Genomic DNA, 144,179 nt, shown 5'->3' with positions numbered 1-144,179 from the left:
TGAGTAGTAGTAGAGGTTAAGCATGTATGTACAACAAAATGCATTTACCTGGCAAATCATAATAATTGTAAGTATAGAGTAATTTCTTTGTAAAGGAAAAACACGTTAAGAAACAATGATGCCGGAGATAGGATTAAGATGGCGGAGTAGGAGGACGTGCGCTCACTCCCTCTTGCAAGAGCACTGGAATTACAACTAACTACTGAACAATCATCAACAGAAAGACACTGGAACTCACCAAAAAAGACACCCCACATCCAGAGGCAAAGGAGAAGCCACAATGAGATGGTAGGAGGGGCGCAATCACGTTAAAATCAAATCCCATAAATGCTGGGTGGGTGACTCACAAACTGGAGGACAGTTATACTGCAGAAGTCCACCCACTAAAGTGAGGGTTCTGAGCCCCACATCAGGCTTCCCAACCTGGAGTCCAGCAACGGGAGGAGGAATCCCCAGAGAATCAGACTCTGAAAGCCAGCCGGATTTGATTGCAGGACCTCCACAGGACTTGTGGAAACAGAGACTCCACTCTTGGAGGGCACACAAAAAAATGTGCTCACCAGGACCCAGGCGGAAGGAGCAGTGACCCCATAGGAGACTGAACCAGACCTGCCTGCTGGTGTTGGAGGGTTGCCTGCAGAGGTGGGGGGCAGCTGTGGCTCACGGAGGAGGCAGGGGCACTGGCAGCAGGGGCTTTGGGAAGTGCTCATTGGTGTGAGCCCTCCCAGAGTCCGCCATTAGCCCCACCAAAGAGCCTGTGGGCTCCAGCACTAGGTGGCCTCAGGCCAAACAACCAACAAGGTGTGAAGACAGCCCCACCCATTAGCAGACAAACAGATTAAAGTTTTACTGAGCTCCCGCACACCAAATCTGCCCACCAAATCGGATTAAAGCTTTACTGAGCTCCACCCCCCCAGCCCTAACCACCATCAGTCCCTCCCATCAGGAAGCACACAGGAGGATCCTAGATAGCTTCCTCCACAAGAGGGCAGACAGCAGTATCAAGCAGTATCAGCAGTATTTCGTCTTGTGGAACTGAAAACCACAGCCACAGAAAGATACAGGAAATGAAAAAGCAGAGGACTTTGTACTAGATGAAGGGACAGGATAAAGCCCCAGAAGAACAACTAAATGAAGAGGAGATAGGCACCCTTACAGAAAAAGAATTCAGAATAATGATAGTGAAGATGATCCAGGACTTTGAAAAAAGACTGGATGCAAAGATCGAAAAGTTTACCAAAGACCTAGAAGAATTAAAGAGCAAACAAACAGAGATATGCAACACAATAACGGAAATGAAAAATACACTAGAAGGAACCAATAACAGATTAACTGAGGCAGAAGTGTGAATAAGTGACCTGGAAGACAGAATGATGACCATCACTGATGCAGAAAAGAATAAAGAAAAAAGAATGAAAAGAACTGAAGACAGCCTAAGAGACCTCTGGGACAATGTTAAACGCACCAACATTCACATTATAGGGGTCCCAGAAGGAGACGAGAGAGAGAAAGGACCTGAGAAAATATTGGAAGAGATTATAGTTGAAAACTTCCCTAACATGGGAAAGGAAATAGGTACCCAAGTCCAGGAAGTGCAGAGAGTCCCAGGCAGGATAAATCCAAGGAGAAACATGCCAAGACATATATTAGTCAAGTTGACAAAAATTAAAGACAGAGAAATGTTATTAAAAGCAACAAGGGAAAAACAACAAATAACATACAAGGGAACTCCCATAAGGTTAACAGCTGATTTCTCAGCAGAAACTCTGCAAGCCAGAAGGGAGTGGCATGATATATTTCAAGTAATGAAAGGGAAGAACCTCCAACCAAGAATACTCTACCCAGCAAGGATCTCATTCAGATTCGATGGAGAAATCAAAAGCTTTACAGACAAGCAACAGCTAAGAGAATTCAGCACCACCAAACCAGCCCTACAACAAATGCTAAAGGAACTTCTCTAAGCGGGAAACATAAGAGAAGAAAAGGACCTACAAAAACAACAACAAAACAATTAAGAAAATGGTAATAGGAACATACATATCGACAATTACCTTGAATGTAAATGGACTAAATGCCCCAACCAGTAGACACAGACTGGCTGAATGGATACAAAAACAAGACCCATATACATGCTGTCTACAAGAGACCCACTTCAGACCTAGGGACACATACAGACTGAAAGTGAGGGGATGGAAAAAGATATTCCATGCAAATGAAAATCAAAAGAAAGCTGGAGTAGCAATATTCATATCAGATAAAATAGACTTTAAAATAAAAAATGTAACAAGAGACAAGAAAGGACATTACATAAAGATCAAGGGATCCATCCAAGAAGAGGAGATAACAATTATAAATATATATGCACCCAATATAGGAGCACCTCAATATATAAGGCAAATGCTAACAACTATGAAAGAGGAAATGCAAGGCAGAAATAGAGACACAGGTGTAGAGAACAAACACATGGACACCAAGTGGGGAAAGCGGGGAGGGTTGGGGGGGAATGAATTGGGAGATTGGGACACCAAATTGTACACTCTAAATATATGCTGTTTATTGTCTGTTAACTGTATCTCAATAAAAGTTCTTAAAAAAAAAAAAAAAGAAAGAAACAATGGTGCCTTAAATAGCCTGAGACACGGCCTTAGTGTATCCTTCAGAATAGCCATGCCGAAATCTCTGAGACATAAAACAAAGTTTATCTGTCAAGACAGGTTAAGCTATGTTGCAGTAACAAATTACCCCCAAAATCTCGTGGTATATAACGATAAGGTTTATTCCTTGTTTTGGAAGTGCTCTGGAATCCCTCAAGAACTCAGACTAATGGAGCGGCCACAGTATCAAGTCTGGTCTGTTGCTGTGCCAGAGGCAAAGGAGGCTCTGGAGTGCCTCACATCAGTGAGTAAAATATCCAGTCTAGAAAGACACGTCACTTCTCACAGTTCATTTGCCTGAATCAGTCAACCACAAAGAGGCCAGAAGCTACCCTCCCATCACATGCCCAGAAGAGAGAAGAACTAGAAATATTTGGCAAAGAATTCTGACCCCCTTGATGAGAGAACCCGTGTCCTGATGTTGAAGCTGTAACAAACTTGAGCCCTGGGAATGACTGTACCACCTCTAAGACAGTATCCAGACACAAGTGCTTTTGGGTATATTTCTCTCTGATGACTTACAGTTGTGCAATATATTGTATGCAGAGATTGCATAATGAATAAAAGGTAAGTGGTTGGCTCGATTACGAATTCATAAACACTTTAAAAAAGGAATTATTCCATTTTTCCTCTTGGGTTATTAAAGTAAGATGTTCTCATTATAAAAAACTTGGAAGATATGGAACACTAGAAAGAAGAGGGAGAAATCACTCATAGTTTCACCTTCCAAAAACAGAGTTAATATTTTAGTGGAATTCCTTCCAAACTTTTTCTATCATTTTTAAAAACTAGCTCGCATGGTCACCAAAACTATAACCATTTCTTCATTGGTGACGTTGTTCCAAATAGCTGATCTAACTGGCCCTACACCAGCAGACTTAGAGGGCTGGGATAGGGAGGGTGGGAGGGAATCGTGGGAGCAAGGCCATATGGACATATATGTATAAATACAGCTGATTCACTTTGGTGTACAGAAAAAACCTGGCACAACAGTGTAAAGCAATTCAATTATATTCCAATAAAGAACTTTAAAAAAAAAAGATGTTTCAGCTTTTTTCCTTATAACATGGGTGTTTTAGCATGGTTATATAGCACTTAAATGCTAATGGGTAACTAATGGTTGCAGGTCACATTCTGTATTTTGGAGCAATGAATCCCTATCTCTAAAATTACTTGTTAGTCTCAGACCAGCCATGAAACAAATGAATAATTGTAATAGTTATTTTCATTTGCTTCTGGCATTTTCTCCACCCAGTTTACTTATGAAAAGGGAACAGCTTTGGAAGTTCATATTACAATGGAATTTAAGCCTCTTAAAATCATCAAGATTCTGGTTACCTTTCAAAATAATAAAAACTGCTGATGATTCAAGTAGTCTAAGGAATAAATTGACCAAATATGTTATAACTAGGATGATGACTTTCCCCAAGTCCAGAAACCATTTAGTTATAAATAGGATCTTTAGGTCATAGATGATACATGGAATATTTCAGTAATTATTACTCAACATTTGCCAGGGACTCTTTTCCTTAATATTTTATCTGACATTGCATTTTGGGGGGGGGTATTCAAAAAATAACTAATACATTTATTTCCTGTAGAGTCCTATGTATACAATTTCATACACAGGTATGCTCTGTAAATATATGCTTTTAATCTTTTTTTTTCCAGCAAAGCTATCTTTATTTTTTTAATATTTTTTTCTCAGATCTTTATTGGAGTATAATTGCTTTACAATGTTGTGCAGTTTCCAATGAACAACAAAGTGAATTGGCTGTATTTACACATATATCCCCATATCCCCTCCCTCTTGAGCCACCCTCCCCTCCTCCCTATCCCACCCCTCTAGGTCATCACCAAGCATCAAGTTGATCTCCCTATATTATGCAGCAGCTTCCCACTAGCTATCTATTTTACATTTGGTAATGTGTATATGAGGTTGCATCTGACGTGTAGATTTCTTCATTTCAACCAACAAAGGAAGTCACAGAAAATTTGACCGAGAATCTATACAAAGCTCTTGTAATTTTACTATACTGCTGCAATCTCCCACCTACTTATGTTAATGAGTAAAAGAATGACACAGTGGATTGTGAACTTCTTCAAGGCAAAAATCATAAATTATCCATCTTTATTGTCCTTACAACTCCTAGCATAATGCTGTATAGAGTAAATACTCATAAGCAAATAAATGTGATACAAAGTTCAATTTATATGTGAAAGGTATTTGAGTTTTTGATACCTTATTTTCCTTATTGTTACTCATCTAAATCTTTGTATTCTGGGGCTTCCCTTGTGGCACAGTGGTTAAGAATCCACCTGCCAATGCAGGAGACACGGGTTTGAGCCCTGGTCCGGGAAGATCCCACATGCCGAGGAGCAACTAAGCCTGTGAGCTACAACTATTAAGCCCATGTGCTGCAGCTACTGAGCCCACGTGCCTAGAGCCCGTGCTCCGCAACAAGAGAAGGCACCACAGTGAGAAGCCCATGCACTGCAATGAAGAGTAGCACCAGTTCTCCACAACTACAGAAAGCCCGTGCGCAGCAACGAAGACCAAATGCAGCCAGTAAATTAAAAAATTAAACAAATAAATAAATAAATCTTTGTATTCTGAAATATCTCCTTATATTTTCTCAGAGAGAAATTACTGAATTAGGTCATGTGAACATTTCTTGATATGATTTCACAAGTAACTTTCCAAAATCTTTGTCTTAATTTATATCCCCAACAGGGTATGAATGTTCATTTCATTCTACCCTCACCAATGGAGTTTATTCACAATGTAAACAAACTAATTAGATCCATAGGAAATAGTAACTCTTTTGTCTTCTTTTCATTATTAACGAGTTTAAGCATTACTAAAATATGCAGTAGGCATTTAAATTTCTTATTTTGTGCATTGACCGTTCATCTATATGCTTTTCCCAATTATCTGCTTCAAGTCTGTTTCATATTTGTAGTTTTTGTTCTCACACTGCAATATAAATACTTCTATCTCAAATATGCACTTGCATCCCTGCTATAAGACTGTGTTCCTATAAGGGTAGTGACTCCATTTCATTTATTTGTGAGCAATGCTGGGCACATAGTAGAGAAAATGTATACTGTCCTTTGTAGAATTATTCTGAGGATTAAATGAGATAACCTAAGCAAAGCATTCAACAGTGTCTGTCACATAGCAGATGCTCGATAAATTATTTTAAGCAACCAATACAAGTTTCACCGTTGAACTAAAGCCTACAATTTCATTTCAGTGTTGAGAAAAATCAAGATGAAGTATCTTTTGAAAGATCAGAAACCATACTTGTTCAAGTTGCAGATTTGGGATTTGAACCCTGATTCTCAAATCTTTCACCACAAATTACATCAGGCTGAAACACTCCTGAGATACTAAAACTCCTGAAATTTTTGAAAGACCAGTATGAATTCTGAGCTGGTAAAACCTTTTGGCAAGCGATGGATTCTTTTCCGCTAGTCTGTAATACCCTGACCCCACAGATGTCTCTTCTTCCCTCATTTAAATTTTTAGGAAACTTGTGGTGAAAACACTAAAGCTCAGACAAGCACAAATATACATCACATGATTCACATTTACTTCTCCAGATGAGTTAACTTTTGTTTTCAGACAGCGGAGGCAGCTGCTTGGCCAGCGTCAGGAAAGCAGAAATAAAGCAGTGAGAGGCAAAGACAGAGCCCTCGGGAACGGCCAATCAGCTGGAGGTCTTAAGGCTTAAGGAGCATTTTTGCTGCTGCCAGGGAAAGGGGGTGGGGGGGTGGTTGCAAAACCAGTCCGAAGCAAAAAAAAAAAAGGGACGTTTTCCGGGAGGACAGCAGCGCGGGGGCGGGGGAGCAGGCCGGGTTGGCTGCCCAGCAGGCGGGTGTGTCCAGTCCAGGCCGGAGGACGCAGGAGGCTGGGGGCGGGGGAAGCTGTGTCTCGGTCAGCGAAGGGCAAAGGAAGCCGGACACTGACGCGGGTCGCCTCCCGATCCCGGCTCCAAGGCCTCTACGACCTACGGCCGATGTTCAGGCGTCCCCACCACCCCCGAACCTCCTCAGGCATTTCCGGTAAGGAGCCAGGCGCCGGGTGCTTAGCCCAGACATCACAGCGCGCAGGCGCCTCGCGAGTGGGGAGGCCGCGGACGCAGAAGGGGGCGTGTGAGTCAAAGCAAAGCCTTCTCTGCGCCTGCGCTCTCCGCTCTCCCGTGGTCGGCGGGGTAGGGGGTGGAAACAAACCTTGAGCCGACATCGCGCGCTGCCTGGACTCCCGGCCGGGGTCGCTCTTCACGCCTCAGCCCGGCGTCTCATCAGGTCCTCAGAGCGCTCCGCAGGGGTCTGGGGAGGTAAGAGCCCCTGTAACAGGCGTCTTGGCCACTCCTCACCCCTGCTGCCCTCACGGAGGGGGCGGGGTGGCCGCTGGTTTCGCTGCCCCAGGCGGCGCTGGGTCCTGTGCCCCGTCGCTCCAGGGGCCGAGCCCCGGGCCGCCGACCCATTCCTTTTCCGAGCCCCCCGGGCTGGCTGGGAAATCGGGACTCTGGAGGGCCGGACCAGGCCAGGATGGCAATCACGGCGGCTGTTTGCCGGGTCCCACACACCCGGGCCGCCCGGAGTACTCGGCGCTGCCGGAGGAGCGACCCCCCAGGCCTGGGCGGGTGGAGGGGGAAGCGCCCCCAGAGTCGCCTGGCCCTCCAGGGGAGGGGCTGCGCCTGCAGGAGGGGCTGTAGCTCCCGCGGAGTGAGGGGTAGCCTCTGCGCTGAAAGGGCTCGGCCCCCGCGGACCAATCTGTCATCGCCCACCGTGCTCCCAGCCAAGCCATTCGCACCGATGCATTTCTCGTCGTTTTAGACCAGAAGGACGCAGTGGTGTTCCTTCCGTCTGCCTTTTCTTTGGTACCTTTCAACAATGATAAAAGATGATCTAGTTTTTAAACTATTAGCTTATTTGTACTATCGTGATTGCATATTATTATATTCCAGACTGAGCGTGTTCTTGTTCGTTTGACTAGTAAGGAAACCAGCCCATACATTTGATAACTTAATATCCTTCCTCTAACAAAATAGGCAGTTTGTTGATCGAATTAGGTTCCTTAATTTATTATTTCGAGCTTGTCCTTTGAATTGGCATGAGTTCAGTGGTTTGATCTAGTAGAACTATATATAATTTTTCACTTGATTGCTTCCCTTTCTTCCTCCCCTGGATATTAAACTGCATGTTTAGTGTAAAAAAAAATTAAACATAGTAAAGAATAAGGAAAAATAATCAACGATAATTCCACATTTAAAGGTAATCAACAATAGTTAACTTTGATTTTTACCTAGGTCTTTTTTTTTTCCATGGCATTTTCTTAATTGAGATGATGAGATTTTATATACAGTTGGATTAACTGCTTTTCTTGCTTAAAATTATATTTTAAGCATCTCCCCATTTTTTTTAAAGAACTTTATAGACATAACTTTATGATTTTAGATTTCACAACTGATACATGAGCAAAGTATCTTTTGAAACAGTTGCATTACAAGTAAAATTAAATTCCCTTTTAATTATCACCCCCCCAGTTATAATGTTACATAATATGGTATCACAGTTTATTTAATCTAGTGGGTCTCAGGATCCCTTTATACACTTAAAAATTATTGAGGACTGAGTGCTTGCTTTCTAATGAAGTATATATACACCATTTTAGAGATTACACTCAGAAAATTAAAAAAATTTTACTTATTTAAAAAAACCGATTATATATTGAATTAAATAATGTTTAAAGTAACTATATTTTTTTTAAAAACGCAGTGGAAAGGTTGCATTGTTTTACAGTTTTGTAGATCACTTTAATGTCTGGCTTTATAGAAGATGGCAAGATGCTTCATATTTGCTTTTCCCTTCAGTCTGGTGTACTACCTTGTTTAAGCTGAAGCATATTAAGAAAATCCATCCTTGCACATATAGGTATTTGGAACAGGAAGGCTGTCACTCCCCCCCAAAAGCTCTTGGGGTCTTTAGGGGTCCTCAGAGCACAGTTTGAAAAAGCTGATTTAATCGTTCTTGTAGGCTGTTAGGTTCTTTGCAATTTTCACTGTTACAAACATTGCAACATTGAAAGTTCTTTGTAATGTGTTCTTGAGCATAAGTACTAGTGTATCTCTAGAAGTAGAATTGTTAGATCATAGAGTATATACTTTAAAAATAAAGTTTTGATAGACATAAACATCACTTTTGATGCCTACATAATTTTCTTTGCCCTAATACTGGTGTTTAGATTGTTTCAACTAATGATTGGCAAAATATCTTTGCATATTTTCATTTGTTTTGGATTATCTTCTTGAATTTATGAAATGAGAATTGTTAGATCAGATGTTAGGAATCTTTTTGAATCTATTGATATAAATTGTCACATTGTTCCCCTGAGTAAGTATACCCGTTTATTTCCTATTAGCAGTGTCTGAGATGCTCTTTTTATCAGACACTTACCACCATTGAGTACTTTTATAATTAAAAAGATTGTATTCTGGTTTAGTAGGCAGCAAATGGTATGTATTCTAATTAGTGTTACTTTGATAGTACAGATTGTACATTGAGTGTTTTTGTACATAATCTTACTAGTTGTCTGTTTATATTGCTTGCCCATTAATGGCCCAGTGTCCTAGTGTTTTTCTAACAGAATTGTATTATCTTTTTATATTGTAAGGATACATGCTATCATTTTTTTTGAAGGAAAGGAACAAAATTATCTTTTTCCCAGTTTTTAGAAGTAGTATATTTTTGTTAAAAACATAATATAGGAACATATAATATAGATGTGAAAAGCTTACATAATTTTTTTCTCGTGCCTTTGCTAATACTATTATTTTTTTTATACAACTTATTTATAAAAATGGGTTTGTACTATGCATTAAGTTTTAGAATTTGATTTTTTTTAACATTATATATTGGATATTTTTCTATGGAAGTAGATAGAACTCTGGGCAAAGTTTTTTCAGAGTGGCTTTAGGAACACCAATTGTGACCTTTAGTTGTCTGATGTCAGGCTCCTGTCCTCTTCTATATTCTCTTCCTAGGTGATTTCATCTATTAACAGCTATGTGCTGCCAATCCCCAAATCTTTATCTATCTCAGACTTCTCTCCTGCATTCCAGATCCTTATATTCAACTGCCTGTTGGACATCTCCCCCAGGATGTTCTCAAGGTACTTCAAACACCAGTCCAAACGTGAGCTCATGTTTTCCCTCAGTCCTGCTCCTCTTTGTATTGCCTGTTATGGTCAGTGGTACCACTGTCTACCCAGTCACTTGCAATGGCAACCTGGCAGTAATCCTAGCTTTCTCCCTTGTTTTCACTCTCCAAAAGTTCGCATTTTTTAGGCGCTTTTATATCTGTTTCCTTTCCATCTGCCCTGTCTCAGTTCAGGCCCTCATCATCTCTCACCTTAACCATTTTAGGAGTCTCCTTACTATTGGTTTTGTTATTTTCTGGCAGATATTCCATGTTGTTGCCAATTTGGTTTTACTTATGAAGAGATTTTTAAAAATCATTTTTGCAAAGTAAATATCGTAAATATTTGTTTGTAAAATTATTATATAAATGGCCAGGTGAGTAAACATATTACCTAAAACAAGTTATCATATGCACACGCAAATAAACTTCCTTAGAACAGGGAGTAAGTCTTGTATTTCTTTTGTGCCTTCTGCACAGGGTAGATTACTGGCACAATAAGTAAATTTTGATTAAAATGGCAAGTATGTGCAGTTTAATAAGATTTCATGTCAAAAAGTTTCAATGTCATACCTTTTACAAATTGTTAGATTATATTATTTAATTATCCTACCTTTTTGTATCTTTTAAGTGTCTCAAAGAACATAATGCTTAGTAGTACATTGCTATTTAGATAGAAATACATTGTAAGTAGATATTATTTAATACTATAATTTTTAAGAAAAGTTAGCGGGCTTTTTCTAATAATAACTGTTTCTAGACCTTTCAGTTCTGTGCTTTATTTTTTAAAAATACGTTTTGTATTCAGAGTTCCTTTATTACTTTTTTCTATTATTTTTATTTTAATGTAATGTTTGTTTATCAAAGGGATACCTATACATAATTTGAAGAGTCAAATAATACTACAAGACTTATAATGAAAAACAATAGCCCTCTGCCCTCATCCTACTCTCCCCTCATCCTTCTCTCTCCTGAATCCCACTCTACAGAAGCAGCTTTTCTAACTGTTCCTCAGCGGAATCACAAACACAGAAAGTAATTTGAGTAACTATTTTCTCAATTCCCCCAAGGGTGATTTACAACTACAGGTGACCCTTGAACAACATGAGTTTCAACCGCTGGTCCACTTATACGCAGATTTTTTTCCAGTAGTAAATAAATACTACAATACTACATGATCCTGCTTGTTTATATCCATGGATACAGAGGAATCTCAGATACTGAGAAACTGTGGATGCAGAGGGCCGAGTTATACATAACTTTATGAAGAGTCAGTGCATTGTTGAAGGCTCAACTGCAGTAACACTTTAGATGCATAGGAGAGATGTTAATTCATTACATAAAGTGGGTACCTTAGGGCATTAAGGTTTAATTCTCTCACCGAACCCTTATTGAGAAAGGATGCCCCGCAGCCAGCAACTATTGAACTCTTTTTCACCTCTAGATTTTTAAATAACATACTTCCTTTTTTTTTTTTAATAAATTTTATTTATTTATTGGCTGTGTTGGGACCTCATTGCTGCACACGGGCTTTCTCTAGTTGTGGCGAGTGGGGGCTACTCTTTGTTGTGGTGCACAGGCTTCTCATTTTGGTGGCTTCTCGTTGCAGAGCACGGGCTCTAGGCGCGTGGGCTTCAGTAGCTGCAGCATGCGGGCTCAATAGTTGTGGCTCACAGGACAGACTCAATAGTTGTGGCGCATGGGCTTAGTTGCTCCATGGCATGTGGGATCTTCCTGAAGCAGGGATCGAACCTGTGTCCCCTGCATTGGCAGGCAGATTTTTAACCACAGCACCACCTACGAAATCCCAAAATAACATGCTTTCTTATACAGCTCTCTCTTCTCCCTACCCCCATCCTACCACAGTTTTAGATGTTATTTACCAATTTCCTGTTATACAAGATGGGAATTTAGGTTTGTTACACCAACCTCCACATTTAAATACTGCACTTCTCCCCTCATTTATATTTGCAAATTAGTTATATGTTAATTTTTAGTTAAATTATTTAGTGTTTGCATCATTTAACTATGTAAATATTGTATACAGCTGAGCCAGGTAGTGTATTGTGATGATACTTCCTTTCTTATATAATTTTGTGTTTTTCCTATAGTTAATAATTATCTTGTGTTTTTAATGTATCTTTTTATATCTTTCATTTAATCTATTAACAACCTTTCAGATAAGATATGTAAATCTCCTTTTGGTATATTTATATACATCAGATAGTGTTTATTTTACAATATCTTTCTTGTAATTGTCTGTCACCCTGCCTCCATCTTGATGGGTTGCTTTCTAGGCCTGTTCCATGGCTGTCTTCTTGAAGTGTCCTTTTATGATCATCTGTGCATTTCATTTGTCTCTCCCCTGTGTTGGATAGACTGTTTCCAGGATGTCAGGTCTTCTTTCTTGGTGTTGCCTTCATGTTGACAGAGTACATCTTCTAGTAATTTCCTGAGAAAGACTGAATAGAAGGCAGATTTTGACATACCTCCTTCATTATGTGTGTGCATGTATGTGCATGTGCATTTCCTTACTTTCTGGCATTATAAGATACTCCATGCTCATCTTGTATATTTCGTGTCTCAGGTTTACAATCAGCCATTTCTCCAAGAAGCCTTGGTTCCTTTTGTTGGAGAAACCGAGATCTGGGCACTAGTGTGCTTATTGCCACTAAGATGTCTTGCTTTTAGGCCCCTTCAGCTGATGGAGCAAGAGATATGTGATTATGCTAATATCTATAAATATTTCAGGTAAAAAGTTATTACAGATGTGTAACCATCTGTGTCCATATTAAGCTAAACATGAATTTATACTGTCTCCAACTCAAATTTATTACCACATGGATCTTTCTAGCTTCCTCCCTATGCTTATGTATAACCATTCCCTCCAAAAGTGGGAAATCTTGCTCCCACCATCAGCCATCCATTTTATATAATTTCATTTCCAGCACACGTGTATGATGGTTTCAGAATTAACCTATACCCCCATGAGAAACAACTTTATCAACTGGAGTACAATGCTTGTGTTGCCTTTAGACTCCACTCATTTCCAAAGGTAAAACTTTATTTCTCCACCCCCTTCAGTGTGGTTGTTTTATACATTCGTAACACATTTAGACTTTTCCCCCCCACATTCTGCATTCCATCTGTCCCCCAACATTCTAAATATTTTTTAAAATTTGCATACATCGGGGTTATTCTTTGTGTTATAAAGCTGTATGGGTACCGACAAATGCTTGATGTCTTGTATTCACCATTATAGTATTACACAGAATAGTTTCACCACCCTAAAAGATCTGCTTGCTTTACTTGTTCATTCCTCTCCTGCTCCTGAGTGCTGGCAATCACTGATGTGTGCACTGTCTCTCTGGTTTTATCCATTCTAGAATGTCATAAAATTAGAATCGTATAGTATATAGATATTTTAGACTGGTTTCTTTCACTTATCAATACCTATTTAAGATTCATCCATCTTTTTGTGGCTTGATAGTACATTTCTTTATATCATGGAATAATATTCCATTGCATGGAGGTATTAGAGTTTATTTATCCATTCACTTACTGAAGGACATCCTGGATGCTTCCAAATTTTGGCAGTTATGAATAAAGCTGCTATAAACATTCACATCTAAGTTCTTGTGTGGACACAAATCTTTAAATCAGTTGGGTAAATACCTAGTATTATGATTGCTGGATCATATGGTAAGACTATGTTTAGTTTTGTAAGAAACTGGCAAGGTGTCTTCCAAAATGGCTGTACCATGTTGTATTCCTATTAGCAGTAAATGAAAGTTCCCGCTGTTTGGCATCCTTGGGGCATTTGTTATTGTTAGTCTTTTGGATTTCAGCCATTGTAATAGATATGAACTTGTATCTCATTATTTTAATTTGTAGTTCTCTAAAGATAAATGCTGTTGAGCATTTTATCATATGCTTATTTGCAAACTTTATTCCTTTTTAAAAATTTTTATTTTATATTGGAGTATAGTTGATTAACAATGTTGTGTTAGTTTCAGGTATACAGCAAAGTGATTCAGTTATACATATACATGTATCCATTCTTTTAAAAATTCTTGTCCCATTCAGGTTATCACAGAGTATTAAGCAGAGTTCCCTATGCTATACAGTAGGTCCTTGTTGTGCAAACTTTATATCTTCTTTGGAGAGGTATCTGTTCAGAACTTTTGCCCATTTTTTAACTGGATTGTATGTTACCTAATTATTGAATTTTAAGGGCTTTTTGAGGATTTTGTATACAAGTCCTTTATCAGTTATCTGTTTTGCAAATATTATCTCCCACTCTGTGGCTTGTTTTCTCATCTTCTTAAGTGTCTTTTTCAGAGCAGATGTTTTTAACTTATCAATTTTTTTCTTTCATGTCTCATGCCATTGGTCTTGTATTGAAAAATGCATCACCAAACCCAAGGTTATACAGATTTTCTCTTATGCTTTTTCAAGAAGTTTTTATAATATTGCATTTTACATTTAGTCTCATCCACTTTTTTATTTTTAACTTATTTCTTCTTCCAGTTTCATTGAGATAATACTGACATATAGCACCGTATAAGTTTAAGGTATACAGCATAATGATTTGACTTACATACATCATGAAATGATTACCAGAGTAAGTTTAGTGAACACGCTTTGTCTCATATACATACAAAATTAAAGAAATAGAATTTTTTTTTTCCTTGTGATGAGAACTCAGGGTTTACTTTCAACAACTTTCATATATAACATACAGCGATATTATATTTGTCATGTTGTTCATTACATCCCTAGCACTTATTTATCTTCTAACTGATGTTTGTACCTTCTGTAACCTTCATGTGATTCCCACCCCCCTCCAGCCCCTGCCTCTGGTAACCACAAATCTGATCTTTTTTTCTATGAGTTTGTTTGCTTTTGAAGTATAATTAATACTGTAATACTATATTAATTCCTGGTACACAACATAGTGATCTGATATTTCTATACATTTCAAAATGATCACCATACAAAGTAAGTCTAGTTAACATCTGTCACCATACAAAGATATTGAATAATTATTGGCTGTATTCCCCACACTGTACATTTCATATCCATGACTCATTTATTTTGTAACTGGAAGTTTGTACCTCTTAGTCTCCCTCATCTATTTCTCTCCTTCCCCCGTCACCCTTTCCTCTGGCAAGGGGGATTTGTTCTTTGTATGTATGACTCTGTTTCTCTTTTGTTGTGTTTGTTCATTTGTTTTTTAGGTTGCGCATAAAAGTGAAATCATATAGTATTTGTCTTTCTCTGACTTATTTCACTTAGCGTAATACCCGCTAGGTCCATCCATGTTGTTACAAATGGCAATTTTGCCATTTTATTTACATATGTCTTTGTTCTCTTTGGGTTGATCTTATTTGGGACTCTGATTCCTTGGTTCTGTGGGTTCTGGATGTCTGTTTCCTTTCCCAGGTTAGGGAAGTTTTCAGCTATTATGTCTTCAAATATGTTTTCTGCCCCTTTCTTTCTCTCTTCTCCTTCTGGAACTCCTATAATGCAAAGTTAGTACACTTTATGTTGTCTCAGAGGTCTCTTAAGCTGTCCTTTTTTTTTTAATTCTTTTTTTCTTTCTCTGTTCAGCTTGAGTGATTTCTACTACTCTGTCTTCCATTTCACTGATCTGTTCCTCTGTATCATCTAATCTACTGTTGATTCCTTCTAGTGTATTTTTTTCCTTCAGTTATTATATTCTTCAACTCTGTTTGGTTCTTTATATTTTCTAATTCTTTGTTAGAAAATTCTAACTTCTCACTGTGTTCATCCATTCTTTTCCTGAGTTCTTTGAGCATTTTATGATCATTACCTTGAACTCAATTTATCAAGTGGATTGCTTATCTCCATTTAGTTCTTGGGTTTTATCTCATTCCTTCATTTGGAACATACTCCTCTGTTGCCTCATTTGCCTAATTCTCTGTCTTTATTTCTGTATATTTGGTAGGTTGGGTACGCTTCCTGATCTTGGAAAAGTGGCCTTATGTAGAAGACATCCTATATGCCCAGCAGCATGCTCCCCTCTCATCCTCAGACCAATCTGCTCTAGGGAGTGCCCTCTAGGTAGACTGTGTGGGCTCTTCTGTTGTGGGGGGGTGACTGCTTTGGGCATCCTGGTAGGTGTGGCTGACCCCTTGTCTGGTTTGGTTGCTAGGCCCTGAGTAGTATGAAGGCTGCTGGCTGCTGGTGGCAGGAGCAGGTCCTGACATGCTGGCCTGGGGTGTCCCTATCCTGATGCTGGTCTGCTGGTGGGCAGAGCTGGGTCATGAGGTGGTTGGCCCAGGACTACTGCTGGCCCGTTAGTGGGTGGGGCTGGTCCCAAGGCTGGTGTTGGGCTGCTGGTGGTGGGGCTGGTTCCTGACATGGTTGGCTGTGAGGTCTGGGATGTCCTGGAGCTGTTGCTGGCCTGCTGTTGGTTGGGTCCAGATCCCGTGGCTGATAAGCCAGAGGGAGGATTCTGAAATGGTGCTTGTCATCACCAGTGTCCTTATGGTAGAATGAGCTCCCTAAAATGACTGCTGCCAGCATCTGTATCCCCAGGGTAAGTGCCAGTTGCCTCCTGCCTCTCCAGGAGGCTCTTGAGGACCACAAGTGGTCTGACCCAACCTCCTTTCAAATTACTGCTTCTGCCCTGAATCTGAGCCTGTGTGATTTTGTGTGTACCCTTTAAGAGCGAAGTCTCATTTCCCCCAGCCCTCTGGCTCTCCTAAATGTAAGCCCAAAGCCTAATATTTTAGGGGCTCGTCCTTCTGGTGCAAGACCCCCCAGGCTGGGGAACCTGATGTGGGGCTCAGAACCCTCATTCCTTGGGAAGAGCCTCTGCAATTGTAATTATCCTGCTGTTTATGGGTCACCCACCAAAGGGTGTGTGTCTTGACTGTACCATGTCTCCACCTCTCCTACCCATCTTGGTGTGGTTACTTCTTTATATTAAGTTGTAGATGATTTTTTCTGCTAGTTCTTATCAGTAGTTGCTCTTTAAATAGTAATTTTGGTGTGCGCATGGGAGGAGGTGCACTCAAGTTCTTCCTATCCCTTTGTCTTGGCCACTCCCCCTCTATTATCCATTTAAAATACATTCTTAGGGGGGTTGGGAGGGGATGAATTGGGAAATTGGGATTGCCATATATACATTACTAATAAAAAAAATCAAATTGTACACTTTAAATATATGCAGTTTATTGTATGTCAGTTGTATCTCAATAAAAGTTCTTAAAGAAAAGTAAATAAATAAATCTTTAAAAAATAAAAATAAAAAAAATAAAAAAATAAAATACATTCTTAGGACTCCCCTGGGAATCCAGTGGGTAAGACTCCACACTCCCAGTGCAGGGGGCCTGGGTTCAATCTCTGGTCAGGGAACTAGATCCCGCATGCTGCAACTAAGAGTCCGCATGCTGCAACTTAAAAAGATCCCACATGCTACAACGAAGATCCCCTGTGCTGCAACTGACACGGCGCAGCCTAAATAAATAAATAGACAAATAAATAAAATAAAACACATTCTTATCTAAGGTGTAATTTTTGCAATATTTCAAACTTTTCATTATTATTATATTTGTTAAGGTGATCTGTGATCAGTGATCTTTGATGTTACTACTATAACTTGCTGAAGGCCTAGATAATGGTTAGCATTTTTTAGCAATAAAGAATTTTTTAATTGAGGTATGTACATTGGTTTTTTTATACATAATGGTATTGCACACTTAATAAACTACAGTGTAATGGGGCTTCCCTGGTGGCGCAGTGGTTAAGAATCCGCCTGCCAATGCAGGGAACATGGGTTCAAGCCCTGGTCCAGGAAGATCCCACATGCCGCAGAACAACTAAGTCCGTGCACCACAACTACTGAGCCTGCATGCTGCAACTACTAAAGCCCACACACCTAGAGCCTGTGCTCCGCAACAAGAGAAGCCACTGCAATGAGAAGCCCACGTACCACACACCACGCACCCTGCTCTCTGCAACTAGAGAAAGCCCAGGCACAGCAACGAAGACCCAATGCAGCCAAAAATAAAAATTAATTAAAAAAAATAAAAAAATAAAAATAAACTACAGTATAGTGTAAATCTTCAAATCATTTGGACAAATACTGTGTAACTTTTATATGTACTGGGAAGCCAAGAAAGTAGTGCAACTTGTGCTTTATTGTGATATTCACTTTATTGCAGTGGCCTGGAACCAAATCTGCAATATCTTCAAGGTGTGCCTGTGTTGTGTGGGCTGTTATAGGTCCTTTGCCTTTCCATATACACTTTAGAATCAGTTTCCTGAGTTCTACAAAATAGCTTACTGGGATTTTGGTTGGGATTACACTGAATCTACAGATCAGGTTGGAAGAACTGACATCTTAACAATAGTGTCTCCTTGTCCATGAACATGGAATGTATCTCCATTTATTTAGATCTTCTTTGATTTTTTGTCAGCATTTTGTAGTTTTACAAATATAGGTCCTGTATATATTTTATACTTATATCTAAGTAATTTTTGAGGTATATTTTAAATATTTTTTTAAATTTCAAATTCCAACTGTTCTTTGTGCATATATAGGAAACATTTGACTTTTGTATATTAACCTTATGTCCTACATCCTTGCTGTTACACTTACTTTTCAATATTGGGGGTCAATTTGGGGGGATTTTCTACATTGAAAATCATGTCATCACAAAGACATTTTGGGGACTTTCCTGGTGGTCCAGTGGGTAAGACTCCATGCTACCAATGCAGGGTACCTGGGTTCGGTCCCTGGTTGAGGAACTAGATCCCACATGTGTGCAGCAACTAAGAGCTCACATGCCACAACTGAGTCTGCATGCCACAACTAAGGAGTCCGCATACTGCAACTAAGTCCACATGCTGCAACTAAGAGTCCACATGCTGCAACTAAGAGCCCACATGCTGTAACTGCAGATCCCACATGCCACAACTAAAAAAAAAGAGAAAGAAAAAAGAAAAAACATGCTGCAATGAAGATCCTGCATGCTGTAACTAAGACCTGGCACAGCCTAAATAAATAAATAAATAAATAAATAAATAAATAAATAAGAAAACAAACAGAAAAACCTCCTGAAAAAGACAAAAGCCAAAGACATTTTCATTTCTTCCTTTCCAAACCGTGTACTTTTTATTTCATTTTCTTACTACACTACTAAGGGTTTCAGTAGTATATGGAATAGGAGTGGTCAGAGAAGACATCCTTTCCTTGATCCCAGTCTCTGAGGGGAAGGGCATCCAGTTTCTCATCACTAAGTATAATGTGTGATGGTAGCTGTAGGTATTTTGTAGATATTCTTCATCAAATTGTAGAAGTTTCCTTTTACTCATAATTTGCTGAGAGTTTTTATCATGAGTAAGTGTTGGATCTTGTTAAATGTTTTTCCTTTTGCATCAATTCATATGATTATATGATAATTCCTCTTTAGTCTGCTGATGTGGTATATTACATTGGTTAATCTTCAAATGTTGAAACCACCTTGCATATCTGGATAAATCCCACTTGGTTGTTGTATATAATTGTTTATACATTGTTGGATTCAGTTTGCTAATATTTTGTTGTGGATTTTTACTTCTTTGTTCATAAGCTACATTGGTCTGTAGTTTTTCTTTCTTGTAATGTCTTTAACTGGTTTTGGTATTAGAGTAATGCTGGTCTTAAAGAATGAGTCAGGAAGTGTTTGCTATGCTTTTTTTTTCTGGAGGAGACTGTGAAGAATTGGGATCATTTCTTCATTAAATGTTTAGTAAAATTCACCAGTGACGCCATCTAGACCTGATGACTTATTTTGTGGATGGTTATTAATTATTGATTCAGTTTCATTAATATATATAATATTAATATGTTCAGGTTATCTGTTTTTCCTTGTGTGAATTTTGGTAGTTTGTGTTTTTCAAGGAATTGGTCCATTTCATAGAAATGATCAACTTTGGAAGCATGGAGTTGTTCATTATATTCCTTTATTTTCCTTTAAGTGTCCATGATATCAGTAATTACAACCCCTCTTTCATTTCTGATATTGGTAATTTGTATCTCTCTCTTTTTTTAATTAGCCTAGTTTATCAATTTTGCTTATTTTTTTCAAAGAAAAAGTTTTTGGTTTCAATGATTTTCTCTACTTCTGTGTTGTTTCCCAGATTTTAATTTCATTGATTTCTGCTCTATTCTTTATCTTTTTTCTACCTACTTGGGCTGGAATTGTTCTTTTTCTAATTTCCCAAGGTGGAAGCTTAGATTATGGATTTTTAGATCTTTTTTAATATAGGCACTTAATGCTATGAATGTCCCTCTAAGCACTGCTTTTACTACATTGTGTATATCTCACTTGAATTTTAAGATTTCTGCTGTCAATTTCCATGATTACTTTTTTCTTCATGTATTCCTTATGTATAGCTTCCTGTTGCTGTTTCATAGTTGCATTGCATTTTTCTGAGAATATTAGTTTCTTTGAAGTTTTCTTCTTCCTATATTGTCTCTTCCTATAAGTTCCTTTTATTTGTTTTGGTGTCTGTGTGTTTTCATGTACTTTTGTATATGTATGGTATAACCACAATTTTAAAATGGAAATAAAAGAAGTAATATGCTTTAATGAATTAGGATGACACACCGTTGTTAATGAGAATTGTTCTGAAGTTTACCTCGTGCTAGCATAATTATTGTTCCTTTGAAGATGACCTTTTCTCTCTGGCTGTTATATCTTTGGAGTTCAAAAGTTTCACTATAGAGTATCTAACTGTGGATTTCTCTTTAGAGTCGACCATTGAACTATGTGAGGGTTAGGGGTGCCGACCTTCTTTCTCCGCAAGTCAAAAATTCACATATAACCTACAGTCATCCCTCTGTAGCCACATTTCCTCTATATCAATGATCCAACCAACTCTGATTGTGGAGTATTGCAGTATTTACTATTGGAAAAAATCTGCAAGTGAGCTGTGCAGTTCAAAGCCGTGTAGTTCAAGGGTCAACTGTATTTATATTGCTGGGTAATATTTTTCATCATTCTGGAATTCCTAGCATTATCTTTTCAAGCATACTTGTTCCATGTTCTCTATTCTCCTTATGGGACTGCATTTTCATTTTGTCATCCATATTTCTTAACTTCTTTTTCATATTTTCTTCTTCCTCATGTCTCTGGGTTGCATTTTAGGTTATTTCTTCAGATAGGTCTTCCAGTTTGTTCAGTTCTCTCTTAAGCTCTGTCTAATTTTTTCAACCCATCTTTAAAGTATCTCTCATTTTTTCTGAGCCTCACGTGTGTTCAGTTCATGGTGACTATCATAAATGGCTCAAGTAAACCCCTCTCATTTGTTTACTGTCTTTTATCCTTCATTTCCCACTCCTATTCCTTACTCCAGGCCACAATTCAAATGTGATTAGTAATGAATAACTTTTTGTTTGTATAATATTTCAAAATTTGTGTTGTTTTATTTTGTTTTACAAAAGTAACGGTTTGTAACAGATTGGAAGTTTAAAAAAAAAAGTCACTCACTATCAACTGTTTAAGGAACATTGCTATAAAGTGTTCCCCCTTCTGGATTTAGCCGATTGCTCTCTTTTGATATCATTTAACTTGTACCTCTATGCTTGAATTTCCTGTAAATATGCAGTTAGTGCTAAAAACTTGATTAGATTTGGATTCAGTTTGTTTGTTTGTTTGTTTGTTGGGCAGGAATATTTTGTGTGTGATTCTATGTCTTCCACATTTATTGATGGTGAAATTGGTCACTCGACTCAGATGTGTTGGCCTGATCCCACTGTTATATAGTTCCTCTCCAACCTTTCATCTAACAGTTTTAACATCCATTGATAGTCATTGCCTAGTCCATTTATTGCATTAGGGACTATGAAGAGATGATATTTAAAATTTTAATATCCTTCTGCATTTATCAACCGGAATTCTTATCTAAAGAGCTCTTCCTCAGTGGTGGTTTTTGTTTTTAGTATCATTATGATATCTCATTTTTTTTGTTTTTTTAAATCCATTTGATATGTGGTCAATCCTTTGTAGTCTTCATTTATTTGATGTTCATTTGTCCCATTTAAGCCAGTTGGATTCCCTCCAACTTAGCTACTGCGTCCTTTTTATATTGTCTCATTAGTCATTGATAGATTCCTTCAAGGTGTCTCAGGCTTATTTGGTGGAGTTCCTGCCATAGATCAGAGGTTCATCTACTTTATTCATAAAACTAACTTTTAATTTTCTTGTACCTCTCTCTTATATGCTTGTTTTCTATTTCTTTAATTTCTAAGCTTATTCATTTTCATTCTCTTTTTTCTAGTATAAGCTTCTAAGTCTCTAAGTATTTGTCTCTAAGTATTCACTTTCACTGAATCTCACAAGTTTTTACATGCATTATTTTTATTTGTATGTAGTATATTTTATATTATTTGATACATGGTACTTACAACTATTTTTAGCCTTCAACTATAAATTCTTTGACCCATGAGTTATTTAGATAAGTGTTTTAAATTTTACAATAGTTTATGTATGCATGTTATGTTGTTAGTTTGTTTTCATGTCATTTTTGTATATATAGAGGAATTTCCCCAACTAAATTATAGATTCTTCAAAGCAATACTCTTAAATTTTATTTGTGTTTATTCCCTGACTGTTTCTTGGCATGCAGTACCTGGTATAATGTTTATATGTCAGAGGATTAAATGAACTATCATACTTTGTATTTTCTAGGCACATAAGAATTAAATTCTGAATAAGTCTACAAGTAGGATGGACAGTTATTTTAAAGCAGCAGTCAGTGACTTGGACAAACTCCTTGATGATTTTGAACAGAATCCAGGTTTGTTGATTTTTTCATTTTTACCATTAATGTAATTTTAAAATGTTTGTAATTAGTACTCTTAGCAAAACTTGGTTTCAGTTTCAGTCACATGGTTATATTCTGTAAAATGTTCACTTATCTCATTATAATGAATTAGTGTATTCTGATACTGAATAGAACCAGTAGCCAGAAATAGGAGTAAGAAAGCCAGAACTTTCTCTCCAGATACAGCTTTAGGAAAAAGAAAGACCTTTAAAACCAACACATGAACCAGCTAAAAGCAACTTGAAAGTTCTACATAAAATGGTGTTCCATTACTATGAGAGACAGTATTTTCCTCATCTTAGGATGAAGACTAGGAAACTGGAGGGCAGAACAAAGAAGGTAGATTGTTTTTCAGTTCTTCCTTAGTCTGGTTTTTATAGTGCAACTGAGTTATTTTGAGTAGAATTTCTATCATATTAGGACATCCACATTCAAAAATAAAAACCCCAAGTAGTTTAAATACAAATAAAAATAATTTTGCAGCTTATTACCATTTTGAGAGAGAGTACTTTATCTCTGGTCTAAAAAAAAAGTTTAGAAGTTGTAAAAGCTATAACATCTTTGTAATAATTTTGATTTGGGTCTCCTAACTAACATTATATTTCTATTTTAATTAGATGAACAAGATTATCTCCAAGATGCACAAAATGCATATGATTCTAACCACTATTCAGTCTCTTCAGAGTTGGCTTCCTCACAACTAACTTCATTGCTACCAAAGGATCAACAATGCATTAATTATTGTGCCTCATCAGAAACAGGCTATGAAACAAATCAAATTGCCCTGAATGAAAAAACACTTGAGGGACTAACTTCTATACAAAATGAAAAAAATGTAACAGGACTTGATCTCCTTTCTTCTGTGGATGGTGGCACTTCAGGTGAAATCCAGCCTCAACATATGGGACGATGCAGTAAACCTGTCTGTGATCTGATAAGTGACATGGGTAACTTAGTTCATGTAACTAATAGTGAAGAAGATATTAAAAAATTATTGCCAGATGATTTTAAGTCTAGTGCAGACTCTTTGATTGGATCGGATTTATCTTCAGTGTCAGAAACTTTCTGTGTTTCTTCAGCAGACCGTGGTAATAACACAGTCAGCGAGGAACAGAATGATGTCAGCTCTGAATTACAAAAGAGAGAAATCAGTGGAACTAAAGAATCTGGTATAAAAGTAGATACAGCACTTTCAGATTCATGTAATTACAGTGGAAAAGAAAATTTAGAGGATAAAAAGATCTCTAATCAGTTAGAGCCAGTTGTTAATTTTAACATGCCATCTGCTTTGACTCAAAAAAGTTCCGAAATGTTTGATGCCAAAGAGCATCTACAACACAAGAACCAGCCATGTGAATTAGTAAAAGCTGATGGTGGTTTAGTAAAAGAGGAGGTAGATGTGCCAGTCATAGCTGCCACCGAATGTTTAAAAGAAGGAGACAGCACAAGTGCTTTGTCTTGCAGTCTTCCAAAAAATGGAGATTTACGCTTGCATGATTCAAATTTAAGAGAGGAAAATTTCAAGTTACCTGACTTTTCCTTTCAGGAAGATAGGACCGCTATATTTATAAAACAATCTGCAAAAGAAGACTCAAGAAATTTAGATCTTAAAGATAATAAAGATGAAATCCAAGATTCTGCTTCAACTTTACATGTTTCAGGTGAAAATACACACTCCTCGTTTTCCTGTCTTCCAGTACCTGAGTCTTTGTGTGAATCATTAATTGAAGGTAAAGCTCATGGTGATTGTTTACCCCAGAATGAATATAAAGATAATACACAAGATGCAGTGATGGCGCGTGAAGAAATACAGAAGAATACTACTTCAGATGGGGAACCTTTGAAGGAGACTGATCTTTTGAAAGAGGAAAAATGTCAAAACATACCTCATCAGCCATTAATTGAAAAGATTGGAGATAGAAAGATAGATTCTAACCAGATGATAATTAGAGTTGAATCTTTGGATTACCCTGATAACACCAATTCTACAACTGCAGAATCTCAAATAGAGCTTTCTGGTGCTAATGCCCCAGAATCTCCTGATGGTTGTGAAGGTTTCACTTTTTCAAGCAGTGATATTGATGGACAAGACTTGGATTACTTTAATATTGATGAAGGCATGAAAAGTGGTGCCCCAATTAGTGATGCTGAACTTGATGCCTTTCTAACTGAACAGTATCTTCAGACCAGTAACATAAAATCATTTGAAGAAAATATAAATGACTCAAAATCTCAAATAAATCAGATAGATATGAAAGGCCTAGATGATGGAAATGTTGATAATATATATTTTAATGCTGAAGCAGGAGCTACTGGGGAAAGTCCTGGCATTAATGTGATTTGTGAAACAGTTGATAAACAAAATACAACAGAAAATGGTAGCCTTTCTTTAGGGGAAAAGAGTACAATTCCAGTTGAACAAGTCTTATCTAGCAGTAAGTCTGAGATTGCAAATGAATTATCAGTCTCTGATAGTAACAGTCAATCTATTCATGTTGGAGGGGCCAGACCTAAGCAATTGTTTAGTGTTCCATCAAGAACAAGGAGTTTAAAGGAACCAAATAAGCTGGATGTTCCAAATGTGCCTGAAAGTGAACCCAGGATAGCAAGTACCATTGTTCCAACCACCTGTACTACAGATTCTATGACTGATCCTCAGGTTAGCTTTAATTCTAATTACATTGATATAGAAAGTAATTTTGAAGGTGGATCCAGTTTTGTAACTACAAATGAAGAATCTCTTCCTCCAAACACTTGCAAAGAAGGCCTTATTTTGGGCCAGAAACAACCTACTTGGGTTCCTGATTCAGAAGCTCCAAACTGTATGAACTGCCAAGTCAAATTTACTTTTACGAAACGACGACATCACTGCCGAGCATGTGGAAAAGTAAGCTATAAAAATCTTTGTCTTTTATTCTTTTGAGACATTTTAAATGAAATTTAATGTGACAAAAGAGCTGATTAAGAGGTGATTAAAAGATTCAGTTAGTTTAAAAATCATTGTTTTTCACCTATGTGGAAGAATATAAAGCATTGTCATTTTACAGATTGCTTGAGGTTTGAATAAATGTCAAATTGTCATGGGTTTTATATACTGGGAAGTGAGGAACACTAATTTTTGTAAAATCTAAGAATATGTTGCATTTTCTCTCTGACATTAACACATCAGATGTACAGAATGCAGTCAGATTCTAGTTTATCCTTGAACACTTAATTTCAAGACTACTCTGCAGGTAGTGTTATGCTTGATGCTGAGGTAAATACTGAGAAAAAAGGCAGATTGGCTTTACAAGGTTCAGAACACTGAAGCTGTGACCTCATTTGTGTTCTGACTCTCTTAATTGTCTGTGAACTCTAAGAGTTGCCTATAGAAATAACATTGCATTTTTTCCAGCATTTTCCAGTAATATGTTGGTCGCAGATCAACCCTACTCTCTTTTAGAAAAATAACATTCTACTTGTTTTTCTTTTTTCTTTTTCTTTTTTTTTTTTTTTGAGTATAGTTGATTTACAATATTAGGAAAGTCTAGGGTATACAACATAGTGATTCACAATTTTTAAAGATTATACTCTATTTGTAGTTATTGGAAATAATGGCTGTGTTCCCTGTGCTGTTTATATTTAGTACTTTGTACCATTTAATCCTCTATCCCTATCTTGCCCTTCCACACTCTCCTCTCTCCAGTGGTAACCACTAGTTTGTTCTCTGTGTCTGTGAGTCTGTTTCTTTTTTGAATACCATTCTCCTTTTAAAAGTTGTAAAGAGCGGGGACTTCCCTGGTTGTCCAATGGTTAAGACTCCCTGCTTCCACTGCAGGGGGTGCAGGTTCAATCCCTGGTCGGGGAACTAAGATCTCACATGCAGCGTGGCGCAGCCAAAGGCTTAAAAAGAAAAAAAAAGTTGTAAAGGACCGCAGAAAGCTTTTTAAATTATGAACTTATTCATTAACAAAGTTTTTGTCCACTTCCAATTAACATAATTGATTTAAAGGAATTCTTATCAGATATACAATTTTAAACCGCAGGAATCTTATTTAAGTTAAATAATAAAAATAAAGAGAATGATTTTAATTACATATGATTATGGTGATTAAAAAATTGTTTATGTAATCAAAAAAATGGTTTTGGTTAGAGTTTGGGTCTCTCCTCCCCCTGCCTCAGTAGGTATAAACACACTTGAAACAAAATCAAATTTGATATTTTATTCTTTATAGGTATTTTGCGGTGTCTGTTGTAATAGGAAGTGTAAATTGCAGTATCTAGAAAAGGAAGCAAGAGTATGTGTAGTCTGCTATGAGACTATTAGTAAAGGTGAGTATTAACGTGACATATCTTCTTCCAGCAATTGAATATACCTTAAAAACAACTGGATTGTGACAAAGATAAACCTCTTTATTTTCTTAAGGCAAGGACCTAGTGTTGACTTATCTGGCTTAGGTGGGACATCCCAAGGCTTGGTTTCTCTTCTTTTTGTTCCACTCTCACAATTATTACTACCAGTCTGGAAAGGAAGCATTCAGTTTCTGGAGTGGCAGTTCATTAACTTTTAACAGGTACCAAGTCCCTAAATGCTGCATTTCATCTGCCTGTTTGTTTTTGTTACCATCACTGTCATCCTCATCATCTTAATCTAAACGTTTATAGAGTACCTACCAATAAGTAGTATCTAATCTTATATATTAATAGCATAAGGCAAGATAATAGTTTCCACCTTATAGAAAATTACAACCTAAAATGGGAATAAAAGATAAGGTATAGTATTTGTAATTTTTATATAAATTTATAGCACTGTCCCACTATTTGCACATTTTTGTCTCATATATTGTTTTCCCTTCTCGGTTTGGAATTTTGTTTGTATGTGTTTCCCATTGTTTCTCTGGCTCCCTGGCTAGCTTATATTATCAGCAATAACCTTGGTGCTCTTACTTGAGTTCTCACAGTTGTGTGTGTGTGTGTTTTCTTCTTCAAATACACATTTGTACTTTTGAGTACTTCTTGGCATTTTCAAAGATTTGTTGACAGTTTAATTCCCAGCAAATACTACTTGGGACTTTTAAGACCAGGCCTGTGCACTAGCTCAGGTACTGCTTCCTGTTAGCCAGGAGAATAAACACCTGATAATAATTTGTTTTTCTCTTTTGAATGAAGATAAATTTTTTCAGCAATTCTTCAAAAAGCTCTGATGTGAGTCTGTTAGCCTGAGGTAAGCTGCTTTACTCCCTGCTGTTGACCTGCTCTGGAAGATAATACAGTGTATATCTTTTTATATTTCCATATTACCACCAGTGTTTATGAAGAATTTAGTTTAAGTGCTTATAGTTGTTTTGTTTTTTGCTTATGCTGTTTCAGTAGCCTTTAAGACTACTGCTGGTGCTGTTAGCCAAGCAACCTGCTAGAATTAAGAAATCTTAGAGCAAGCTCCCACATAATTATCTCTCCCCACTTAAAAAATAAAATAGGCATGAAGATTTGAAACATTATTTGAGTTGACAGGTCAGATTTTTAGGTGAACATTAAAACATATTCTGACTGTAAGGATCCAGGAGAAGATATAGTCATTGAAGAGACTTAGTAGGATACTGAGATCAAGCATTGGTTTATCAAAGAAAATATCTGGAATGGATTTGTTTATTAAGTTATCTGTTTTATTTTTTAATTTTGATATAGCATGTAATTTCATTTATGGCTCTGTTTATCATTAATTTATACACCACAATAAAACATAAATAAAACTTATTTTAATACCAACTTAGGGTTGAAACTAGTAGACATGATCATTTAAAATAATGTTACTAATAAAAGGAGAAGGATGGCTCAAGGGTTACAAGACAGATTCCACGAAGAAAAGACAGTTTCATTAGAGACTGTGGATAATGAGGAAGTTATGCTGAGACTGTATAAGTCTTAAAGAAGCATGCACACGAGTGCCATTACATAAACTTAGGGGAAGTTGGGAATTACTTTGAAACTCAGAGTACTATGTTTGGATTTTACTTGGTTAGTGGAAGCCATTGCATGAGGGTGATAATTCATTGGTACTTGAGGAAGGTTATTGTAGTAGTGGCAGCATTTATAGCAGATCAGTTTGGAGAAATGCTGAAAGGAGATGTTCCATGTTAATCTGGATGAAAAAACATTCAGCAGTATTCAGGCACTGTTCTGTGCTTTGGAGCTCCAGCTGAGAACAAAATATATTCCCTGTTCTTAATGGAGCTTTTGATCTCATGGACCTTATGAATGTGGGGAGAGATGGACAGGAAGCAAAGAGAATATCAGATGGTGATAATATGCTAAATGAAAATAAAAGCGTGTAAGAGGGATAGACAGTAATAGATTGGTGGCAAGAGGTAGTAATTTTAAACGGTGGTCAAAATAAGGGTTTATGATAATGTGATGTGTAAGCAGAGACTTGAAGGAAGTGAGAGAATAAAGCTATGTAGAATTTTCCAGGAAGAAAGAACATAAGAGCAAAGACCCTAAGCTAGAAGAGTGCTTGCTTTATTTGTTGAAGAATAAGGAGACCTCAGTGGCTGGATCATAATGAGCAAGTAGGATTTTAGTGAGAAGTGCTGTCAGACAGCTAACTGGGAAAGCAGAGGAGGTAGAAATACAGACTCTGTAGGGTCTTGCAGGCCACTGTAACAACTTACATTTTCATTTCTGTTGGGAAGCCATTAAAGGATTTTAAACAGAAGAATGATGTGATATGATTTATGTTTTAAAAGAATCACTAGGAACTATATTGGAAATAGACTCTAGAGGTATAAGGGCAGAAACAGATGGTCATATTAAATAATTTTCTTTAGTAGATATCAAATATATGTGAAAATTATATTGAAATAACTAATTGGTAGTTTACACTGAAGTGAAGTGCTGCCAACTAAAGTAAGGATATTATCTTTGCCAAGTGCCATTTTTTGTCTAGCCATTAATTTCTTTCTCCTTACAACTGGAAAAATAGAATATTTATCATAATTTACATTGAAGTTCAAAAACATCTGAAATCATTTTTTTTTCCCTTTATAGCTCAGGCATTTGAAAGGATGATGAGTCCAACTGGTTCTAATCTTAAATCTAATCATTCTGATGAATGTTCCACCATCCAACCTCTTCAGGAAACTCAAACATCCAGTATACCTTCACCAACAACTTTACCAATCTCAGCACTTAAACAACCAAGTGTTGAAGGTAACTAGAAGAAAATGTTGTGTCTAATATTAAAGATAAATTATTAAAATAGAAGGTTTCTAGTATTGACAGGACCTAGTGAGAAAAGAGAAACCAGATTAGCTACCAGAAGGAATTTAATACAGGGAACTGGTTATACATGTATGTTAGAAGGGTGGAAGAAGAAAAAAGCCATGCTCAAGTGACTCAGAGGTTAGTAAGTGCAAGAAGCAACCACCATCACCATCCCTAGTGTTGGGAGAATGAGAGGGGAGAGGCAGTGTTACTAGAGTCAGTGCAGAAACACCAGGAGATGCTTGGTTCTCAGACATGGTATTCAGGGATTTGGGTACCATGTCATGTGGCTGGTGCTGTGACTTCTAGAGGAACATCAAGTGGCAAATGCTGGGACCATCAAGTAGCCTTAATAATATAGGCTTTAAATCTGCCTTCAATGTCTTCAAGGTATAACCTCTCCTGTCCACTCTTCTTCTTTCTTTCTTTTTTTTAAGTTAATTTATTTTGGCTGGGCTGGCTCTTCATTGTGGCATGCACGCTTCTCTAGTTGCAGCACGCAGGCTCTCTAGCTGCAGCACGCAGGCTCTAGAGCGTACAGGCTCAGTAGTTGCAGGTGCGTGGGCTTAGTTGCAGTATGTGGGATCTTAGTTCCTCAAGCAGGGATAGAACCTGGGCCCCCTGCATTGGGAGCGTGGAGTCTTAACCACTGGACCACCAGAGAAGTCCCTGTCCACTCTTTTTCTGAGTATGGAATTCCTAGGGCCAGCCCTGCCTTTGTATGAATTAGAGAAAAAAACTTCCACTCTAGGTAGATGAATCACAAAAGGCCATTTCTCTAGGCCTTGAAACCCTGAGAATGCAGGCTTGCCAATGGTTAGCAAAAAGCTGTTGAAAATGTTTTCTGACCCATTTGGTGTTAAATCATTGCAATATTATCAAATTACAATGCTTTACTTTTTAAACTGATTCTAGGATTATGCTCCAAAGAACAGAAAAGAGTATGGTTTGCAGATGGTATATTGCCCAATGGCGAAGTTGCAGATACAACAAAATTATCATCTGGAAATAAAAGATGTTCTGAAGACTTTAGTCCTCTCTTACCTGATATGCCATTGGTAAGGAATCTAAAGAATGACTTGTCAATTTAATAAAATTTTACTTTGTAGGTAATTCCTTGCATGATGATTTAAAAAAATGCTTTGAGCTTCATAAAATGAGAAATATATGATGTATGAATGTATTTTAGATTTTACCTTTTTAAATGTCAGTGTAAGGCAATGATTCTTAAACTTTTTGATCTAAGGATCCCTTTATGCTCTTAAAAGTTATTGAGAACCCCAAAGAACTATAGGTTATGTGGGTTATATTAATTGAGTTACTGAATAAAAATTGACAAAAATTTTAAAAATTAAAAAATTAACTCACTAAATTAATAGAAATATTTTTAATGAGAAGTTTTCAGAACAAAAGTTTAGTGACAGGAATAACATTGTTTTACATTTTTGCGAATTTCTTTAACGTCTGGCTTAATAGACAATAGATTCTCACATCTACTTCTAAATTTAGTCTGTTGTGATATGTTGTTTTAGTTAAACTATGTGAAGAAAATCCTAGGACCTCACTGACTTCCTGAAAGGGTCTTGGGGACCCCAGGAATCGCTGGACTACATTTTGAGAACAAATGGTTTGGGGAAATAGAACTGAGATTTATTTAGACTAATTTGTTTAATGATTTTCAGACATTCAGTAAAGTATCTGATGGTAATATTATGTTTATGTTTATACAAATGTGCTGTGTTAAATAGAAGATACATAATATAGAATCCCAGCCCACTAAGAACTCTCATTGTAAAGTAGCAAAATACTTACAAAAGCAAGAATAAACACATGAAGTAGGAATGCTTTTTTATTCATTAAACAAATATTTATTGAGCATCTCCTCTGAGCCAGTTACCTGGTTTATCCTGGGTACATACGTTAGACAGGATGGGTTTGTATCCTGCGCTCTTCAAGTTCACGTACCATATAAACTTATGCTGTTTGTCAGTAAGAGTTCATGAGCTAGATTTTACAGGTAGCTGTAATTACCAAAAGTATGTTTCTTAGTTAGCACCTACCCTCAATCAATATTTTAATAAAATGGAATTTCTACGGAGGCTAGTATTACTTGAGTTCATAAGCAGTTCTCTATTGACTCAGGTTTAGCCAGTCTAAAAAGAAAGCGGCTTAACTGAAGCAGACTTGAAGTGTAGTTTATTCCAGGTGATTACTGTTGTGGAGTATACCATTTTGCTTCCTAACCACTCCCCTCCCCACGTTCCCCCCTTTTCTTCTCCCTTGCTACCCCCCAGCCAGCCTTTTTTGTCTATTAGGAGGAGGAGTGCCTTGAGTTGAACTAATAAGCACACTCACTTTTTGGTATGGTATAGGATCCCAAAATTTTCCTTGCCTCCTTTTTCCAGTCTATAAAATTGAAATCGTAAGTACCTACCTGAGCACAGAGTAAAGCTAAACCTGTGCTCTTGAATTTAAAGAAGCAAAATGGTACTATTTCTTGGGAAATTTGGCTTCTGAAAAATTTCTGAGCCCATTTTGGTTTTATTTATTCTTTTTAAAAAGATATCATTGACTGCAGAAATCAACATTTCACATTTGAGCAGGGACTATGAACTGATTTTCTTTTCCCATATTTTACAGATGATAAACACAGTGGATCATGCCCATTCTACTACAGTGGAAAAATCAAACAGTGAGACAGGCGATGTAAAAAATGAGATAATTCGAAGTCCTATTTCTCAGGTTCCATCTGTGGAAAAACTGCCTACAAACAAGGGAACTGAGGGGTTGCCTGCTTCTGGTTCTTTTACACTAGATGATGATGTTTTTGCAGAAACTGAGGAACCATCAAGTCCTACTGGTGTCTTGGTTAACAGCAATTTACCTGTTGCTAGTACTTCAGATTATAGGTTATTGTGTGGTATTGATAAGAATGTTTGCAATAAGATTAGTCTTCTACCTGATGATGAGGACAGCTTGCCCCCTCTTCTGGTTGCATCTGGAGGAAAGGAATCAGGTAGGATAGCCAGTTATTTCAATCTAAAAAGGAGTTTTTGTTTTCGTTTTAATTAAGTAATTTATTTACTGGCTGCATTGGGTTTTTGTTGCTGTGCGCGCTTTCTCCAGCTGTGGCAAGCAGGGGCTACTCCTCATTATGGTGCAAGGGCTTCTTATTGCAATGGCTTCTCTTGTTGCACAGGCTCTAGGCGCAAGGGCTTCAGTAGTTGTGGCACACGGGCTCAATAGTTGTGGCTTGAGGGCTCTAGAGCACAGGCTCAGTAGTTGTGGCGCATGGGCTTAGTTGCTCTGAGGCATGTAGGATCTTCCTGGACCAGGGATTGAACCCAGGTCCCCTGCATTGGCAGGAGGATTCTTAACCACTGTGCCACCAGGAAAGTCCCAAGTTTTCTTTTTTTTAAAGAAGAATATATTGATGAATTTTGTCTGTGATATATGAGATGTATTTTTTAAACTTAGACAATGTGGTTGAAATATGTACGATGGCATGGAAACTCTAGTTTACTGTATAAAAGAGTCTTACTGTATAAAAACAAATTCTAAAAAGATCTGACCTCTTGAGTTGATTTGAATGTGATTCACTTATCTCATCTGGGTCCCTAATTTAAAATAAGGCAAAAGTCCAATACAACAGGGAAATTCATAGATTTTTAGTCCTGTGTTAGTTTTGACTCCATTATCATTTTTTTTTAAAGGAACATAGTGCCTAAAGAAAAGAATACTGGATTGGATCACAAAGCTAGGAATTTTAGTTCCTCATCTGCTACTTAATACACATATGACTTGAGCATGTAATGTAATCTCTTGGGCCTCAGTTTCCTTTGTAAAAGAAGAGAACTAAGATGGTTTATAAGGTCCTTTCTAATCTGGAGAGTCTGTGACTATCTCCCACCTTGGAGTAGTTCCCTAGGGATACATCCTTGTTACCCCAGGGATTATGCTGTGTCCTACATGAAATGATTATGTTCTGTGCATGATAATATAAGGGAATAAAGCCTAGGATCTCTGTCCTGTAATTAGGAGCCATTTCATGATCCTAGTGATAGTGGCAAAGATACCTTAAGCCCTGTTCTTTTCATGCCATGTATATTTTCCTGTTGATTTTCAAGTCCTTTTTTTCACCACTTGTCACTGACATAAGGCACATGGCAGCAAGCAGCATGTACAACCTGGGTCTAGACTACTTTCACAGTTGTAAATTTCAGAATTTATCATTGGAGTGGCTGGCAGATTGGAATCCACTTTACAAACATGTTTGCCCTTTAACGGTGCTAAAATTGTATCAATGTGCTGTTTAATCAACATATTTGTGCATAGACTATACATAATATAATTAATCAGGATTTATATGTATTACAATATTAATATCTTTACATAAATTGAAAAGTAAAAATTCGTACATAACAGTTGTCCAGGTGTTGATTGATTTTATGAAATGTGTTTGCTTTTGCTTTTAAATATGATTAAGCCATTGGTGGATTTACAAATCTGTTTTTTAACAGGAAGACATGTTTATTCTAATTAATATGTTATTTTCATGTTTTAGTGCCTGTAATAGAAGAACACCCATCTCACGAGCAGATCATTTTGCTTCTTGAAGGCGAAGGTTTTTGTCCTGTTACATTTGTCCTAAATGCTAATCTACTTGTGAATGTCAAGTTAGTATTTTGTAAGTAATAATTCATCTTTCTTTGACTAATTGGTAAGCAGGATTTCTGAATAATTACATTGTCAGGTTAAATTTTGACTGACTATGGTGAAAAATAAGCAGTATTGGATATTGGCTTTTCAGCTAAATATTTGCAGTTTTACATGCAGTGAGACTTGAAGTTATAGCTTAAAGATTTTTACTAGTGTCTTTCATTCAGTTCTAGGTTAAGGCCATGAGCTTATAACTAAGATGTATTTTGATGCTCATGATACAGCTGATCATATTTCATACAGCTTTTAGATAAATTGAAATTTGGTAATTGAGATAAGCAAGAATCCTGATTTAGTAACAATAAAGACAGTTTTAAAGTAAATGACACTGGACTTAATTAAAAGTAAAGAAGTCAATAATTCTCAGTAAATAGTCCTCAATACTCAATAATGCATCTCTTAGCTTTTCATTCTCTTTGAGACTAACCTGATTCTTACCCACTAACATTTCAGCCTGTTGGTACATCTTTTATTTTAGTGTTATTTATTAATTGACTCCATAAGATAATTTTTCATCCTTCCTCTTTTTTACATTAATCTCATACAATTCAATTTAAAGTTTTTGTGAGGAAAATGTTAGGAAAATAAGGAGTTTGAAAAATTATGCTTCATGCAAAGGACAATTATATTTAATTTTTTTGGTTAATAGAAGTTGACATTTATAGTTGTATGCTTTTGTCACTTAAGATTCCTCAGACAAATATTGGTACTTCTCAACCAATGGATTGCATGGCTTGGGACAGGCAGAAATTATTATTCTATTGTTATGTTTGCCAAATGAAGATACTATTCCCAAGGACATCTTCAGACTATTTATCACCATTTATAAGGATGCTCTGAAAGGTATAGCATTTTATTTTGAACTGTTCAGACCAGGGGATGGATATATTAAGGCCATTTTTGCTTTTGGCTATGCTAACTATACTGGAGATTTATTTTGTGAAGAGATTGCTGATTACTTAAAAGAACTTAATCATCATTTTCAGTCTCCTTAAATCTAGCATTTTATGTAACTAGTGTCTTTATAGGATTTTTTTTTTTTTTAATTTTAAAAGTGAAAATATATTTAGCTTCTTGATCTCTTTATGTGTCTACACAATAGTCCCCCTTATCTGCGGGGGATAAGTTCCAAGACCCCAGTGGCTGCCTGAAACCACAAATGGTACTGAACCCTATGTATACTGTTTTTTCTATACATACATACCTATGATAAAGCTTAATTTATAAATTAGGCACAGTAAGAGAACATCTGAATTGCCAACATCACTTCTGTTGCGCCTTGAGGCCATTGTTAAGAAAAATAAGGGTTACGTGAACATAAGCACAGGGATAGTGCAGCAGTCAATCTAATAACTGAGACTGCTACTGAGTGACTAATGGCCAGTAGCATATACAGCGTGGATATGCTGGACAAGTGATTCACGGTGTGGTTCACATCCCAATGGGGCGGAGCGGGATAGCGAGAGATTTAAAACTTACTGTTTATTGAATTTTCCATGTAATATTTTGAACCACAGTTGACCAGGGGTAACTAAAACCATGGAAAGCAAAACTGCGGATAAGGGGGTATACTTTTCTGTCTGTATAAGATTTGAGGGACATGATGACTTTTCACTTGATCATGAAGTAAGGAGAAAAATTTTAAAATACCTATGGTTAGAAACATTCTCAAATTTTTGTTCACAATTTTCAATCTTCAGGAATAACTAAACTTTGTGCACGCAAGGTATTTAATGCTCCTTCGAGAGTGGAAATAAGGAAAAAATATTTTATATTGCTTTTATTTAAGAAAGTTTATACTCAGACATTCAAGCTCATAATGCCACTTCAAAACAACTTAAAATCCTTTTTATTAATGACTTTATTTCTAGGAAAATACATAGAAAACTTGGACAGTATTACCTTTACTGAGAGTTTTCTCAGCAGCAAGGATCATGGAGGATTTCTATTTATTACACCTACTTTTCAGAAACTTGATGATCTCCTATTACCAAGTAATCCTTTTCTTTGTGGAATTCTTATCCAGAAGCTAGAGATTCCCTGGGCAAAGGTTTTTCCTATGCGTTTAATGTTGAGACTGGGTGCAGAATATAAAGGTAAGTTTTAGAATAATAAGTTAAATTACATAGGTTCAAATATAGTGAATGTAAATAAGAATTTTAGATATCATTAAAATAATGGGACTACTTTTGTTTTGATGTACTTTTAAAGTTCTGAAATAGCCCTCCTCTACTACCAAATTAGTCTAGGCAACCTTGGTGTGTCATGAGTTTCTAGATGTTCATACTTATTTTATTACCTTAACGATTTTTTTGAATTTCAGAACAAAACATAGAAAACGTTGAAAAGTTTCCTTGAAAGTATTTACTGTAGGGAGTTCATTTTGTTATGTTGCCTACATAGTAATAAGGTAAGAGTTACTTGTAGTGATGGACCTAGAGTCTGTTATACAGAGTGAAGTAAGGCAGAAAGAGAAAAACAAATACCATATGCTAATGCATATATATGGAATCTAGAAAAATGGTACTGATGAACCTAGTGACAGTGCAGGAATAAAGACACAGAAGTAGAGAACAGACTTGAGGACACAAGGGAGGAAGGGGAGGCTGGATGTAGTGAGAGAGTAACATTGACGTATATACACTACCAATTGTAAAACAGATAACTAGCAGGAAGCTGCTGCATAGCACAAGGAGATCAGCTTGGTGCTTTGTGATGACCTAGAGGGGTGGGATGGGGAGGGTGGGAGGGAGGCTCAAGAGGGAGGGGATATGGGGATGTGTGTAAAACATAGCTGATTCACTTTGTTGTATAGCAGAAACTAACATAACATTGTAAAGCAATTATACTCCGATAAGTATGTAGTTAAAAAAAAAGGTAAATTATTGCCCCCCCCCCCATTTGTATATACCATAAACCCAAACGTAAATGGTTGTGAAATAATGGTCCGGTGTTTGAAATCATTTCTGTTAAACTTTTTTGAATTCACACCCTTTCTTTATCCCTCACTTTTTTTAAAGAATAATTCACTTATTGCATGTGAAGTATGTCACATCTAAGGAAAATTTAGGCATTTGATTTTCATGTAATTTATTTATTTGTTTTTAATTTTTTTAAATATATTTTAAATTTTTTATTTATTGGCTGCATTGGGCCTTTGTTGCTGCGCACAGACTTTCTGTAGTTGCAGAGAGCAGGGGCTACTCTTCATTGCAGTGCTCGCGCTTTTTATTGCGGTGGCTTATTGCAGAGCACAGGCTCTAGGTGCACAGGCTTCAGTAGTTGCGGCACATGGGCTCAATAGTTGTGGCTCGTGGGCTCTAGAGCTCAGGCTCAGTAGTTGTGGTGCGCAGGCTTAGTTGCTCCACAGCATGTGGCATCTTCCCGGATCAGGGCTCAAACCTGTGTACCCTGCATTGGCAGGCGGATTCTTAACCACTGCACCACCAGGGAATCCTGATTCTCATGTAATTTAAAGGTATTTTCTTAGAGGAAAATTAATTGTAGAGAAGTTACAAAAATGACCATTACTATTTCAAAATGGACAAATTCAGTGAAAGAGATAATTCATTTAAATCTATTTGGCAAATTTATTAAACTCTTTGATTTGAGGGAGTGGACCTTACCATTTAAGATTTAAACGTGGGATACTATTAATTGTGGTGCAAGAAGTAAAAAAAATAACTTTCATCTCAGGTTTTGTACTGTGTGAACCAAAGAGCTTAAGAGATTTCATTCTGAGCCAAGTGTTTCATCCATTCAGTCTAATGTTTTGTCTCTGATACTAATATTTAAATGCTATTTTTATGGAAGGTTAGGTCAAAATACTAGCTAATCTTAAGTCATTATGGAACATATAATCTATAAGTCTGGCCAGTATTTTTACCAGTATCACTTCTAGATACTAAGTCTGTTTTTCTCACACTGAAAGTTGGAAAATCATAGAGTAACATGAGAGACTTCTCAAAAGATCACCGGAGTTTGAGCTGCAAAGCTATGATAGCTGTTTAGTGGTGATGAGGGCAAATCACCAGTTACACACAGAAGTTAATTAGTCTCAGCTGTTTTCTGAGTTCTTTGTGTTCTGCTGGATTTTAGATAGACTGGCATTTTGATGTTACTGGTGCCCATGCCTCTTTAGACTAGAACTTGAAATTGTGATATGTGTGTGTGTGTTTATTTTGTTAGAAATAATACACCTATGGAAAAGTTAATGGTAAAAGTTAGAGTCCCAATTAAAGACTGAAAATAACTGTCTGAAATTAGTAATTTTCAGATGGGGATTACCTACGCTTTTATGTTGAGACTATTTGGAATACCTTTAAATGTTGGGTTAGATGATTTATGAGGTCCCTTTGTAACTGACAGAATGTCATTCTAAGCCATAACCTTTTGAAAATTACTGTTTTAGATAACATTACCTCCATCAAGTTGCAGAAGATGCTCCCTTATTCACAAAAGATGAAGTAAAAAGTCACCATTTACCTTAATCATATTGTTATCATTTTAATGTGTTTTACCACCAATTTATATTTTTTTCTATATTCTCTGTCATCCAGATAACTTAGTTGTCCTTTTTAAAACTAAAAAATGTTTGTAATAGCAAAGATGTGAGTTCCCCTGACTTAATTAACTTTTTAAAACAGATAACGTCAGGTGTGTTTTCTTAGAGTTTTAAGAAAGTATATTTGTATGATAGGTATTAGAGAGGTTTGTTTGCTTAACCCAAGAACTGAAATTCTCAGGTTAATTCTCAGGTTAAAAATGTGTCTGATTTTTTTCATGATAGTAATAGTCTTACCTTCCCTTTTTCACTTTCCTTTTCTTCCTGCAGTCCTGCTGCATTGCCACCAAGGTACTTTTCCTTGTTGGTGCACAGTATTTATAGTGTCCTAAAGAAAGAGAAAAGTATTTAGGTGTTAGACCCCACGTCACTTCTTCTCTGTGTTGACTTCTCTGATTCTATGTGTTCCTTTTATTATGCCGACCCAAGAACTGTAGAAGTTTATTATCATCCAAATTCACAAATTGAACATTAATTACTAATGCCTTAAAAATCTTGAATTCTTCATATTTTGCTTTAAATTATCAGACTATTTCTTTTTAAATTATGAGAACTTTACATAGGTCTAGCCAGTTACGGTAATTTTCTAGCCATAATAATGTTTGGAAACAACATGTATGATGAAAAGATTAAACGCTTTGGAATCAGGCAAGCCTAGTGACATATCTGTTTCGCCACTTATTAACTTAGAAACCATAAGCAACGTTATTAATCTGTGTCTCTACTTCCCCATCTGTAAAGTAGGGATAGACATACTTGCCTCATTGGGTGGTTATAAGGTTTAAATAGGATAATGTATGTAAAGGTCCCAGTTCAACGTAACATCTGGTAAATGCATGGTATGGGTTAATGTCATCTCTTACTTTTCCCAAAGAACTCATTGAGTGGTATTTATCCATAATGTTTGAAAAATGAGAATTAAAGGTCATAAATTTAAGACTTTTTTTGGTTTCTGTTGACAGTAACCAGTTTCCTATTTTTATACATAGCATATCCTGCTCCTTTAACAAGTATCAGAGGCCGAAAACCTCTTTTTGGAGAAATAGGACACACTATTATGAACTTACTTGTTGTGAGTAATTGAACTGTTTTATTAAGTGTTCTTATATTGTTACTTTAAAAATTCATTTAGCAAATTTTACATATTTATATGTTTCTATTTTAATTTGGCATATTTGGTATAATGAGAGTTCATTTATAATAAATCCTAATTCATTTATAAATGAGCTCTATTTTTGATGAAGTGCTTTTGAGAACACAGGTCCTAATTTATGTATACCTGATTCAAATTGCCTTTTGATTCATTCTGCTGCAGTGCTTACACATGTAAATGTGTTGAAGCCTTAGTAAAAGAGTTACTAGTTGTTGAAGCCTTAGTAAAAGAGTTACTAGTCAATCAATTTGGTGATTTTGAGCAAACTGTGGCCTAAGTCACCTCATTTTTAATAAGAAGTATTGGATTAGATGATCTCAGATTCCCTTCCACCTCTAATTTCTGTAATTTTATGTTTACCTTTTAATATAGAAAAGTATTACAGTAGACTTGCTTTTATTTATACATATTCGATTTGAAGACCTAGTCTATTTTGGAAGATCTGTAACTAGAAAGAGATCACCCTCAAACATTACAGAATTCTTCCTGAGAATGATATTCTTTATTATTATTGTGGAGTGGCTGGAAGGATTAGTTGGTTTTTGAAGTTGGTATTGCTTTCTGAATGGCGTTTTGATAGTTATGTATCACAAGTTTTAAAATGATGGATACTCTTAAAAAAGGATTTAATGAATGGGTAAATGTTCATGGATAGTATTAAGGTTTATGGAAATATCATTATTTTGTGTAGGACCTTCGAAATTACCAGTATACCTTGCATAATATAGATCAGCTATTGATTCATATGGAAATGGGGAAAAGCTGCATAAAAATACCTCGGAAAAAATACAATGATGTAAGTATAATTGCTTTATTCAAGTTTTGAAGAGAATTATTGAACATTAGATTTCTTTAGAAGTGTGTTAAATTTGTTCTGAATTGGACTAATATATAATGACAGAAAAAGGTTATTTTTGAAATTTTAGATTTGTTTTCTAGTAGAGGATTTGTTTGATCCTATTTTTTCATTTTTTTCCCTTCCTGTTTTATCTTTTAATTGAGGTGATTTTATCTTAAAACATTTGTTTCTATCACATTCTCAGGGAGTTGTCCAGCCTAAAGCTTGATAAAGGTGGTCAGAAATGTGACCGTTTGAATTATTGTAACTAATAAAGGCACAATATGTTAAAAATGTTTCTCAGTGAGTATTGTTTTTTCCCAGGTAATGAAAGTGATAAATTCTTCTAATGAGCATGTCATTAGCATTGGAGCTAGTTTTAGTACAGAAGCAGATTCTCATCTAGTCTGCATACAGAATGATGGAGTTTATCAAACACAGGCCAACAGTGCTACTGGCCATCCTAGAAAAGGTGAGTATTGGTTCCTAACGTCTATCCATAAAACCAGCTCAAAAAGTAAATTTCCTTTCAAAGAGGAAATATATTTAGATATTTTACTTATTTGCCGAATTGATGGTGATAAAACAGTATGCTTTAAGTTTTTAGCTGTACAAGCAAAACAAATGCTTCTAATTTCTGGGGGCGTTGTTTGTTTTTTGTTTTTTATCTTGGGCAGCATTAGGTTTAAAGACTTGGAATACAGTATTTATTTTGATGTCTCCACATTTAGTGTGTCCCATATGGTGGGTGTCTCTGGAGTGAGGTGTTTTTTGCCTGTTTACTCTCTGCTCCAACTCCTTTTAATGGGGAGCACAGGGTAGATTAGGATGAAGAATGATTTATAAAACTGCAGGTGGCTGGGAATATAAAAATGATAAAGATGGTGATGTGAGTGACATTACTTGGCTAAATGGCCTCAGTGACTGCTGTGATTACCAAATCTTTGCAATAGAGAGCCTAACAAATTGAAAGTTAAGTAAGTATTCCAAAAAATTAATAAATTATTGTAAAATAGCACATTTAAAATAGTCAGACGTTAAGTAAGTTGAAAATTGAAAGTTAAGTAAGTATTCCAAAAAATTAATAAATTATTGTAAAATAGCACATTTATTGAAAGTTAAGTAAGTATTCCAAATTGAAAGTTAAGTAAGTATTCCAAAAAATTGGAATTGAAAGTTAAGTAAGTATTCCAAAAAATTGAAAGTTAAGTAAGTATTCCAAAATTGAAAGTTAAGTATTGAAATTGAAATTGAAAGTTAAGTATTCCAATTGAAAGTTAAGTAAGTATTCCAAAAATTGAAAGTTAAGTAAGTATTCCAAAAAATTAATAAATTATTGTAAACAAATTGAAAGTTAAGTAAGTATTCCAAAAAATTAATAAATTATTGTAAAATAGCACATTTAAAATAGTCAGACGTTCTGGCTTCTAATAAAAAATTTTCCTCTGATTATAAAAATTATGTTTCAAGAAGTAGTAAAAGGAAAAAAAATGCCAAGATATGGCCTTTGTTGACATTTTAATATATTTCCTTCTTATATTGATATAACTGTTAAATAGATGATTTTATACTGGATATTTACTTTGTATTGTGCTTTTAAACTTAACGTGCCATTGACATTTTTGTCATTAAAATTTAACAGCCATTTAATATTTATTTGATGAATATTTATATAGTGTAAAATTCAAAAGGTATAAATATTTACACTGCAAAATCTCCTTTCCTCCCTAGACCCCCAAACTACCTTCTTCCCCTCCCCAGAGGCAACAAACCAGTGTTATCAGTTTCTGGTATATCTGTTCAGAGACTTCTTGCTTGTATGTATATTTAAGGAAACACCCTCCCCCCTGCCCAGCATACACACACACCTTTCTTCCACTTTTTTAAACAAGTCATAACATTTGTTCCATTCTGCACCTTGTTTTTTTCTTTTGGAGATTATTTTTTATTAGTATATAAAGGACTTTCACATTGCACATAACTTTCCACTTTATATGTGAACATCATTTAATTGTCCCTTATTAATGGACAGTTGCTACCAATCCTTGGCTGTTTATAAAAATGCACTATGAAAAAAAAATGCACTATGAATAACTTTGTGTATGTGCCCCTAATTCCTAGAAATGGAATTTGTATGTCAAAGCATATACATATGTTTGTAATTTTAATAGTGATTTGTCATGTTGTCCTCCATAGAGATTGTTCTAATTTATGCTTTCACCAGTAGTGGATGTTTGATTTCCCACACCTTCATTTGATACAAACACTGTAAATAGTACAACCACTATCAGTTACTAGATACAAACATTAAATAAACCTTATGCAATATTTTATCTTAATTTTATTTTGTTTGGTATTTTTTGTTATTCTGAGTGGTATGGGCACGGCATTTATCAGGTACTTAAAATGTGCTATGCTCCACATTATGCATTTAACAAAAATCATACAGCATAAAAAAGAGCAGTTTAAAATATAATTATTATATTTTTTAAATCAGTGACAGGTGCAAGTTTTGTGGTATTCAATGGAGCTCTAAAAGCATCTTCAGGATTTCTTGCTAAGTCCAGCATAGTTGAAGGTATGAGTTTCATCTTTAAGATTGTTTTAATGTAAAGATGTTTTCCATCCCCTTTTAAAAATGTATTACTTACAAAAGAATATATATAAGAATATATATAAGAAAGCATAGTACCACAAACTTATGTGAAATCATCACTCAGCCAAGAACTAGAACATGACATATTTGAGTCTATCTCAAGCTTGACAACTCTGCCTTAGCCTGCATTTCTTGCTTGTGCATAGCCTAAAGCTTAGTCTGAGGTGAGAGCAGTGATTCACTTTTATATATGTATGTGTGTGTGTATGTGTACACCACAGATTCTTTTCCATTACAGGTTATTAAAAGATATTGAATATAGTTCGCATGGTATTTATCTATTTTATATATATTAGTGTGTACCTGTTAATCCCATACTCCTAATTTATCCCTCCCCTCCCTTCCCCTTTTGGTAACCATAAGTTTGTTTTCTATGTCTGTGAGTCTGTTTTTGTTTTGTAAATAAATTCATTTGTATTATTTTTTAGACTCTACATATAAGTGATATCATATAATATTTGTCTCTGACTTCACTTAGTATGATAATCTCTAGGTCCATTCATGTTGCTGCAGATGGCAATATTTCATTCTTTTTTATGGCTGAGTAATATTCCATTGTATATATACCACATCTTCTTTACCAGTTCATCTGTTGATGGATACTTAGATTGCTTCCATGTCTTGGCTGTTATAAGTAGTGCTGCTGTGGACATTGGGGTACATATATCATTTTTAATTAGAGTTTCTGTCTTTTCTGGATATATGCCCAGGAGTGGGATTGCTGGATCACATGGTAGCTCTATTTTTAGTTTTTTAAGGAACCTCCACTGTTTTCATAGTGGCTGTACCAATTTACATGCCTACCAACAGTGTAGGAGGGTTCCCTTTCCTTCATACCCTCTCCATCATTTATTATTTGTAAACTTTTTGATGATAGCTATCTGACTGGTATGAGGTGATATCTCATTGTAGTTTTGATTTGCATTTCTCTAATAATTAGCGATGTTGAGCATTTTTTCATGTGCCTGTTGGCCATCTGTATGTCTTCTTTGAGTCTTATGCGCATTTTTTACTTTTCTTTTTTTTTTTTTTAAACCGAGGCTTGTGGTCCAGAGATACAAATACAAAACCACCACAACAATGCCCCCAGGAGGCTTAAGTCCAGCTGATAGGTGGTGGTGAATGCACGAAAGAGGAATAGCAGAATGGCCAGTATCCAGGGTCCAAGTCTATGTGGGACATGGTTGCGCCCTCCAGATCTCAGTTATATCAAGTGAAAAATGCACAACCTAAAAATTGAGAATTATACTTTCTGTTTTTGTATTTTTTGGCTGCATTGGGTCTTCATTGCTGCACGCGGGCTTTCTGTAGTGGCGAGTGGGGGCTACTCTTCATTGCAGTACGATGGCTTCTCTTGCTGTGGAGCATGCGCTCTAGGCACACAGCCTTCAGCAGTTGCAGCACGTAGGCTCAGTAGTTGCAGTGCGCGGGCACAGTAGTTATGGCTTGCGTGCTCCAGAGCACAGGCTCATCAGTAGTTGTGGCACCCAGGCTTAGTTGCTCCACTGCATGTGGGATCTTCCCAGACCAGGGATTGAACCCGTGTCCCCTGCATCGGCAGGTGCATTCTTAATCACTGCACCACCAGGGAAGTCCCAGGAATTATGTTTTATTTGGTGGAATTTCTGAGCACTCAAGCCCAGGAGGCAGCCTCTCACATAGTTCTGAGAGACTGCTCCAAAGAGGTAAGGGAGGAGCCCTTACAGGATATACAGGAGTTTTGCAACAAAAACTAGGTAGTCAGAACATCAAAAGATTACTGTTAATTAAAGAAAACCAAACATCTCAAGTTAACGAATTTAACACTTTTCTATGTATGAGAAGATGCAAGAGTCTGGGCTTACTGCAGTCATTCCTTTGCTATGCACCTTAGCAATCCAGAGCCAGTATCCTGTGCTTTCCCATCCTGAGTCCCCTCAGGGTGTGCCGTTTGGGGCGGCTATAGTGGCAGAGGGCTTGGCAGCAGGCAGCCCATTTGTCTTTCCTGAGTTCCCTTGGGTCTCACTGTCAGGAGTGGTTGTGGTGGCTGATGGCTTAATGGCCACAGCGTCCTTTGTTTGTTGATATGGCAGGCAACATTTTTCATCCACAGTACTTCCCCTTAGTAATAAAATTCTACCAACAATTGGAAGACATTTCATGAGCAATTTTGTTTGACGGTGCTAGGAAGGCTCATTCCTAGATCAGGCAAAGATTCTGTTGATAGGCTACTCAGTGTGTTAATTTTTTTTGGATTAGGCCCTATTGATAACCTAAAATTCTCAGGATCACCTGTCTTACTAGTCTGTTATGATCCAGGAAATGTTTTCCCTTGTTGCTTCTTCCCATATCTAGAATCACACTATTACAATTATTGATCTATTTCCTCAAGATGTTTAGCCGTCACTAACTTTACTGGAGACCCTGTTACACGTTCAGTAATGCAAGAGACAATCTTATAAACTAGATGGGATAAGGAATAAAGCTAGTAACATTAATAAGGTCATAGTACAGCTGAGAGAGACACAAAGCATAAACAATCTGGAAACAAAGAGAACAAATTAAAACAGTGATTAGTATAACTAGTTGTAATTTGGTTGTAATAAATCAAGTCCACAGGATGCCCAGCTGGAGAAGAAAAATTCTGGAAATATTAGGGAGAGAGAAAAAGATAAATGTTTCATCTTTGTTTCTAAGGGTATACTTTATCAACTTGTTGTAGGTCATAGCGTAAGAGGAAAGGTGTTTCTGGAAAACAAAGATTAAAAGCCAGTATATTTCAGAAAAAGTCATAAATTTATATATCATATTTATCAGTTCATTCAGTCCCATGTAATTAATTTCTTTTTTTTAAATTTATTTATATTTTTGGCTGCATTGAGTCTTTGTTGTTGCATGCAGGCTTTCTCTAGTTGCAGCAAGTGGGGGCTACTCTTCCTTGTGGTGCGTGGGCTTCTCATTGCAGTGGCTTCTCTTGTTGCAGAGCATGGGTTCTAGGCATGTGGGCTTCAGTATTTGTTACACATGGGCTTATAGTTGTGGTTCATGAGCTCTAGAGTGCAGGCTCAATAGTTGTGGTGCACGGGCTTAGTTGCTCTGTGGCATGTGGGATCTTCCTGGACCAGGGATCGAACCTGTGTCCCCTGCATTGGCAGGAGGATTCTTAACCACTTCGCCACCAGGGAAGTCCCCCATGTAATTAATTTCTGATGATCTAGATGAAGTGTTCAGGTTCTCCATTAGAGTTTTATAATTTTTTTTCTTTCTCTTTTTTTTTTTTGGGCCACACCACGCATGATGTGGGATCTTAGTTCCCCAACCAGGGATCAAACCCACTCCCCCTGCAGTGGAAACGTGGGGTCTTAACCACTGGACCACCAGAGAAGTCCCAGAGTTTTGTAACTTTTTACCCAGTTCAGTGGCATGATCCAAATTTGTATGAACTCTCTGAGGAGGCAGATGGGCACAAGAGGTCTCTGCTGGTACCAAGGCTCCAGTTCCTCGTAGAGTTCAGGCGAAGGAGAGAAGTCAGCTCTGGGTCCCTCCACGGTCACCAAAACTGTGGACTTAGCTATCCATGCCCAGTATCTTGTTCTTTCCTATCTAAAGTCTGTGCATTTTTTGATTGGGTTGTTTGATATAGAGCTGTAGGAACTGTTTGTATAGTTTGGAAATTAACCCTTTGTCAGTCACATCATTTGCAAATATTTTCTTCCATTCTGTAGGTTGTCTTTTCATTTTGTTTATGGCTTCCCTGCTGTGCAGAAACTTTTAAATTTGATTATAACCCATTTGTTTATTTTTGCTTTTGTTTCGCCTTGACAGACTGACCTAAGAAAATACTGCTATGATTTATGTCAAGAATGTTCTGCCTGTGTTCTCTCCTAGGAGTTTTATGGTGTCGTGTTTTATATTTAGATCTCCAAACCACTTTGCATTTATCTTTTTATATAGTGTGAGGAAGTTTCTAATTTCATTGATTTACATGAGGTTATCCAGCTTTCCCAACACCACTTGTTGAAGAGACTGTCTTTTCTCCATTGTACATTCTTACTTCCTGTGTCAAAGATTAATTGACCATAGGTGTGTGGGTTTATTTCTGGGCTGTCTTTTTTGTTCCATTGATTCATGTCTGTTTTTTGTACCAATATCATGCTGTTTTGATTACTGTAGTTTTGTAGTATTGTCTGAAGTCTGGGAGGCTTTTGTCTCCAGCTTTGTTCTTTTTTTCAGGATTGCTTTGGCAATTCTGGGTCTTTTGTGGTTCCATATAAATTTTGGGATTATTTGTTCTAGTTCTGTGAAAAATATGATGGGTAATTTGATAGGATCACACTTAATCTGTAGATTGCCTTGGATAATATGGCCATTTTAACAATACTAATTATTCCAATCCAGGAGCATGGGATATCTTTCCAATTCTTTGAATCACCTTCAGTTTCCTTTTCCATGTTTTGTAGTTCTCAGAATATAAATCTTTCATCTCCTTGGTCAGGTTTATTCCTGGGTATTTTTAAATGCTATTTTTAAAGGGATTTAAAATTTTTTTTCTGATATTTCATTGTTTAAAGAAGTGCAGCATATTTCTGTATGTTAATCTTGTATCCTACTACCTTGCTGAATTCATTTATCAGTTCTAATAGTTTTTGTGTGGAGTCTTTATGGTTTTCTATATAGAGTATCATGTTATCTGCATATAATGACAATTTTACCTCTTTCCTTCCAAGGATACCTTTTATTCTTTTTCTTGTCTGATTGCTGTGGCTAGGACTTCCCGTACTATATTGCATAGAAGTTAGGTTTATGCCTAGATATTTTATTGTTCAGCTTTTTTCTTGTTGTGAGGATGGAAGTGACAATATTCCAAGCTCTTTACATTTTGAAGCAGACACCAAAAGTCATTAGTATTTTTTGTATTACAAGTTGGCTGGCTTTCATTTTATCTAATGTTGTCTTGCCTTTCATTTTTCTGAAGCTGTCTTTATTTCATTCTCAGTTTTTAAGGATATTTTTGCTCGATATAAAATTCTGCTCTGAAAGTGTTTAAAGATGTCATTTCATTGTCCTTTGGCCTTCATTATTTCTAGTGAAAAGTCAATAATAGTTTTTATATTTCTTTTCTTGTATTTAATGTGCCCTTTTCCTCAGTCTGTTTTCAAGATAGCCTCTTTTTTTTTTAATGTTTTAATATTTATCTATTTATTTATTTATTGGCTGCATTGGGTCTTCATTGCTGCATGTGGGCGCTCTCTAGTTGTGGCAAGCGAGGGCTACCCTTCCTTGCAGTGCGCGGGCTTCTCATTGTGGCAGCCCCTCTTGTTGCGGAGCATGGGCTCCAGGCACGGGGGCTTCAGTAGTTGTGCTACATGGGCTCAATAGTTGTGGCTTGAGGGCTCTAGAGCTCAGGATCAGTAGTTGTGGCATATGGACCCAGCCACTCCGAGGCATGTGGGATCCTCCCGGACCAGGGCTCGAACCCATGTCCCCTGCATTTGCAAGTGGACTCTCAACCACTATGTCAGAGGGAAGTCCCAAGGTAGCCTCTTTATTTTTAGTTTTCACCAGTTTTACCGCGGTGTGCTTCAGTGTGGTTTTCTTTGTATTTATCCTATTTGCCGTTTATTGAGCTCCTTGGGTGTGTCAGTATTTTTCATCAAATTTGGGGAATTTCTTACCATTTTTTAAAATGTCCTGATCTTTCTTCTCTTTCTGGGAGATATCTATCTATGTATATGCAATCCATATCTGTATTAGACCTTTATACCATCCCATGGGTTTTTTTTTTTAAGCTCTTTATTGGAATATGATTGCTTTACACTGTTGTGCCAGTTTTTGCTGTACAACAAAGTGAATCAGCTGTATTTATACATAATCTCCATATCCCCTCCCTCCCATGACTCCTTCCCACCTTCCCTATACCAGCCCTCTAAGTCATCACCCATTATCAAGTTGATCTCCCTTATCCCATGGGTCTTTGATACTCTTTTTGTATTTCTTCATTCCTTTTTCTCTGGGTTCTTCAGATTTGATCATTTTTGTTGATCTTTCTTTTATCTGTTTCTTTCTTTTGCCATCTTCAATCCACTATTAAGCCTATCCATTAAGGTTTCTATTTCAGTTGGATTACACTTTTCAGTTCTAGAATTCAGGCGGAGGGTTTTCCAGTTTCTATTTCTCCATTAAGATTTTTAAAAATCTGTTTATACATTTAGCCAATATTTGCTTTTCATTCTTTGAATATGTTTTCCTTTAGGTCTTTGAATATATTTTAGAATAGATATTTTAAACTGTTTTTGTGTTTAATCCGATGTCTTGGCTGTCTCATAGTCAGTTTCAGTTTTATAGGGGCTCACATTTTCCTGTCTTTGGTAGTTTTTTATTATATACTGTCATTATTGATATGCTTTAGAGACTTTAGATTCTGTTAGCTTTTGCTGAAGAAGGCTTATTTATGTTTAAGCAGGCATCTTCATGTCTGCTTACCCTGAGCTTGTGTAGTCTTTATTTTTCATTTTTTAACAGATGGATCTGTGGATATCCTAAGGTGTTTACAGTCTGGCAGGACTCATTCTCCAAATCTGTTTTGCCTGTAGGTTTTGTGAGGGCTTCGTTTTGGCTTTGCACAGTTGAGATTCATGAGGAGCTAATGTCTATTTTGGTTGGTCTAGATTACCAATATCCCCCAACATTGCTTGACTTCTGTAATCTCCATTCTGTTCCCAAGTGTATAATAGCTGTTTTCTGTTAGGCCTCATCTAGGGTCACTCTATTAATATGTCTTCAGTTCTCATCCAAGGACTCAAAGAGGCCTTTGAACACCTAAAAGGTGTTCCCCTTTTTAGTGTCTTGACCACAGATTTCAGGTTTCCCTAAACTCTTATCTCTGACTTCTCAGCCCAGTAGGGCCATTGTAGGCTCAATGGTCACCATGCAGAAACAGTCCCCAAGCAGAGAGCCTGGGCAGTTGTGGGCTCACCTATTGAGTTTTCCAGTAGGGACCATATTGTACTTTCTGTTGTTCAGTACCTCAAAACAATTGCCTCATACATTTTGTCTCGTTTTATTGTTGGTTATCATAATGAAAGGGCAGTTTGGCATCATTATTTCATCATAGCCAGAAGTGAAAATTCTCGCGTTTATTTATCTAACCATTAAAAAAAAAATCCTTAACATTGTGAAATATTTTTCATATTTCCTAACAGAAAACAACCATCAAGATGATTTAAAACTTGCACAGAGCATATTTTGATAGCAAAATGTATGGCTTAGACATATGAATTTATATTTAATTAAAGAAATGTGAAACATAACTCTCATTTTTAGATGGGCTAATGGTACAAATAACTCCAGAGACCATGGATGGCTTGCGGCTAGCTCTACGAGAACAAAAAGACTTTAAAATTACATGCGGGAAGGTTGATGCTGTAGACATGAGAGAATATGTGGACATCTGCTGGGTAGATTCTGAAGAAACAGGAAACAAAGGGTAGGAATTTTTTGTTACCAAAATGATTTGATGGAGAAGAAAGGATAAAAACATCCTGTTAACAAAATTAAATATTTTATAAATAAATTCAGAATTATACCATTAATTTAAATGTGTATACTCTAAATGCAGTCTGTTTTTTTCAGAAATGTACCTAACCAGCATCGTGTGTGTTTTTTTAGTCAGGATACTGTAAATTATTAAAGGGTGGTCAGTTTAGGAGGGGGCCAATGATAAAATGTGCATTGTATAGCAGTGCAGGCTTGATCCCAGGTTTGAGAAAGACAAGATACCTTGTCTCTTGTATGGTACCTTGACACACACACATATTTCTACCCCAGACTGCCTTTTATATACCAGGTATGTATTTCCATGGAATTATTTCAGGATTATTTTTGTCAAAGAAGTAATGGATTCCCTTTGGATGTTTATTCTGTATTATATTGATCCACTGTAAATACAAACAACTGAATTGAATAATATATACATTAGAAGCCTTACAGAATATTACTGCCATTCCCTCCTTCTTTAGTTACCAATTTTCTTTCTTTTTTGGAGACTGGCTAAGAGATCTGGAGCAAAAAAGGAAGAAGAGGGCTAATGCTGAAGGATTCCAAAATAGAGTTTTTGAAATTCATGAGAAAGCTTTTCTGTTAGGAGACTATTTAAGGTATTTTAAACCTCAGGTCTGAACTGGGTATATGAAAAAGTAGATATAATTTGATGCACAATCAAGAAATCTTGGTAAATGAATATGAACTACAGTTTTAATTATTTTGTATATAATCGAGATATCTTACTGCTGCTTTAAATTTATAGCTTTCATAATTTTTATCCTTATTCCATTTGTTCAAGTCTAATAATTCACTTCATAGTGAGTTATTTATATTTTATTCTGCAGTGTTATTAGTTCAGTGGATGGAATATCATTACAAGGATTTCCAAGTGAAAAAATAAAACTGGAAGCAGATTTTGAAACTGATGAGAAGATTGTAAAGTGTACTGAGGTAACTTAGATGATTCCTTCCATTTACATGCCGTACTTGGATATGTTGTTGTTAACTTGGAGAGTTCACAGTACTCAACCTCTGACTGTTTAAGCACAGTTTTATTACACTTTACATTACACCTTGAGACACACATATCTCCACCCCAGACTGCCTCATATACACCAGATTTGGATTTCCATAGGATTATTTCAGGTTATTGTATGGTGGTACTGCCTGTCAGCTCACAGTTAAGTTTTGGCAGCACTGTCATCTTTGTACAATAACATGTTATTTGACTATAGTGTTTTCATTTTTCTCTTATTTTACAAAAAGTAAAATATTTTATAAATATCAGTTTATAATCAGCATTCACATATGAAAGTTAGTTTTGCATGTTCCAATTTTTTTTAAAATAAGAGAATATGAAACTATAGCCTCCCAGACCCTTAGTCTACCTCCATACCCCTCACTCTACCTCTAGGGTCAGACAATCACTACTACTAATTTCTTATGTATTCTTTGTGATTTTACACATGTACAAGATAGAAACTATAGAGGATACAGAAATTATAGAACATTATTACTTTGTTTGATGTTAACTTCATTAAGATGTCCTTAAAGGATGGTGGACTCATTAGTACCCTTCTTTAAAGTGAATTAACAAAACTTTTGTTGCTACAAGTTAACTTTAGGCAAAAATAGCCAAGTCATTCCCATATTCCCTAATCTTTGGTTTTAAGTTTTTACTTATAGTATAGATCAGGCTATAGAGAACGTTCTTAACTAGTGAATGTCACTGCACTAACATTGGAATTTTATTCATAAAGTTGAATTGAAAGTAGCAATTGTTACATTTTTAAAGCTACTTTTAATCTTAATCATGACTTGTTTCCTAATTAAATACATTTCAGGTGTTCTACTTTCTAAAGGACCAGGATTTATCTATTTCAGCAACTCGTTATCAGTTTGCAAAAGAAATAGCCATGGCTTGTAGTACTGCACTGTGCCCTCACCTGCAAACTCTAAAGAGTAATGGGATGAATAAAATTGGCCTCAGAGTTTCCATTGACACTGATATGGTAAGGCATGTTTTTGTAATTGTGTGTGTGTGTGTGTGATGTATTTTTGAAATGAATATATCATATTAAAATAATCAGACATTTTTCTTTAACCTTTTACTTTGGGATGACTGAAGAGAACTAAAATTTGTTGAACATTAATGTTTGGTACACACTTCATATACGTTATCTCCTTTACTGTCCACAGCAGGGGCCAGCAATCTTTTTTTGGTAAAAGGCCAGACAGTAAATAATTTAGGCATTGTGAGCTATCAGATTGCTTTCACAACTGCTTAACTCTGCCATTATAGTGTGAAAGCAGCTACAGACAGTATGTAAACTAATGAACTTAGCTATGTTCCAATGAAACTTTGCTTACAAAAACAGTTGGTGGGCCACATTGGCCCACAGGCCATAGTTTGCTGACCCCTGCTCCACAACATTCCTGGTAAGTAGGTTTTTAATTATGCTGACTAGATTCTATATTCATGTGACTTAAAATTATAAAAGTCTAAAAGTGTTAAGAAAGGGAAAATTTTCAGTTTTTTCCTTCTATGTAGGGAAAAACTTATTTCTTCCCTACTATATCTTTCTTTCCTATGTGTCTCTTTTACTACTCACAGAAAACATTTCTGGTTACCAGATCTGTGGAGGCTTTCCCCCATGCCAGCAAGCAATTCTCAGACACAAGCAAGGTGTCCAAGAATTCAACTCAATTCTGACTCAGTCTACCCAGAGATAGCATCAGATCCTACAGGGCTTACAAGACTGCCTCCTCTTCCCCTTTATATGCCAGTCAGTTATCACTGTGTGCTTCTGACCAACCAGTTATGGATCAGAAGTTCCAATGAACCCCTCTTCCTTGGATTCAATTAATTTGCTAGAGCAGCTCACAGAACTCAGGGAAACATTTCCTTATGTCAGTTCATTAAAGGATATACAGATGAACAGTCAGATGAAGAGATACATAGGGCAAGGTCTGGCAGCGTCCTGAGCAGGAGTTTCTGTACCCATGGAGTTGTGGTGTGTCACCCTCCCAGTGTGGATGTATTCACCAGCCTGAAAGCTCTCTGAATCCCCTTCTATTGGGATTTTATGGAGGCTTCCTCATGTAGGCATGATCAATTTTTAACTGGGTTTTTAGCCCCTCTCCCGTCTCTGGAGGTTGAGGGGTACAGCTGGAAATTTAAAGTTTCCAATCATGGGCTTGGTCTTTCTGGTGACCAGCCCTCATTTAGGAGCCCATCCAGAGCTGCCTCAAAAGAACAAAAGATGCTCCTCCCCCTCGTATCACTTAGGACTTTATAAATTTTTAGGAGCCTTGTGTCAGGCTTGGGGTCAAAGATAAAAATTAGAAGAAGAGATGTTCTTGGTATTCTTATCACTTAGGAAATGACAAGGGTTTTAGGAGCTATGTGCCAGGAATCCGGGTCAGAAACCAATATATATTTTCTGTTATCTCACAAATGTATATATATCAGGACCACTTTATTAAACATTTCCAGAGAGCAGCATTCACACAGTACTCTATTTAACTGGTGATCTCTGGAGATGATAACTCCAGGCTACAATGTAAATGGTTCGCAGTAGAGCTGTGTAAGGTAATAGCCCTGGAAAGATCTCCTTTCTACCCTTGACTCCTAACTTCAGTCCACTTCCACATTCCCCCTCATCCTCCCTTCCTGGTCAGGCAATCAAATGTAATCCATTTCTATGGATTCTTTGTAATTTTTTGCATGTATGAGCAAATAAGTTTGTACCTCCTTTTTGTTCTCTTTTCACTTTTTTTTAAAACAGTGCTTCTTTAACTTAATATATCTTAGAGATATTTCATATTAACTACATATTCTTTTTAAAGTTGCACAGTAGTAGTTTATATAAATGTACCATAATTTATTTAGTTCTTTTGCATGGTTGGTATGTACTGCTTGATATTTAAGGTATCCACAATATTTTGCTTTTGCGTAAGTGTGAGTATGTAAGAAACACTCCTAGAAGTAGAATTGCCAGGTCCAGGTATGTACTCAATAGATATTAGCATATTGTCTCAAATAGAGGTTATAACAATTTATATTTCTACCATAATTTATGAGTGTTCTTCCTCTCACATCCTTATCAAACTTTTGAACTTTTCCAATTTGATAGGTGAAAAATGGTACTCCAGTAGTATTTATTATAATGTGCATTTTTAACTGTTTCCAACATCCAGTACAATAGATTTCGGTCCAGGTTTTTCATTAGAATGGTCAATCTTTTTATTTTTTGATGGCGCCATGTGGCATGTGGTATGCTAGTTCCCTGACCAGGGATTGAACTCAATGCTCCCTACAGTGGATGCGTGAAGTCTTAACCACTGGACCACCAGGGAAGTCCCAGAATGATCAGTCTTAACATGAACAATTTCATATGCTGAAGGTTTGCTTTTCTTCAGGCAGGACGTGTTACATAGTTCTTATTGGAAAAAAGAACTTATATTTTTATCTCACTATTAAAAGTTCCTTTTTCAAGGAAGCATCTGATAATTATTTGAGTAAGCATTGTTAATTTTTTTAGTTATATGTATTAAAATGTAATTTCCACCAGCAAAATTAAATTCAAATATTATTTTTGATAAATTCAAAATATTTTTAAGTAGCTCTTTTTTAAAATACCATGGGGTTTTTATTTAAGTCATATTGGTAATTATTCAAAACCTTGGTCCACCAATGTGTTTACATGCTCATTGAGAAGAAACCTTAAGTATGAAGTAGAGGCAATTTCATTTTCATAGCATCTGTGGGAAGGACAATTATAATTTATGTAGTAGATAGAAGAAATAATGGAGAATATAAAGCATTGTTTTATGAATAAAATATAAACTATTTTCTTAATGTGCTTAAATTGAATGATATTCTTAGTTTACTTTATATTCATTGGATGAACTAAACGAGATTGCTCACTCTCTAGGGTTTACTCAACAAGATTTTTTTTTTTCCAGGTTGAATTTCAGGCAGGATCTGAAGGCCGACTTCTTCCTCAGCATTATCTAAATGATCTTGATAGTGCTCTAATCCCTGTGATCCATGGTGGGACCTCCAACTCTACTAGTTTACCATTAGAAATAGAATTAGTATTTTTTATTATAGAAAATCTTTTTTAGTGCAAGGATGTGAGTCGTATCATGTAGTGCAAACTGATTTGTTAAAACTAACTCTAGCACTAAAGCTGAAATGCCACAAACACTAAAAGTAAATATGTTTGATGTCTGAAACATGTAAGCTTTGCTTTTTAGGCAGGAATCATCTTTTAAAAATCATTAGCACAATATTTAAATCTCCAAAAATTTAAGAGATCCACAGTTTTTGAAGCTTTACACTTTACAAGTACTGAAAAAGACAAGGATTTCTTCTGTCTTTAAGAAATTTGTAGCATTTACTGTGTTATTTAAATGCTAAGCCAAAGTATCTGCACTTAAGTATACCTCTTTATGCCAAGAAAGATTTTAATGAAGGCTCCTTTCAGATGTAACCTTATGAGGGAAATATCTGTTCTGTTTATATGCCAGTTAAGCTACTGGTTTCTAAAGTCTGTTAAAAATGTATTTCAGTGGCACAGACCAGTTTCCAGATCTTAGGCTTATTATGATAATTCTTTGAATAAGGCAGATAACTTATTTGTATAATTGGAGTGGAGACCTACCTCCATGATTAGATAAACTGATTGTTTGCATTAAAATCAGAATTTTGCCTTTTTTCTTTTCAAATTATTATTTTATATATATATATGGTTTTCTCTTGATTAAATGGGTATTCTTAAAATAACTGTGGGTGCTTCAGGATTTTGTGCTTCTATATTTAAGTATATTGTTTTTATAGCAAGAACATGTGATTTGGTATGTGTTTTATAAATCTTTAATAATTTATAAATAGGTAATATTTTTGTATTGCAGTGCATTATTTTTCCTCCTTTCCTTCCAAAGTATACCACTGTATATACTGCTTCTAAGAGTGATTGACGACAGGCCAGATGACCCCTGAAGTAGTCATTATGTAGCAATAAATGAAGCCTGATACAGGTGTTTTTTTAACTTATCCTTTAAACCTTAGAAGTTTGTTGGAAAGTCTACATATTTTCATTGACACCAATGTATTAAATATAAAGTTTAATGAACTACTTACTTTTGCATATTTTAAATTCTTTACATGGTAGTTATTTTTTTATAACAGGATATTAACATAGGTTAAATTCTATGTATTTGAACTGTTACAGAACTTTCTTCTTTACTTCAAATAGCAAAAAATATTTTAAAGTACGTCATATTAAAAAAAAGTAAAGGTCATATTTTAGTTAATCTTGTCATTTAAGTTATATAAAATATAATTATTTTAATGCTTTTTTTTATTCCAATGTGGAATATATGTTTTTGTATCAAAAACACTCCTTTGTCTCAAGAAAAAGAAACTACATTAAATAGCCCTGTTTTAAGAAAAGTATTTATGAAGCATCTCAACTTGAAGACAAAGTCAGGGTTATAACTCAGGTTCTTAGGTCTTAGGCTAGGAAAGACTGAGAATCTGAATCAGTTTCGTCATATGGTTCCTGCTGAATCACATCCATAGTACTAGCCAAAGACACCACATGGAGAAAAATAGCAGTCTTTTGGAAGTAACTACTTCATAAACAATGTAAAATGTTGCAGATATTAAATAAAATAGCAACATGTAATAACTTGTGAAATTTGTTGACATCGTAAAAGATAAAAACAATTGCATATCTAACTCAATTTATGTTTTCTTTATATTTTTGTTTATTTTGCAATATAAGTTAATTGCACAGTCTATAAATACTGAATTTACTCTAAATAACCAGAAGGTAGAGAGCTCTTCCCGATGGGTAAACTTTGGATTTGTTTCCATAAAATCTCTACATTTAATAAAAATTGGAATTACTGTGCCTTTGGAGGCACATTTTAAAGTATTCTTTGTAGATGTATAATACGTTTATGAATGCATTTGGTCATGTCCTTCACATTGATATTTAATTTTTTTAAAGGTGAAGAAATAGAATGGTTCTTTGTACTCATACTACAATGATCTATTTTTGGTCTATGCCTTTTAAGAGTACTGTCTTTCTCTGAATTTTGAAATATGAAGTAAAACTTAGCCCATTTGTTTTTTGCAGCAATTCAACAGACTTTGTGTGTCTGTATGCTTGTTATATGCAGAGCACTTTATTAGGCTTCATTGATTGAAAGATGAATAAAATAGTTCTTTCCCTCTTGGAGATGAATGTGTGAAGCAGATAATTAACAAAGTAAAAATCGTTGCTAAAATAGAGAGATGACGTCTGAGTAGCTGGTTGGAAAACAATCCAGGAGGATAGCCATACCAATAATGAGAAGGTATGGGCGTTTAACTTACTTAATCAAGAGTTGCAAATCTGAAGAGTAGGTAATATGTCAAAACATTGAACTTTCCCTTTTAAGGCAATTTACTTTAAAGAGTCTTCTATGTTGTGTGAATATCTTACCTTATGATTTAATCATAAAAGTAACAGCAAGACTATGTCTCAATTGCCTAAGTTTATAACAGCCTAGATTTACATATTGTTTTATAAGTAAAGAATACAACTTTTCTTTTTTCAATAGCAAGCATAACTTTGATAACTTGACTCAAATTTGAAGAGAAAACATCTTGAAATGTCATAAACCTTTAAACAATCTTAGGTTTTAATTTTTTTCTTTGTGATTAAAAAAATGCTTCATATATGTAATATATAAACATTCAAAAATCAGAAAAAAATATTAGAAACTATCAATGTAGGTTTTACTGCTCAACCTTGTATGCATCTACCTTGTTCTTTTCATTCTCCAATCTCAATAAGAAGGGATTTTTATTATTGTGTATCTTTCCAAGGTTTAGGTACAGTAGCAGCAAATATGAATATATATTTTTATTTTCTTCCCTCATTTTTTATACAAAATATAGTGTGCTGTTTACACTGAAGAACACAATGTCATCTCAATTACTTTGATTTATGGGGCTTCTATTTAGAATCTTAAAGGTTTCACTGCTTCTCAAACCACTGTATGATTGATAAAAGCAGTCTTAAGTTGCAGAAAGGCAAGAAGAAAATCCATTACTGGAATTATGACCATATGTTTCAGCAGGAGGACTGTTTTTCTTATAACAAATTTTTACGAAAATACTTGCAAGGTTATTTTTTATTTGAGCTATATTTAAAACCTTTATTTTTTTTTTTTGCTACCAAACACTAAGCCTCACCATATAAATTTATCTTTTACCACTTAATTGACACATTGGTGCTTTTTTTTTTTAACATCAGATTTTTAGTAGTTTTGAATCTTCTCTTTATGTTCCATGTTTTGGATTTAGCTTGGAATGATACCCAACTTAATATTTAACACCTTTTGGGAAACATTTTCTGCATTTGCATTGATAAAATTACAGCCATATTTGCATACTTTTTACAAATGAATAGGTCTAATTCAAGTGCTTTATTATGAACCTTTGAATATAGTAAAGTTTTTTTTTCTTTTTTTTTCTTTTGGTAAAATAAGGTGCTAGCCAGCCTCCAAGATAGCCCACGATGATCCCTGCCTCTTGGTATTCACACCCTTGTATAGTCGCCACCCACACTGGTCTTTGTGACCAATAGAATATGGAAGAAGGGATGGGATGTCATTTCCAATATTATGTTATAAAAGGTTCTATGGCTGCCCTCTTCCGTGCATTTCTCTTCACTCACTCTCTTCACTTCATTCCTCCCTCCCCACCTCTCCCTCCCTTGTCTGTCTGTCTCTTTCTCTTTCTCCTTCTCTTTCTATTGAGTCACTCATTCTTGGGGAAGCCAGTTGCCAGGCGAGTGGAAGGGTATCTTCCAGCCCAGTTAATTAAGCCTTCAAATAGCAGCCCCAGCCACAGTTTGACTGCAACCTCATGAGAATCACCTAATTTAAAGCCATTCTCAGATTTCTGAATCTCAGATGTAAATGTCTGTTGTTTTAAACTGCTCACACTTTCTAGTGGCTTATTACATGAAGCAACTAATATTAGCTAACTAAAACAAGATACTTATATCTTAGAGTAGATGTAAGTAAAAATTTCTAAAAAAAAAAAAGATTAATTGCTCTGACAAAATTAAGCATAGTTCTTATCAACATTTATGGATTCATTCCACAAGTAGTATGTGCTAATAAGTGCAGAGAATACCAAGACAGAGTAGAGTTTGGCCATGCAGGAACAAAGATGCAATTCTGGGAAACTTCTTGTTTCTGGAAATTGCATGTTAGAATATTTAGAGCTATGCCCTTGATAAAAACAACTAAAGCTGATAAAAATACAAAAAGCACCTTAAAACATTAAAGAGATTTTAAGACAGTATAGAACATCCGGTCTAAAAGAGAAAAAGAGAGGTTAGGTGAGCATGGGGCCCTAATGTGACAGCTGAATGGGGTAAGGGGGACAGATACCAAAGTTCAAGGCCCACACAAGATGATGAATCTAACAGGAATTGTGAATCTAACAGAAGAACTTCCCTTTGAAAGCTGAGACTCCTTCAAAGGGTTTTGGCCCTTGGATAAGGATGAACCAGAAATATAAATTATGTAAAATTATAGCCAAGTTTAGAATTGCTTGCATCACCCAAAGACTCTTAACCATTTAACTTGCTTTAAGGTGATCCCCCACTGGTGATGCCTCCTTCAGGTGCTAGGAGGAATAAAAATGTAAATTCTCGCTGTAGAAAAAACTTAATTGTAGGTCTCAAATTACTTTTCAAATATAACATCTGTTAGCACACAGTAAAAACAGACAAACACACACACAACCAAAAACAAACAAACCAGGTACATAAGGAAACTAGATTCCAGAGGTAAGAATTAGTAGACACAGTTAAATTCATATAGTCTTAGGTATTAAATTTATGCTTTCTGTGTTTAAAGAAATAAAATCAAATATCAAGTACTGGTAGAGAATGGGAAACTAAAAAGTAATGGAGCTAATTTGGGAAATAACTAAATACAAATGTTGCAAGAATATATAAAACTGAACTTTAAAACTCAGTAAGTAGGTTTAATGGCAGAAGAGAATATAGCCAATTAGAAGGACTTATAAACTGGAATATAAATCAGGAGAAATTATCCAGAATGCAGCATGAAGAAGCAAAAAGATGGAAAGATGGAAAAACCAGGAGACATGTAGAGAATATAGTGAGAATTCCTAACATATGCTTAATGAGCTGCAGAAGGAGTGGGGAGGATAGAACAGAACAAATATTTTTAGATATAATGTAGACTTTTCAAAATTGATGAAAGACATGACTCCACAGATTGAAGAAGTCAGATAAGTCCCAAACAGAATAAAAAGGAAGCCACATATACACACTTTAAAATAAGAACTGACAGCTGGCACAGGCAGAGTCCAAGGAACAGTCTGCTCTCTCTAGGCAGAAGACAGAGAAGGGGGTTGGGGGGCTATGAGCCAGAGTCCTTTTGAATTTACTTAACTTATTCCAGGAGAGTTGCAGAAAAACAGCAGCACCCCTCCCTCCCCGCCATGTGTAAACCCTGTGGAGCAATGTGGACTTTCCCTGCCCTGCCCAATCTAGAGATAGCAAAAAGACAGCACCCTTCTTCTCTACCCACTGGTGCAATGGTGGCAGTCACTGCAGGGCAGAATACTCAGTGTTGGGGGGAAGCTAAAGCCCTGCCTTCCAGCCAGAACACCAAGAAGGGTGATCTCAGAACCAGAGAGTGTGGGGAAGATCACTGAAAGGAGGGAACTGAAGAAAGGAAACCTCTAAATTTGTATATAAAATCCTGAGATCACCCCCACATAGTGCATGTGTGAAATTGACCAGAAGCAGCCAAGCAAAGGTTTTGAAAACTGATCGACAGTATCACTCACTATCCAGGTTTCAGACTAGCCACTGGGTGATGCACACCTGGGGCAGATTAGAATGGCAGTGCAAAGTCACTGAGAACTAAATTATTGGAACCATAGCCCACAGAAAGCAGGCCAGGATGTGTGGTCTGAACTACCTGGACTGACTGCCAGCTAAAACAAGACAAAACAAAAACACTCTTCTGAAGATTTAAACAGGACTGAGAATTTCATACTATTCAAAATATCCAGGAAATAATCCAAAATTATTCATGATGCAAAACACTAGGGAAATCTAATAACTCTCAAGGGAAAAGATAATGAACAAAAACCAATTCTGAGGTTACCCAAATGTTGGAATTATCAGAAAAAGACAAGAATTATTTTAATCAGCTCTACAAAGCAAAGGTAAACATTATTGAAATGAATAGAAAGAAGTCTTCACCAAAGAAACTGAAGCTATAAAAAGAACCAAAATGAAATTTTAGAACTGAAGAATACAATAAAAAAATCCTGGAGATGATGGGTGAAAGAGTCAGTGAATTCAAAGATATGTGAATAGAAACTATCCAGTCTGAAAAGTGTAAAAATATGAAGAGCTTCTAGGATATACAGGACAATATTAAAAAGTCTAATATTTGTGTCATAGGAGCCCAAAAGAAGAGAAGAAAGACTGCAAGAAAAAACATTTGAAGAAATGATAGCTGAAAACTTCCAAAATTGGGGGAAAGACAAAAATTTATATACATCTACATAAAATTATATTTACAGCAGGCATACTAGCACAGCAAACTTCAAAAAGGAAAAAACAAAACCATACCCAGTGATGCCTTAGAGGGCCAGGCCAGGGAGGGTGGGAGGGAGTCGAGGTAGGGAGGGGATATGGAGATATATGTATAAATAACAGCTGATTGACTTTGGTGTACCTCAAAAGCTGGTACAAAAGTGTAAAGCAATTATATTCCAATAAAGAGCTTAAAAAAAAAGTATGTTTTTTGTATGGAAATCATGCCTCAATAAAGTGTTTTTTAAAATTTATTTATTTATTTATTTATTTATTTATTGACTGCGTTGGGTCTTCGTTGCTGCTCATGGGCTTTCTCTAGTTGCTGCGAACAGGGGCTACTCTTCTTTGTGGTGCGCAGGCTCCTCACTGTAGTGGCTTCTCTTGTTGTGGAGCATGGGCCCTAGGCACATGGGCATCAATAGTTGCGGCACATGGGCTCAATAGTTGTGGCTCACGGGCTCTAGAGCACAGGCTCAATAGTTGTGGCGCACGGGCTTAGTTGCTCCGTGGCATGTGGAATCTTCCCAGAGCAGGGCTCGAACCCGTGTCCCCTGCACTGGCAGGCGGATTCTTACCCACTGTGTCACCTAGGAAGTCCGCCTCAATAAAGTATTTAAAAAAAACAAAAAAAACCACCATACCCAGGCACATCATAGCCAAACTGATGAAACCAAAGATAAAGAAGAGATTCTGAAAACAGCCAGAGGAAAATGACACTGCGTGTGGGAGAACAAAGATTTGAATTATGGCAGATTTCTCATCAGAAATCATGGCGGCCAGAAACAATGAAACACTATTTATAAAATGCTTTGGTAAAAAACAAACAAAAAACTGTCAACCCAGAATCCTTTAACCAACAAATATATACTTCAGGGATGAAAGTGAAATAAAAACATTTTCACAGGAAGGAAAGCTAAGAGAATTCATTGCCAGTACACTTGCCTTAAAAGAAATGATAACGAAAGTTCAGAGGGAAGAGAAATGATAGCAGAGGGCATCCTGGAATGCCAGGAAAGAAGGAAGAGCAACAGAAATGGTAATATCTGAATAAATAGAATAACTTTTTTCACCTTTTTAAAAAAAATATTTATGGCTGCATTGGGTCTTCATTGCTGCGCTCGGGTTTTCTCTAGTTGCGGAGAGCAGGGGCTACTCTTTGTTGTGGTGCATGGACTTCTCATTGCTGTGGCCTCTCTTGTTGCAGAACATGGGCTCTAGGCATGCGGGCTTCAGTAGCTGTGGCATGTGGGCTCAGTAGTTGTGGCTCATGGGCTCTAGCGTGCAGGCTCAGTAGTTGTGGCACATGGGCTTAGTTGCTCCACGGCATGTGGCATCTTCCCAGCCCAGGCTCCAACCTGTGTCCCCTGCATTGGCAGGTGGATTCTTAACCACTGTGCCACCAGGTAAGTCCCTTTTTTCACCTTTTAAGTTTGTTAAAATATGTATAACTGCTGAAATAAAAAATAGTGTCTGATGGGATTTTCAATGTACATAAATCTAATACATATGAGAACTGCATCCTGATGGGGAGATACAAAAGAGACCTATATGGTAGTAAGGTTTTTATATTTTACTTGAAGTGATAAGAAATTCTAGTTAGATTACAAAAAAAAAGCCTGATATACAACACTCTCTAAAGCAACCATTAAAAAACAACAAAAACAAAACAAAAAAAACTATGCATGGAGATATATTTTTAAAAGCCAAAATAAAAGGTTAAATAGAATTCTGAAAAAAATTTTCAAATAATTCAAAACAAGGCCAGAAAGGAAAATAATAGTAAGAAGCAGAAGGTACAAACAGAAAAATTAATGATAAATGGTAGACCTAAATCCAACAATATCAAAAATTAAATTTAAATGGTTTAAAATGGCAATTAGGGGCTTCTCTGGTGGCACAGTGGTCAAGAATCCACCTGACAATGCAGGGGACACAGGTTCAAGCCCTGGGTCGGGAAGATCCCACATGTCACGGAGCAACTAAGCCCATGTGCCACAACTACTGAGCCTGTGTTCTAGAGCCCACACACCACAACTACTGAGCTTATGTGCTGCAACTACTGAAGCCTGTGCACCTATAGCCCATGCTCCGCAATAAGAAGCCACCACAATGAGAAGCCCACACAGCGCAACAAAGAGTAGCCCCCACTCAGCGCAACTAGAGAAAGCCTGTGTGCAGAACAAAGACCCAATGCAGCCAAAAATAAATAAATAATAAAATAAATCTTTAAAAAATAAAAGGAAATAAAATGGCAATTAAGACACATAGAGTAGATAAAAAGCAATATAATTATATGCTCTCTACAAGAAACCACCTGATGGTACATATTACAATGAAATATTATTCAGCCATTATAAAGAATGAAATAATGCCATTTGCAGCAACATGGATGGACCTAGAGATTGTCATACTGAATGGAATAAGACCGAGAAAGAGAAATATTGTATGATGCAGAATCTAAAAAGAAATGATACAAATGAATTTATTTACAAAACAGAAATAGACTCACAGACTTAGAGAAAGAATTTATGGTTACCAGGGAGGAAGGGGGAGGGGAAGGGATAGTTAGGGAGTTTGGGATTGACATGTATACACTGCTGTATTTAAAGTGAATAACCAACAAAGACCTACTGTATAGCACAGGAAACTGCTCAATATTGTGTAACAACCTAAATGGGAAAATGTATAACTGAATCGCTGTGCTGTAAAACTGAATCACTTTGCTGTACACCTGAAATTATCACAACATTGTTAAATATAAAATTAAAAAGTTAAAAAAAAAAGAAACCACCTGAAACATCATGGAATATATGCGTTAAAAAGTTGCAAAAACTAAAAAAAAAATCCCCCCAAATTTGGAGTGGCTATGTTAATAACACACAAAGCAGACTTTAGTAAAAGGAAAATTGCCCTGGGTTTATTATTGTATTTCATTGACTGGGTAATAAGAGAGTAATTTGCCTAAAGTTACACATCTAGGAACTAACTGAACCAGAATTTAAGGAAAAATTTTTTAGGAATTACAATTCTTCAGTAACTTCCAATAATGAAGTAAACTGTATTCAAATTATTATACAGATTTCTGATGGTTCTGCTTATAGTTTCAGAACCAGAAGGAAGTATAAACAGCATCTAATCCAATGTCCCTCCTTTTACTAATGAGGAAAATGAAGTCCTAGTTTTAGGCACAAGAACTGCTTATGAAGTTAGAAGTCTCATAATTGAAACTAGAACCCAAGTCTAGTTCTGTCCAATGCCCTTTTCATTACACCCAGTGCTCATATTCTAGATGATACCTAAGATTCATTTTTAATCCCATGAGTCTGAGTTTTCATGATTCACTCAACCCTGTAAGTAATCATAGCTAACTGGGTGAGTGGCAATAATACCAGACAGATATGTTAAATTTAAAAAGAAAATATTAAAGCCGCTAAAGGAACCAAGATATAAAATAAATTCTCAATTTTCAAAAACCCTTTAACTTCAAGCCTGAAGGTCCATTTAAAATTCATTTAATTACATTAGTTTTTTGTTTGTTTTTAATCACAGTTTAGAGAACTAGTGGGATCCCTGGTTTTAGCATTAAATTATGTGGAAGGCGGAATATATTGCAGGGACTCCCAATTAGGCAAATGATATTTAAGCATCTTTTGGTAGAAAAATGTCTGCTAAACTGCAGAATAAATCCAGGACAGGAATCAAAGTAAGCGGAAGCTATCAATATAGGCATATTTAAAAAGAAATTTGAGGCAACCAGAGAGTAAAAATTGACTGCCTTATAGTTAGGAGAGTTAGCAATTAGGCTGGCAGAAAACTTGTCAGTAACAAACTAGAGGCCAGAAAACTATAAAATATATACACTTTATATATATATATATTTAAGTGCTTAAATATATATATATATTTAAGTGCTGAGTGGAAAGTAATTTCTAAGGCCAGCTACATTTTTATTCAAAAATGAATTACATGTACTGAATCAAAGGTCATACTTCCACAGATGACTTCATCTTATTCCACTCCTCTAATACACATAATCTCACCACCTCTACCCAGACTGGGTTAATCAGAGCTAATACTATACCATTTATTTCTATTTAAATATGTCATCAACAGCAGCTCCAAACTATCAGGTCAATGCCCATTTTTCACATTCTAATCTTCATAAGACTCTGTACATCTTCTATTCTTTTTTCAGTGTACCATATACGCTTAACACATGAAACCCTTCCTTTGCGCAAAAAAATTAAAATCAGACACATATTTGCTATAAAATTTTCCAAACAAAAATAGAGAAAATAGTATGATGAAACTCCATGTACCCATCCTGTAACAATTCTCAGATTCAACCATTATCAAGATTTTCCACTTTTGCTTCATCTATCGTTTTCTTTGCTGGAGTATTTTCAAGCAAATTTCAGACATCACTATCTCATTGTGCCACATATTCCACTATGTAGTTCTAAAAAACGGACAGTGAAGAGTAATTTTAATTGAGCCAGTTACTGTAAAATCTATGAAAATATTGACCTAACACGGTGATCAACAGACTATAATGCAACTGATACGATCTAGAAAGTGAAAAGACAACCTGCAAATGAAAGAAAATATTTGTAAATCATATATCCATTATGGGACTTGTATTCAGACTTTATAAAGAATTTTTACAATTCAACAAAACCTCCACAAATAACCTAATTTTTAAAATGTGCAAATAATTTGTATAGACACTTTTCCAAAGAAAATATATAAAAAGTCAATAAGCACTTGAAAATATGTTCAGCATTATTAATCACTAGCAATATACAAAGACCAAAATGAGATGTTACTTCATATCCATTTGGATGGCTATAATTAAACAAACAGATAATAAATACTGGTGAAAATGTGGAGAAATTGGAACCCTCATACACTGATGGTGGGAATGCAAAATGTTACATGTAGCTGCTCTGCAAAACTTTTTGGCATTTCCTCAAAAAGTTGGGTATAGAGTTACCATATGAATCAGCAATTCCACTCCTATGTATATACCCAAGAGAAATACAGCCACGTACTTCCACACAGAATTTGTACAAGAATGTCTATAGCAGCCAAAATTGATTAGTAGCCAAAAAATGGAAACAATGCAACCCTCCAACCATTAACTGATGAATAGACAAATAAATGTGGTATATGCAAATAATGGAAATAATGGCCACAAAAAGCAAAGTACCCATACATACTACAATATGGATGATCCTTGAAAACATTATCCTAAGTGAAAGAAGCCAGTCACAAAACACTATACACCGTATGATCGCATTTAAACGAAGTGTCCAGAATGGGCAAATCCATAGAGACAGAAAGTGGACTAGTGGTTCCCTAAGCTTGGGAAGAAAACGGCGAGTGACTGCTCTGGATGATGAAAATGTTCTAAAATTGGTTGTGGTGCTGGTTGCACAATTCTATGACTACTCTGAATTGTACCCTTTAAATGTATAACATTCTGTTATCATTAGGAAATGCAGGTCAACTACAAGCCAATCAACAGTATATCTCAAGAAAGATTTTTTTTTAAGCTCAATGAAGTCATTAAAATTTACTGTTTTCTGAAACTCAAGATATCTTTTTGATTGAGCTAGAGAAAATTCAGAGAATACGGAAGCCTGATTGAAGACATGTATAATATACACGTCGGGAAAGACGTACATTAAAATCTGAAGAGTTGGGCGAGAAGGGCTGCCATTCGTGCTTCTTGTGCGGTGATGTATTGTTATCCTAATTTTACAATGAGGATAACTGTCCTAATTATTATCCTAGGTAATTTTACAATTACCACTGACAGACTGAGTGGTATCAGAGTTCCAGAACCAGAATACGGCAGCGCTACATTGCTAATCCACATCAGTCTGACTCCGCGGGCGCTTTCTCCAGTCCCAGCTTGGGCGTGGAAAGGATTGAGGACAAAGAAGGCGGCGGCGGGGGGTGAGAATCCAGTTGCTAGGAGTGTTTCTGAGTGAAAACCGGTAGAGAGAGAGAGAGCGGAGCAGAAAACTCTCAACTTATCACCTCAGTCTCCTCATGCAGAAACACTCATTTTTATGGAGATATGATTTCACATCATTTTTTAGGATGTTACTAAAATTTAAAAGAGAAAATATATCCAACTTTGGAAATTCGTACCCCACAGCTGCAATCTGGCGTCTCCACTCAGCTTCTGTCTTCCCTGACGCGGCCTTCTGGAAAACTACCTGTTTTCTGACTATCTTTCAAAAGAGCAATTCACGCCACACTTGGACGCAGATACATGTGCTGGGAAGACCTCGCGCCAGCCAAACTCGAGCCGCAGCCTCTGCGCGTGCGCACCGCTCCTCGGCCCCTTCCGCCTCCGCCTCGGAAGCTCCGCCTAGCCGGCCCGTCGGAGGCTTCTCCTCGGTTTCCAGTCTGTAGGGTTGGGTGTTCTCGCCACCTTTGGCAGGTCATCGGCGGCGCCCACCGCTCCGCGCCTGCGCAGACTGAGGCCCACGGTCACCATGACAGCGACCGCCGGGGGCCCTGGTAAGTGGGGCTCCCCAGGCTCCGGGTCTGGGACGGTGTTCCACACGGCTTGCCGTGGGCATTTTTTTCCGGCCCGGCACCCGTAGCTGGGGGCCCTTTGAGAGACGGCTGTGGCGGCACCCCTCCCTCTTTTGGATCTCTTGGTCCACGTTCTCCACGTGCGCCCACAGTAAACTGGCCTAGAGCCTTGGTTCCCCGCGTTGGCGATAAAGAAAAGCTTTTGGGGTGGTCAAGGATGGCAAGAATATTGTGCCTTTTTGTAAAGGAGTTTTTTGTTTTTTCGTGTTTTGTTTTGTTTTGTTTTTTTTAAAGAGCAGTTTTAGGTTCATAGGAATATTGAGCGGAAGACACGGAGATTCTCCATATACCCCTACAGGATATGGACGCATAGCCTCCCCATTATCAGCCTCCCCCGCCAGAGTGGTAATTTTGTTACAATTGTGAGCCTACATTGATGCATAGTAATCACCCAAAGTCGGAAGTCCGTACTTTACATTAGGGTTCACTCTTGGTGGTGCACTGTCTGTCGGTTTAGACAAATCTATAATGAATGACATGTTCCATGGTAGGTGCCATGCAAAATAGTTTCACCATCCTAAAAATCCTTTTTGCTCTACCTGCTTATCCACCTCCCCCCAACCCTTGACAACCACTCATCTTTCTACTTTCTCCATAGTTTTGTCTTTTCCAGAATGTCAGGTAGTTGGAATCATGCTGTATGTAGCCTTTTCACATTGGCTTTTTTTCACTTAGAGATATGTGTTTAAGCTTTCCCCATGTCTTTTCATAGTTTGAGAGCTCATTCCTTTTTAGCTAGCAATAATATTATGCTATCTGGGTATACCACAGGTTATCCATTCACCTACTGAAGGATATCTGGGTTGTTTCCAAGTTTTGGCAATTATAAATAAAGCTATTATAAACATAAGTGTGCGGGGTTTTGTATGGACATAAGTTTTCAACTTCTTTGGGTAAATATCAAGGTGTGTGACTGCCGGATTGTATGGTAGGAGTATACTTTTTATAGTTTTGTAAGAAACTGCCAAGCTCTCTTTTAAAGTGGCTGTATCATTTTGCATTCCCATCTGCAATGAATGAGAATTCCTGTTACTCCACATCCTCACCAGCATTTGATATGAGTGTTCTGGATTTTGGCCACTTTAATAGGTGTATAGTTGTACTCTGTTGTTTTAATGTGTGTTTCTCTGATGACGTGATGTGGAGCACCTTTTCATATGCTTGCCATGTGTCTGTCTTCTTTGGTAAGGTGTCTGTTAAGGTCTTTGGCCCATTTTTTAATGGGGTTGTTTTCTTATGGTTGAGCTTTAAGAGTTCTTTATATATTTAGGATAATAGTCCTTTATCATATGTGTCTTTTGCAAATATTTCTTCCAGTTTGTGGCTTATCTGCTTATTCTCTTGATGTTATCTTTTACAGAGCAGAAGTTTCTCATTTTAATGAAGTCCTGCTTATCCATTATTGCTTTCATGAATGGTGCCTTTGGTGTTGTATCCAAAAAGTCATTGCTATACCACAGGTTATGTAGATTTTCTCATATATTATCTTCTAGGATTTTTATAGTTTTGCATTTTATATTTAGGTCTATGATCCATATTGAGTTAATTTTTGTGAAGGTATGAGGTTTGTATCTAGATTCTTTTTTTGCATCTGAATGTTTCAGCACCATTTGTTGAAAAGGCTGTCTTTGTTCCATTGTATTGCCTTTGTTCCATCATCAAAGATCAGTTAACTCTATTTATGCGGGTCTATTTTGGGGCCTCTGTTCTGTTCCCACTGACTTATTTGTCTGTTCTTTCATCAAAACCACACTGTCTTAATTACTATAGCTTTATAGTAAGTCTTGATGTTGGATAGAGTCATCACTTCGTTCTCCTTCAATATTATGTTGGCTGTTCTGGGTTTTTTGCCCTCCACATACACTTTAGAATCAGCTAGTCAATATTCACAAAATAACTTGGTGGCATTCTGATTGGGATTTCTTCGATCTATACATCAAGTTGGGAAGAACTGACATCTTGACAATATTGAGTCTTCCTATCCATGAACATGGACTATCTCTCCATTTATTTAGTTCTTTGATTTCATTCATCAAAGTAGTTGTCCTCATGTAGATCTTGTACATATTTTGTTAGGTTTATACCTAAATATTGTTGTTTTGTGGGTTTAATGTAAATGGTGTCATGTTTTCATTTCAAATTCCATGTTCATTCCTGGTAAATAAGAAAGCAATTGACTCTTATGTATTAACCTTGAATCCTTCAACCTTGCTGTAATCTCTTGTTAATTCCAGGAGTTTTTGTGTTGATTCTTTTTGTGTTGATTCTCTGCAGAGACAACCATGTCATTTGTGAACAAAGCAGCGTCATTTCTTCTTCCCAATATATACACCTTTTATTTCTTTTTGTTGTCTTAGTGCATTAGCTATACTACCAGTAGGATGTTGAAAAGGAGTGATGAGGAGGGAGGAATATTGCTTTTTGAGATCTTGGTTGAAATGAAAGGAGTGTGACATTTACCTGATCCATAATTTCAGCAGATGAAATGAGGAATAGTCTGATCAGTCCTATTCCTCTCTAGGAATTGGATGAGAATAGGAAATGCAGACGAAGTGAGGTAGCCAAGCATTATTCCAGCTTTTTTTATGCAACCTTTAGAAGCTGGTAATCAGCGTGTCTCTCTTGTTTGACCCCAGAGTTAGAGGTATTTTTTTTTCTTCATTTTTTTATACATTGAAGTATAGTTGCTTTACAACGTGCCAATCTCTGTTGGACAGCAAAATGACTCATTTATACACATATTCTTTTTTTATATTTTTTTCCATTATGGTTTATGCCAGGAGATTGGATATAGTTCCCTGTGCTATACAGTAGGACCTTGTTGTTTATCCATTCTAAATGTAATAGTCGCATCTACCAACCCCAGACTCCCAGTCCATCCCTCTCCCTCCCCTTCTCCCTCCCCCTCTCCCTCCCCTTTGGCAACCACAAGTCTGATCTCTATGTCTGTGAGTCTGTTTCTGTTTTGTAGATAGGTTCATTTGTGCCATATTTTAGATTCCATGTATAAGTGATATCATATGGTATTTGTCTTTCTGACTTACTTCACTTAGTATGATAATCTCTAGTTCCATCCATATTGCTGCAAATGGCATTATTTCATTCTTTTTTTATGGCTAAGTAGTATTCCATTGTATATATGTACCACATCTTCTTTATCCGTTCATTTGTTGATGGACATTTAGATTCTTTCCATGTCTTGACTGTTGTAAGTAGTGCTGCTGTGAACATAGGGGTGCATGTATCTTTTTGAATTATAGTTTTGTCTGGGTATATGCCCGGGAGAGGGATTGCTAGATCATATGACAATTCTATTTTTAGTTTTCTGAGGAACCTCCATACTGCTGCACCAACTTATATTCCCACCAACAGTGTATAGGAGGGCTCCCTTTTCTCTATATTATCTCCAGCACTTGTTATTTTTATACTTTTAATGATTGCCATTCTGACTGGTGTGAGGTGGTACCTCGTAGTTTTCATTTGCATTTCTCTAATAATTAGTAACGTTGAGCATCTTTTCATGTGAGTACTGGCATTCTGTATGTCTTCTTTGAAGAAATGTCTCTTAAGGTCTTCTGCCCATTTTTTGATGGGGTTGTTTGTTTTTTGTTGTTGAGTTGTGTGAGCTGTTTTTGTATTTTGGAGATTAAGCCCTTGTCAGTTGCATCATTTGCAAATATTTTCTCCCATTCCGTAGGCTGCCTTTTTTTTTGCTGTGCAAAACAGTTAGAGGTGTTTTAAGCCAGGCAGTTCTACTCCAGAAGTTTACAGTGTCTTTTACATAAGTAGTCACATCAGACAGTTTTGGTAATACATTCTTTTTTCAGTTTAAATTTTTTCCTGCTTATAAACATAATACTTGCTCATCATAGAACATTTATACAGTAAGTCCCCCACATATGAATGAGTTCCATTCCGAGAGCGCATTTGTAAGTCCAATTTGTTTGTAAGTCCAACGAAGTTAGCCTAGGTGCCCAACTAACACAATCAGCTGTATAGTACTGTACTGTAATAGATTTATAGTACTTTTCACACAAATATATAAAAAATAAACACAAAAAATAAAGAAAATATTTTTAATCATACAGTACAGTACCTTGAAAATACAGTAGTACAGTATAACAGCTGGCATACAGAGGCACATTTGCTTCTTTGAAAGTTCACAACTTGAAGGTTTGTATGTTGGGGACTTATTGTAAAGTATATTGAAGTAGGAAAAAAAATTTACATAGTGCCCATATTCAGAGGCACCAGCAGTTAACTTTTTGGTATATTTTCTAACAGTCCTGACTTTTAAGAAGTTATAGGGAAATCCCTGGTGGTCCGATGGTTAGGACTTCACACTTCCACTGCAGGAGGCCCAGGTTTGATCCCTGGTCAGGGAACTAAGATCCCTCAAGCCACACGATGTGGCCCCAAGAAAAAGAAAAAAAGAAAAAGAAAAAACAACAAAAAAAAGAAAATATAATTAAGATTGTAGTATACATGCTACCATATACTATATTCTCTTTTTTGTTTTTCTCCCACTTTTTTTTTTTAAACATACAAAGTAGTTTTTTAGAACATTAATTTTTAGTGGCTTAGAACAGCACAAATTTATTATCTTATAGTTCTGGCAGCCACAAGTCTGAAATGGGTCTCACTGAGCTAAAATCAGTGTCACGTGGCTGCCTTCCTTCTGGAGGCACTAGGGGAAAATCAGTGTCCTTGTCTTTTACCACCCTCTAGAGACTGCTTGAATTCCTTGGCTCATGGTCTCTTCATTTTCAAAGCCAGCAGTTCCTGGTCAAGTCTTTCTCACATTGCATTACACTGACGCTGACTCTCCTCCTTCTTCTTTCACTTATAAGGATCTTATAAGATCCTTAATGTGATTAAATTAGGCTCACCTGGATAATCCAAACTCAGAGTCAGCTGATTAGCAACCTTAATTCTGTATGTAACCTTAATTCTCCCTTGCTGTGTAACATAACATATTCATAGTTTCCACAGATCAGGATATAGACATATTGGGCGGGGGTGGGGGGGGGAGGATCATTATTCTTCCTACTGCAGTACCTATACATATTGCTCTCCACCTTGCTTTTTTTTTCACTTAACATATCTTTGAGGTTATTCTATATTATACACATGTATTTGCCTCGTTCTTTCTAATGGTTGCATTGTGTTCCATTGCATGGATATACCATAATCTATTTAGTGAATCCACTGTTGATGAACATTTAGGTTATTTTCACTCTTTTGCTATTACAAACAATGCTGCAATAAATATCCTTATATCAAATGTGTCATTTCCTACATATTATAAGCATATCTGGGGCTTCCCTGGTGGCTCAGTGGTTAAGAATCCGCCTGCCAATGCAGGGGACACAGGTTCGAGCTCTAGTCCGGGAAGATCCCACATGCCCCAGAGCAGCTAAGCCCGTGAGCCACAACTGCTGAGCCCATGCACTTAGAGCCCGTGCTCTGTAACAAGAGAAGCCACCACAATAAGAAGCCTGCACACTGCAATGAAGAGTAGCCCCCACTCTCTGCAACTACAGAAAGCCCGCACGCAGCAATGAAGACCCCATGTAGCCAATTAAATAAATAAATAATTTTTAGAAAAAACATATCTGTCAATAGGATAAGTTTTTGAAAGTGGAATTTCTGGATCAAAGGGGAGATGTATTTTTCTTTTTTTTTTTTAACTTTTTTTAAAACTTAAAAAAAATCTTTATTGAGATATAATTTGTATGCCATATAATTCACTCATTTAAAGCATATAATCCATTGGTTTTTAGTACATTCAGAGTTGTGTAACCATCGCCACAATTAATTTCAGAACGGTTTCATCACCACAAAAAGATGTAAAAATTAGGGAAGGTCGCATATAGGAACTCTACTTTTTTGCTCAATTTTTTCTATAAACCTGAAACTGCTCCCAAAAGTCTTAATTTTTTAAAATTGCAAGTAATTTTGCCTTTATCTTGGCCCTATTTTCAGAGTGACAGTTTACTTAAAATAGTAATAATACCCTAGATTATAGATAATTGGAGTCTGAAATTTGTTCTATACAAAAAGATATATACAGTTGTGGCTAAGTGTAAGGTACAGTTTCACCCATTAACAGGGCAAGGAGAGCTTTTTACTTCAAATGTTTTAAATTTCTGGAATCATGGTATTTTATTATTAATCTGTAAGTTACCCTTTAAAAACTTTTGAATGCAGTGTGTTTAGTTGAAAGGTCTCATGGACACATCCAGTATGCACTACTAACTAACATTTAGTTTTTTCCTGGTAACATGCATGATTACCATTTCTGTGAGACTTTTGGTATATCTCAAAAACTTCATTTTTAACAGCCACATCAATTACATATTTTATCATGAGGACATACTGTGATTTAATTTTTCCCATTGTTGGACGTTTCTGTTTTAGCCAGTAGTTAACTGTGCCTTTTTAAGATGCCTAAATTAAACATTTAAAGAATGGTGGCAATGTATTTTCATCTGAATCTGAAAGGTCTGTGACCCTCTTGCATATGCTAAAAAAGGGCATGTGTTTGGTATAGGAGACTGCTTGGGGGATAGTGGATGCTACAGCTGTTCACTTTCTTTATTCTGTAGCCCAATATACAGAGTGGTTACTGAGTTCCATGCAGATTACTTAGAAGTTATTTTTATATGCCCCTCCTTTCTCTTATCAAATTTTACTTTCTCTCAGTGTCTTATCAGCAGTTTATGATGACCGTTTTTAGGTTTTTAACTGTTGTTAGGAATTAATAAACAAATAATTAACGGAAGACGTAATCTCATGCATAGGGAATTTGCAGCCATTTGGTAGGCACTTAAATGTTTAAACTGAGGAACAAGAATTGGGGAGGTGAGCTTGTAGATAACTCTTTCAGTGGTTTTCAGCCTTTTCCCCTTTTTATGTTGGTATATGGCATAATATGGAATAGAACTGCTTCAAATATTTTAGTGTTGTTAACTGACACATTTTAATGCCTAATTAAGAAAAAAACTGGTTTGCCAAAAAGTAGTTGATAGATATGAGAATTACGTATATTTGTACATGCTAGATAAATCTATAAATACTAAGGATTTACTTAGTCACTCATATAAATGTTGTTGACATAATTTGAAGGTGAATATGCTTAAATGTGTAATTTAAGAGTGTAAATGGATATACAGAATGGAGCCTCAGGTGGAGAAGACAATTAAGTTCTACAAAATTCAGAAGTTTTTAATATAGCATTGGCTTTATATATATTTTACTTATTTATGGAGCCAGGATTGGAAAAGATACCATGTGAAAATTCCTGCTTTAAAATATCTGCTTCTTGCCAGTTTTTTTTTCTTCCTACATATTTCCTCACACTTCTGAGGTTTAGACTATCCTATATGTTTACTAACTATTACTTATATCATATATAGCATATGTATATGTATATATATAAAGTATATGTTCTTTGTACTTGCCACATCTTAATACTTAATCTTAAAAATCTTATATTTTCCCAGTTTTATTACTTTATTTTTCTCTATCAATATATGCTGTGCCCTTTTTTATTAAAAAAATTTACCCTATTAAAATTCTTTTTAATTTGAATGCTGTTATTTTAGGATCTTGGAGTGAAAATATATTGGAATATTTTCTGAGAAATAACCAGATCACAACAGAAGATGGCGCCCAGATCATCTGGTATCATGCGGCTAACCACAAGGCGCAAGTGAATGAGGCACTGAGAAGTAAGTCAGTAGTTACTTGTATTTACATTAGATAAATTCAGCTCTTTTTAAGAAAAATATCTGGTCATATTTACAGGTACCAGAGACTTAGATGTTTCAAGTGTAAATTCTTGGCTAACGTAAACATTTTTATAAAGGATCTCATTTTATTTACAAATTTCTATAATGGAAGAATTTTCTCATTTTCCAGAAGTGATTTACCTTTTCTATGCCTTATTTAAAAATAACTCTCATATATTATTACATTTGCTTATTTATTGTAGTGATTTAAGAAAAATTTTAAGATCAGGGTTGTATGCTGTAGATATTTTTGTGTCTTTCACAGTGTACTAAGAAGAGGCTCAATAAATATTTGTTGAATGGATGAATGAAGCCATTGAATACTAATTTATAATACCTTGGGTAGTATTTATGCCTAGGCTAGAAACCAAGCCTTTTGGTTTACTAACTCTGTCTGTAATACAGATGAACGCTATAGCAGTTTAGTTAGCCTTTTCCTATGAAGTACCCATGTTGGCTGCAATAGCACAGGTGAATGAAAGCGTATCACCAGAGGGGTGGGGCATAGTTTGAAATGCCATGTTCCAACAGGAAGAATTCCTTATAATCTTGTGTTTTATTGTAAAAATTTACACATTTTTTACATCTTACTCAGTTATGTATCTGGATAATGTATCTGAATATATATTTCTTTTATTGTAAAGATAACTGCCTTAAATTGCTTTTCTTTGTTCCTCAAAGGGAAGAACGTTGTCTTCTAATAACCCTAATACCTAAAACAGTGCCTAGCACATGGTAACCAAACAGTGATTATTTAATAAATAAATTTTACTAAAAGCAATGCTTCAGGAAAACATTGATTAGTGGCTGCCTGGTGCTTATAGGAATAGGGACTAGAAAGTAAATGTTAATGGGTACAGCATTTCTTTTGGGAATAACAAAATTTTTCTGGAATTAGATGGTGGGTGATAGTTGCACAAACTTCTGATTATTCTGAAAACCATTGAATGGTGCACTTTAAAAGGGTAATGTTATAGTATGTGATTATATATCATTTTTTTTATGGAAAAAAGGAAGAAATACAAGCATTATTTACAGACAATATGGTTATGTATATAGTAACTAAAAAGGTTCTACAGGTAAATGATTGTAATTCATAAGTTAATTTAGACAATCTCAGTTTTTTTGACAATATAAAATCAACAGAAAAGAAGTTTTATTTCTATGTAACAACTAAAAATTTGGAAAAAACCTTAAAAATTTACTATTTGTAATAGTAAATGCAGACGTCTCATACCTAGAAATAATTAAATATGAATAATTTACTTTCAGCCATGTTTTTAAAATCACTAATGGAAGTCACTTCCTATTGCTGGTAGTCTGGTGTTGATCTGGGAAATTTTTTTTTGTTAATTTTTATTTATTTACTTATTTAGGCTATGCCAGGTCTTAGTTGTGGCACTCAGGATCTTCCATGTGTCGTGCAGGATCTTTTAGTTGCTGTGTGTGGACTTAGTTGCAGCATGCAAACTCTTAGTTGCGGCATGCATGCAGGATCTAGTCCCTCCATCAGGGCTCGAACCCGGGCCCCCTGCATTGGGAATGTGGATTCTTACCCACTGGACCACCAGGGAAGTCCCTGATCTGGGAATTTTTTATAGATTACTTAGTTTTCAGATAATATTCTCTTTACTTTCTCTTAGGCAGCAAGTTTTATAGTTTGGGGGATGCTTTTCATCAAGTCCCTTTTCTCAGGCCTGGCTAGTCTTGCAATTTCTTTCTAGTCCAAAGGAAAGAAAACAGATTCCTGCAGACATGGATTTCATTGGTGTGTCTCATTTCTCCCAGAATATTTAAATTTAGTACAACTGTTATTAGTGAAGCTGTTTCTATTTTGATTAACATGTGATACTGGATTTTCAGCAATCTTTATGTTTTAAAAAAACAAAGTACATAAGGAACAGTATAAGAGTACCATTTGGTATTGCATTGTCAACACATCCGACCTTAGAATAGTCAAAATTGTTTACAAAAGTTATTACATATAATGTAATTTTTTTGTTATAACATTTCTACATGTAGATTTTTAAAAAATGTATATTAAAATAAACGCGGGTTAAAAATTGAAATCATCAAGGGACTTCCCTGGTGGCGCAGTGGTTGAGAATCTGCCTGCCAATTCAGGGGACACAGGTTCGATCCCTGGTCTGGGAAGATCCCACATGTCGAGAGCAACTAAGCCCATGCACCACAACTAGTGAGCCTGTGTGCTGCAACTACTGAAGACCTCGAGCCTAGTGCCCATGCTCTACAACAAGAGAAGCCACCGCAATGAGAAGCCGTGCACCACAACGAAGACTAGCCCCCACCTGCCGCAACTAGAGAAAGCCCACACGCAGCAATGAAAACCTAATGCAGCCAAAAAAATAAGTAAATAATAACCAATAAAAAAAAATAAATTAAAAAAAATAAAAACAAATCTCAAAGAACTTTAAAAAAATTGCAATCAAGTCTTTCTGAGAATAAAAAACGTAGTTTTTGAAAAAAGCCTTTGTAACATGTTTAGGAAAAGTGTGACTGTAGTCATCAACTAAATATATTAATAAAAATAATAAATTGCTACATTAGAGCATGTAAACAGTATAGGCAAGGTAAATAAGTTTAATTTCATTTCCATAAACATATTTCTTTGAGTTTTGTTTTGAGTGTGAGTAGCAACTATATGGGATTTTCTGGTGTAGAAAATTAGAAAAAACAAAGCTGTTTTCTGTTGTCTGGCTCTTGTCATAAACTGGGGCTCCTGTGGTTGGAGTGATAATCTTGATTTTCAGACTTCCTCCTCTGGCACTCCCTGAGACAGGAAATATGGTGACCAGGCAGTCTCCCAAAGCAGAAGCATCCCCTGACCTTCAAAAGCCTTCTACCCAAGGGCCAGGGATGGGAGAAGAGGGAGAGAGGCTGGACAGCTCACATACATGTCTCCAGGCCAGGACCCCCGCTTCTGTATTTGTCTATCCAACTGCTTATTTGGTGTTTTCACTTAGAGAGTTCTCATACACTGCAATTTTAAATTATTCAATATGAAATTCTTAATTATGTCTACTAATGTAGTTCCTATGATCTTGCCTATCTCAGTAAATGGCACCATGATCCACATAGATTCTTTTTGGTTTTTGTCTTTGCTTTTGTTTTTTTGGCTGTGCTACACGTCTTGTGGATCTTAGTTTCCCAATCAGGGATTGAACCCAGGCCCACAGCAGTGAAAAATGACAAGTTGTAACCACTAGACCTCCAGGGAATTCCCCACGTAGATTCTTAAGCCATAAATCTGGGAACCATCTATTCTTTTTTTTTTTTTTAATTAATTAATTAATTTATTGGCTGCCTTAGGTCTTCATTGCTGTGTAGGCTTTCTCTAGTTGTGGCACGCAGGGGCTACTCTTCGTTGTGGTGCATGAACTTTTTATTGTGGTGGCTTCTCTTGTTGCGGAGCACAGGCTCTAGGTGCGTGGGCTTCAGTAGTTGTGGCATTCATGCTCAGTAGTTGTGGCTTGAGGGCTCTGGAACACAGGCTCTGTAGTTGTAGCTCATGGGCTTAGTTGCTCCGCGGCATGTGGGATCTTCCCAGACCAGAGATTGAACCCGTGTCCCCTGCCTTTGCAGGTATATTCTTAACCACTGTGCCACCAGGGAAGTCCCAGAGTCATCTATTCTTTTGTTTTCTTTATTTCTTGCATCTGCTTTATTATCCAGACGTTTATAATTCTATTTCAAAATATACTTTGAATTAGTCCACATCTCTCCATCTCTTTTGTCATCATCCTAGTTCAAACCACCATGATCTCTTGCCCCTACTGCTTAGCTTCCATTCTTATTCTTAAAAGAGACCTTCAGGAACGTAATTTACGTGGGACCTGAGACTCCTTGACACTGCCATTTAGTGATTTTTTTTTTCTGTTCATGGGAAATGAATGGAGTTAATAAATAGAGACACTGACTATTACTCTTAAGGAATTTGAAGGCCTATGTGCTCCTTTACAAGGAGCACTGATAGAGAAGATGGAATACCTGCATATATTGTGCTAAATACCACTTTTTTTTTTTTTAAACAAATTTTATTTTTATTGTTTTTATTTTTTTTTTTTTTATTTTTTTGGCACACGGGCTTAGTTGCTCCGTGGCATGTGGGATCTTCCTGGAGCTGGGATCGAACCCGTGACCTCTGCATTGTCAGGCGGATTCTTAACCACTGCGCCACCTAGGAAGCCCCCTAAATACCACTTTGTTGAGAGTCACATTTGCTTGATTTTTATGAAATTAGACAGAAGCTTGACCTATTGCATCTCAAATATAACTGTTTAACTTTTTTTGAGAAACTACCAAACTTTTCTACAGCAGTTGTACCTTCTTACATTCCCACCAACAGAGTAGATGAGGTTTCTAATTTCCCCATGTCCTTGTCAACATTTGTTATTGTCTTTCTTATTCATTATAGTCATCCTAGTGCTTATGAATTGGTATCTCATTGTAGTTTAGATTTGCATTTCCCTGAAGATGAATGATGTTGAGCATCTCTTAATGCACTTAATGGAAAATGGCCTATATATGCAGCTGAGTAGCTTTTTCAGCCACTTTCCTGCCTATAGAAATTTGAGAGTTCATAGACCTCTTTTCATTTTGAACTGTCTCTCTTTTTTTCACGTCTGAGTGGATACAACTCTATTAAAAATGTACTGGGCTTTCTGTAAATCAAATTATAAACCATCGCTTTAATCAAAAACCTTACTTCCGGACTTCCCTGGTGGCACAGCGGTTAAGAATCTGCCTGCCAATGCAGAGGACACGGGTTCAAGCCCTGGTTCGGGAAGATCCCACATGCTGCAGAGCAACTAAGCCCGTGCACCACAACTATTGAGCATGAGTGCCACAGCTACTGAAGCCCATGCACCTAGAACCCTTGCTCCGCAACAAGAGAAGCCACCGCATTGTGAAGCCCAAGCACCACAATGAAAAGTAGCCCCTGCTAGCAGCAACTAGAGGAAGCCCACACGCAGCAGCAAAGACCCAATGCAGCCAAAAATAAATAAATTAATAAAACAAACAAACAAACAAACAAAAAAACCTTACTGCCAAATCTCTTTGGAGTAGGCCTCTCTCTACTTTGGTCTTCTAGTTAGGATGCTATGGGATAACACCCTTAAGATTCTATAATATTCTTTTGTCAAGCTGTGTGCATACCCAAGGCACCATCTTTCTGAAGTCTTAATAAAGGGTCTTGCAGTTGTATCCTTGATTTGGTCTTGATCCTGAGGCCATGGTTTACTAGCAGCATCCTGGATTTAACTTTTGGCCTGAGGCTTTCTCTTACTTTGAGAATATTTTGCCAGCTGGAGAGAATGGTTTTATTTTCTAACTCAGCACAGGTCTTCAGTTGGAAATATTTCCTCTCTATGCTGCTTAAAATGTAAATAGTTAATTATTTAACTAGCTGTTTCTTCTCATTCTTTATCATAGGAGCTAAAAGAAACCCATTGGCATTTTCAGCATTCTGCTAGCATTCACCTCCTTAGCCAAATCCACAAATTTACTAGGTACCCTCTCTATCTTCCACCAGTTGCTACAAGTGCCAGTGTTATCAGGAGTTTCACCACTATGTAAATAAAATTTCCTCACTGATCTTCTAACTTCCATTAACAGTGCCTTTCTAGAATCTACTGGATTCCAAAACCAGTGTCACAGGTTTTGTTACCAAGTCCACGCTCTCTCTGCTCGCTGCACAACAGGCCAATAAATTGGGAGACGAGGTGTTGAGGAAAGGAATAGCGACTTTATTTGGAAAGTGGGCAGACCAAGAAGATGTCAGACTAGTGTCTCAAAAAGACCATCTGATCGGGGTCTGGATGCAGTTTCTTTTATAGAACAGAGACAGGGAGGAGGTGAGGAAGTAAAGTAAAAAGGCCATAAGTCTTGCAAACATCTCCTGGAATGGCCAGCCTTGGGGAGCGAGTGTGTTAATTTCTTCTTTCTTGCAGCCATCCACAGGTGGACAGGGGCAGAGTATTTCCCACAAAGGCACTTTGGTTTAACATTCAGGCAGAGGGTCAGGGTTTCCTGAGGCAGGCCATTATGTATAGACAGCATCCTTTCAGTAAACAAAAGCAACGTGAAGCAAAGGTCAAAGTAAAAGAAACAGATCCAACACGTAGTCAGATTTTGTTCTTCCCTGTTGCAATCTCAGGTTTTTGTTATGGCAGTGCCCCACTTCCAGGTAACTACTTACAGGGATGAGTCAAACATTATGTGTACTCTAGCTGTAGAATTTATTTTAATTAACTTTTAGAAAAGACAAATACATCATCTTTTGACGTAATCTTGCTTTTCAGTACACTTTGTCCATCTGTCAACAAGCTTTCGTATTCCCTCATTAAAAAATGTTTTATGCTGGGACTTTATAGTTATAGGCTGGGACATTATAGTTCAGAACTATAGGGAGGATGCTTTAACACCTCAAAACAAAGTAATCCATGACAGACTTAGGTTTCGAAAAGTTTGTGCGAGATGGGTAGTGAAACAACTCACTGAAGAGCATAAACAGAAGTGTTTGGATATCTGCAAACAAAATTTGGACCGATACTCTAAGGAAGGTGAAAGTTTCTTAAAGAGAATCATTACTGGTGACGAGTCATGTATTCATCACTACGAGCCTGAGAGTAAGCGGCAGAGTGTGGAATGGAAACATCCTCAATCGCCGACCAAGAAAAAGTTCAAAGGTCAACTATCAGCTGGAAAATTGAAGCTTACAGTTTTCTGGGATTCTTAAGGGCCAGTAGTGGAACATTATCAGGAAAATGGTTCAACAATCAGCAGTGCTCATTACAGTAAGATGCTTATTGAAGAGCCGAAGACTAAGCTTTGGATTAAATGCAGAGTACTGCTGCTATCCAAGGGCATTGTGATCTTGCATGACAATGCAAGCATGCAAACTTCTGCCCACACTGTCTTCAGTCTGCAGAAACTTCATTTTGAGGTGTTAAAGCATCCTCCCTACAGTCCTGATCTTGCGCCATCGGACTTTCACCTGTTTGGTCCCCTGAAAGCAGCCTACGAGGACGAAGATTCACTTCCCGTGAAGAAGTGAAGACAGTGCAGTCATGGCTCACAGCTCAGCCTGAAACATTTTTTAATGAGGGAATATGAAAGTTTGTTGATAGATGGACAAAGTGTATTGAAAAGCAAGAAAATTATGTCAAAAAATGATGTATTTGTCTTTTCTAAAAGTTAATTAAATTCTACAGCCAGAGTATGGATAATTTTTGACTCACACTCATATGTTTGTTTTCTATTGCTCTGTAATAAACTACCCCCCAAAACTTAGTGGCTTAAAATACTAATGATTTATTATTTTTCATGATTTTGTGGGTCAGCTAGTGGTTCTTCTGTTCCATGTGGTATAGGTTGGGTACACTCATGTTGCTGCATTTGGCTGGGGGCTCAGCTGGGCCTGGAAAATATAAAATGGCCTCACTCATGTGTTAGAAGAGACCTTAATGCTGTCTGTCAGGCAGGAAGTCTTCGTTTTCTTCCGTGTGGCTTCTCACTCTGCATGTGGTTTCTGAGTCTTTAGTAGTCTTACCTAAACTTGTTTACATGGTAGCTGGCTTTCAAGAGGATGAAAGCAGAAGCTGCCAGCCCTGTTAAGGGCTTGGCTTAGAACTGACAGTTTTACTTCCACTACCTTCCATTGGTCAAAGTAAGTCACAAAACCAGTGCAGACTCAAGGGGAGGAGAAAGAGATGAGAAGAGAGGCATGTACATATGGGAGGAATTGTTGTCAGCCAGCTTTGGAGTTAGTGTGAATGTGCTTAGCAGGCTCTGATAGACTAAGTGACTGGTGAAGCTTTTTACCCATTGCAGGGATGTGTGCTTTTCAATAGTAGCTAAGCTTTAAGTCAGGGAACTGAATCTATAACATACAATTTCAAACATAAACAGTAAACATCTATAGTTTCTAATTTGAGGAGTGAGAAGATAAAAGTACTATATTTGTTCTCAGAAGCTTGAACAAATACTTTATTAAGCCTCCCTTTGTATACTCATTTTGCTATATACTGGGAAGAAATTAAATATTAGGAGAACAGCTTGAGTGTGACCTCGGCAAAGGTATTTAACTCCTCACTGCCTGTTTGCTTATGTGTAGCAAATAAGGGCAACATGTAAGGCCTGACATAGTACCTGGCACTTAGTCCTTACTCAGTAAGTGTTTTCTTTTCTTCCTTTCACCTTCCTCAGAAGGATACTGAACCTGCCATCTCCTGCAGTCTCTATTAGCATTAACGTAAGTTCTTTTATCTGAACAGGTACTGCTCATATGATAGAGGCCGATGTCATTCTTCCTAGTGGTGGGTCAGAACATGGCCAGCCAATCATGGCTCATCCTCCTGAAACAAACAGTGATAATACTTTACAGGAATGGCTGGCTAAAGTTATAAAAAGCAATAAAGGCATCAAACTGGATTTTAAGAGGTATTTGTACAAACATGTTGTCTCCTAGTTGTTATAGAATAACAATAAGGAATAAAAATCAGTAACTTCATGTATCTGTGCCTAAGTAACTTTATACTTTATCTACACTGAAAATGGAATTGCAAACTAATATGTTTCAAGAATGGACCAAAGATGCACTGAGTTGTTTGCTAAAATTGTTTCTTGGGAACCCTTTGAGGCTAACATTAAATTTAATTTTTATAAAGGAATTTATCATAAGTGACCATGGTAACAATAGAACGGTAAATTTAAAATGCTACTTTCATTAAAAAGTAGTCTGAGGGAAAGAGTTGGCAGTAGTTGGGGTAGTTAATGTATTTCCTACTTGATTTATGTTATTTAAGTTGTGTAAGGGGAATTATCTAGAATTCTTTAATAACTGAAGTTTCTTTTTTTAAAAAATTTATTAATTAATTAATTTTTGGCTGCTTTGGGTCTTCATTGCTGCACAGGGGCTTTCTCTAGTTGCAGTGAGCAGAGGCTACTCTTCAGTTGTGGTACTTGGGCTTCCCAATGCGGTGGCTTCTTTTGTTGTGGAGCACGGGCTCTAGGCGCACACAGGCTTCAGTAGTTGTGGCAGATGGGCTCAATAGTTGTGGCTTGAGGGCTCTAGAGCACAGGTTCAGTGGTTGTGGCGCACAGGCTTAGTTGCTCCGCGGCATGTGGAATCTTCCCTGTCCAGGGCTCCTGCATTGGCAGGTGGATTCTTAGCCACTGTGCCACCAGGGAAGTCCCTGAAGTTTTTGAAAAATAGTATTTTGGAAACATTGATAATGAAGAGATCAAGCTTAAGTGTCATTTCCTTCCCTGTGGCTGTCATGGAAAATTTTACTTTTGTGGCATTTTGGCAGTGTAAAAATTATAGGTAAAGCCAGGAATTTATTGTGACACCATAAAAGCTCACCATATGGCCCATGAAGGCAACTGCTATGAAAATCTAGGATGTGTGGTATACCTAACTTATCTTTGAACAATATTTTAAAATTGAATTATCTCAAGAAATTAATAAGGATTTGGAAATCTTACTCATAGGGTTTTTACGATTATTCTAATCATTTGTTGTGGTGCTAAATATACTAGTAAACCTCTTTGTACTGTTGGTGAATGAAAGCTATTTTAAGATCTTAAAGCCTTTATAGTTGGTGAATGGTCCAACACCATTTTATTGACGAAGAAACTAAGTCCTAGAGAGGTTAAGTGACAACAGCTAAGCTCGAGAGCTGAACTAGGACCAGATCCCAGGTTTCCTGGAGCCAGTCCAGTGTTCTCTATACCACGAAATAGCATTTGATCATTACTGCTTGGTGAGCAAAATTTTAGATCTCCTTGCCTTTCATGTGCTCATTTTTTTTTTAAGGTTTACTATTACCTCTAGACTTGTTCACTGTAATATTTTCTTTGGCTCCTCACCAGTCAGATCGGTACATTCATTCCTAATGCTAGCAGCTACCACTAAAAGGCTGTGCCATTAAAAAAAAAAAAAAGATTTTGCAAGTTTTTTGGTCGTAGCATATTTGAAGGGAAATGAATTTAACTAACAATTATTGAAATACTTATTGTGTGTCAGACACTGTTTTAAGAGCATTGAATGTGTTAATACATTTAATCTTCATAACAATCCTAAGAAGTAGGTTATCCCTATTTTCATTTTCCAGATGAGGAAACAGAGGCAGAGAGGGGTAGGTAGCCTGCTTGTGGTCACGTAATCGGTAGGAGAGCTGCCAGCCTGGATGAAGAGTTCACCCTCTGAACCAGAACTCTGCACTACCTCTCTAAGGGTAGCTGAATGACCCAGTAGTCAAATTTTAATAGTTCTTGTTCTAAGTTATTTTGTTTGTATATGAGTGGTAACTAAGTAATATACAGTGATTTAAAATTTTTATCTGGAATTTTACCTTAGAATGTAATCTTAAATGATTTATTATAATTTTAAGTATGATTTTTATTTTGTTATCCTCAATTTCTAAACAAAATTGATTGGAAAATAGGTACTGAAAAGTTTGACTTACCAAGTAACTTTTTAGAAAAAAAAATCTATTCTGTAAAAGCTAAGTTTATAGTCTTTCCTGGGATTTCCTAAATAAGTACTACCAAAAAGAAATGTTAGGTCGTATACTGATCAGGACCTCCCTCTTCAAATGATCATTTCGACAAACCTCTTGTCATTTCTTTATGGGAAACTTAATACTAATACATGTAAGAATTGAGAATGTTATCCACTGATACTTTTAATTAGAATTACCTGGAATTTATAGATTAATTGAAAGCAAAGTCTCATTTTGCAATATTTATAATAGTGAGTTTTCCAGGCTAAGAACATAGTATATTATTCTCTGTAGTAAGCATTGTATCTTGCTGTTGGGCAAAGTTCATCCTCAGTCTTTTTTTTTTTTTTCCAAAATGATATGGCTTTTCCTCCGCAGTTACTCTTCCAGAGGAATTTTATAATTATTTTGTAAAGTTCTAGAAAATTAAAACTACAACAAAAAGTTGTTTTTCTTTTTTAAAGTAAAGTTTTGTGTTTTTCTTAATACTGGTTCTGTTTTTCTTATTTAACCTTCTGGTAAGGGAAAGTGACATTACTGTAGTCTACATTAGTGATCATTAAAATATTTACATATAAAACAGAATATGTATATTAAATTCTTACTTCATTATGTTCCATGTCATAGCTCTGTATGTCCAACTGTGCAGTGTTTTGCATGTAGTGGACACAATATATGCTGGTGGAATTTCAGTTTGGGGGAGAATATGCTGAGACTAGATATCGTCAGATGGCGAATCATTGTTAAACACCCTGATGTCAGCTTACTAAATTGAGGAAGCATAAGAAGCTTCCTCCTGAATGTAAACTGTTAACCCAACCTCCACAGACCCCAGATTTCTTAAGAAATAAGAATTCTTTCTGGAAAAGGAGAGGAAACATGTGTGGATTAGTTCAAGGTTTCCTCCTACTCCACCCATGAAGAGCAGAACCCCACAGGGACTTGGCTGCTGCTTTGGGACTTGCAGACAAGCAAGCTTTGGAGTAATAGGTACAAGTTGTTTGCTACTAAAAATGGGGGAATTTTGTAGGAAGTACAGTTGGCCAGAACTCAGAATTGTGGTTTTTAACACGGCATTGATACCATTCAAGGCAGAAAGCATTTGCAACAGAGAAATGACAGCATCTAAATTAGTGTCTGTAAGGTCTGGCATTAGAGTTTATTAATCCACTAATATCTAGGGCCTCCATTTCAGAGGCATAAGAGTGAGAAAAAAAGCAGCTTAATACATGGGAGCAGAGTGAAACAGAGGCTGGTTTCCTCTGGTTTTAGTGAACAGTATCATTGCTCACTAATAAATATGACCCTATAAATAATGAGGTTATCCGTTTCTGCTCTTAAAGTAGGAGCCCCGAAAGAGTGAGGTGAAGAGTGGTGGAGGCACAGGCAGAGGGACTCCAGTCCACTAGAAAGAAGAATGGAATGTGAGGAGGGGTGCTGAATGTTCTCCCTTCCTTCATCCCCCGGATTCATAGCCTCCCGTTGCTGTATTCACGGAAAGCTAATTTTCTTAGAAGCAAACATAGGCGCTAAAGGTTCAGAAGAGATGCAGACTTATAAGTAGTGTACTTTTCCAATAGAGTTTGTGTGTGTATTTTTAAAAAGTGAAAATTATGTAGACTGATTAAAATCTTATTGTTGCAAAATATATGTATCAGTTAGAAAAGATGTGGGAAAATAAAAAGAGTGAAGCTGCTTTTTAGTTTAAAAGTAACTAAAATATAGTTGTCTCTTGTTTCCAGAAAAGGTGTTTACAATAAAGGAAAAAATGAAGTTTATAAAAGCTTTAAGGAACTGTTATAACATTACACCTGGGGACTTCCCTAGTGGCGCAGTGGTTAAGAATCCGCCTGCCAATGCAGGGGACACAGGTTCGATCCCTGGTCCAGGAAGATCCCACATGCCGCAAAGCAACTAAGCCTGTGGGCCACAACTACTGAGCCTGCACTCGAGCCACAACTACTGAGTCTGCTCACTACAACTACTGAAGCCCGCACACCTAGAGCCCATGCTCTGCAACAAGAGAAGCCACCGCAATGAGAAGGCTGAGCACCACAATGAAGAGTGGCCCCCACTCGCCGCAACTAGAGAAAGCCCATGTGCAGCAATGAAGACCCAACACAGCCAAAAAATAAAAATTAATTAGTTAAAAAAATTTTACACCTGGGAATCATTTTTAGAAATGTGTTTATGCGTCCAGACTCACATGAGAATATGTGAAGGAAAACAGACCCTTTTCTTCAAGGTCATGAGCTGGTATTAGAGACATGGTACCTGTGTGCACTTTGGGTATTTTCATAAACTTGAATTGGCAGGTTATGAGTAAATTTAATATTTAAATCTTACTTATACATTCTCTGATGAGTCAATGTTTGTCTTTTTTTTAATTGTTTTTATTTTATTTTTTAATTTAATTTTATTTTTTTTAAATTTTATTTATTTATTTATTATTTTGGGGGGGGTACACCAAGTTCAGTCATCTGTTTTTATACACATATCCCCGTATTCCCTCCCTCCCTTGACTCCCCCCCACCCTCCCTCGAGTCCCCCCCACCCTCCTTGTCCTAGTCCTCTAAGGCATCTTCCATCCTTGAGTTGAACTCCCTTTGTTATACAACAACTTCCCACTGGCTATCTATTTTACAGTTGGTAGTATATATATGTCTGTGCTACTCTCTCACTTCGTCTCAGCTTCCCCTTCACCCCCCGCCCCCCCCAAATCTCGAGTTCTCCAGTCCATTCTCTGCATCTGCCTCCTTGTTCTTGTCACTGAGTTCATCAGTACCATTTTTAGATTCCGTATATGTTGAGTTAGCATACAATATTTGTCTTTCTCTTTCTGACTTACTTCACTCTGTATGACAGATTGTAGTTCTATCCACCTCATTACATATAGCTCCATCTCATCCCTTTTTATAGCTGAGTAATATTCCATTGTATATATATGCCACATCTTCTTTATCCATTCATTTGTTGATGGGCATTTAGGTTGCTTCCATGTCCTGGCTATTGTAAATAGTGCTGCAGTAAACATTATGGTACATGTTTCTTTTGGGATTATGGTTTTCTTTGGGTAGATGCCCAGGAGTGGGATTACTGGATCATATGGTAGTTCTATTTGTAGTTTTTTAAGGAACCTCCAAATTGTTTTCCATAGTGGCTGTACCAACTTACATTCCCACCAACAGTGCAGGAGAGTTCCCTTTTCTCCACACCCTCTCCAACTTTTGTTGTTTCCAGATTTTGTGAAGATGGCCATTCTGATCGGTGTGAGGTGATACCTCATTGTGGCTTTGACTTGCATTTCTCTGATGATGAGTGATGTTGAGCATCTTTTCATGTGTTTGTTGGCCATCTGTATGTCTTCTTTGGAGAAATGTCTATTTAGGTCTTCTGCCCATTTGTGGATTGGGTTATTTGCTTTTTTGGTATGAAGCTGCATGAGCTGCTTGTATATTTTGGAGGTTAATTCTTTCCGTTGTTTCATAGGCAACTATTTTTTCCCATTCTGAGGGTTGCCTTTTAGTCTTGTTTATGGTTTCTTTCACTGTGCAAAAGCTTTTAAGTTTCATGGGGTCCCATTTGTTTATACTTGATTTTATTTCCATGAATTGTTTTTATACTGAGTGATCCTAATACAGAGTTTTGAAAGCTCTGTCTGTCTACATGTAGTGGTATTACTCATATGTTTATAGACACTTGTAGGTACCTTCATGAATAATAAGTATAAGTAAGTTAACATTTTAAGATATGGCACATGTTAACTTTCCCCTCTGGTGCTATCTGCTCTTTGATTTTATTTAATTCAGGTATTATGGTATTATACTTTTATCATGAATTTGACAACATTAGAGCCACTAGTCAAAAAGAACTTTTTACTTTTACTTTAGGGATATATCTCATTGACAACAAATTGTTTTTAGTCTGGCAGCTGTGGAACCATCCATGATGCTCTTGGAAAACGTGAAGAGGCTTCTGAAGCGTCCAGTGTGGATTAATGCTGATATTCTTCCTGGTCCAAATGGAAATAGCAGAGTAGTGGATGCAAAACCTTTTATAGACACTGTGACATCCTTCTTTCCAGATGTGACATTTTCCCTGGGTTGGACAACAGGATGGCATCCTGAGAAAGTCAATGAAGGTGATAATTTTAAAAATATATTCCTTTTGGTCAGAATAAAATATACTCAAATGTAAAAATAATACCTTTAATACAAAACCAAAAACACATTCTACAAAATCTAAGAGCCTAATGGAGAGAAAGATCTGGCCTAAAGATGTATGTGTGACTCTTCTTTCTGTTATTTCAGATAGATACTCATTCATTGGTAACATTCTGTCACCAAGCTTCCACGGAAAATATTCATTTGCAAGGTCTAGAATAACCAAAGCTGCTTCTTTACATACTTTAAACAAATCCTGAGTTGGTCTCTTTGAACTTGTAAAACATTCTGTACTCTTTTCTTTCTTCCTTTTACTTTCAAGCAAACTCCCTATGTCAGATGAAAGATAAAGAAGTGGTAATAACACCTTCTCAAGTAATGTGAGGCCAGAAGTAGGGGGTGTATGGTGAAGAGCACAGATACTGTTCCCTGGACATTAGAAGGAGCCCCAAATGTAGGCTGCTGGAACCTTGGTGTCCTCAAGCTCTCTTTGGCTAGACAGGGAGTGTGTGAGGCCATGAGACTCTCCTCTAGGCTGGGTTTCTTCTTTCCCTTTATGTGCTCTTACAGACGGACCTGATATTCAGATTCTTTTTCCTGGCTAAAATTTATTACACTATTTGGATTCATCTTTCTGTTTCTTCATACATTCCTAGGTAGTGATTTTCCAGTAAACAGCCAGTAAGCAATCAGATGCTCTGAGGCACCTGAACACATGGTAAAAATAATTAACCAAGAAGTTATTTAGATTCTGTGGAGATGTTAGCCTTTATCTTGTGTTAAGGGCATCCTTTTTTTTTTTTTTTTTTTTTTCTTATTTGCTATTACTGTTTTTGGATGTAAAGTTTTAAAATCTAACATGAGATTGGAGTAACTGCTATCTGGTGAGTAGTAACATTTAGGTTATAACCCCCTGGACCAACAATTGATATGATTGAGAAAAAAATAATATGCTTTAAATTTGTTCTATTTTAATTTTCTAATCCTTTTAATTTTTATTAGTGTCAGTAAAGAATACAGCATGTAATTCAAAGTGTTGAAAGAAGGTAAACTAGAAACAACTTAATAGCCTGACTCTAATCTCCTTTTAGTCACAGTTTAGTCTAACTCTGGCTTTAACCTCAGGCTTGTACTGAGTTAAACCATATCCGGGTTTTTAAGTAATGTTTCCAGGCCGCGTTTCCCCCACTGGCCTCTGGTCGTTACCAACATGCGTTTTATCCTCCCTTCTTATGCTACAAATTTTATAAAAGAGAGTTTATAAGTTTGTGGTAATGTAAGTATAGCTTCTGTTAGCAACCCCTTTTTCTAATTAAAAAGATATAATTTTCCAGATTTTAATGGAAAGCAGACCTTTCCCTTCTTTCAGGAATTTAGCTGCTCAACTAATATATTCACATAGGCTTTTTGTAAATTGTTCCTTTACTGACCAATACATTTTACAACCTATTGATTGATACTTTTGATAGTGTTTAGGGGTTATGTTTAAAATATAGAATTTTTTTCTGAAGCTGTTTGTAAACAGGTGAATGTGTTTTCCACAATGTCTAAATGTGATTTAAAATACAAAACACATATAAAAGTCAATTTTAATTTTAATAAAATTTTAGTTTAATTTTATTTTTGGCTGCATTGAGTCTTTGTTGCTATGCTTGGGCTTTTTTTAGTTGCAGCGAGTGGGGGCTACTCTTCCTTGTGGTGCCCGGGCTTCTCCTTGCAGTGGCTTCTCTTGTTGCCGAGCATGGGCTCTAGGCACGTGGGCTTCAGTAGTTGTGCACGTGGGCTCAGTAGTTGTGGCTCGTGAGCTCGAGAGCGCAGGCTCAGTAGTTGTGGTGCATGGGCTTAGTTGCTCCGTGGCATGTCGCATCCTCCCGGACCAGGGCTTGAACCCATGTCCCCTGCATTGGCAGGTGGATTCTTAACCACTCTGCCACCAGGGAAACCCTATTTCTATTTCAGATAGAATGTGTAAGTAATTTGGACTAGACCCCCACTCCAAAAAAAAAAATTGAAGTTAATTATTACTTAAACAGCTAGTAAACACCTACCAACCATCTTTCTATGGGAAAAGAAAACTTAACACAGGTGGGAAATCTAAGTTTATAGAGAATATTAATGATGCAGAGCCTTAGAATCTTTAAAGTAAATATTGTGTCAAAATTTCCTTTTTTGTACTTGAGAGATAAATTCTTTTCTGATGTTTTAATTTTTTGTTTATTGTTCTAGGTCACTTGTGACATGATTTTAGATTTAATTTTTTATTTGCATTTTCCAAAACTCAGAATACTTTCTTGCATTTAGTAGTATTTTAATTTCTCTGAATCCAAATGGAAATGTTTATGAATTACCTATGAACTTATTCATATGTAATTTAGTTTTATACTTAATTGACTTTCAGGATTCTGATTAGAAAAGTTAAATTTCTTTCTTTTCATTTCAGGTTACAGTTGGACAATGGTGAAAGAGATGGAATGTATATGTAATGAAATAAATCAGCCCGTAACATTTCCCGTCAGAGCAGCATTAGTCAGGCAGTCTTGTTCTCAGTTAATCTGGCTGTTAAAGCAATCAAACAGGTATGTGTACGTTTAACACTAGAGCGTGTGCATGTGAGTGTGTGTGAGAGACAGAAAGAAGATGAAAACTGATTATGTAAAGACAGTGTGTGTGCGAGAGAAAGAGAGAATGAACATTGATTCTGTAAGCACTCAGACTTCCTCACTGGAGTGAAGCTCCTTGATGAACCTTCACATCCTGTCTTTCACCTCTATTCCTCACAAAAGCTTTTGCACATAGTAGGTGCCTAGTAAATGTTTGTCATTTTTTTCATTATGTTATACATTCACAAAAAGTTATCAGTGGGTAAAGTAATTTCCCTTTGAACTCTGTCATAATTCCAGAAATCTTTTCCATGTAAAAATTTTATTTATTTATTTATTTATTTATTTATTTATTTTGGCCGTGTGGCTTGTGGGATCTTAGTTCCTTGACCGGGGACTGAACTCAGACCGTTGGCAGTGAAAGCACCAAGTCCTTACCACTGGACCACCAAGGAATTCCCAAAATTTTATTATTTTAATATGTAATAAAAATTGGTTGCACCATATATTAAATATTATATATTATAAAGCTACAGATATTGAAACAGTTTTTGATGCTATCTTTTTAATAGACTAGTCAGTAGAACAGCAGGGAACGTCCAGAAATAAACCTAACTCTATCATGGAACTCAGAACAGGAAAAAGCTGGTATTTCAGATCATTGGAGCAAAAGTTCAATAACCTGTGTTGGGACAACAGGCCAACACTGTAGCAAAAACAAAGTTAACATCTTTCCTTAATCCTTCCTCCACAATAAATTCCAGATGAATTAAAGACTTTAACACCAAACATTAAATGCATAAAGAAAACACAAGTGATGAATTTTTTTTCATATAGTTTCAGAATGGAGAAGACCCTTCTTAATAAGGCACAAAACCCAGAAGCTATAAAAGGAAAGTTCGATACATTTGAATACGTAAAAATGGAAAGCTTCTGGTAAAACTGTCCTCAACACGTATGTCAGATAGTTGTAACGAATTCTCACAAATAAAGAATTATCACAAATCATCCAGAAAAAGACCCTGTTTGATAATTCACTATATTGTTGAGAGTAAGGGAAGCATATACTCAAACATTAAAGAAGTATCCACATTCCTTTGGGTATTGCGTTTTTACTAAATGCTTTTTCAGTTTCTATGAAAATAACCGTATTTTCTCCCTTTATCTGTTAAATAAAATAAATTTTATTAATATTTTATATATTGAACCATCCACACATTTACAGAATAAACCCCACTTGATCAGGATTTATCATTCTTTTAATGTACTGTTGAATTTTATTGCTAATATTTTAGTTAGGATTTCAGCATTTGAATGTGAGATTTGTCTGTAGTTTTTTTCTTTCTTAGTTTTAGGTCAATATCATGGATATTTCATTAAAAAGACTAGGGACCTTTCTTTTTACATTTTGTGGGATGTTAAAAATAACATTCAAATGGCCTGTACCTGAGTTTTCATAAACTCAACATTGAAACCATCTAAACCTGGTGCTTTAGGGAAAGCTTAACTTTTACAGTCTTTTCTATTTCTTACATAAATGGTTGATTTTTCTATTTGGTAGCCAATTTTGATATATTGTATTTTCCTAGAAAATTGTTTATCTCACCCAGGTTTTAAGGTTTATTTACACACAGATGATTAAAATAGTTGCTTTTTCTTTTGGTTTCTTGTGTGTCTTTAAAATAATTTCCTTATTTTGTTTATTTGAGTTTTCTCCCTTATATCTTGATTAAACTAGGTAATGGTTTAGTCTCTCCCTTTTTTTGAGAACAAACTCTTGGATTATTTATTTTTCTGGTTTATGATTTACTAATTTCTGCCTTTTATCTTTTAAAGTTCTGTTTCATGTAGTTTCTTCTAATTTCTTGGGTTAGATGCTTAATTTATTTTCATTTTTATATTTATTAATATATTTACATTTATTAACATAAATATTTAAGACTATACTTTTTTTTCTGATCACTGCTGTAGCTGTATCTTATTGTTTCTTATGTGTAGGTTTTCATTACCATTAATTTATAAATATTCTGCAATTGTGGCTTTTGCTCCTGTCTCGAAAGTTGTTTTAAGAGAAAATTTTTTAGGCACTGAGATAGTAGAATTATTTTATTTTGGATTGGTTAATAGTTTTGTAAGTTTATTGTCTATTTTATTATTATAGGTTTATTGTAATCAGGTAATGTCTATATTATTTCTACTTTGTAGACTTTATTAAGATTTTATTAATGGCTTGATATATGGATATTTGTATGAGTTCATGTATTTTATGAGGATATAGTTTGGCTGTTATAACAGAAACCTAAATTAACAGCAGCTTAAACTTAAGTTTGCTTCTCTCTCACATAACTGGGAAAGCATAAATAGTCCAGGGCAATTTTGATGCCTTCACAGTGTCAAGGACCCAAATTCCTTCTCTCTTGGTACTTGATACTGACCTCATCTATATGGTCAGATTGATTACTGCCATGTCTGAGAATGGAGGGAAAAAGGCTCAGGGCCTGTCCCTGTTCTTCAAGGGCATAACTTAGAAGTTGCACATACTTGTTGGCTTTAACTTAATCATGTGCCTATACCTAGCTGCAGGGGAAGCTGGGACATGCAGCTATTATTCTGCACAGTCTTATGCCTAGTCAGAATTCAGGGAATTGTTATAAGAAAGAAAGGAGACTGCATATTAGAGTCAAACTACTAGTTTCTGTGACAGAGTAACATACATTATTAGTTACATTATTTAAGTCTTTCATGCCTTACTCTTTGCTTTTAAAATATTTTTAATGTAATTCTTTGAATAAGTAATACAGTCACAAGGTTTAAAAACCAATGAACAGAGTTATACTGTGAAAAGTCTTTCTCCCATTAACCCAGTCCTGCTCAACTTCACTAATAACCACAGGTGTCAGTTTCTTGTTCAACCACAGTTAGTAGTTTCTTTACATATAAAAGTGCATACAAGTATAGATTCTTATTTTCCCCTCCTTTTTAAAACAAAAGGTATAATATTATTATATACTTTGCTTCTGTTCTGTTCTTTGCTTTTTTTTTTTATTTTAACTTAGCAATACACCTTGGAGCTTTTTTCAGCGTACCTCATTTTTCTTTTCTAGGTGCATCATATTTATGTATGTACTATAATTTATTTAACCAGCCTCCTATTGATGAACATAAAGGATATCTCTAATCTTTGATATTACAAACAGTGCTATAATGAATAACCTTATGAGTGTGCCATTTTGCATGTGTGTAAATATTTGGCATTTTTAATTTTTTGGCTACTTGCTCTTTTACGGACTAAGAGAGTTAAAGTCTCCAACTATTAAAGTGTTTTTGTCTGCTTCCTCTTCTACCTTCATAATTTTTGGTTATTAAATGTTCAAGATATGTTATTTGGGGCATATTTATATGGGTTTTATTATCTTCATGAAGAATTACACCTTTATTATTAAAAGATCTCTTTCTTGGTCTTTAATGATTTTTTTACCTAAATTCACATTGTCTTTCTTTTTGTTTGTCTTGAATGACTTTGCTTTATCTTTCCTTTGAAAAATAAATATATAAAGTTTTGTTTTTCATTGACTATTTTAAGGGTGACTTATTGTCATTAAAAAAATAATTTTTTTAAACATACAGAAAAGTTGCATAAAACTACTACATCTCCTTTACCCAGATTCCCAAATTGTTTATCTATTCTCTCTCCCTGCATCCCTCTCTCTCTCCCCCACCTCTCTTTCTCTCTTTTTTCTATTTTTTTTTCAATCATGATGCCCCATATCCTTAAGTAGTCCAGTATACACTTCCCCACACAAGGATGCACTCCTGTATTACTACTATGCAGCCTCCCAACCCAGAAATCAGCATTGAGGCAACACTCCCATGCAATCTGCAGATTCCATTCAAATTTACCAACCATTCCAACAATCCTTCTTATTTCCTGTGATCCAAGAAACTCTCCAAGAACATGCATTGTATTTAGTTTGCATCAGTCTCCTTCAAAGTAGTTTCTTCCTTCCTCTCATACACATGACAGTCTTAAAGACTACAGCCTTTTATTATGAAAAATGTCCTTGGTCTCAGTCAGTTCAATATTTCCTCATGACAGACCTCAGGTCTTGCATTCTTGGCAAGCTCATCACGTACTTGTCCCAATTCTCAAATCAGCCACTTCTTCCAGGATCCCTGCTTGGTTATAGTGGCAGGTGGTATTTAAAATGTGGAATTTTAATATAATCATTGCTCCTAGGGTGTCAATGCTTTTAGGATCTCTCAGTGGACAGAGCTGGAAAATATATGTGTATGTATATGTGTAGTTATGGTCTGTATATGTAAATATGTGTGCATATAAAAACACACCCATGTAGATGTACATACACATACGCACTCCTACATATACATCTATAACCATCTCTGTATCTGTGTGTGTATTTTTGTGTGTGTGTGTATTATTTTTTTTTAACCAACCCATGAGTTCATACTGATACTTCCAATTTCAACCCAGTCCCTGAGGGTTCTTTCTAGCCTTCTTTCTTTCCATGTTGTTAAGTTCCTTGTCAGCTGCCTAGATGCCTAGCTCCTATTAATCTAATCTAACAGTCTTTTTCTTTTAAAAGAAGAGTTTAACTTATTTACATTTATTTATATTATAGATATATTTTGTCTTGTTTTCTGTCATTTAAAAAAAACTAGCATATTTGCTATTTCTATTGCTTTAAAAAACATTTCACTGTTGCTGTTTTGTTTTTTATTTTTAATTCTGAATATTTGGTAAGTTAGTTTTTTTCCTATTGGTTAGTTCTTACTGCTACTTTATAAAATATGCTTAATCTACTTCTTTACAAGTGCCCGTTAACTTCCATTAGCAATAATAAAATTAGTGTATTTCTTCACCCCCTCTCATCTAATTTGAGTTGACTGTACTCTTTCTTAATGTCCTTTATACTTCATATTGAATGATAGATTGGCTGGCTGCAAAATTCTTGGCTCGCAGTACCCTTCCTTGAGGATTCTGAAGGCATTGCTCTTCTGCTTTCTAATGTGTGTTGATGTGGCAAAGTGTGAAGCCAGTCTGATTATTTTTTTGCCCTTATAAGCGACTTGACTTCGGAGCAGGGAAATGGGGGAAACTGAATGTAGAAAGGATTCTTTATCTTTGAGGCCTGATAATTTTACTAGAATATGTCTCAATATGGGCCATTCTATACCAGTTTGTTTTAGCGATATGGAGTTATTTTCAATGTAGAGATTCAAATGCTCTTCTTTTCTGTAATATTTCTCTGAATTATATTTTAAAATACTTGTTCTATTGCATTTATAACACTATGGTTTCTCTTTCAGAGATTCCAGTTATGACTATGTAGAGCTCCTTTGCCTGTCTTTGATATCTATTATTTTCTTTTGGTCTTTTTTCCTTTTTATTTGTTTGCATTTTATTTTACTTTATTTTGTAATTTGTCTTTTCTGATCCTTACAATTTTCAACAATGTCTGTTCTCTCTTGTATACCTTCAGATTCCACCTTATTTCTGTAATAGTATTAATTTTCCACTTCTTTCCTAAGATCTGCCAATTAATATTTTATCATCTCTTTTCTATTGTCTTGAAACGTCTTCCATGAATTCGTATCTCTGCTTTGTGCTCTTCAAAGAGGCAACTGCATCATTTAAAAAATGTTTGGGTCATGGCTTTCATCTGTTTTGCGGCTTTTTTTTTTTTTTTAGTTTTATGTCTGTTTCAGCTATCTGATAGTTTTTTTAAAGATGAGGTTTTTATTTCTCCATCTGCTATTTATTTTTCCTTATATCTTCTTGTACTCTCTTATATAAAATCTCTGCCAAATTTGTTTTGATTAGTCTGCTTTAAAGAAAGTGAGGTTTTTTTTAGACCAGTAGCTTGCCTAAAGTTCATAATGAAAAGGGATCAGGACTATGCTCCTTATGACCCAGAGAGTCTTATGAGTGACTTTGTTTAGCCTTTAACTTCTCTCCAGTCAAGGGAGATAGGCAATTGTGGTATCTCTAGGTAAGATCTTTCATCTGTCTCTTAAATTTAAAATTTTGGGTTTTCACAGAAACAGTCTGATTCTTACAACTATGGCTTTCCTGTTCTGTTTCTTTGTCTCCACTGCTTCTTGAGACCAAATCTAATCCAGGAAAGCTCCCACTTGTAGTTCAAGGACACCATTCCCACTGTGCCAAGTGTTTAGGTGGGATATACCTCTCATCTAGAAGTGTCTCTTATAGGCTTTCTCTGTAATCAGCATACATGAGCAAACTGTCTCCACCTCCTTACATGTGGCCTTAATTTCTGTTGCAGTTAGAAACCTTTTCACCTGTTTTGTAACTTGCACTTTCAGTTCTTTCTTAATTTCATTGAAGATAGGGTTTCTATTTTCATTCTTTTGTTCTTTTTGTTACTTTTGGGTGATTCTAGGAGGAAAAGGAGGCAGTGCTGACTTTAGGCTGCCATCTTCAAATCCTACCATCTATTTCTTTCATTACTTACTGCCTCAGTTTCCTCACCTTCCACTTCTATGTAGTCAATTACTCTCCTGAAATTTCTTATTTGAAGATCACACTTTGTTCAAGCCAAATTCTTAACCTCTGTAACATTTGAGTACTGCTGGTTCCCCTCTTCAGTTTGAAACTCTCTTATCCTTTGGCTCCATGGCATTGCACTAAGTAGATTATTTTACTTCTCTGTCTAGTTTTTGTTGTTGTTGTTGTTTTTTGGTAGGTGGAGAGTCCTGTTTTTGTTGTTGGAACTCTGTCCCTAATTTTGGGTTTCTCTTAACTTTCAGAGTCTTTTATTAAATATGAAAGGTAAACAACAAAGCCTTTGTTAAAATTTTTATTTTATTGAGGTATAGTTGATTTACAATGTGTTAATTTCTACTGTACAGCAAAGCAATTCAGTTATACACATACATTCTTTTTCATATTCTTTTCCATTATGTTTTATCACAGGATATTGAATATAGTTCCCTATGCTATACATTAGGACCTTGTTGTTTATCCATTCTATATATAATAGTTTGCATCTGCTAATCCCAAACTCCCAATCCATCCCTCTTCCAGGCCCCTTCCCTTAACAACTGCAAGTCTGTTCTTTATATCAGAGTCTGTTTCTATTTTATAGATAAGTTCATTGTATCATATTTTAGATTCCACATGTAAGTGATATCATATGACATTTGTCTTTCTCTTTCTAACTTACTTCAATTAGTATGATAATCTCTAGTTCCATCCATGTTGCTGCAAATGGCATTATTTCATTCTTTTTATGACTGAGTAGTATTCCATCATATGTAAACCACATCTTCTTTATCCATTCATCTGTCGATGGACATTTAATTGCTTCCATGCCTTGGCTATTGTAAATAGTGCTGCTATGAATATAGAGGTGTATGTATCTTTTCGAATTAGTCTTGTCTGGATATATGCCCAGGAGTAGAATTGCTGGACCATATGGTAACTCTGTTTTTAGTTTTCTGAGGAATCTCCATACTGTTTTCCATAGTGGCTATATGAATTTACATTCCCATCAACAGTGTGGGAGGGTTCCCTTTTCTTCACACTCTCTCCACCATTTGTTATATGTAGACTTTTTAATGATGCCCATTCTGACCGGTGTGAGGTAGTCCTCATTGTAGTTTTGATTTGCATTTCTCTAATAATTAGCAATGATGAGTATCTTTTCATGTACCTGTTGGCCATCTGTCTGTCTTCTCTGGAGAAATGTCTATTAAGGTCTTCTGGCCATTTTTTGATTGGGTTGTTCTTTTGCTGTTATTGAGTTATAGCAGCTGTTTGTATATTTTGGAAATTAAGCCCTTGTCGGTTGCATCATTTGCAAATATTCCCTCCAGTCCATAGGTTGTCTTTACATTTTGTTTATGGTTTCCTTTGCTGTGCAAAAGCTTATAAGTTTGAGTAGGTCCCATTTGTTTATTTTTGCTTTTATATCTATTGCCTTGGGAGACTGACCTAAGAAAACATTGGTACAATTTATGTCAGAGAATGTTTTGCCTATGTTCTCTTCTAGGAGTTTTATGGTGTCATGTCTTATATTTAAGTCTTTAAGCCATTTTGCGTTTATCTTTGTGTACAGTGTGAGGGTGTGTTCTAACCTCATTGATTTGCTTGTGGCTGTCCAACTTTCGCAACACCACTTGCTGAAGAGACTGTATTTTCTCCATTCTATATTCTTGCTTCCTCTGTCAAAGATTAATTGACCCTAAGTGTGGGTTTATTTCTGGGCTCTCTCTTCTGTTCCATTGATCCATATGTCTGTTTTTGTGCTAATGCCATGCTATTTTGATTACTTTAGCTTTGTAGTATTGTCTGAAGCCTGAGAGAGTTATGCCTCTTGCTTTATTCTTTTTCTTCAAAATTGCTTTGGCAATTCTGGGTCTTTTATTTGTTCTAGTTCTGTGAAAAATGCCATGAGTAATTTGATAGAGAGTGCATTAAATCCGTAGATTGCTTTGGGTAGTATGGCCATTTTAACAATGTTAATCCTTCTAATCCAAGAGCATGGGATATCTTTCCATTTCATTGAATCATCTTCAATTTCTTTTATTAATGGTAAACAAAAAAAATTTCAATGGAATATTTCACTAGAGACATTTTCATAACATTGGGGATAGGAAAGAATTCTTAAACAAGACACAAAAATCGCTAGCCATAAAGGATATGTTCGAGTAATTTGAACACATTAAAATTTGGAAATTCTTTCCATCAAAAGATACCATGAAGGACATGAACAGGTAAAGCACAGAGTTGGGGAAGATTTTTGTAAATCAAAAGGGCTCTAATACAGAATTTATAATGAATTATATATTCTATTATTTGCATGTCAGAGTTTATTCTATTATTGAATATTTGGATTATTTCATGGATTTAGCTATTGCAAAGATTGCTGCTGTGAACATTCATATATATAAATGCAGACACATACACACATATCCTGGTGCAAATGTGCCTGCATTTTTAAACGTTATATCAGAAAGAAATTTCTAGAAGTAGAATTTCTAGGTCATAGGGTATTCATATTTTCCATTTTAGTAGATACTGCTAAACTGTTTTCCAAAGAAAATGAATAAACTGTAGCTACATGTTTCAACTTGGATAAATTTCACACACAATATTCAGCAAAAGAAGCAAAACCAAAAAAAATTATATACCCATATGATTCCATTTATACAAAATTCATTAACAGGCAAAAAAAATTAAACTGTATTGTTTAGGATGGATATACAGGTGGTAAATAAAGCAAGAAGATGGCAACCCAAAAGTTAAGGTTGTGAGGACTCCGGAGGTAGGCAAGGTTGTGATGGGGCAGTGATATACAGGTGTCTCCTGGGGTGCTGGCAGTATTTTTTCTTGATTTGTGTTTTGTTACACTGGAGTTCATTTTATAATAATTTGTTAAAACTTACATTTATGGTTTATGCATCTTTTCCTATATGTGTTATTTTACAATGAAAAGAGCTTTAAAAATGAAACCTGAGAATTGATTTGAATGAACGCAATTTAAAATACCCTTAGGGGAGGGTGGGGGGGGAGTCAAGAGAGGGAGGGAATACAGGGATATGTGTCTAAAAACAGATGATTGAACTTGGTGTACCCCCCCCAAAAAATAATAAATAAATAAAGTGAAAAAAATAAAAAAATAAATAAAATACCCTTAGGCAATTTTATTTTTCTTATTTTAGTTTAAATACAGTAGCCGGAGGATTAAACAAGGCAAAATTACACTGGAAATCTCTTCTTCTAACCTAAATTCATATCTGTCTTTTTATAAGGTTTGTCACCATGGTGCTCAAATAAAGTAATAAAAATGCCATTTTAGCAAAAATGTAAACTTTTAAAGTAGTTTTCTTTTTCTTTTTCCTGTGTTCCCCACAGTAGTTTAAAATTCTGTTTGGTTTGTCACATAATACTACTGTGGAACAAAACCCAAAGTACTTTCCTTTGTTACAACTTCGGAATGATGTAGTCATCCTTAAGGACAGGAATGTGTCAATATAGCAAGAATATATAAATTGGTTACACTGTCTCTTATCATTAGTAGAAGAACTGCTTTGGAGATTTTCCCTGGATTCTGACATGTTTATGAGGAAAATAAATATGAAAATACTTAACAGCTTTGCATTTCTCTAAACTCTAATGTAATAAGAGTAATGTAATAGTAATGTCACAGGAAGAAATGAAAATATACAATTTAAGTAACATTAAAATTCTGAGCATATTCTTATAGCCATCATAAATATGCATATATTATTCCTGTTTTTTAACTCCAGAAATAGATCTAGGTTTATTCTGCTTGGCGTTCTTAGTGACATCTCGTGACATTCTTGTGTCTCATACAGAAACCCCCAGAAGGGATAGCAGGGCCACTCACAAGTGAATATGAACACTGGGAACGTCAGTGACGTTTGTGTCTCTTCCCTGTTCCTTCCACTTGTGCTTTTGACTCTGGCCTGGCTACTGAAGGAACCAGGTTAGACTTGCGGGTTCTGTGTAGGGAACAGACTCCTTGATCAGCAGCACAGTCTCCTCAGTTCTCTTGTCCAAATTGGGCCCATTTCCGGTGCTACCAGTCTGGGTTTCTAAAGTCAGTTAACGTTAATTCAGTTACGGTGGGTACCTGATTGCGGCAACAGCAATGTGAGTTTTATTCTCTCTATTCCCTTTGATGTTGATGAAGGAATGAAACAGGAAAATATAGTTCCACCAGTGCTAATTAATTTTTTCTTCTGTGTGAATTTGGGTTAGAGACAAATGAGAGTAACTATTTTTAGGCTTATTGGAATTCTTCATCACTGTGTCTTATCTTTCTCTTTTAACTATATAATTCTGTTTTATTTTAATGCAGGTACAGCCTGACTCTTTGGACTGGAAAAAATGATAGCTATTCCACTGAAGATTTAGTTTTTATTAGAGACCATTTTGACAAAAACCGAGTTTTCTATGACATCTTGGAACCACAAAACCATGAATTTAAACAAGCCATTGGGATCAAAATTAATCTCTAAGATGAAAATTCTGCTAAATTGTTTCATGTTTTGGTTTCACAATCCTTCTTTGCTTTGGTCTGAATTAATTACCATATAAATTATGATGACTGATTTATGTTCCAGTTCATCCAATCAAATGTCTTTATAATACTGTACTTAATAGATTTGGAAAGAAGAGATTTCATTGAGCTAGAATAATAATTTAGGAAAATGAATCTTTAAAACCCTCTATAAAAAAATTGGCATACTGAAGATAACTGAAAGAATCCACATGTCTTACAGGTATTAAATCACATTTTGTTGGCACTAGCATTACAGAGATTTCATAAAAATATGCTATCCTCTTTCCTTCTTCCTAGAGAACTAGTTATTCAGAGACTACAAAAGAGTAAGAGGGCTTTAAAAATGTTTTTAACTTTCACAGGGATGATCTTTTTATAACAAGATCAGATCTATTTACTGAAAACAATATGGATTAAGTTAGATGTATCTGGAATTTCCATATTTGGGGGAGCATGCTGACAGCCATATATGTTTTTCGTGTTCTTTGTTTCGATCATAGTATCTTATCTAGAGTGAGCAAAATACTGTTGGAGAGCAGGATTTTAATTCTGGTAATATAGCATTTGGTTTTCAAGTTTCTCACCAGCACCACCTTGGTTCAGGCCCTCGTTCTACACTAGAATTTCAAAAACTAGTTCCTCACGACTTCATTTCTCACACTCTACTCAACGATACCTTGAGTATTTCTGCTGAAAAAAAAAAAAAACTTTTTAAAAACACCTCTTTCTTTATGCCAAATCCAAAATCTCTAGGGGATTCTTAAATTCAGCTTTATTGAATTTTACTCTTTCAAGATCCTTTTTAATGTAGTCCCACTCTAAAGTTAATTCAGTGTCCTCAACACAGTCCTTCATTTCAAAAACACCTACACCATCAGTAGTCTCCAGATCTTACTTTAACAGTTAATTTTAACTAATATTTTTCACTAATTGTGTCATACATAGTAGTTATGTCTCCTCAGCAAGGTTATAAAACCCTTCATGGTAAGAGAGCATTCTTAATTGTCTTTACAGTGCCTGGCATAGTCCTGAGCAAGATATTCAGAAAAACGTGTTGCTTCTTTGATTTACTGAAAAGTAATTTACCAATGAATGTCCTAAGATATGTAATTTATCTTTTATCAACCATTTCCCGCCAGAGAATAAAGTAGTGCTATGTAGAGAAAAGAGCTTGGGTTTTGAATTCAGATAGAGTTCCCTAATAACCCCACCTCTGTCCCTTGCTAGCCGTAGATTTGGGGAAATATTTAACCTCATTGAGTCTTGATTTCTTCATCTATAAAATAGAGGGGGGTGGGGCGCAGAGGATGAGGATTCTCTTGTAGGGTTGTTGTGTCGTGAAGGTTAAGGGAGATTCATGCAATGGAAGCATGTAGCTCAGTGCTCATCACATAGCAAGTGCTCAACAGATAGTTCCCTTCTTGTAGACTTATTGTGTGATCATATCCATTGTAGATGGATAGATAGCAGTAAGAGATACAACATGAACATTGTAACCATATAAATACTTTAAGAGAATGATCATATATATTTCCACTTTAAATTTTAGCTACAACTTAATATGGTGCTATTTGTCAAATAACACCTAAAACTTCACTTTCTGTGGTTGTTTGCCAAAAGCAAAAGGTGCAATTTCATAACTATAAAATTTTAACAATTGCAACAAAGAATAACTCTTAAAATTATAGTAAAAAGTAATGTTTACATTTTAAATGTTGTAAAATGACCATGCTTTGCTTTTACAGAGTTGAATTTATAAATGAATTGTGTTTTAATTGTTTGAAATAAAACTCATTTGTCCAGAAGATTATTTTTACTATTTGACCCTTAATAATATTTTGTTGTTGTTGTTGTTGTTGTTGTTGTTTAATTTTATTTATTTATTTATTATTTTGGGGGGGTACACCAATTTCAATCATCTGTTTTTATACACATATCCCCGTATTCCCTCCCTCTCTTGACTCCCCCCCACCCTCCCTCAAGTTCCCCCCACCCTCCCTGTCCCAGTCCTCTAAGGCATCCTCCATCCTCGAGTTGAACTCCCTTTGTTATACAACAACTTCCCACTGGCTGTCTATTTTACAGTTGGTAGTGTATATATGTCTGTGCTACTCTCTCGCTTCGTCTCAGCTTCCCCTTCACCCCCCGCCCCCTCCCAAACCTTGAGTTCTCCAGTCCATTCTCTGCACCTGCGTCTTTGTTCTTGTCACTGAGTTCATCGGTACTATTTTTAGATTCCGTATATGTGAGTTAGCATAGTATTAGTCTTAAGGCAAAATGCTTTTATATTGAGAAATGTGTCAACTGAGTGTCATTTAGATTAAGATTTAAAGCTATATTTTAAAGTGTTCTCAGGATTAAAAATTATAAGAGAATTATAAAATGTATTCTGTTGAAAAGTAAAATTTTAATGGGTTTTGGTCCATATGGAAAAAGGATAACATTGACCCCTACTTCATACCATATACAAATAATAATTAGAGTTGGATCTTAGGCCTAAAACTGGAAGCTAAAACTATAAAGCATTTAGAAGAGAATAAAGGAGAATGTTTTCATGACTTTGGAGTAGGCAATTATTTCTTTGATTTTTTAAATTTCAGCTTTATTGAGATATAATTGATGTATAAAATTGTAAGGTATTATTATTAAATATTTGGGAAGAAGTTCACAGACACAAAATAAGGAAATGGTTTAGTACCACCTATTTTTTCTCTCCAGGTTCTCAGGTCTAATGTATTGGTGTTAAGATTCCATAGCATACAAATGCTGTTTCCCAAGCCTGGCAGAGCAATCCTAGCCCTAGAAGATACTTTTGTACAAGATCCAATTGTTAAAAAATTCAGAGCTTTTAGAAGTACAGTAGCTTATGACCTGTAAGAGTGGTGTGGTTGCTAATTAACCAGATATGTACTCATTTATCCAGTTGAAAACTGTTGCAAGTTATTCAGAACAGATTGTTTATTTGCTTGTTTGTTGGAGCTAGGGTCTTGGATTTTTCCTTGTAATTAAAAAACTAAATGCCAAGTGAATATATAGAAAAATGCTATAGTTCTCATCTTTAAATTTAAGATGGAAGTCTACCTAGTATGAGCTTACTATCTTCTTATAATCATAAATTCATGAGTCAATGCAAGGAAAATAGTTGTGTGTTAAAAAGAACGATGAGAACAATAGTGCTGAAGTACATTTTAATCTAGAAAATGGAAATATAATGAATTAGTGAAACCAAGAAGAGCTGATAACCAGGCCTTGAAAGAAGTGGGGCGGGGTCCAGGAGCTGTGGGCACCTCAGCAGCTGGAACTCAGGGTCTTTGTTCCAGTGTCCCATGTCCATGTCACTCTTTTACTCTTCACTGTGATTGCTTCTCTCTTCCTCGTACCTTTGGACTGCCATCCTTTGATCAGGGACCTTAATTTGTCCAGTCACTTGTGTCTTTCATGAGGGAGACATGTAACAGGACTTCAGGACTCAGTAGGAACTCTGAGGGGAGAGAAGGGGACATCTAGTTGATGTCTGATAGGCTGAGGTTGTATACATAATTCAGAAGTGATTCCTACCTCAAGGATCTTACCATCTGATAGGGAAAGAGAGACTTGTAAACAGTAAGTTGGATATTTGCTGTAACTCCTGTGATGGAACTATACACCAGGTTGTGGTAAGAGACAACAGTCTTTTCTGGTTGGGAGAGAATACTTGAGTAAGATTCACCAGGTAGACAGAGGGAAGGGCCTTTCAGAGTCACATGAGCAAAGGAACTCTAAGTGGGAAAGAGCCTGATCTGACTTGTTCAAAAAAGTTTGTGGAGGCATTGTATTTTGAAACTCAACATTTAGGCAGGGACCAGAATCACTTTCCAAGCTCAGGGGTTTGTTTCTTTTCTCTCAGGCTGTGGGAATCATCATACCATTTTAAGCAAGGAAGCATTATCAGTTTTGAGTGTTTCAAAGGTGATTCCAATGGCATGAGAAGGAGTCTTAGAATTTTTTTTTTTTAAATTATTTTGTTGGGGGTACACCGGGTTCAATCATCTGTTTTTATACACATATCCCCATATTCCCTCCCTTCCTTGACTTCCCCCTCCTCGAGTCCCCCCCACCCTCCCCGCCCCAGTCCTCAAAGGCATCTTCCATCTTCGAGTTGGACTCCCTTTGTTATACAACAACTTCCCACTGACTATTTTACAGTTGGTAGTGTATATATGTCTGTGCTACTCTCTCGCTTCATCTCAGTTTCCCCTTCACCCCCCACCCCCTCCCATACCTCGAGTTCTCCAGTCCATTCTCTGTATCTGCTTCCTTGTTCTTGTCACTGAGTTCATCAGTACCATTTTTAGATTCCGTATATGTGAGTTAGCATACAATATTTGTCCTTCTCTTTCTGACTTACTTCACTCTGTATGACAGACTGTAGTTCTATCCACCTCATTACATATAGCTCCATCTCATCCCTTTTTATAGCTGAGTAATATTCCATTGTATATATATGCCACATCTTCTTTATCCATTCATTTGTTGATGGGCATTTAGGTTGCTTCCATGTCCTGGCTATTGTAAATAGTGCTTCAATAAACATTATGGTACAAGTTTCTTTGGGGATTATGGTTTTCTTTGGGTATATGCCCAGGAGTGGGATTACTGGATCATATGGTAGTTCTATTTGTAGTTTTTGAAGGAACCTCCAAATTGTTTTCCATAGTGGCTGTACCAACTTACAGTCCCACCAACAGTGCAGGAGACTTCCCTTTTCTCCACACCCTCTCCAACATTTGTTGTTTCCAGATTTTGTGAAGATGGCCATTCTGATCGGTGTGAGGTGATACCTCATTGTGGCTTTGACTTGCATTTCTCTGATGATTAGTGATGTTGAGCATCTTTTCATGTGTTTGTTGGCCATCTGTATGTGAGAAGGAGTCTTAGAATTCTTGAAGTGAAAGGCGAGGATGCCCTGAGTTAAGGTGGTGGCAAAAGGGGATGGGAAGGCTCATGACACAGAGGAAACGTTAAGAAGGAAGAACTTGTAAGAGTTTGTAAACTAGTTGAATGGGAAGTATGGGGGAAAAGGAAGAGTCTGATATACATATTTTGGGCTTGGGTAACAGAGCATCAGGTGGTGCCACGGACCCAAACAGGACAGACCAGAGGCCAGGTCTAGCTATATTTCTCAGTGATTTGTTGACATTGCTACTTTATACCAATTTGGGAAGAAAAAATGAAAACCCCATCTTCCTGCCCCTAAACTCACCTCCCACTCTGACTTCAGAAAGGATGCTCTTTAATTCTAACAGTTTCTTAAAGAACTACACCCCCCACCGAGTAATTGCTACTTTACTACATATTTTTAATTGTCATAATATTAAGCAATGAAAGCTACCCCCACAGTCTAACCATCAGAGTAGAGAGAAATCAGGCAGGCCTTGAAAGGGGCTCACCCAACCTCCTGTCCTCTAGGGAGGCTTTTGTTTCTGTGCCTCTGCTTGTGAAAGGGACCAGGATGACTAAATTTGGCAGCTGAGTTATTCCAGGTTTGGTTGCTGCTATAGAATCTTCATAAAGGCTGGTCATTGTCCCTTTCTACTTTATCCACTTCTTGGGGTCATATAATGGAGTAAGAATTCAGAAAATTCAATTGAAATATTTGTTTTGAGAGTCTGTTTCCACTTTGTGAACTCAAGAGCTAATAAAAAATTCTGAATTAAAGTTGAAGGGCATGACCTTTTCACAGAGCTCGTTGATCTCTGCCCCTAAGCCAAGGTTCCTATAAAGAGTCTTTCATGACTTCCCCAGGGCTTTCTCCTGATGTACATCCTCTGCTAGACTATAATTATTTTATGGGTTTGTATTTTGCCTTCAACTGTGCTGTTTTGGGGGGAAGAAATTATTCATTTTTATATGATACCTGGTCAGAAAGGCCTTTAACAAAGGATGGATGAATGGATACATGGATGGATGACACAAAACCTCTGTAATTCTCTTAGACCAACTGTTCTTACAGTGTGGCCCACAAACCCCTCAGTTCCACTGAGATGCTTTTAGAAGATGGAAGAGGTCAAAACCATTTGTTAAATCGCCTGTCTCACTGTGTTGACATTTGCGGTGATGGTGGAAAAAAGAATAGTAGGTTAAATTATTGATGCCTTAATATGAATCAAATTCATGGCATCAACTATCAATCATATTCTTCACTGCCACACATATTAAAAACAAACCAAAAAAGACAGGAATGTCATCAATGCTTCAGCAAAAATTATTTTAGTAAATCTTGACCTTGAGTACACATCTGTTTAATATTTCATGTGAAGAATGTGAGGTAAACATAGTACAGTTCTGCTGTATACTGAAGTTCAGTGGTTGTCTTAAAGAAAAGCCCTTGTTGCAAACTGAACTAGCCATTTTTTTCATGGAAAAAATATTTATACTTGAAAGAATAACTGACAGACCAGTTATTTAGTCTTGAGTATTTGGCAGATATTTTCTCAAAAATCAACAAAGTAAGCTCGTCACTTGAAGGAAAACAACTGAGAGTATCTGCTGCCAATAATAAAACCTGAGTTTTTATATGAAAAATTAGAATTTGGCTAAACTTGAACCCATCATTGTGAGCTTGACAATTCCTATACTTGAAGACTTTGGTATCAGTGGTGATATTAATAAATATTTTTTTTATGGTATATAGTGAAATGTGTCAACACTTGGGAGGTCTGCATAACTCAAGCAATCAAAATTTTCCAAAAGACTAGTGCACGACATTATAAGGTCTTGCTTGGGGAAGGAATCCATTCAAAGTGCGAGACAGAGCAGTGAAATTTAGTGTAACAGAAAATGGAAGTTCCTTGGTGTGGTTTCAGATTGTACATTATAACCTTCTAAGAAACTACCACTTACCAAGTTGAAATATAGTATGAGGAAAAAACTATCTACAATTATCTGAAAAGCCTATTAGATTATTTCTTCCTTTTCCAACTACATATCTGTGTGAAGCCATATTTTCTTCTTATGCTTCAACTAAACGTATTACAACAGACTGAAGCAGAAACACAGAAGAAAATCCAGCTGTTTTCTATTAAGCCAAACATTAAAGAGATTTGCAAAAACATAAAACAGTGCCACTCTTCTCACTAAATGTATTTTGGAAAATGTAGTTATTCTTCATAAAATATTTATGCTAACGTGTAATGGGTTTGTCATTTTAAAACAATATTTAAAAAATTTCCCAGTTTTAAATTTTAATGTAGTAAAACATTGATACACATAACCTAAATTTAAAAAAACAAAAAACAACAAAAATCCTTTGAGGTCCTAATTTTTAAGACTGTAAGGAGTTTTGGTTTTTTTAAAATACTTATTTATTTATTCATTTGGCTGCGCTGGTCTTCGTTGTGGCACACAAGATCTTTAGTTCCCTGACCAGGGATTGAACCTGGGCCCCCCTGCATTGGGAGTGCGGAGTCTTAACCACTGGACAATCAGGGAAGTCCTGAAGACTGTAAGGAGTTCTAAGACCATAAAATGTGAATGTCTCAAGATATTTTAACTTTTTTTCCTTTGGCTGCGCTGTGCAGCTTGTGGGATCTCAGCTCCCTGACCAAGGATCGAACCCAGGTCCTCAGCAGTGAAAGCTTGGAGTCCTAACCACTGGACTGCCAGGGAATTCCCTATTAGTCTTTAAACTGAAAAAATATATATATAGGTGGTTTCTGAAAACTCAAACAGTACAAAAAGTATATTTGTTTTTGAGTTAAAAGGGATGTATTAAATAACCCATTTGGAACTTTGTAGGGGAAAGAGAATAATTATAACCATTGTCTCACCAATTTGTCAAGTGTTTTCTGGATTTTCCAGAAGTCCTTATCCTCATATTTATGATGGTGATAAGCAGTAGAAAGCTGGAGAGCGTGCTGCATGCCAGGCATCATTCTAAAGAGCCTACGTGACATGCTATGGTCCCTGGTGAAGAAAGACGCTCACTCCTGATACGCTCTTCCAAGCTGAATCGTTAGGTGCCAAAGCTGCGCTGTAGGTTGGAACTTTCTTTGTGGGAGCCATACAGTCCGTGTTCCGATAATGATTATCTTATTTGTGGACCATATTTTCCATTTTGATCCAACTGATACTGCTTTATGTCAGACTGAACTGCTCAGAAACATTTTGGATGCGATAATAGGATCCTACTCAAATTAACTCAAATGACTGCGGCTAGGGAGAAATTTACCATAAAGAGACATATCCAGAAAATGTAGGGAAAAGCTGAACATGTAGGCTGCAGGACCGGCAAGAACTAAGACAGGGTCCTCAGCAGTGGAAGGTCATGCACTCCAGTGCTCCACAGAACAAATTCAGATTACTGAGAGAAAACCCCATTGGTTCATCCCAGTTTCTGGCTTTGTTCCTTTGGGTCGCTTGTCCATCCTTGGTCCACTTTACTGTTGGGGAGGAAGGGAACCCGTGGGGTCATATGATACCTTAGGCTGCCCCTTCCAACAGCTGAGGGCAGAAATAGTCAAGAACATAGCTGGTGGTGTACCCCCACCTCTTCATTCTTGAGAAGTCTGAGGCCGTGATGCTCCTGCCTGTGTGGGATTGTGATAGCCTATATTTACCACTGGCTATGATAATACAAGGGGGTCCCCAGTGAATTCCTCAAATTCCACTATTTGTAGTTCTGAGAATTATTCCAACAAACGTCATGACCCCTTTTTCTCTTATGAAGGAGCCTGGAATGACCAGGTAGTTATCAGTTTCCATTTCAGTGGACTGTGATAGAATCCCTTGGTGAAATTGTTCTTCCCTTGGATGTCAGATTTTTCACATTTATAGGACTTAAAGCTGCAGGGATAATATAGCAATTTTGGGTGGGGGGGGAGGAATTGAGAAGATCCTTTCTGAAATGTGTTGCCTGACAAAATTTAAATTTGTGCCACTAACACTTAATAAATGTGAAAATAAAGCTAAGAAGTCGTGTAGATGCTTGAAATTAAAAAATGTAATTTCAATCATTAGTTTCCAACTTGTCCCAGTGAATCCAGAATTTAATAAGTAAAGCCTGTCTCAAAGAACCTTCAAAGTTGAAAAGACCTTAAAGATTATTCAATAAAAAGAATCTCTTTTGTTAAATCTCTGATCAACATCTATTCTCAGCCTATTTCCAAAAGTGGTTCTTATCCTCCTAGGATAGAGTTTTCCATAGATGGATAGCTCTAGTAGGTAAAAGAGTTGAAATATTTCTGTAACTTCAAATTTCTGGTTCTAGTTTTTCTTAATCGGGGGGATTTAGACTAAATCAGTCATCAGTCCTTTCAGCATTTAAGGTCAGCTGTCTAATCTCAATTGAGCCCCACAGGATGACTTTACAACCAAGCTCAAACAAGCTCAGCCCCTAAAATGTTCCTAGGAATGCCAGAAGACTAAAAACTTCCAAATATGGCCAACAAAGTTTTAATCTTATTAAATATTCTTTTCATGTTGGGATGAGAATAGCAAAAAAAAAGTTATTCTTTCTTAGTTTTCTATTTACTTAAAGTAACATATGTGGCACAATGTCTCTTCAGATTATGTTGAAATATTTGTTATTAGTATTTGAGGTAAGTAAAAATCACCAATACTCAAAATGACATTTAAATCTTTATTGATACCACTTTGTTTATGAACTAATCTAGCTATATATTCTTCCAAACTGTATCCTTACAACTTAAAGCCAGGAACTTTTCTCAATATTAAACTTGCAAAAAGGGTTTAGTTACTATAAACATCAGGTACAATTCTAAGTTTTGAATCAAAAAATACTTCTAGAGCAATTAATATTAACGTTTTTCAAAACATTAAATGGAGAACTTACAGTTACTATTTTCAAATAAAAGCCACAAGCAATTAAATAATTACTATGTACATAACTTGCTTATATCAAATTATGAAGAAAAGCATTATGCCAATTGCTAGGATCTACCAAATTAATACACTCAGGTTTTGTATAGTTTGACTTATTCTTTGTTGTAAAACTGCTAGATTGAAATAAGGACTCTGTATTAACACCATACTTTGAAATCATACAGATAATATAGTCATTTTATAATATTTTATGGTATTAGCATGGTATTCATTTATTTTGTTAGAAGTTATTCACCGGTCCTAAATACTAGATGATTGGAATGTCACACTAAGGAAATTATCCTTATTATTCTAATTATATAAATGTCTAATAATTATATATCAGAAATAAAAAAGATATTGTTTAAAATTGACCGAATACTTAATACATTTTGTAATTAAATTTCTACTGGCTTTCTTAATTTTAGCTAACCTAAGATTATCTAATAATCAGTTTTTCTTTTTTACAACAAAGCAGGCATTTAGTCCCTATTTGTGATAAATCCCGAACTTCTTTTTTTTTGGTTGTCTTTAAAAAGACAAGAATATTTTGATATAAGAAAACGAGAAATGCTTTTTAAATTTTGCATTATCTTGCTATTGGGAACCTATGAATAAGCTTCAAAAACAATAGGAATTAAAAGATATGGAGAAGGAAGAATTTCATAAAATAACATTAAAAAAACAAAGCAAAGCAAAAAACAGCACACAAACACTTGGCACAGATTATTACTAGCTTATAAAACTCAGATCTGCCAGTTTTGACACTGATTAAGCTGACACTGACTAGCTGCCTCGTCTACTATAATGGTTGACCTTTTAAAATGTTAATTAAATTGTCACCTACCTGCTAGTCAACATATTTCAAGAATTAGTTCATTCTTTCTTTGTAGCTTAGGCTTATTGATCATAGAACACTTTATAGCTGTTAATGTTTTCTTTTATGCTGTTGGCATCATGGAAAATTACTATCTTGAAGTGTTTTTTTAAAAACTGATTTGAACACAATGTTTCCTAATAAAATACTTGGCAAATCTGAAATTTTTAAAGTTATCTCCAACATATGTGACCTTCTTTCTTTGCTTATTTTTGTTTAAATTAGAAACTTGGATCACATGAAGGTTGTTACACATTGAAGGTTTTGAAAAAAATAGTTTTAATTTTGAGAGAATTCTCTTAGCAAAAACCTATTATTTGTATATTCACGGTGCCTAGTACGATGGTACACAGTACATTTTGATACCCCTAACTATTATGGACTAACCAATTAAACTATTTAAAAGGATGAACATTTGAATTTTCTTCTCTAGTTCCATATTTCTCTGACATAGACGTGAACAGAATGTATTTTCTAGCCGTCTCTTAAAAATTAACTAATTGCTTAATTTGTTCTGTTTGCAATGATTGTCTCCTTAACAACATTTTTTTACTTTTGAATTCTTTGGGGAAAATAGGAACTGTTGGCATAAGCACTTTTTGACCACAAGAAAGAAGGCTGGAAATCTTGTTGCTGACATTGATATCTGAGATGGGAGGGTGAGGATTCACATTTAAGGGTGGCAGAAATCCTGGTCTGGTTTGTGTAATGTTGTGATCTAGAGGGAAAGCTCCTGAACCGCGCCTTTCTAAAAGGGCATGATTTCTCCGGCTCAGGGGACCTGGGGGGATATTCTCCAACAATTCTTTGGATCCTGACAACAAAGAAGAAGATGGCGAGAGGATCTTTTTCTTTCCTGTAAGTGCTTTGCCATCGTCTAAAGTTGCAGGGGTAAGATCAGCTGAGAGCTGGGAATCAGAACTATAGTGATTTGCTCCTGAGTTTCTTTTTTGAACTATACTTCTTAAGGTGGAAACAAATACTGCCTGGTTAGAGTCTGCGTCCTGGTCAACCGGGATGTCAATGCATTGCTGATTTCCTTCCGAAAAAAATGATTGATAATGTATTTCATCATATGACATCTTTCTTGAGCTGGCCTGATCAAAGGCTCTTAGCAAATGTGCAGTGTCTTTTACATCAATACTTTGATGCCTAGTGATGAATCGCTTGGAAAGTGCCAGCCCATTGGTTTTGTAGGATAATTCTTCCTCTGGAGTAATATCCTGGAACTCCTCTTGTAAGGAGGCCACTCTGTTCTGGTGCATTAATGAAGGGGTACTCTTGATCCAGTGTGGAGCCTGAGGTAGCGTGGGCCCATTAGGGGCCACAGCAGGCTTCCTCACAGGGGAGCCTGGGTCCCCCAGATCATCACTGCTTCCTGCGGGCTCCAGATCTTTAAAGCCAAAAAGTGTCATTTCAGTTTCAGAAGAACGCGAAAGTGGCGATGAGGCTGTTTTTAAGTCTATTTCTGAAGGAGTGGCACAGGTGGCTGGGGAATGACACCCATCCACACCCACAGGAGGCATATTTAAGTACTGTTTGGTAGTGTGTCTGCCAGAGGGCGATTTTGCTGTCGTTATGATAATGACCTCTTTCCCTTTTGCCTTGCAAGCACTAAGTAGAACGTTCAGGGTCTCTCTATCTTCTGAATTTATAGCATAAACGAGGGCTGAGTAACGAGAGTGGTCTTGCAAGCTGAGGTCAGCCCCACTCTTTAGAAGCAGAGAAACAACTTCAGGACCAGCTTTTTCTAAGCAAGCATGCATCAAAGCAGTTTTCCCAGATTTGTCCTGTATGTTGGGATCAGCATTGTTTTCTAATAGGTATTTAACCATCTTGGCTTTACTGACACTCTGGTGATCAACATGTTTGCTCTTACAAGCAATCATTAAAGGTGTTTCCCCTCGGTCATTGCTCTCATTAATGTAGGCACCGCCTTCCAGCAAGAGTCTTGTAAGGCGAAGCCGGCTCTGATGGACCGCTTTGATCAGGGAATTTCCATCGCTGGAAATTTCTACACCTTCATCCATCTTCAAAAGTCAGAATCAATACCTGGTTATCAAAGAAGATGAAGAACAAAAAATTAGCCAGAATCAACGTCCCAATTTATATTCATGTTGTTATTCACAATTACCTTCCGAAAATTAGATAAAGATAAATGGATAGATAGAGAAGACATAAATAAGATTATTTTATTAATAAATACAGAGCAAAATAAAAAAAATTAGAATAGTAACATTTAGGGGAGTTCAAACTAAAATTTACTTTCCCCAAATCTTCATTGAATATTTATGACATAACACTAGCCCAGGACTTCTCTAAATCCCACATTAATTAAACAATAATCCTCTTATTTTCTACTTGTGAAAAATATTTTAAAAGTAATATTAAAATGCAAATTTAAGCAAAAAAGCCAAAATTCTATGTAATTGCAACTCAATCAACTAAAATAGAGCATGTTTATGATAGCTTAGCATAAAATACTTTTTAGTATTAAATTACTTAAACATGCTCTTCAGTTAAATAATGCAATTAAGATCTAAATTTTCAATTTGAGGGGCATTTCGATGTTTCTTTTAAAGGATGAAAAATATCTGGACAACAAGATGTTAAAATAACTGACACTGTCTGGAATTCACAGTGAGAGAGGAACGGTGAGCATGTGATTATGCATTTTTCTTGATTCCATTATTTAAATCATACACTGACTAGGTTATGGGGTTAACAACATACTATTGAGTTAAATTTTGACAGTTGCTCCAAAAAAGTTTTCTAGGCTAGAAACAAATGAAGACGTATAGACTTTAAAAACATTTTATTATTATTAAAACTAAAATTATTTGTTTCATTTATTTAAATAATTTCAATTCAGGAATTCCCTGGTGGTCCAGCAGTTAGGACTCTGTGCTCTCACTGCTGAGGGCCTGGGTTCAATCCCTGGTTGGTTAACTAATATTCCACAAGTCACGTGGCATGGCCAATAAATAAATTATTAATAATAACTTAGATTTAAACTTATTCAACAGATAATTTCCTTAGGTGATAAGAATTATGTCTTTATCGAGAGCCAAGGAAATGTTAGTCCTGTAACAATCCTTAGAGCTGGGGAGAAAAATCAAATAAAAGTTTATATAATACTTAAATCTATTTCATTGAATTGGGTAGCTTTGAGGAATCAAGCAGTATTATTTATTCTACTCATTTACTTTTAAAATTAAGAATATGGGACATGAATTTCTATTGGATAGTAGAATAGATAATAAGTATAATGACTTCTTACAAGAAAGAAGAGATAAAGAGAGCAGAAAGAAAGTGAAGAAAAAAGGGGAAAGATACGCACACAGAAATTAATTCAATAATTAAACAACTATAGGCTCCTAATATGTGCTGGGCGCTGAGCTACAAAGGTACAGGCCCTATCCCTTAAGAGGTTACACAGCTGTTTGGAAGAGATAAGTCATGGGAACACACAGACTTTAATGGTTTGAGGACAGAAGGGGGCTTCACAGAGGCCAGCCATTTGAGCTAAGCCTTGAAGACTGCGAAAGAGTTTGGCAGGAAGAAAAAGGAGGAAAGGAGAACGCTCCTTATGCAAAGACCTACAGGCTTAAAATAGCACAGTTATTTACCACAAATCAGGCTCTATACCAATACTATAACCAAACTGCAGGAAAATATTCTAGCAGATGGGTATAGTTAGGGTGGTATGGCAGAATACACACATCTAATTTTGCCCCCTCCTGAAACCCACTAAAAGTAAAGATTTTTTTTTAAGACATAAACTCACAAAGATAGATAGCAGGAAAAGGAGAGACAATAACGGCAACATTTTGGAAGCCAGAAAGCAGATGGGCTAGTGGTAAATGACTCAGCCAACCTGAAAAGGCTGTGCCTCGAGTCATCGGTGGCAGAGCTGAGAACTAAGCCTGTGTACACTACAGAATCCTTGAAAGAGGCGGCAGGAGGAGGCTCTAGCACTATGGAGTGAAGAGTACAGCTAAATAAGGAGGGCTAGGAGAAAAGCTGTTAGAAAGGCAGTTAGATCCCTAGGTCTTGCTACAGGAAGTGTGGTGATCCTACCTTGGACCAGCAAAGCAGCGTTACCTGAACCTTGTTAAATATGCAAAATCTCAGGCTCCACCCCAGACCTACTGAGTCAGAGACTACAGTTCAACTGGATCCCCAGGTGATCTGCATGCACATTAAAGTTGGAGAAGTGCTCCTCCATGCCAAGCCACTAGGAGACAGAAGACTGCCCCTCTCCCACCTCAAAAGATGTCCAGTGGTTTTATCCTCCAGAAATGGTGAAACAGAGAGTCTCTGGACTGAGAGGCACTAGGCAGGTTTGAGGACAAGAAAATAGGAGAATAAGTGAAGGTATGCTTACTGACCATTGAGTGAAGGGACCCACAGCCTTCTCCCCCAACTCAGCTCCAAGAACAATGGTCGCCATATCTTTATTCAGAAGAAAACTGCTATACTCTTCTCTCAAGAATCTGACCTACCAAGGAGAAAATACCTAAGAGTACTGATCACAGGGATTCCCCAACATGCCACCCAGATCATCCCACAGTGTGGCTTAAAGGTCACTCATGTGCTCAAATCTTCACATTAGCTTTTTTTTTTTTCACATTAGCGTTTTAATCCAAGCCCTTTAATCATGAGCATGAAAGCAAAAAAGCCTCTTACATTAAAGATAGAGACCAGAACAAATAGAAAAAGCAACTTGGAGAAGATAGATATTAGTCCTGAAAAAGAAAACTTCAAATTCATTATCCTCAAAGGGATAAGAAGATGCTATAACCATGAAACAAGGATAAGAGTCTATTAAAAAGAATATTAAGAGATCATTAAAAGCTCTCAAAAGATAAAAACATAATACAAACTGCAAAACGCAATAGAAGGGTTGAATAATAACACTGATAAAATCTCTAACGCAGTCAAGCAAAAAGGATAGAAAGAAAAAAACAAGAAAATTAGAGGACAAGATCAGGAAGTCCAAGATCCAATTAATAGACGTTCTTGCAAGAGAAAACAGTGGGGGTGGAGGCAGGGGCGAGCAGGAGAGGAAATGGTGAGTAAGACCAGGAAAACTGTCTAGAGGTGAAGAACATGAGTTCCCAAGTTGAAAGGCTCCAATTAGAACACAGCACAATGGATGAAGACAGACCCTGACCATGCACATGGTTGTAAATTTACAGAACACTGAGAACAAAGAAGATTCCACAAGCTTGGAGGCAGGTGGTGGGGAGTGCAATGGACAAGTCACCTACTAAAGGATCAAGAATTACAGTGGACTCAGATATACTGACAACAATAATGAGAGGCAATGGAGGAATATTTTTTAAAATCTGAAGGAAAAATGACTCCCACCTTAGAATTCTCTATCTAGCCAAACCATCAGTCAAGAATTGGGATACACTCTCCAGAATCTACTAAAGAATATAATCTATCACGATGAAATGGTGGAACAAGAAAGAAGAAATGAGATCTGGAGATCATCATAGTGGAAAGGCCCTGAAAATCCCCAAGAAGATGGTGAGGGGAGATGCCAGGATAACGGATGTGCACAGACATCCTCTCTGAGATCATACCGCCGTTTTACCATCTGGTTAACTGAGGACCAAATGCCCAGGTGAGTCTAACCTCAGTTCTTTAATCGACTTGCTTTGCCCTGACCATATCTCTGCTCTCCCCTCCATGCTCTGCTTTCTGGGGCAGCCACTGGCACTCACTTCAGCCCCTCTCAAATGTTCTACTTTGGTCTGCTCTGAGATCTGGGGATAAATCATGGTAAACTTAGGAGACTCAAAATCCATTGCCTTTGCATATCCAGTACCTGCTCTACAATGCAGCCTGCCAGAAGCCCTGCCATGGTAAGACCCGTGTTTCTCAGGACTCACTCATGACCTTGCCCAGAGGGGCTCTTGTGAATGCTCAGGAATGCTGAGCTGAACTCAGATCTAGAGACTGTCCAACTTATCTTCTCCGGAGAACTTTTGCCTTATATTGTCAATATTGATCTTTCTTTAGTCATCTAATTTTGTGCTTGCTACCCAGTTTTCCAAAAATAAACAATTAACTAACTTAAGGATCACATGCAAGTGGGAAACTCAGAAAACAAAAAAGCACAGGGAGTGATTTACACAATAGTCAAGACTAAATTACCTCTTGGTGAGAGATAAGGAGAATAATGCAATTTGAGAGGGACACACAGAGGCTTTTAAGGTTCAGGTAATGTTCTGTATCTCAACCTGGGTGGTATGTATATAGGTGTCCATTTCATTATTCTTCAAACAGTATATTTCATATACTCATCTGTATGATACTACCACTCTCTATTGTAAAATGGGACATATATACAAAAAAGAACATAGCATTTGTGTAAGAATGTTTCATAATTAAAATTTATAAAGAGCCACGTTAGGTCTTAGTTTTCACAACATAAATCACTTTTTGTGGTGTTATCAATATTATTTATGGAATTTCAACTAGTCAGCTCCTGATAGGCAGAATTCAAAACAATATACTTATTCATTTCCACTTTAGTTTAATTCATAATGTTAAGCAAAGAACAACCACTAAATATATACATCCATAAATACAATGAAGGTTAACACATGAAATACATGATTTTTGTCCCTCGTGCAGCGTTCTAAAAAAGCTATTCCAGAGCCAGACATACCTGCAACTCAGCTACTTAGGAGTTTAAGGTTAAGGTGACAGACTGGGTCCCAACCCAGAGGTTTATTCTTAATGCAAAACATCTGAAAAGAGCTCACATGAGACAGTGATCACAAAAGAAACCTTCTTTTAGCATTTTTCATATACAAATAGGTTTAATAAAGCAAAGAGACTTATTGAAATGAGCTGCAACATAATATAAAATATAGAACCTACTGAGTAACTGCCATTCAAGAACAGATAACAGTATCAATCATGTAAAAAACCTTTGACCAAAAGTAGCATTTGAAAAACAGATATTCAAATGAGAACCAGTTACCAGATACCAGATTTCCATATTAAACTTTCATATAGTTTCTAGTATGGGAGCCAATCTTGTTTAAAAAAAAAAAGTCTTAAAAGAATGTTTTGGAAAGACATTCAAACTTTTTCATTTATCCTATGTAAAGACCTTTCTCCACAGTGCTAAACCTGGCCACTTCCTGCCATAAGTTTCCCTCCCACAGTTGGCGTCAGGAGGTTCTGGGAGAAAAGGGGGCGCTGATTGGGATGCCCGAGGCGGGCAGCAGCCCCACCACGGTCCTGAGAAAAGAGAGGCTGCTGTGGGCTCCAGGGCCTCAGAGAAGCTGGGCAGTGGCACCACTAGCCGGTGGCAACTAGCGAATATATCTACCATGAGGCCGTAGGGAGACCCCACCCGAGGACTGCAGGGCTGGTGAAGCAAAAACAACAAAAGCTTACACTTTGCTCGTTACAAAACCTTCTAAGGCCCACTGGAGTGCTCACTTTTTAAACTGTTCACATTTAATAAAGCATTACATTTTTCAGAAAAAAAGTCATCAGGTACTTTATTCTCCATGTGTATACACGTTAGGTTTCCTAATGTCTCAGTTTGTAATCAGTAGTTTATTGGAATAATCCCCTTGTCTTCATGCCTTCACCCTCTTTCAGTCCATTCTTTTATCTCACCTCATCCATTCGCACGTCAAAAATGCTGATATCGAAGTCGGACTCATCTACTCTATAGAGGTAAGCCCCACCTGGGAGGAAGACCACTGCTGCAACCTACAATCATCCTACTTCAGAAACATTCCTGCCTTCTGTCTCCTCCTTTGAAACATCCTCACCAAGGACCTAATGCTAATACTGTATTAATATTCATTCAGACTCTGCTGTTATCGAGCTTATAAATGATTCCCCAGTTCAGTTACACCTTCCAAATAGATAGCAGTTCAATTGGAGAAAGTTCGAAGTTCAGCTGGACCCAGATTTTCATCCTGACTCTCCTAACTACTAGCTGTGTGCCCTGGTCAAATCCCTCAGCCTCTCAGAGTCTTGGGTTCCTCATCTTCAGAAGGCAATCATGAAATATTCATCCCCTGGAGGCTGGGAATAAAATCAGACAACATCTAGAAAAAGACTTTCCTGTTGTGCCTTCCTGCTCACTGCATTCTGCTTTTTAAAATTTTTATCTCAGAATTTAGCCATCTTTTTCTACAAAATATTTATTTATTTGGTTGCACTGGGTCTTAATTGCGGCAGCCGGGCTCCTTAGTTGCAGCTCATCAGCTCCTTAGTTGCGGCATGAGAACTCTTAGTTGCAGCATGTATGTGGGATCTAGTTCCCCTCGACCTGGGATCAAACCCAGGCCCTCTGCATTGGGAGCACAGAGTCCTAACCACTACACCTCCAGGGAAGTTCCTAGCCATCTTTTATTTTTATCATGTCTCTAATCCACAGGTTATTTAAATAACATGAAACATTTAAAATGTTTTTTTAGAATCTGTAAATTATATTTTGTAAACATAAATGGGACATAAGTAGTGAACTGTGGAAAAAAGATATCCTTTAAGCGCATTTTCCTTATAATTTCCAAGTACAATAATTTCAGCATTACTATAAGATGTTAATTATTAAACAACTGGATAAATTGCTTTTTATTTTAAAATCAGAATGTCTTTGACTTTGCTTGTAATTCATCATGGTACATTTACTCTACTTTTTTAGTGCCTCTCTCCATCTCCCAAGGCCCCACTAAAATTACAGTTTATTTTTTAAAAAAGATATATATTCTGAAGAACAAAGAAAACTGGAAGAAAGATATCATCAGATGACCAATTTCAAACAAGCTGTGGAGACAGAGCAGGGTGGTGGAGTGGTAAAAACTGCCTTAGCATAGCAGAGGCTACAACATAAAGCCCCTGGGGAGGTGGCCCCAATTAGAAGGGAGCCAGCTTACCTGCAGGACATGGGAAGCTTAGGACATGGAGGTTCCAAATGACACTGAAAGTGGCAATGAGGCATGGGGCTGAACATGATAGGATGGTTGGACAGAACAACCGGACCCCCAGAACTTTACCCCACCCCAAGTAGACAGCCACTCTTCCAGGCAAGAAAACAAAGATTCATCCTCTGAACAGACTGATCAGGAAAGCTCCAGCCTTGGAGGTCATGTGCTGAAAACAGGAGAAAGTGCGAGTCTACAGGCTGAATGGTGGAATTCCCAGCTCCCAGGGGACTGGAAGGCAGGAAAAAGAAGTAAAAAGCACTGGATCTTAGAATTATGAGCCCTATTTAAAATATCTGTCGATAAATGAAGCAATTCAAAGCATAACTACATTCGTATCTCCAGACACCCACTCTAAATGGAAATAGAAAGTTACCTGAAAACGTTATTCAAAATTTCATACTTCACTTATGTCTTTTCTCTCCCTGGATGAGTTTTCTGTCAGCCAGCTGTCAGTTCCTACTGAAGGAAATCAAAGCTATTCAGAGCCACATAAATACCAATAATTTGTTCCACACATCTCTCCCATTTGGAGTCTAGTTTTTTAATTCCTTGTTAAGAAAGACATTCCCACAGTGTTTCTGCAGTTAATCATATTTCACTGATTATGAGTCTGTAAAGTGTCTGCAGCAGATTCCGTGCACAGCAATTCTGTGTGTGTGTGTGTGTGTGTGTGTGTGTGTGTGTAGGATGCAGCCTGCCCTGTAAGGACTGCTGGGGTTGGAAGGCAGCACTCACCTGGTCCACTCCATTCTGTGCAGATAAGGTGGCTGAGGAGGGAAAGGTAGGAGCACTCCCAAAGTCACTTTTCTTACTTGCCTGCTAACCAGGACTTAGCTAGATGTTCCTGTGTCCCTTCCCTTACGTCTCTTTGCGTCTTAGATGCCAGCTTCCCACAGAGCAGGGTTCTGTTTTGAGTACCTGATTTGCGTGGTAGCTAACACAGCAGTGCCACATGGGCCGAGGTGCTTTAAAAGCCATCTTGAAGATGATAGGCTTGGCCTTTCCTGTGGCTTTTTCTCCCCAAGCTACCCCAGTTTTCCTGTCATTTAGAAAGAAATTTACTTTTCCTTTGAGCCTCTCACTCCACCTCCAAATAGGATCTATGCTCCCTCCCCAAAAGGAATTTAGCTGGCCATGGAGGGGAGGGCAGCAAGGGGGGTGGAAATTAACAAATGGGTTTGAAGCTCCAAATTCAGCCCCTCACCTCTGCCCTTGTCTTTGTGCTGCCCACAAGGGGACCAGAGCACGCTCAGCGGAGGCAACAGGGTATGCATCCTCCCAAGTTACCAGCGCTTGAGAAGCTGTTCCTCTGAGCCTCTGAAGATGATTGTGAGGATTTTAGACGATCCTAATGTACTTGTCACTTAGGAATTCAATAATGTCAGTTTCTAAACATGTTATCACTAAACATGAATGCTCTAGGCTAGTGGGGTCTGAGAATGGGGGCCAAGGTGCCTATACCAATAGGTTCTCGCCCTGTGGGCCTAAGAATCACATGGGGAGCCTGTCAGTAGGATTCCAGGCTCCACTCCCAATAGGGGGTGCTTCCTGTGCACACTTGGAAAAAATCTGCGACAAACTCTTCATTCTTCACCCCAGTCCCACTTCCTGTTAGCTATCCATCCCTGCCTCAGGCTCCCACCAAGCTGTCTCTGTCATCACCTCCAGGTCATCTGATGCTCAACTCTTCTGCAGGCGTGAAGGGTAGAGATGCCTGCCACACCTAGAGAGGAACAAAGGGAGCCTACAGGTCCAAGAGAAGAGTCCAGCCTTGAGTTAGAACAGGCCAGATACTGGAGGTCTACTGTCCTACCCTTCCCAGACACATCTGAGGAAGTCCAGAGTTGTAGTGGGCAGCCCACTCCAGGCGGGCTGCAGCTGGAATGAGGCAAGCCTGCCTGCAACAAGCAAAAATCTGTGTCTCCTCCCCATGCAAGGAAAGGGCCAGAACCAGAGCAAACGATGAAGCGGAGCTTGTCCCAGGAAACCGGCTTGTAAGAAATATTTAGAAACTGCCCAAGAAGGAGGAGTAGCTGGTGAGGTTTGTTGTCTTTCCCACACGTCCCCAAAAGGGCTGGTTACTTCTAGTGACTGCCGCTGTCCCCCAGGTTTCTGGGTCTGGGCCTGGGGGAGCTGCATCCTCACCTCTCTCTGAGACACCCCCCTCACCTCCCCTCGCCCCGCCTCCCGGCACACACCCTTAAAGACACACAAACCTATACCTCCAAGTCTCAGGGAACCAAGATGATGGGATTTCCAGTACTCCTGAGGATCCTGGCAGCGTCTTCACAGTCCTCGCTGGCTCCAGAACGGAGTTGTCTCCTCAGGTTTTCCTGAGAGCGGGGAGGGAGCGAGCCCGAGGTGTGGTCGGAGAAGGGCAAAGGAAGGTGACTGGGGCGACGGCATCTGGACACCGATGGGGGCGGGATGCGCGTTTCGTCGCCTAGTCTGAGCCAAGGCACAGCTGGCGGGCTGAGGCGATCGCCATCCACGAGACGGGGGTCTGCCCAGAGCCGCTGCGGAGCGGTCCCTCCCCGCCCGCCCGGAGGACACGGCCCTCCTTTGGGAATGGCACGCCCGAGGGGAGCAGCCATTGCCCCCATGCTGGGACAGGCTCACCTTTGGACCCGGTTCTCTGCCAAGGGGGCTGGGGTCCTGGTGCCAAAGATGTGCGCCCCCAACGGGTTCCGGGGACCCGGCTGCCGGCCCCTGTGCGGCTCGCATTTGTGACAACAGAGGCTGCAACGGTTCCGCAGCCCCCACTAGCCCGCCCCCCGCGCCCCGCCTGCACCTTCGGCCGCCAGGCGGCCGGAGGCACCTGCGGAGACGCGCCGAAGTCCACCCCTGCGACCCGCGCGTTCTTGCGGCCGAGCGCGCGCCGCTCCTGCTTCGGCGCCCACCCGCGCCCGCGTGGCCCCTGCCCGGATCCTCTCGGACATCCCGCGGCCGCCGGCTGCCCTCATTACTTCCCCAGCGCTGCAAGGCCGAGAAGGAGGCGAAACCCGCATTCCGGCGGGGTCCAAGCCCGCGCCGCCGCAAAGCCCGAGCCAGGACCCGGCGGGGATTGCGGGAGGCGCGAGAGTGGGCTCCGTGGAGCGCGCCCGGGATGGCGGGGCAGAGTGTCTGGACAGGGCCCTGCACCCCGGCGGCCCTCGGCGGGCGCCAGGTCCCTGCCGTGCCAGGGTGCGCGGGAGGTGCCGGCTCCCTGGGCCTGAGCGTACCGGGCGGGGCGCACGGAGGCCGCTGGGCCCGGGCTGCGCGCCAAGCGCCCTCCTAGCGGCAGCCAACACGCAAACCAAAGTTTCCCGAAGTGCAGCCCTCACAGCCCGCGCCGCACGCTGACCTGGGACGCGCTGTCGAGTCGGCGGGGCGCCTCCCGCCTCCCCGGTTCCCCTCGGACCCTTCGCGCCGGTGGCCCCAGGGCGCCGTCCGGGCCGGGATGTGGTCTTCGGTGGCTCCTCGGCGGCTCGAGTCGCAGATCCTGGTAGGTGCCACCCTGTCCCCGCCCCTGCTCGGCGGAGAGATGCAGGCGGCGGACCTGAGCGGCGGAGCGTGGGAGCGGGGGCCGGGAGGCGCGCACCTCGCCAGACGCCCGGGCTGCGCGGCGTTTCCGCCGGGAGTGACGCGCCGGCTCGGGGCCGTGCTGTGCAGGTGGGGGCGGCGGGGCCAAAGTCTGTTCCGGCCCCGGGGGCCAGAGGGTGGCCACTGAAGCCCCGCCTTGCGTCGCCACGAGTATCCCCCACCCCCTATCCCCACACCCCAGCCCGGGCCACCGCGCTTTGGGCGGGGCGACTCGGCCCGGCACTGGGATGGCAGGGTCTTTTCCACTGCAGGGCGTCGGCCACCCCTACATAACGGCCCTTGGTTCCCCCCGTCCATATCTGCATGCCTCCCTCCAGTTCATACCCCTCCCCCGCTGGTCCGTGTGTCTGTCCCCCACGGGTCTCTCTTCCCCCTTCCCGTCCCTGCACCCTCTGTTGGTAAAGCCGGAGTCTCACTTCAGGTTGAGGCATTCGTGGGAGCAGCTGTTCTTCGTCTGTTTTTATGAGTTTATAACTTTATTATACTATTATTAAAACATTAAAACATATTAATTAAAATTCCACAACGTATATTTTATGTATTAGACTCCACTGTGGAATTAAAGAGAGACGAAATTAAAAAGAAGCAATGATTTTAACGCATTTATCAGGGATCACCTCGTGGAGAAAAGACCATGACCGGTTTTGTTGTTGTTCAGATGACGTTAACTAAAAATAATATAGTTTTGAGTCCTCAGCGGGGGACTCTGAGCAGGCTTCCTTTATTTAAGAAAATAATCTGCTAAAATTGGCCCTTTAGTAAGTATATGTTAAGCAACTTCACAGGTCACTTGAACCCAGAGTTGGGCTCTACGGAGCTGAAATCCTAGATCTGGGTTGCCTGTTGCCCACATCCATTTGTTTGGGAGATCAGAGATTCACAGGAAGGGACTGGGCAAATTTGCATGAAGGCACAGGTCTCCTTTCCCTCATTAAAAAGTTTTTGTTAACGTATAGTAGATATTTAATAGGTGCACATTTCACAACTTCAACGATTTTGCTCAGACTAAAGCATCATTAAGATCAAGAGACAGAATATTACCAGCTCGCCAGAAGACTCATATTTCTCCCTTCCAAGGGGGCAAAGTAGTGGCTTCAACCAGCATAGAGTACTTTGGCTTGTATTTGCACTTTATAGCAATTGAATCATACAGAATATGCTGTTTCTGGCTTCTTTCACTCAAGATTATGTTGAAGAGGTGCATACTATCTATGGATTTAGCTTTATTTATTTGTTTGTTTGTTTGCCATGCTGCAGAACATGCAGTGGAAGTGAAGAGTCTTAACCACTGGACCACCAGGGAAGTCCCTAGTTTGTTCATTCTTTTTGCTGTATAGTATTCCACTGTGTGAATGTACCTCAGTTACTCATTTTACTACTGATATGCATTGGGGTAATTCTCAGGTTTAGGACATTACAAATAATGCTGCTAAGAACATTATAGCAGATGTCTTTGGTGAACATATACACACACTTCCGTTGGGTACATACCTAGGAGTGGAATTGTGAATCATGAAACAGGCATATGTTCAACTTCTGTAGATACTGCCAAACAGCTTTTCAAAATAAATGATCTAATTTTCACTCCTATTTTATTAGTTTCTTATTGCTGCTTGTAACAAATTACCACAAACTTGGCTTAAAACAACACGTTTATTCTCTTACAGTTCTAGAGGTCATATCCAAATTAGGTTTTTGCTTTGTTTTTTGTTTTTTAATTTTATTTATTGGCTGCATTGGGTCTTCGTTGCTGCACAGGGGCTTTCTCTAGTTGCATCTAGCAGGGGGTACTCTTCATTACAGTGCGAGGGCTTCTCATTGCAGTGGCTTCTCTTGTTGTAGAGCATGTGGGCTCAGTAGTTGTGGCACACGGGCTCAGTAGTTGTGGCTCACGGGTTCTAGAGCACAGGCTCAGTAGTTGTGGCACTTGGGCCTAGCCACCCCACAGCATGTGGGTTCTTCCTGGTCCAGGGATCAAACCATGTCCCCTGCATTGGCAGGTGGATTCTTAACCACTGTGCCACCAAGGAAGTCCTCCAGATTAGGTTTTACGTGACTAAAATTAAAATGTTGGCAGGGCTCAGTTACTTCTGGAGGCTCTAAGGGATAACCCATTTCCTTGCCTTTTCCCGTTTCCAGAGGCCACCTGCATTCCTTGGCTGGTGGCCCCTTACTCCCCTCATATCTGTTTCTCTCTCTCTCAACTCTGCTTCTGTTGTCACATGTCTTTGTCTCCCTCTATTTCCTTCTATATTCTTGCTTCACTCTCATAACAACCTTTGTGATTCTACTGGACCTGCTCAGAAAATCCAGAATAATCTCCCATGTCAAGATCCTTAGTTTAATCATGTCTTGCGAAGTTCCTTTTGTAACATATTGATAGACTTCAGGGATTAGGATGTGAACCTCTTTGGGGGACGCATTATTCAGCCTACCACACCTGTCATAGGGTTATTGGAACATGTTGGATAGATGGAGAGAGGCTGGACTGGGGAAAAAAGGACAAAGAAGCCCTGGGATACAGTTCACCTGGAGGATTGGTGCTGTTGCCTTGGGTGCTGTGCCAGGGCTGGTAGGCAGGAGAGGGAGGCTGATGCTAGAACATTACAATCTTGGCACCACCAACATGTCTGAGGGAAGAAGAGTTCAGGTCAGTTTGAGTGTGGGTACTGCGCTGAATGAAATGTTAGAGGAGGCAGACTCTCCTTTGTGGGAGTTGGGAACAACAAGAAAACATTGGAGAACAGATCAAGTTTTGCACTGTGGGCAAGGTGCTGTCAGTGGACAGTGCCCGCAGCCCATGCCATGTGTCTGTCCGTTCTCCAGGCCTTGGGGACTGACCTGTTTCAGGGCTGACGGTGGAACGGTGGGGACTGACTTCCCACAGTAGGTGAGTTGAGGATGAGATAGGATGGAACAGCCTATTAATCTAGGCAGGCGTGTCCTGCCTTCATCGTAACTTGAATGTTAAAGGGACATGACTTTAGCAGTCAAGGCTTGAGGATGAGGACATATAGTTTCTACGTACTTCTGGTCTCATTTTAGTCCAGCAGCCACACCTGGAAGAAAATAGGACAGATGTTATTATCTCCACTTTACCAATGAGACCAGCAGGGCTCTGAGAGGCCCTCTGTTTTACTCAAGGAGCCTCAGGAATGGAACCAAGAACACAATGAGCCCTGCGGCTCTTCCTGTTGTCCTTGGCGCTGCTCCACGTCCCTGTTGTGTGAGATACACTAAGACTCCAGGTGGCGAGAACTGAGAGGCAGAACTGACTCAAGGTGTACAAACCCAATTAAATACATTCTACTTTGTGGGTAATAAAGTGGGATGATCTGAAATATGAAACATCCTGTCCTCGTGGTTTTATGCCATTAATAACATGTTTTGGTGGGGATTTAGAAACAAGTAAAAGTAAATGCCTGTGTTTGGTAAGCATTTTGATCTGAAATCCCTGCATCTACTTTCTGCCTTCCAGAAATAAGCTGAGCACTTTGGTTTACTCATGCGACGCTTCCAGTTCTCTTCAAAATTGTGGTTTACACTATAATTGTACTATCAGTTTAATTCAGATCTCAAGACAGAGAGGAGATGTGTGGTTTTTCTGGCATTTTGAATTAAAAATCCCACGATTTTCATCCTCGTACTCATCATCATTGTTACTATAACTACTTTCCTTTCCTGAACAGCTGTTTTGCCTCTAGACTTTCCATCTTCCCTTCCACCTTCCTTCAGTTTCTCTGTCTTGATTGCTTACTTGAGTGTTCCAAGTTCTCAAGGATTCTATCAAATCTGTGGTATCTCCTTTTAACTCTTTTCAAATTTTGATTGACTGCTTCCTGAGAATGCTGCTCTGCTGTCACCCTGGGATTCTGTGATGCTCCTGGATGATCCTGTGTCTTTCTTAATTTACTTCCTCTATTTGTTGGTACATATCTCCAGTAATTTCCTAGAAAGTATATGTGGAAGGTAAATTTTGGAGTCTTTGCATATCTGAAAATGTCTTTATTCTACCCTAACACTTGTTTGATAATTTTTCTGGGTATAAAAATTCTAAATTGAAAATGATTGTTCTTCAAAAGTCTGAAGGCATTCCTCCTCTGTGTTCTAGTTTCCAGAGTTATTTAGAGAAAATCTGAAACCATTTTGATTCGTGATCTTTTAGTTGGGACATTATCTTCCCTCTCTGTTTGGAAACATGAAGGATTTACTCTTTTTTTCTACAGTGGTTTAAATTTCACTATTATTTGCCTTAGTCTGGGTCTATTTTTATGTAATATTTTAGGCCCTTAGTAAACTCTTTACATCTAGAAATTCATGTTGTTCAGTTCTGGGAAATTTTCTTGGAAAGCAGTTATTAAACTGTGTAGTAAACAATATATGGATGGCCAGAGTGGTGTAAACACTGATTTGACTTTTAACTTTGAAGCCAAAGCACAGAAGACAATTATAATAGCAGAAGAGAATAACTTTTTATCAGCCTTAATGATACAAAAATAAAAGTATGGATGGCAGAGCAGGGATTTAGGAGAAAGTGAGTGAATGAAAGGAAAGTGGGGGCTCTGATAGCCTCATTTTACAAAGCAGGATGTGGCAGTGAAAAGATACTATCTGCATTTGACTGAACAAGAAGTGATAGAGGTACCCACTGGAGACGCTGGAATAGTGGTACAGCTATTAGGGGAAGCAGTGTTATAATGAGGCTTTAACACCAAGAGAGCAAACCAGGTTTGGGAGAGGGGGTGACCTGTGCTGGGGGTGGGGTAGGGGGCAGCATTTAAACAGGTAACCTTTCTTGGCTACTTTTTTGCCTGTCAGTTCACATATTTTTTTCTAATATCTTTTTTAAGTAAAAAAATGTTTGAAGTAAAAATTCACATAACATAAAATTAACCATTTTAAAGCCAACAATTCATAAGTTTCAGAGACAGTTCTTGAAAGCCTTAAGTGGTACGTCTCAGAGGAGCTGTGGCAGACAAGGAACAACAAGCGACACTGAGTGGCTGGCTTGGGAGACCGAGGGGTGGGAGGAGGGGGGAGTCGGGCTCCGGAACCCCTCCCGCCTTTCCCTCCCTCCCCCTCCCCGGTCCTGGGACCCATTGGGCCCGCCAGGAGAGCGGCGGGGGCGTTCCAACCCCTGTTCAGGCAGCCGAGCACTCTCTCTCTGGCCTTAACAGCGCTTGGCCTTCTCATCAATACAGGAAAATATTTCGTTTCAGCTCTTGAGATGCAAATACATTTTTCAAGGCTGTTTTCACTTAAGAAAAGATTCAAAGGCAGTGAATATTATCTCTGGGGGAGGGTTCTCTTTGGGACAGGAAAGGCTGTAGGAAAACATTAAGCCAAGCCTCTGGTCACACTGAGCAAAATAGAGTGTGTTTTGCTTCCTACATTTATCATTTTCTTCCCCCTTGTTCCTTTCCACGCCTGTCTTCAAGTCTCCCTCTTTCCTCACACTGTCCTAGCATAAGGGAAGGCCCCGGCTGAGCCTTTTGCTAACATTTTCTAAACCTTAACAGCTTAAAGTGGGGATAGGCTGCTGTTTCCAAGCTGCCAGCAGTGTTCTGATTCATTTTTGGGGAAAATTGCTTTCCTGTTCTGGGAAGGAAAAAAAATGCTTCTGCTGTGCTAAAAAGATCAGAAGTTAGGGCTAACATCTCCACTTGAGTCCATGCTTGGGGACTTCCCTGGTGGTGCAGTGGTTAAGAATCTGCCTGCCAATGCAGGGGACACGGGTACCATCCCTGTGACGGGAAGATCCCACATGCCGTGGAGCAACTAAGCCTGGGTGCCACAACTACTGAGCCTGTGCTCTAGAGCCCGCGAGCCACAACTATTGAGCCCATGTGCCACTGAAGCTGACGCGCCTAGAGCCAGTGCTCCAAAACAAGAGAAGCCACTGGTGCAACACAACGAAGAGTAGCTCCCGCTCTCTGCAACTAGAGAGAAAGCCTGTAGGCAGCAATGAAGACCCAAAGCAGCCAAAAATAAAACAAATACATACATAATAAAAAAAATCTTAAAAAAAAACAAAAAAAGTCCACACTTGGGACTTCCCTGGTGTTCCAGTAGTTAAAAGTCCACAATCCAATGTAGAGGATGCGGGTTTGAGCCCTGGCCGGGGAACTAAGATCCCACAGGCCATGGGGAAACTAAGCCTGTGTGCCACAACTACTGAGCCCACAGGCCACAACTAAAGAGCCCACGTGCTGCAACTACTGAGCCTGCATGCTCTGGAGCCTGTGCACTGCAAGCAAAGATCCCACACGCGGCAACAAAGATCTCATGTGCCACAACTAAGACCCGATGCAGCCAAATAAATTAAAAAAAAAAAAAGAGCCCATGCTGAAAATCCATGAGCCTTACACTTGAATGTGCCCAGCCTCCCAAAACCTTAGCTGTCCACAGACAGGTCCCACTCACCATGCCCTTCCTGATGGGAGGAGGCCATGAAAGAAGAGCTTCATAAAAGCCTTTGAAGGTTACCAGTGAAACCACACAACACAGATGGGACTTGAATCCACTGTCTTTTAATTGAAATCACACACAGAAGCTCAGGTTCTTTATGTCTCAGCACAAAAAGAATTGAGTGAGAGGCAAAGCGATGGGTAAGAAGTAGATTTATTGAGAGAAATACACACTCCACAGACAGAATGTAGGCCATCTCAGAAGGTGAGAGTCCCTGAGATATGGGGGGGTTAGTTTTTATGGGCTGGGTAATTTCATAGGCTAATGAGTGGGAGGATAATTCTAGCTATTTTGGAGAAGGGGTGGGGATTTCCAGGATTGGGGCCATCGCCCACTTATTGGTCTCTTATGGTCAGCCTTGGAACTCTCATGGCTCCTGTGGGTGTGTCATTGGATTGCAGACTGAGCCCCTCAGAGTTGAGAGGTCCCCCTGCACATTGATAAAAAGTCTGGGATTCTCAAAAATTTAGATGTCTGTGATTCTTTCCTCGGACTTTTAAATGTCTTAGCAAATACAACTGCAGGGGCAGCAGGGCAAAGGGGTTACCCAGTTTCAGGACTGTTTCCTCAGAACCTAAGCGGGTAGATCAAAATCCCATTATGGAATTCAGTGATTCAAGACCATGAAGAGATAGACTGTTGTGCATTATGTCATGAAAGGCTGACTGCATTAGACATAGAGTTGGTATTGGGGCGTGATGCAGAGAGAATGAGTTTTGGACTCAGAGAAGAGGGCCAGGGCAGGCCTGATGAAGGAAAGGCTAGCTCATACTCCTAAAAGGGGATAATTGACTTATGGACTTTGGAGCAATCAAGCCATGATCTAGATTTAAATATCAGTGAAGATGGCTTTGAGCCCAATTCTAGTCTCTTCTACAAATAGGCTATAAATATATATATTTTCACATAAAAAAGAAGTCCAAGACTGGTTCCTTTTCTCTTCTTATTCAACCATCTTCAGTTTTCATCTCATGATCACAAAGTGGCTGCATAACTTCCAAGCATCATGTCCAAATTCCAGATCAGAATAAGGGTCAAAGGGCAAAAGATGTATGCCATTTGTATCTCTCCTGTTTGTTTGTTTTTACAGTAGAACAATAGTTTTCCTTGGTGCCTGACCCAATGATTTCCCCTTACATTCATTAACTTGAAATGGAACATATCTCTACCATAAGAAAGCAAGAATTTTTTATTTTAACAGACTTCATTGAAATTACAATAAAATCAAGGCTCTCTTGGTAAAAAAGGCAGACTAGCATAGGTTTCTAGCTATGACCCTGGACAATTATTTAACCTCTCTGTGTCCCAGTTTCCTCATCTGTAAACTGGCCACTGGACCATAACTGTGCCATAACTGTTCCAGAGGGTTATTATGAAGATTAAATGAGTTAATTTTTTATAAAGCACACAGAACATAGCACTATTAGAGTGTTTTTAAAAATACATTAATAAAGGGGAGAGTATTTGTTGGGTGGGCAGTTAGTAGGGCTTACCCTTAAGCATGGCTATTCTGCATGGTGATTCTCTTTTGTAATAACATTCTGTTGAACATTACAACCTAATAACAGCTGTACTTCAGGGGATTAAGGGAAGGGCTGCTGTCCTCACTGGGCAGAGGCACTGGGAAAGAGCTTGGAAAAGCATTGGAAGGTGATCTGTGGAGAGTGGGCCTTGGGCTAGTCTCCTTAAAGTTACAAGGCACAGCTGCAAGAGTCTGGCATTTCCCAGCTTCCGTTGCAGCTAGTGTGGCCACGTAACTGAACTTTTGCCAGAAGAATGAGCAGAAGTGAAGTATGCACAAGGGAAAACCTCTAGCCTCTTGCCTTTTCACCTTCCCCCATCTGATGGCAGGAAGGGCAATGACTGGAGCTGCTTTGTGAAGATAGAAGAGCTGCCGGGAAGCCTGGATCCCTGAAAGACTGCACTCTGGCTTTCTCTAGTTGCGGCAAGTGGGGGCTACTCTTCATTGCAGTGCACAGGCTTCTCATTGCGGTGGCTTCTCTTGTTGTGGATCAGCTCTAGAGCACAGGCTCAGTAGTTGCAGCACATGGGCTTAGTTGCTTCTCGGCATGTGGGATCTTCCCAACCAGGGCTTGGGCCCGTGTCCCCTGCATTGGCAGGCAGATTCTTAACCACTGTGCCAGCAGGGAAGCCCAAGATTTAATAAGTTTTCATGCATTACATTTCATTATTTTAGTCTGTGTTAGTCTAGCTCAGTTATGCTACTAAATTAAAAAATTTTGAATTATATTGTACATATAGAAAAATAGAAAAATCATTGGAAATTGTAGCCCACATTATAAGCAAGAAAAAGGAATAAATAGTTGTAAAGTTTGGAAAGGAAGAAAGAAAACTGTCTTTATACAGATGATATGATTGTATACAAAGAAAACCCAAAATAATCTATGAACTATTACAATAAACAAATTCAACAAGGTCTCTTGATAGAAGGTCATTATGCAAAAATCATTTCTATATACTAGCAACAAAAATGAAAATGAATGTAAAAAAATCAATTATAATACCATCAAAAAGCACCAAATTCCCACAAGCAAACCTAACAAAAGATGTAAAAGACCTCTTCTCTACGCTAAGTATAAAATTTTGGTAAGAGAAATTAAAGAAGACCTAAATAAATGGAAAGATATTAAATCTACACAGTTAATCTTTAGATTAATAATAATTTCTATTAAAATGGAAATTGACAAGGTGATTCTAAAATTTATGTGGAACTGCAAGGCACATAGAATAGGCAAGGCAGTGTTGAATAAGAAACAAATTTGGAGGATGTGTACTATAAGATTTCAAGACTTTCTATAAAGGTAGAATAATCAAGATAGCGTGATGTTAGCTCAAAGAAAGACAAATAGTTCCATGAAATAAAACGGAGAGTTCAGAAATATATGCAAACACATATCGTCCCTTGATAGATGATAAAAGCACTACTGCAGTCATGTAGGTATTCTCTTTTTAATAGATGGCCTTGGAGCAATGGGGTATTTATACAGATAATAAAATAAAATTTGACTCCTACATCACACAACATACAAAAAGTAATTTAAGGTGGATCAAAGACCTAGATGTGTCAAGTAAAACAATAAAGTTTCTAAAAGAAAACAAAGGAAAGAGTCTTCCTGACCTTAGGGAGATAAATACATCTAAGACAGTAAACAAAAGCATTAACCTTAAGAGAAAAAAAACTCTGATAAATTGGACTTTATTGAAATAAAGACTGTCTGTTCATCGGAAGACACAATTAAGAAAGCAAAAAGAAGGCCACAGATTGAGAAGATAGCTTCAGTGCTTAAATTGACAACTTTCTCAGAGTTTCAGAATATACAGAACTACTACAAATCACGAAACGAAACAAAACCAAACCGAAGCTTTAAAAAAAATGGGCAAAAGCATTAACAAGGATCTTACAAAAAAAGATATCCAAGTGACTAATAAATATATGAAAAGGTGTTAGACATCCTTAGTCATAAGAGAAATGCAAATGAAAGCCACAGTACATTTATCCACTCATCAAAATAGCTAAAATTAAAAAGATGACAAATCCAAGAGTTGAAGAGGTTATGGAAATAACAGAATATCTCAAATATCTCATATATTGCTGGTAAGAGTAAAGTTGGTGCAACCACTTTGGAAAATTGTTTGGCAGTATCTACTAAAGCTAAACATAGGTCCACTCAGTGACTCGGCAAATCCACTCTTAGATTTATTTATTTATTGGCTGCGTTGGGTCTTTGTTGCTGCACGGCAGCTTTCTCTAGTTGCGGAGAGCAGAGGCTACTCTTCATTGCAGTGTGCAGACTCCTCATTGTGGCGGCTTCTCTTGTTGGTGAGCCTGGGCTTAGGCTCGTGGGCTTCAGTATTTGTGACACATGGGCTCAGTAGTTGTGGAGCACGGGCTTACTTGCTCCACGGCATGTGGGATCTTCCTGGACCAGGGCTTGAACCCATGTTCCCTGCATTGGCAGGCAGATTCTTAACCACTGCACCACCAGGGAAGCCCCACTCTTAGATGTAAAGCCAAAGAGAAACGAGTGCCTGTGTCCACCAAAGATATGTACAGGAATTATTCATAATTCACCACTAGAAAGAATCCAAATATCCACTGACGGAGAATAGATAAACGTACCGTGCTATATTCAGACAATGGACTATTATACAATTTTAAAAAAAGCTATTGACACCTGCAACAGTCAGGATGAACTTCACATGTGTTATGCTGAGCAAGAAAGGTCAGACACAGAAGTCGGATGAAGTTCAGCACATGAAAAACTAATCCAATGTGATAGGAGTCAGAATAGTGTCGGGGGGGTGCGGATTTTTAGAGGGGAAATGGGCATCATGTAACTTGCTGGGGTGTTGAAAATGTTCTATATCTAGATCTGGGTGGTGGTTATAGGATGCATATAATTGAAAAAATACATCTAATGGTATGTATTAAGATTATTACACTTTATGCCCTTCACTGTATCTTATACCACATTTTTTTTAAAGTTTTAAAAGAAAAGAAATAGACACAGATTTTAAGTTTATGACTGAATTTTCACAAAATGAACAGCCCTGATCTCTTCTTATCACTATCCCCCTAAGAGTAACCAGAATCCTACCCCTAATGCTACATGTAAACACACACACACACAAACTTTGAAACTACAGCTTATCCTTATCATGGTCCAGATCAAATTCTTAATTAAGGCAAACACCGCTGATCTTTGTCAGGGAGTAATGATTTGTTCTGTCTCTATCCAGAGTCCAGAGCATACTCCTGAGTAGCAGGATGGGAGTGAGCAGCTAATCTGAGGGACGGGGGAGTTTTCTTTCAATTACAATGAGTCTCCCTCACCCCTGCAGACAGGTGTCTGCCCATGGTCCTTAGCACGGACCATCACTCTCACACTATACCTTCTCTTGACTCATTGTCTCAGATACTTTCACATTTGATGCCTCCACATTTAGACCTCCATCACAGCCTCCTATGTTGAGCAACAGGCCAGTTGCAGAGCCCCCCAACATCTCTGCATGTTCCAGAGGCACCTCAAACTCCACCTGTCCCAATGGAGGTACCGCCTCCCTGTTTGCTTCCTTTCTGAACTCTTTCTCTGGGGTTCAGCACCCCTCTCCTCCCTAGACCCTCTAGTTGGAACCCTGGGAGTCATCTTTTCAGCCCTTCTCTTCCCTACTTTCAAAACGATCACCAAGTTCCACCAATTCTACCTTCTAACACCCTCTGGAAATGCTCACCTCTTCTCCTACCCATTGTATTCTCATCAGATCAGGTCCTCATTGTCTCTCCTGAGACTATTGTATCTGTGTCTTTATCACATCTCTGCCTCTGTTCTTGCCCCTCTCCAATCCAGCCTGGCTCTGTCCCTCAGCTTGCTCATTGTAAAAAGTGAATCTGAGATGCCTCCAATTAATGACCGAGATTGATCCACTACTCTAAATTCTTCCGTGACTCCCCTCAGAGCATGGGATAAAACTCAAACTACTTAGCAAGGGATCCAAAATTCTGCATGACTATTTGGACTTTACTACTTTTCTAGCTTCATTTCGGGCCATATTTCTTAAACTTCAGGTTCTGGCAATACTAGAGTGTTTCTGTTTTTTGGAACTCGCTGTAATCTCTACAACCACTGTGCTTTGCATGTTATTTTCCTTGCTTGGAATGTCTGTAGTCCTTCCTCACCCTATCCCCCTCCACTGCTTGAACATCTGACAAATTTCTCCTCGTCCTTTATTTTTTTATTTATTTATTTTTTTAAAAAAATTTATTTATTTATTTATTTAATTTATTTATTGGCTGCATTGGGTCTTTGTTGCTGCGCACAGGCTTTCTCTAGTTGCTGCGAGCGGGGGCTACTCTTCATTGTGGTGTGCGGGCTCCTCATTGTACTGGCTTCTCTTGTTGTGGAACACGGGCCCCAGGCGCATGGGCTTCAATAGTTGCGGCACATGGGCTCAATAGTTGTGGCTCACAGGCTCTAGAGCACAGGCTCAATAGTTGTGGCGCACGGGCTTAGTTGCTCTGTGGCATGTGGAATCTTCCCAGAGCAGGGCTTGAACCCGTGTCCCCTGCATTGGCAGGCGGATTCTTTACCGCTACACCACCTAGGAAGTCCTCTCCTCGTCCTTTAAATCGCAGCTCAGGTGTCACCTTCCCTGAGAAGCCTCCTCTGAATTAGCCAAGCTGATGTTCCTTTTTCCCTACCTCATCCGCTAACTGGTAACTTGTGCTTCGACACCATCACTGCTGCCATGTTTGTTTCTCAAATAGACTGTGAGCTCCTTGAGATCAGAAACCATGTTTTATTTATCTTTGGATCCCTAGTGCCACTATGACTTACAGTAGAAGGATTATGAAATCCTTGATGAATGAAAGACTGAAGGAAGGAATCTTAACAATAGGTCTGCTGTGGGGCTGTAGGTGGGAGGGTTGGGGCTGTTTTCACAGATACAATCTTGTTTGATCCTGGATGGTCAACTCCAGGAAGGCAGATATACATCAGTTTTGTTCACTCTTGTAACCCCATTGCTAAGCACAGTACCTGAAAAGCACTCAATCAAAGTGCTACATATAAAAGCTCAGTAAATGCTTTTGTTTCTTTTTTTAAAAATGTTTATTGAAGTATGGTTGACTTACGATGTTGGGTTAATTTCTTCTGTACAGCAAAGTGACTCAGTTATACATATACATATATATGTAAATATATATATATATTCTTTTTCATATTCTTTTCTATTATGATTTGTCACAGGATTTTTTTTGGGGGGGGGTACACCAAGTTCAATCATCTGTTTTTATACACATATCCCCGTATTCCCTCCCTTCCTTGACTCCCCCCTCCTCGAGTCCCCCCCACCCTCCCCGCCCCAGTCCTCTAAGGCATCTTCCATCCTCGAGTTGAACTCCCTTTGTTATACAATAACTTCCCACTGACTATCTGTTTTACAGTTGGTAGTATATATATGTCTGTGCTACTCTCTCGCTTCGTCTCAGCTTCCCCTTCACCCCCCACCCCCTCCCAAACCTCGAGTTCTCCAGTCCATTCTCTGCATCTGCGTCCTTGTTCTTGTCACTGAGTTCATCAGTACCATTTTTAGATTCCGTATATGTGAGTTAGCATACAATATTTGTCTTTCTCTTTCTGACTTACTTCACTCTGTATGACAGACTGTAGGTCTATCCACCTCATTACATATAGCTCCATCTCATCCCTTTTTATAGCTGAGTAATATTCCATTGTATATATATGCCACATCTTCTGTATCCATTCATTTGTTGATGGGCATTTCGGTTGCTTCCATGTCCTGGCTATTGTAAATAGTGCTGCAATAAACATTATGGTACAAGTTTCTTTTGGGATTATGGTTTTCTTTGGGTATATGCCCAGGAGTGGGATTACTGGATCATATGGTAGTTCTATTTGTAGTTTTTGAAGGAACCTCCAAATTGTTTTCCATAGTGGCTGTACCAACTTACAGTCCCACCAACAGTGCAGGAGACTTCCCTTTTCTCCACACCCTCTCCAACATTTGTTGTTTCCAGATTTTGTGATGATGGCCATTCTGATCAGTGTGAGGTGATACCTCATTGTGGCTTTGACTTGCATTTCTCTGATGATGAGTGAGGTTGAGCATCTTTTCGTGTGTTTGTTGGCCATCTGTATGTCTTCTTTGGAGAAATGTCTATTTAGGTCTTCTGCCCATTTGTGGATTGGGTTATTTGCTTTTTTGGTATTAAGCTTCATGAGCTGCTTGTATATTTTGGTGATTAATCCTTTGTCCGTTGTTTCATAGGCAATTATTTTTTCTCATTCTGAGGGTTGCCTTCTAGTCTTGTTTATGGTTTCTTTCGCTGTGCAAAAGCTTTTAAGTTTCATGAGGTCCCATTTGTTTATTCTTGATTTTATTTCCATGATTCTAGGAGGTGGGTCAAAAAGGATCTTGCTTTGATGGATGTCATAGTGTGTTCTGCCTATGTTTTCCTCTAGGAGTTTGATAGTGTCTGGCCTTACATGTAGGTCTTTAATCCATTTGGAGTTTATTTTTGTGTATGGTGTTAGGAAGTGTTCTAATTTCATTCTTTTACATGATGCTGTCCAATTTTCCCAGCACCACTTATTGAAGAGGCTGTCTTTTTTCCATTGTATATTCTTGCCTCCTTTGTCAAAGATAAGGTGCCCATATGTGCTTGGGTTTACCTCTGAGTTCTCTATTCTGTTCCATTGATCTTTTTTTTTTATTTTTAAAAAATATTTATTTATTATTTATTTGGCTGCACCAGGTCTTAGTTGCGGCACATGGGATCCTTGTTGTGGCGTTCAGGATCTTTAGTTGTGGCATGCAGGATCTTTTAGTTGCGGCATCAGAATCTTTAGTTGCAGCATGCAAACTCTTAGTTGTGGCATGTGGGACCTAGTTTCCCAACCAGGGATTGAACCTGGGCCCCCCGCATTGGGAGCGCAGAATCTTAGCTAATGGACTACCATGGAAGTCCCTGTCACAAGATACTGAATATAGTTCCCTGTGCTATACAGTAGGAACTTGTTGTTTATCCATCCTATATAATAGTTTGCCTC

The 144,179-nt window shown here is 37.6% G+C and overlaps 3 protein-coding genes across 10 annotated transcripts; 2 read left to right on the top strand and 1 right to left on the bottom strand.

The window, feature by feature from the left end:
- The first annotated feature begins 6,575 nt into the window (after positions 1-6,575).
- ZFYVE16 (zinc finger FYVE-type containing 16) lies at positions 6,576-57,187 on the top strand. Of its 5 annotated transcripts, none has more exons than XM_057740331.1 (18): positions 6,576-6,722; positions 22,568-22,676; positions 23,321-25,590; positions 26,918-27,014; positions 29,730-29,891; positions 30,861-31,003; positions 32,586-32,961; positions 34,510-34,632; positions 35,352-35,507; positions 36,536-36,760; positions 40,218-40,300; positions 41,073-41,177; positions 41,544-41,691; positions 43,717-43,797; positions 51,178-51,340; positions 52,242-52,347; positions 53,241-53,408; positions 56,365-57,187. In XM_057740331.1, the coding sequence occupies exons 2-18, from the start codon at positions 22,607-22,609 to the stop codon at positions 56,524-56,526; spliced, it is 4,638 nt and encodes a 1,545-aa protein (XP_057596314.1). In that variant the 5' UTR covers positions 6,576-6,722; positions 22,568-22,606; the 3' UTR covers positions 56,527-57,187. The 5 variants fall into 5 exon arrangements, 4 of the variants coding, with proteins under 4 accessions (XP_057596314.1, XP_057596304.1, XP_057596328.1 ...); XM_057740321.1 differs by lacking the exon at positions 6,576-6,722 and adding an exon at positions 6,849-6,997; XM_057740336.1 differs by lacking the exon at positions 6,576-6,722 and adding an exon at positions 9,804-9,834.
- Positions 57,188-69,260: 12,073 nt separating this feature from the next.
- FAM151B (family with sequence similarity 151 member B) lies at positions 69,261-107,644 on the top strand. Its single transcript, XM_057740311.1, has 6 exons — positions 69,261-69,590; positions 77,276-77,401; positions 85,759-85,924; positions 91,914-92,131; positions 94,594-94,729; positions 105,622-107,644. Exons 1-6 carry the CDS (start codon positions 69,566-69,568, stop codon positions 105,779-105,781), a joined length of 831 nt encoding a protein of 276 aa, XP_057596294.1. The 5' UTR covers positions 69,261-69,565; the 3' UTR covers positions 105,782-107,644.
- Positions 107,645-115,521: 7,877 nt separating this feature from the next.
- On the bottom strand, positions 115,522-128,992 carry ANKRD34B (ankyrin repeat domain 34B). Of its 4 annotated transcripts, none has more exons than XM_057698052.1 (4): positions 128,882-128,992; positions 127,761-127,871; positions 125,912-125,997; positions 115,522-118,615 (listed from the first exon to the last, which is right to left on the bottom strand). In XM_057698052.1, exon 4 carries the CDS (start codon positions 118,591-118,593, stop codon positions 117,049-117,051), a length of 1,545 nt encoding a protein of 514 aa, XP_057554035.1. In that variant the 5' UTR covers positions 118,594-118,615; positions 125,912-125,997; positions 127,761-127,871; positions 128,882-128,992; the 3' UTR covers positions 115,522-117,048. The 4 variants fall into 4 exon arrangements, with proteins under 4 accessions (XP_057554035.1, XP_057554042.1, XP_057554052.1 ...); XM_057698059.1 differs by having other exon boundaries at positions 125,912-125,994; XM_057698069.1 differs by lacking the exon at positions 128,882-128,992 and adding an exon at positions 128,158-128,291.
- Between the last annotated feature and the right edge of the window lie 15,187 nt (positions 128,993-144,179).

Source organism: Hippopotamus amphibius, chromosome 1 (assembly GCF_030028045.1).
Source record: "Hippopotamus amphibius kiboko isolate mHipAmp2 chromosome 1, mHipAmp2.hap2, whole genome shotgun sequence".
In the NCBI taxonomy this organism is placed as follows: Eukaryota; Metazoa; Chordata; class Mammalia; order Artiodactyla; family Hippopotamidae; genus Hippopotamus; species Hippopotamus amphibius.
The sequence above is the reverse complement of the archived record's forward strand: the minus strand, read 5'-3'. Positions and strand labels throughout refer to the sequence as shown.

Coding starts and splice junctions, on each gene's coding strand:
- ANKRD34B (XM_057698052.1), bottom strand. CDS start 118,593: ATGGATGAAGGTGTAGAAATTTCCAGCGATGGAAATTCCCTGATCAAA.
- ZFYVE16 (XM_057740331.1), top strand. CDS start 22,607: ATGGACAGTTATTTTAAAGCAGCAGTCAGTGACTTGGACAAACTCCTT. Junction 27,015..29,729: donor CTATGAGACTATTAGTAAAG/GTGAGTATTAAC, acceptor TTCCCTTTATAG/CTCAGGCATTTGAAAGGATG. Junction 32,962..34,509: donor ATCTGGAGGAAAGGAATCAG/GTAGGATAGCCA, acceptor TTCATGTTTTAG/TGCCTGTAATAGAAGAACAC.
- FAM151B (XM_057740311.1), top strand. CDS start 69,566: ATGACAGCGACCGCCGGGGGCCCTG. Junction 85,925..91,913: donor ATCAAACTGGATTTTAAGAG/GTATTTGTACAA, acceptor AATTGTTTTTAG/TCTGGCAGCTGTGGAACCAT. Junction 92,132..94,593: donor TCCTGAGAAAGTCAATGAAG/GTGATAATTTTA, acceptor TTTTCATTTCAG/GTTACAGTTGGACAATGGTG.